Consider the following 144,179-nt stretch of genomic DNA (forward strand, 5'->3'; position numbering starts at 1 on the left):
GTGTCGGTGTCCCACAGATCTTTCACTCTTTCAAAATTGCATAGAATGCTCATATTTTCACTTTGAAAATTGATGCAAACATCACAGGTAAAATGTATCCATAGACTTTGTAGTGAAGTGGACAGTTTGAAAATGGTCTCATCATTGTTGGAAGTAGGTGTTTTTTTAACTAACTGTGCAAACGCTAGTATAAGAACTTTTGGACTACTGCAATATTATATATGTTGGTTGTAGTATATTAATGAGTCAAAGAGATGCGGTAGCCGCGTTAGTCCACTTTTAAAGGTAATCAATAGAATAAAATAAAACATGGAAAAGAAAATAAGATTATACCTTTTTTATTGGACTAACTTAATACGTTGGAGAAACAAGCCAGGTGCTAAAGAAGAGATTTAATTTACACAGACATTGTATGAAAAATGCCAGTACCAACCAGGGTGTCACCTCTGTGGGGCAGCACTTTACAAAGCCAGAACACTGTACCAATGATTTTATGGTGAGAATACTACAAGGGAACTTTAAAACAGTACAGGAATGTAAGACCTTTGAAGTCAGAATGATTAAATATTCTGACACCCACCAGACAGGACTTAACAAAGATCTGGGTTTTCTCGCCCACTATAAACCATGAAATTGTCACCCTCCTATCACCATGCATATCTCCCTGTCCCTCATCCACCCAGCCCTCCCTGTCTCACCTAACCCACCCCACCCCCATCCTGTTAGACTGTCACTGAAATGCTTTGATGGTTCACTTATATATATTGTTACTTATCTACATTTGCTTATTTCTGATCTGACGAAGAAGGTCTACCTTTGAAAGCTAATCAAAAAATGTATTAAGTTAGTTCAATAAAAAATGTACTTGCAAAACCACAGAAAGGCAATGCATCGTCCTCTTTCCCTTTCCCTACTACAACACAATCTAAATAGTACCAGATTGAGGCGGAATACTTGGAGAAAGAGAGAGCTTCTTCAAATCCAAGAAGGAACCTATTTGTTCTGAGACAAAGAATATATATCTAGTGCCCACATATTTAATTGAAAAATGAACTTGCAGAACTATTGTTAGTAATATGTAATGTATCTTTAAAATCAAGCTTCCTTAGCATCCCTCCGGACCGGCCCAGGATTGGCTGAGGTAATCCTGGAAATTATAGACCAGTGAGCCTGACCTCGGTGCCGGGGCAAAATGGTAGAGACTATTACATAGAATAAAACCATTAAATTCTACTGCTTTGTCACCCTCTTATCACCATGCATATTGCCCTGTCTCTCACTTAACCCACCCTCATCCTGTTAGACTGTCATTGAAATGCTTTGATGGTTCACTTATATATACTTCTAAATTATATAGGAGAAAATAAACTCGAAAATGAAATATCAACCTATCAGAAGGAGTTTACTTGTAAAATCATATACAGAGATGGTATGCAGGTGTCCCTCTGGATTGATAAATACTGTTAACAAAATGAACCTCAAACCTCCTAGCAGGGAATCATACAAAGTTATTGCTAAACCCCTGCTTAAAATAGGAGTAGAGTACTATCATGGGTTCTATTTCAGAGAGTCAAGAGAGAAAAAAACCCCAACGTAAAAACTCATAGAACATGAGAAAACCGATGGGATAAAAAACTCAATCCCTCTCTCAAAAATTCTATATCAATCTTACAAATGGACACCTATCATCTAACCATCCTGAAAAAACTGACAAAAGCCAGTAAAGGACTGTCTGAAGAGAACCCTCAAAACAAGGATACACCCTGAGATATGCTAAGGTACTATTTGTTGTATAATAGAGCAAAACAGTGGTAAATATAAAACTTTTTTTAACATTTTAACGTTTTAAACCATCTAGAAACTTTGCTTATACATACTGCAACAAGTAGAAACCCACTCAGGTTAACCCCAGATATCACAAGTGTGGAATACTTAGCTTTAACCAGGTGTAACACCCACAGGCGAAAAACTATAACCAAAAATCCCACTCTAAGGGACTCCGGAGTCCTATATGGTTGCTGCAGCGGCGAAAAAACGCCAGCCCCTCGACAAAAGCGCCTTGTTTCGCCAACCTCGTGGCTGCCTCAGGAAGAGCGCTACAAAACCATCAAGATAAACCAAATTAACACTGAAAACTAAATCGTCAGCTGTATGGAACCTTAAAGATGGTGCAGGAACGAGAACTCTGAGGAGAATGGAGCTTATAATACACCCCCCGAATAAAAACGGGGTGACGTTACAGCGTGACGTATCAAAACGTAATGACGTCACAGCGTACATACATAGAAAACGTCATGACGTCACGACGTATCCAATCAAAATACTCAAATGACGAAGCGAATCACACCCCCCTAAGAATACTTTCAATGTCAATAAAAGGCATTCCATTCAATATTTCTATTTAACCCACGAGGGGCTACTGTATCAAGAGTGTAGATCCAGTGTTGTTCTCTACGCCACAGAATTGTTTTTAAATCCCCCCCTCTCTTACCCATATAAATTTGATCAATGATCATGCATTGAAGCTGATTAAACTGATGTTGAGCTTGCTCACAGTGTCTAGTCATAGGAGCTTCCATTTTACAGTTGGTAATACAATGTCTGTGCTCAATAACCCTGGTTTTAAATTGACGAGTAGTATGTCCCACATAAAGCAAGTTACATGGGCATCTAAAAAGATACACCACATTTTTAGATTCACACGAAGTTGTATGTCTTAACTTGAAAGACTTTCCATTTGTAGATTTAAATTCTGAACATTCACATGTAATGGAACAGATAGAACAATGCCCACATTTTTTATGTTGACCCTCCGTTTGTCTGATATCAGACCATACATCTGCAACACTCAGTTGGTCTTGTAGATTTTGATTGCGAACATAAGTGAGTCTAAGATGATGATCCTGCAACGCTTCCTGGGTAAGCATAACATTCCAATGTTTCCTAAGTATGGCTGAAATTTGAGAAGATCTATTTGTGAATTTCAAAACACACGACATGATCTTATCATTGTTCTTAGATCCACCTGGCTGGTCATCTTGAATCAAGAGATCCCTATGTTGACATAAGGCTCTTTTATATGATTGTTTAATAAGTTTATTTGGGTATCCTCTATCCTGAAACCTGCCACGAAGTTTCTCTGCTGATTCTCTAAATGTTTGTGTAGTGTCACAAATTCTGCGATACCGCAAAAACTGCGAATAAGGTAAACTGCGTTTTAAATGGTAGGGGTGCATACTGTCAAATCTTAATAATGAATTCCTGTCTGTTGGTTTTACAAAGACATCTGTCTTCAACATGCCACCATCTTTCTTGACTAAAACATCCAAGAAATTAATACTTTTAACATGAAAATTACTTTCAAACTTAATAGTAGCGTGGCATGTATTAAGATTAGTAACAAAATTTTGCAGTTGTTGTTCAGAGCCCTGCCATATTAAAAACACATCATCTATATATCGCCCCCAGTATTGTACCAAAGCAAATCCTGGGTGGGAATATATGTACTGATCTTCAAACTGCCCCATAAAGATGTTAGCAACAGAGGGGGCAAACGACGCTCCCATGGCTATCCCAGATGTTTGTAGATACAACTCATTTTCAAAAATAAAATGGTTATTATAGAGAGCCAGTTGAGTAAGGTGGATAAGAAAATCCGTGGGAACCACATGTGGACGAGGGCGTTCTTCAAGAGCTTTCCTTACTGCCTCTAGAGCTTCCCTTTGTGGTATAGAAGTATACAACGAGCACACATCAAGAGTCACCAACAGACTATCATGGTTGATGTTCAGTCCACTCACCACTTGTAAAAAATGAGAGGTATCTCTGATATATGCCGGTATAGTTTGCACAAGGGGCCGCAAAAAATAGTCCACATACTTGCAGGCACGTTCAAGTAAAGAATTTCTAGAGGATACAATAGGTCTTCCAGGAGGAGCTTGCAACCTTTTGTGGATATATATACTGTCATCTATCAACATTTGCTTATTTCTGATCTGACGAAGACGGGCTACTTTCGAAAGCAAATCAAAAAATGTATTGTCCAATAAAAAAGGTATCCTCTTATTTTCTTTTCCATGTTTTATTCTATTTCTATTGATTACCTTTAATGAGTCAAAGAATTCAGTTACTTCAGAATACAGTGGTTGCCTTAAATTTAGATCTCCCAGGTTTGTAAGTGCTAGACCACTGTTATGTAAGTTGCACTGGTTACTGGTCGAAGCCTGCTCAGTTTTTAAGCTGTGTTGTATGGTGTTACCTGAGTATATGATATTAATTACTGTGCATAGAAATTATGTAAGCAGTTCAAGACATCTGATACTCCAAGTTCCCTCACTTCAGGGTAAGATCTATACATCTGAATTCTCATAGCTATTTGCTTACTGAGCTGCAAGTTGGTGGAACAATTTACCTCTCAATATAAGATCTGAAACTAATTCTGTGTTTTTGCAAATTGCTAAAAACCTGGTTGTTTCACAAATTTATAAATTGCTGATTTATAATTGTATAATTCTTGTTGAAGGTTCTGCCTGTTATTTGATTTAGGGTTTGCCCAGCCGCTCTGATCTAAAGCTTTTGGTATGTGCGGCCTATAAATATTACCTGTAATGTCATGAATCAGCAAAGGAGTGGGAAATTATATTCTTGCTACAAAACTGAAAAAAAGAAAAGTGTTTTCACTACTTGGCTGTGGTTTAACTTTTAGATTTTCCTACTACCATACCAATTTCTTAATATATTGCTTTGTTATTTATTTCTGGCTGTATATATATATATATATATATTTTTTTTTTTTTTTTCTTAACAAAACTAAAAGAAAAATAAGCAAAGTTCCTTGCTTTCATTGAAAATGAATAGGGCTGCTAATTTCTGTTTCTTGCCTTCCTATACTATAGTCTGTTGCTGAATAGCTGAAATTTTGGCTATTGGGCTTTAGAAAATCTCGAGTTTCTCTGTTTTCTCTCTTTGATCTTTTATAAATAAGAGATCCAGGATCGTTCCAAGTTCAGACAAGGTCCATAGTCCTTTGGACACTTAAAATCATTCCCTCCTATTCCTCACCTACTCAGCACAAAACTGTATTTTCTTATATCCTATATAATAATTTGCACCTCCAACGTTCCATCGCTGTCTGGCTGCCTGGATTCGTAACATCTCATGACATCAGCCAGCCTCCAGCGTTCCATTCCCCCTCACTGCCCCGCCCTCACATCAAAATATAATGACATCAGAGGGCGGAACACTGAGAGGGAAGGGAACGCTGGAGGCGAGCTGACGTCAGGATGTTACCAACAGAAGGGAGGCCAGCCAGAAAACGATGAGGTACAAAGGAAGAGAGAATCGCAGCACATCGAGGGCAGAGCAGAATCGATGGATGGGATGGGAGGAGAGGACAAGAGAGAAGAGAATCGTGGGACACGGATGGGAGGACAGGGAAGAGGAGAATCGCTGGACATGGAGGGGAGGGCAGTGGAGAGAGAAAACATCGCTTACAAGAGAGCCTTTCTAGGGCCCGTTTCATTGTGGAGGAAACGGGCTGGGTTCCACTTGTAGCCAGGTTTTGTTTTGTTTTTTGGGGGTTTTTTTGCAGCAAGTTGGGGCTTTCAGTATTAAGGATAGCCTATACTTGCATAGCAACTTGAGATGGTGGTCAGTCAGATGTGGTCTCCCAGCCTGAGATTCGTACATTTTACTGTTTGTCCATTATTATCTGCAGAGATTTTACTGAAGAAGTATTTCAAAGAAGTTTTGCCTAATGCAGTCTATGATAATTGTTAAGTGTTATTATCTTCCTAAGAAGGTATTGGGAGGGTGAGCATGATGTTTTATCTCCTAAGTTGATGTTACGGAGAACTTGACTGCCTTTTTAGGGACTACCCAGGATGATGATATTCAACACTGTACCTAGCACCTTCTCTTCAGAAGTAGATAAAAGTTTTGATTTTGAAGAGTTATTTTAAGAAAACAGATTTTCTTTTTTGTGGAGGGAAATTGCAGATACTTCCTAAGGTATCTCAAGCTTAGGCCAGATATAGACAATTTTCTCATCTTAAGTCAAGATTTGGGGGGTTGAGTGCTACTTTTTTCTTGGTTTCCCTCCAAATGTTTGGTTTCTTTTTCAGTTACTCATTGCTTTCTTTTGAATCCGATCAGTTGGCAAGACTTATTAGGGAGTCAATATAGTATAAATCTGGTGAAATGTTTGAATGCCTTATTTTTGGACCAGGTAATATTTTTGTTCTTAACTGTTATTGTAAGGTTTTTCTTTGATTCTCTTTCCTTCTGTCAGAATGTGGACTAAAATGTTTCGTGAGTGCTTTTTGTACCTTTGTGATTTAAAAATTCCAATCTAAAAAACAAAACAAAACATAGCCAGTTTTCAATTTACTGGTAATCAGACTTGGTTTTCTTTTTGTATTACAATGGTTCTATATCAAACCCAATAATCCAAATTACTATTTCTCAGTTTAATAGCTATGTTGTCTTCATTGAAAGGCAAGTCATTTCAAACATTAGAGCTTGTCTCATCTGCCTCCAACTTCCTATATGTAAAAGGAATTGACTGAACTCGGGGAAGAATTGGTTTCAAGAAAAAGGGCCTCCCTCAGGATACAACCTCAAGGAAGTAAACAATCCAGGAATAAATGGATTATAGTGGGCTCTGGCAGGACACAACTTTTTTGTAACGTAGTCACACCCACTTCCCCCCCCCCCCCCCCAAAATATCCTTGCAAAATACTTTCTCTACCTTCTATGTTCCAATAATAGAATCTGAAATGATCTTACTGATGAAGGTTGATTTCCAGTGCACCAGAAATCCTTCAGGCAGCTTCAAAAGATCTCAAGACAGAAAACTGCTACTGCTGGACGATTTCATTATCCAAACGCACACGCACACAGGTTGGAAAAAATTCCATAAGCCATGTTCTGCACCAAAACAGTCCCAGGCACTATATCACAAATTGTCAGTGAATGCCTTTGGAAGACGATCTTCTATAATTTTAGAGACTGGACAATCACATAAGATTCACCTGAAATTGAGGACAGCGAAGTTTTTGCTGTGCAACTCAAGCTAAGTACCAATTTTATTCTTTTTCGGCTGTTGGTAGTAGTTGATTGTGTATTAAAGTTTGGGAAAATTTAATCTACCAGACAACCGTTTTGGAAGGTTTTTCTAGACCTATGATGACTTTTTTGACCGATCACATTAAACAGTGGCTTTGAGCCCCAATATTGTTGATGAGATCTTTATTAGGTGTTTTCCTCCCTATTTTTGGTAAACTGATATTTGCTACTACCTGTATTTCCTATCGTCACCATATTTTGTATTTAGAGTTGCTCTATAAATTTTGGTATATGGTATTTTGATCCTTTTTTTTTTTTTTTTTTTGCTGCTTAATGTCAACAGACTCGAGTATGATAAAAAGGGTTAAAGTGTAAAGGTAATGGTGTAGAATCTGTCTCTATCCTTAAATTAGGGCATGAGTGAGAATCCACTAGTACCTATGAGAAATGAAATAATTTTCAAAACGAGAAAAAAAAATACAGTGGGAAATACAAAGTTATCAAGCAAAACCAAACGCATGAATAGTTAAGAAGAGGTGAACTGAAAGTTAAGAGAGTGATAATTGTAACTGAGTCAGTGGATTATGGATGAAAGAATTCACAGCCAGCATAGAAAAAAAATAGAAAACAGATAAATGCAAATTCTGAAAGAAAGCTCTGTAAATAGCTACTCAACTCAATGCTGACTGACATGTTGATGTCAGGAAAGCTATTTACAGAAAGGTGCAATAAGGTGGCACAACTCATCCACTGGAAATGTGCAAACACTATAGCATTGCTATACCAGAAAAGCACTTGGAAACATTGTGGAGAATGAAGATGGTATGATCACCTGAGATATTCCCATTTCAGTCAATAAGAAGTTCAATTCCAGAAAAGCAGACATAGTGATAACACTTACTTTTGAAACTTGGTATCTGCAGTTTTGAGTACTGATGGCTCAAGGAGCTGTCACAAGGATACAGAGCCTTTCACCTCTAGGACTTGGATAGCTCTGGCAGGGCCCTATCGTACTTGTCATCTCTAGGACTTGGACAGTTTAGGAGCAGTAGCGTAGCTAGACCGTAGTTATTGGGTGGGCCAGAGAGTGAACTGGGTGGGCATGACCCGCATTTCCTCGCCTGCCCCCACCCCCACAGCATTGAAAATAAACACCTTGGCTGGCGGTGATTCCCAGGCCCCGTCAGCTGAAGAATCCCAAGCAGTCTCATCCTCGCAGATGTTAGCAACCCATTTGCAACCGCTGACACCAGCACTGCCCCACTCCAGGCTCCCATGCATGCTCAGTTCAACCAATATGCCCCATGCACACATGCACAGAGATGCCAATTGAACTGAGCTGGTGGGGAGAGTGCCGGTGTTGGCAGCTGAAAATGTGCTGATGACTGCTCCGGGGATGAGACTGATTGGAGGAAACTCTAGAGAGGACTTGTCAGCTGGCAGGGCCTGGGGCTCCATGCCAGCTACACTAATGATGTGCACTGTTACTGGGTGGGCCCGAAGCAAAACTGAGCCCACCCGTGGCTATGCCACTCTTTAGGAGATTGGAACAGAGTCAGGGATATCTTGAGATGAGATGCCAAATATGCAGTGCACATGGTGGCAAATGCTGGAGACTAGGACTAGCTGGAACTATGGGTATGGGTAATAAATGAACCAACTGTGCAAGATGGACTTGACAAAACCAGCAATGCTGAGAGCCAGTTCCTCTTTGTACTCACCCTGCCCCCAATTTAGCACTGATACAGAGCTCCTATAAAAGCTGGTCTCTGACCCTGATTCCCATGCAATCAGTGGTGTTTGTGATGTGAGGAGCTAAATGGGTGAGCTGGTGCAGTAATGGGTGAAAGATACTCGGAGGAATCTGGCTGCTCAATTGCTTGTGTTTATGACCTGGAGCTGTGCTGTACTGCAGGAGCCACACAAAGCAGTACGGCAACCAATGGCACGTGCCCAGGATGAGGGGACAAGGAGGAAGAGCTTTTGATTAGGGAAGAAATACTCAGAAGTAGCAGAGGGTGCTGGAAGACCAACATCCTGCTCCTGCTTATGCTGATGGAACAGGGAGGAGAAAAGGTTGCTGTGTATCCTTTATGGCCAGTTCTAGTAATACCAACATTTTCAAATATTGCACAGGGAAATTAAAGACATCATTCCAGCATATACAAAGACTTCACCTCTAGGTGACTCCCTGAGCCAGTACGTCAGGCTCAGTCTCTGGCTGTCTTCAAGTCTAGTCTTAAAGCCCACCTCTTTGCTACTGCTTTCGATTCCTAACCATGACTCTCTTACTCAACACCCTCACTTATCACCCCTACCACTGCAATTTCCCTACCCCTAGCTGTCTGTTCGTCTGTCCAATTTAGATTGTAAGCTCTGTTGAGCAGGGACTGTCTTTTCATGTTCATTTGTACAGCGCTGCGTAGGTCTAGTAGCGCTATAGAAATGTTTAATAGTAGTAGTAGTAGGACTGGTACTGGTATCTTTTTGTACTCTTCATCAAGACTTAATTCACTACAGAAAGTAAGAGCAAAACGGGCCTGGTCCTGTGGTTGAGGTTATGGATCACCTGTCTTGCAGGCCTAAATGTGTCAGGCCTGGGGAGTGAGGAAAAAAATGACTCTTGCAATGGGTCCCTAGTGCCCAACCAGCAGTTCTGAGGATGTGCCTCAGAGGAGGCCCACTCCAGCGCTAGGGCCAGCAGGGTCCTTCCTGGCTGTTTGGGCATAATTTTGGAAGAGAAACACAAGTAGCAGACTGCTGATGGCACAGGAGCTTAAAAAAAAACAATAGGCAGCATTCTAACTAATTTAATTTTATTGTTATAATTGATAATTATTCAGTGTTGTGGAATCATTTTTCTTTCAGAGAGTTCTTTTCTGTGATTGCTGAGAGAAAAATCCAGGTCACTAGCAAGAGTCTAATGCCCAGGGAAGCACAGGCAAAGCCTTCTGTGTAAGCCCCTGTCTTCATGTGAGAATTCACTCACTCAAAGCTGCTGGCTGGCTCTGAAATCAGACTCTTGTGGACCATCCAATCCCTGCAGCTCTCCTGCCTCAATTTCTCACCAAAAAGAGGATTAAATAAATTTTGAAGAATTTCATGCAGAAGAGATGGTGTGATCTCCCCCCTCCCTACCCCTATTGTCTGTAAAGTATATTCCAGTATGTTCCCCACCCCGAACACATACACACAGCGTTTATCTTTGTCCAGATTAAATTTCCCGAAACCCTTAACTAATGATAATGAGTGACATATTCACTGCTCCGCTAGATTCCCCCAAGGCAAAGCAGCTCCCTTTCAGCCTGTTGGCATTAGGTTTGTGCTTTATTATGAATAATTATGAACAGCATAGGATCCTTTTTTTGTTGTTGCATCTTTCTCTAGGTGTTTTGGTATTAAGCTGGGTCCCTTTGTTTGAGCCCCTTCTAATATTTGAGAGATGTGATGGTCCTGGTGAACTCTGTGGTGTGAAGGAATCACTGGTGAATACAGCTGCTGTAGTATCATAATTTCTGGTAGTTTTTTGCGGGCTGGAAGAACACGTGAATGGAAACAGCAGGAGCTTCTGGCCTGTGGATTCGACAGCACTAGTGCAGGAAGAGTTTTAAACAGTAAAGAGCAGAAGTGCCCCAGCAATTTGAAGGTGGTGACTACAATCAATCTTACATGAGCACAAGACACTCTCAGGCTTTAACAATGTGTTTATCATGTAGAGTCAAATATTGCTGAAAAGACGGACAATTTCAATCTTTATCCAGTCTATTGGATTGTGGCGTTAGTACAGTACACTTGAACCCCTTTTACAAGGATCAGAGAGTCACACAAGGTAATAGAGATGTCGTGTTGGTTTGTGCATTAAGATTCCATGTGTTCAGTGATGCATTTTCCAGTAACTTGGGGGTGTTGCATAGCTCCAGGCAGGCAGTGGCAGTACTGTCTGCTCAATTTATCCAAGCACCGTCTGTTGCCCCTTTTCTTCCTACTGTATCTTAGGCTGTAGCAGGAGGCGGGAATGCTAATTTCACATCATTTATCAGGATGGACATAGCTTCATACCCCATTAGAATAGACTGTACTGACTGCGTTGATTGTTTTACCAGAAGACTGATAACTTGGTATTGTTTTCTTGTAGATCACAATATGGCACAGCCCTTCCTGGGGCAGGATCTTTGATGCTCCCAATACTGCTGCCATTGGCTGCGGTTTGGTCAGTTTCTGCATGGATTTTGTCATTGGTTGAGGTTTTTTGGGGGAGGAGGAGCTTAAAGATGTTGTAGCAGACCCCAGCCTATTCATTGCATAACTGGTTCAACAAAGCTCATTTTCCATCAGGATGGTGTATGGGACACTCCTTGACCACATGGTTAGCCATTTGTGTTTCTCCACATTCACAAGTTGCACAAATGCAAGAAATTACAAGAATTAAACACCTGATGCCACTCTGCAAATGATTTAAATGGCACCAAACCTTACATGATAATCTGCATCCTAGAGGAGTAAAAGAAAGGTGGCTGTTACTGCAGCCTGCCACATGGTTTTTCTTCATTCATTTGTGGTCCACTCACTCCTGCCCTGGTGGTCATCTGACTGAAAGAAAGCCTGAGCCTGTCTGATGAAAGGTTTGCAGCTCTTAAGGTGGTGTTTTGGCAGTGTCTGAGAGATTGGGTTGCAATATTAGTAACTTTAATGCAGCTAGCTATCTCAAATAACATTTGACAAAATATTGAAATCATAAATTTATGTTGGATGTCAGCAGTCACTTATCTGGCTGGTCTATTCTTTAGTTTCAGGTGGGTTTTATCATTGGCTGAGGTCAGTTTCTGTCTGAAAAGGATATTATTGCTTGAGGCCTATTTTGAAGTTCTGGCTGGAGTGGTATTGACTGAGGCCACTTTTACATTTTACATTCTTTGTGGGAGATTTGTAGCTGGGGTTGATGGTTTGGTTTCTAGGAGGACTGCATTATGGAGTGCATTTTTAAGTTTATGGAAGACACGTCATGTGCTGGGGTCTGTTTTGCAGTCTCTGGAAGGGGCTGCCATTGCTTGAGGCTTCTGTACCCCCCCCCCCCCCCAGGTCTTGCTAGTCACTGAGCTCTGGGTTCTCATTGGTCAGTGCATGCCAGTATTCCACCCGCTGATCTGCATTCTTCAGACACTGAAACCAGTGTCGGAGCTCTTCTCCTTTCGAATTAATTCCCAGCTGTACTCCACCTGCAGAAAAACAGAAACAGTCTGTCGCACAGCTACTGAGACCAATGAAGAGGGAGGCAAAAGATGGGGACAAGAGACTCATAGGGGTGTTGGGGGCAATTTTACATGCTTTTCTATGGAGATATATGCCGGTGCAAGGGCTCCCTGGTAAGAGGAAGATATACCTGCTCCTGTAGGGTGGCTGTGTCCAGACTTATAGATGTTCTGATAGAAGGAAGATTTCAGCTGTACCCCTGTGGGGAGGACCCAGGGCATTTTTTTGAGGGGGTACTTGGGGGTACTGAGTACCGGCACCTTTTTCATTGTCTGCTAAAATTGACCTATGTACCCATAAATTTTAATGAAAGAGCTCAGGCTCTACACACCAATTCTGCCTTGTCATAGATTCTGTGATGGGTTGCAGGGGGCCTGGCTATTATGGGGTGGGTCCCTCAGTGAGCACCGCACTCTTGAAGGGTGGCCAAGCATTTGAGTACCAGCACCTTTTTTGCTTGAAAAAACGCACTGGGAGGACCTAAAATGCAGGGGCTCCCTAGGGTTCTGTAGAGAGAAGGGGTGAGATCCAGAGATCCCCCCCCCCCCCCCCACCACCACCACCATCACCCAACATATTATTGTACAGAACAATATTTTAGGGCAAAATTACCTTCAAAGAGAGAGTTGAAGAATGGTTCAGAAATAGCCTCACCTATAAAATCATTTGACATGCCGAGGTCATAATCCCACACAGAAACATCTAGAGTCTTCTTAGCCAACTCATCCTGCTGGATTTCATAAAAGAATTCCTGCATAAAGAGAGAAAAGACACCGAGAGAGATGTGTCCAGGGCTTGCAGGTGCAGCATGAGAAAGAACTGGTGCTAGCAAAAGAGAGAGGGAACGGGAGACCAGTGACTTCAGATGCATAGGGAGAAGGGACTGCTGACTTCCCATGTAAAGAGTGAAAGACACAGAAATGTAGATAATAACAGCCAAAGAGCATATGGTCAATCCAGTCTGCCCGTATGGCCATTCTACTCAGCAGCTGTTCAGTCCCTTCCTCTCCTTCAGAAGTCTTCTGAGCTTGTTCAGTGCTTTCTTGAATTCCGATACTGTCCTTGTCTCTACCACTTCCATTGGGAAGCTGTTCTGCACATCCACTACTTGGATTGCTCCCAAATCTACCCCCTTTCACTCTCATCCTATGACTTTTTTTCAGTCCTTCCTTTCTGTTGACAGACTTGCCTTCTGTTCATTTATTGAATTCCTTGGAGGTATTTAAATGTCTCCATCATATCTTCCCTTTCCTTCCTGCTAGGGTTATCCATGTTTAGATTTTTAAGCCCATCCTCATATTGTCTTATAATAAAGACCACTGACCATTTTAGTTGCCGCCATCTGGACCAAGTCCATCCTGTTTATATATTTTTCAAGTGTAACATAGTAAATGACGGCAGATAAAGACCTGTACGGTCCATCTAGTCTGCCCAACAAGATAAACTCATTTTACATCTCCAGAACTGTACACAGTACTCTAAATGAGGTCTCACCAGAGTTATATACTATCAGCTCATTTTTCCTGTTGGCCATTCCTCTCCCAAGCATCCTTCTGGCTTTTGCCATCACTGTATCTGCCTGCCAGTATGATCATCCCTAGATTCTGCTCTTTTACACAGAAGAAAAGGGAGAACAGATCATTTTTTTCATGAGCAGAGAGAGATGCAGAGCTTTCCCAGTCTTCAGGACAGAGAGATGAGACTGAAGCAGGAGCCTTCTACTAGACTCATGAAAGACAGACATTTGCTCCCTTTCCCCACACCCACGAGAGCCAGGTACTGGTCCTCTTAGTTTTCCACCTTTTATACTTAGTCATCTGTAATTAAGGTCACATGTTATAAAATTCCTTTAAGAGCTTAACTGGGATATGTGAATCATCATTGGTGATGGCCAGTTGAGATTCTCTTTTAGCTAGGATGGTAGTAGAGAATGGCACGGGGACGGGGACCCACAGTAACCACAGGGATGGGGACATGGACAGATCCCACGGGGATGGGGTGAGGACGGGGACAGGTCTCATGGGGACAGGGCGGGGATGGGGACAGAGCCCGTGAGGATGGGGACAAATGTTGTCCCCGTGTCACTTTCTGCTTTGAAGCCTGTTAATGAATTGGACTGTTATTTATGTTTGATTGGGATGGGGACAAATTTTGTCCCTGTGTCATTCCCTAGTAGCAGCATATTATTTGGCTCTAGAAACGCTGGGTGCCAGCTGTGGCAGGGGTCTGTTTTATAACGCTCAACTTGTGTCTCTTTAGAGAGAAGAGTGCTGACTGACCCTCACTGTGCTCCACTCCAGTATCTGCCCTATGTAATCACCTTCCATTGAAGCCTCCACCTTACCTCGTTAAATTCTGGATTCAGTGTCTTCTTCCGTACAGTGGTTTTGTATTTGGATTTCTTCCCCATATCTGGGCGCAGGTATCTGAGGGGACATGAGAAGAGGAGAAATAATCCAAATTAGAAATATATAAAAATAAAGAATGCAGAAATCTAAGAGGGAGTAAGAGTACACGTGACTGATAACTGTACTCATTTGAGATATTATTTGAAGGCCCAAATTCTTTTTCATTGTTCTTGAGGTTCCTGGAAAAGGTGATCCTGAGGGGGAGGGGAGATGCTTCTTTCTTTCACCACTGAGATTAAGTTGGGATGCTCCTCAAGTCAAAACTTTTGCTGGCTTCACATCTGTCTCTGTGCTGAGTGTACTAAAGGATAGTTCCCATGTTGTGTCTATGGTGGAAAAGTTTAATAATCTGGCCCCTTGATGTGACAAGTGTAGAAAAATGGTGCAGCAGAAAAATATACACAAGCCAGGGAATGGTGAAAAAATTATTTCCCAATATTAAATTTGGCATTGAGATTCAGGAGCAGATGCACAAAAGTCCCCATAAAGCACCTATCGCTATTTCCACCTCAGTAAAAATGACTGAAGTGGAAATAGTGATGTACTACAAAAATCGCATGCAAATGAGCTGCTCGCAAAACAACGATCAGCTCGGACAGTCACTAAGCACTGCATGTGCAGAAGAGCCATTTGCTAAGTGTTGCCATACTGGGACAGACTGAAGCTCCATCAAGCCCAGTATCCTGTTTCTAACAGTGGCTAATCCAGGACACAAGTACCTGGCAAAATCCCAAAACAGTACAATACATTTTATGCTGCTTATCCAAGAAATAAGCCATTGAAATGGCTTATGGACTTTTCTTTTAGGAAGCTATCCAAACCTTTTTTAAACCCCACTAAGCTAACTGCTTTTACCACATTCTCTGGCAACAAATTCCAGAGTTTAATTACACGTTGAGTGAAGAAATATTTTCTCCAATTCGTTTTAAATTTACTACTTTGTATCTTCATTGCGTGCCCCCTAGTCCTAGTATTTTTGGAAAGAGTAAACAAGCGATTTACATCTACTCATTCCACTCCACTCAGTATTTTATACACCTCTATCATATCTTCCCTCAGTCGTCTTTTCTCCAAGCTGAAGAGCACAAGCCTTTTCAGCTTTTCCTCATAGGGAAGTCATCTCTTCCCCTTTATCATTTTCGTCGCCGTTCTCTGTACCTTTTCTAATTCCACTATATCTTTTCTGAGATGCGGTGACCAGAACTGCACACAGTATTTGAGGTGCGGTTGCATCTTGGAGCGATAACATCCTCATTTTTGTTTTCTATTCCTTTCCTAATAATGCCTAACATTCTATTTGCTTCTTAGCTGCATCTGCACACTGAGCAGAGGGTTTCACGAAACATCAAAGATGACACCTAGATCCCTTTCCTGGTCGGTGACTCCTAATGTGGAACCTTGCATCACATAGCTATAATTCGGGTTCCTCTTTCCCACATGCTTCACTTTGCACTTGCTTACATTAAATGTCATCTGCCATTTGGATGCCCAGTAATTTGTCACAATCCTCTTGCGATTTAACAACTTTGAATAACTTTATGTCGCAAGCAAATTTAATTACATCACTAGTTACTGCCATCTCTAGATCATTTATAAAAGTATGTTAAAAAGCAGCAGTCCCAACACAGACCCCTGTGGAACTCCACTATCTACACTTCTCCATTGAGAATAATGACAATTTAACCCTACTGTCTATTTTCTATCTTTTAACCAGTTTTTAATCCACAATAGAACACTACCTCCTATTTCATGACTCTACAGTTTCCTCTGGAGTCTTTCATGAGGTACTTTGAAAAAAATGCCTTTTTAAAAATCCAGATACACAATTTCAACTGGCTCACCTTTATCCACATGTTTGTTCACCCCTTCAAAGAAATGTAGTAGATTGGTAAGGCAAGATTTCCTTTCACTAAGTCCATGTTGGCTTTGTCTCATTAAGCCATTCTTTTGAATATACTCTGTAATTTTGTTCCTTGTAATAGAAAAAGGGAGGAGTGGCCTAATGGTTAGTGCAGCAGGCTTTAATACTGGCAACCTGGGTTCAGTTCCCACTGCAGCTCCCTGTGACCTTGGGCAAGTCACTTAATCTTCCATTGCCCCAGGTACAAAACTTAAAAATGGTGAGCCCTCTAGGGACAGAGAAAGTACCTGCCTATAACATGTACAGTATTTGCATACATCTAGTAGCACTATAGAAATGATTATTAGTAGTTTATAATAGACTCTGCTATTTTGCCCAGCACCAACGTGAGGCTCACCGGTCTATAATTTCCCCGGATCACCTCTGGAACCTCCAATCTTCTGGTACCATGCTTGATTTTAAAGATAAATTACATATTTCTATTAACAGTTCTGCAAGTTCATTTCTCAATTCTATCAGTTCTCTGGGATGAATACCATCCGGTCCAGGCAATTTGCTACTCTTCAATTTGTCACGTTGCCCTATTACATCTTCCAGGTTTACAGAGATTTGATTCAGTTTCTATGACTCATCAGCTTTGAATATCATTTCTGGCACTGGTATCTCTCCAAAATCTTCCTTGTTAAAGACCGAAGCAAAGAATTCATTTAATCTCTCCGCTATGGCTTTGTCTTCCCTGAGTGCCCCTCTTACCCCTCAGTCATCTAGCAGTCCAACCGATTCTTTTATCAGCTTCTTGTATACCTAAAAAGCTTTAACAATTTGTTTTTATGTATTTATTTATCGGATTTATTAACTGCCTTTATGAAGAGATTCACCAAGGCAACTACAGCAGGTACAATTTAACATAAAACTTACAATTTTGTTTACAGCATAACCCAGAATAAACTAAATACAATAAATAAGGTAAACTTCAAAACAGTAAAGTGAAACCTAATAACAGAACTATCATGAAACAGTCTCAAAAATATACACATTTAACAGCACTGGAATTCAAATACCAGAGATATAATACAATGTTAGCAAAATACTAATGATACACCTAATAAGCATGCATTAGAACATTCAACTAGCATAGATATGATGCTAAAGATGTTCTACTATATGGCTTACCATATAGCAGAGGAACCAAGAGCAGATATAGGATGGGAACAAGATGCATGGTACAGAGTCAGTTGGGATAATTTGATGGTTGGCTAAACTCAAGGCAAGTTCTTTGTATAGTTATATTGCCTCCAATGCAATCTTTTTTTCAAAGTCTCTCTTTGCCTTCCTTATCAGTGCTTTGCATTTGACTTGCCATTCCTTATGTTGTTTCTTATTATTTTCAGTCAGATCCTTCTTCCAATTTCTGAAGGATTTCTTTTTTTAGCTTTAATAGCTTCCTTCACCTCACTTTTTAACCTTGCCAGCTGTCATTTGGTCTTCCTTCCTTCTTTTTTAAAACATGGAATATAGCCAGCCTGGGCTTCCATGATGGTATTTTTGAACAGCATCCACGCCTGATTCAAACTTTTGACCTTTGCAGCTGCTCCTCTAAGTTTTTTTTTCACCGTTCTTCTCATTTTATCATAGTTTCCTTTTTGAAAGTTAAACACTAACATATTGGATTTCCAGGGTATACTTACTCCAGAGCTGATATCAAATCTGATCATATTATGGTCACTGTTATCAAGCGGCCCCAGCACCATTACCTCCCACACCAGATCAAGCGCTCCACTAAGGACTAGGTCTAGAATTTTTCCTCCTCTTGTTGGCTCCTGAACCAGCTGCTCCATAAAGCAGTCCTTGATTTCGTCAAGGAATTTTATCTCCGTAGCATGCCCTGATGTTACATTTACCCAGTCAATATCAGGGTAATTGAAATCACCCATTATTATTGTGTTCCCCAGTTTGTTAGCCTACCTAATTTCTGAGTGGAGGAGTGGCCTAGTGGTTAGGGTGGTGGACTTTGGTCCTGAGGAACTGAGTTCAATTCCCGGCACAGCCAGCTCCTTGTGACTCTGGGCAAGTCACTTAACCCTCCATTGCCTACCGCCCTAAGCCTGCCATGAGTGGGAAAGCACAGGGTACAAATGTAATAAAAATAACATTTCTACATCCATCTGTTCATTGACCAGATGGACGGTAGTACACTCCTATCACTATCCTTTTCCCCTTTACACAAAGAATTTCAAACCCTAGGGATTCCAAGATGTGTTTTGTTTCCTGCACATGATTTTAGGCCCTCCCTAACAAACAGTGCTACCCCTCCACCAATTCGATCCACCTTATCACTACAATATAATTTGTAACCTGGTATGACAGTGTCCCACTGGTTATCCTCCTTCCACCAGGTCTCAAGAGATGCCTATCACATCTAATTCTTCATTTAGTGCAATATATTCTAACTCTTCCATCTTATTTCTTAGGCTTCTGGCATTTACATACAGGCATTTCAAACTATGTTTATTGTTCCTGGAGGAGCCCTCTTTTTCTTTGATGGCTCCCATCATTCCTCTTTTCCTTTCATCTTTGCTTTAATTCTGAGTGAGTTGGTCATGCTATTGCTTATTTCCAGTTTTGTATAGTAACGAAGTAAACATTTCAGTACTTTTACTCGTTACTGAGTACTTGATAAGACTGAGCACTCTTACCTGTAACGGAGTATTATCTGCACCAATTTTAAGTGCTTTTACCTTGTTACGTTACAAGTAACTTGGCCGCTGAAGAACTCAATTTCTCCCCTCCCCCCTCCTCTTCACATGACTCTGAGAACCTGAGGTCAGCTACGAGGCAGGGTCATAGCTATGGGTCCAACCAGTCTCAGCTCAAGCCCACCCTAACTGTCTCTGATCACCACCCATCAGGTGCCTGTCTTAGGCGCTGGTTGCCCTGCACAACCACAGTAAGTTGCACTAGTATTAGTGCTTCAGCCATGTGCAAGAGGAAGCCTCTTGTGAGCCACCCGTGCCAGATCAGTGCATTGTAGCTGAAGAAGTTGTTTGCAGCCGCTCCTCTAGGAGACCACAAGCACCACCAGACACAGTGAGCCAGTCCCAGGAGGAACCGGTGAAGAAACTTGCAATTGGGGAGCTCTTTTCAGTTGAACTAAGGCAGACAGGCAGCAGCGCCAGGGCTGGGATCCCAAATACAACTTAGCCTGCTCACACCAATTCCCCCCCATCCCATGCCGGTGGTGCAGGACAGTGCTGCTGTGCTGAGAAATCTGGGCAGTGGGCTGTCATCAGCCCCATCCCGCCAAGATGAGTCTACAGTTCTCCCTCTGCAGCACTACAAGGACTCAGATCCAGCTTGGACCCTTCTCCAGCACTCCACACCTGTCAGGGTCCATCAGGGCAGTAGACTTCTTATGTAGAAAGCTCAATAGGTAAAAAAAAAGTTTTATACTTAATGTTGTTGATGGGCTACTGGGTTTTCCACCAATATTAAATATAAACCTTTTATCTTTTTAACTTGGGCAGTGCAGAGCCCACTCCAATGAGGACAAAAGCATTCTGTCCTGGGTGGGGATGGGCTCTGCACTGCCCAACTTAAAAAGAAAAAAATGTTTATATTTAATATTGCTGGTCTTCTCTTCTGGATGGGAATGGGATGATCTGTGCATTTCTTAGTTGGCTAATAGGGGAGCATTGTCTTTCAGTCCCTATTGGTGTTACCCCTGATGCAGCCTTCATGCGAAACTTGGCAATGTTGGGTTTCTCTTAATAAAGCATTTGCTGTGTGACCTCCATCTTGGGATCTATTCTATATTTTGGCATACATTTGTGGGAGCCACGAGCCTCCCTCGCCTCCCAACTAAGCAACTGATGTAATTGATTTCTTCACTGCCAAAAAGGAGATTGTAATATGCTTTTTTCACACCAAAAGCACATTTTGCGAAATTGTAAAGTTCCCTCTTTATCCTTTCCTCTAAAAGTTGATAGCCACTTTTAATAAGTATGTGTGTGTCCAGATAGGCAATCAATTGTCTTTTTCAAAAGTTTCAGCTGTTTTCAAAACATGTTCTTGATTAGCCAGTTTTTACTTTTGTTAAGTGTTTGATTTTAATTTTAATTGATGTTAATTTACTGTGTTCAATGCTGTGATACAATTGCCATTAGCGGCATATACAAATTTAATCAACACACACAAACATAAATATGTGTAGTCACAATACTTTTTACTTTTTACTCAAAAAGTATTTTTTTATTGTTACATTTGTACCCCGCACTTTCCCACTCATGGCAGGCTCAATGCGGCTTACATGGGGCAATGGAGGGTTAAGTGACTTGCCCAGAGTCACAAGGAGCTGCCTGTGCCTGAAGTGGGAATCGAACTCAGTTCCTCAGTTTCCCAGGACCAAAGTCCACCACCCTAACCACTATATTAGGCACTTATTTTTTTACTTTTACTTGAGTAAATTTTAAATGTGTTTTTCATTGTACTTTTTACTTTTACTTATGTATAAAGGTATGCAGTTATCTTTACTTTTACTTAAGATTTGGTATAGATTTTACTTAAGTACTTTAAACAAACTGCTTATTTCCTTCAAGGAATAAAGTGGTTCCAGGACCCTCATCTTCTCCCGAAGAAAAACTTTGAGCTACATAAACTCCCAGTAACAATGCAATAATTCCCCCCCCCCCCCCCCCCCGCCACACACCCCCACCCACCCAAGGGAATAATTGGTGATCCCAGTTCAAAAACCCAAGTGGACTGGAGGGCATGAGAACAGGAGGTTGCCTATTCCTGGCTGCAAGTAGCCCCTCTTGTCCTGCATGGTAGAATCCCTTTATAGCTCCCCAACAACTTCTCCCCAGCACAAGCTGTTTCTCCAGCGCAGCCCAAACTTGTTTGATCCCCCATTTCACATACAGACTCACATTTTGACAAAGGGATCAGAATAGCCATTGGAGTCCATGGCTGCAAGATGGGCACAGCGCACAATGCCCACAATGAGACCTTGCTTCTGGGAGCTGTAGCAAAGAGAGAGCAAGATTCGTCCACGTTCCTCCAGTGGGGCTTCACTTGCCTCCTTCTGCCTCGTCCATGTCATCCAAAGAGGAAAGAGCAGAGGGAAAGTAGAATTAAAATTAACAATCTGCTGCCACTGGCCATCATCCCACATGAGAGAGAGGAAAAATACCATTAGAGATGCATGGGATACCATTACTGGGGCCTATAACATAGAAACATAATAAAATGTAAGCAGATAAAGACCATATGGCCTATCCAGTCTGCCCATCTACTCTCCCTATCACTCCCTTACAGATCCTATTTACTTGTCCCAACCTCTCTTGAATTCAAATAGTATTTTCATCTCCACCACCTCCACTGGGAGGCCGTTCCACGAATTCATCACCTTCTCCAGGTTACTTCTGAGTCTTTCATCCTCATTGAAAGAGACCTGCCCCCTGTGCATTTATGCCACAGAGGTGTTTAAACATTTCTATATCTCCCCTCTCCCGCCTTTCTTCCAAAGTATACATATTGAGATCTTTAAGTCTGTCCCCATATACTTTATGATGAATACCACTGACCATTTTAGAACCCTCCTAGCTATGGAACAGAAACACAAGCTTCTATGGGAGTTTTCTTTCCACTGAAACACCCTCTGGTCAGCCAGTTTCACATCATAATTATTCCAGTGTTTGCAATCACTGTTTTCTGTTCAGAATTTTATGTGAGATTAACCCTAAATCTATCCATCTATTTGTGTTAAATATTCTCCCACTAGAGAGTTTTATTCACACTCTTACCACCAGCTGATTATTCCATTTGGTTGGTTGGTTTATTTATTTATTCATTCATTCATTCATGCATACATGCATTCTTGTATCCCACTGTTATCGTAAAACAAGTTTTGGTTCAAAGTGGCTTACAATTTACGTATTAGGTGAGGATTTCAATAGTATGTCCATTATTACGTGAAAAAGTACATTGATAGTTTGTATATATGTCTGTAGAGTTTTCTGAGAGGTATTCTGGGTTTTTGTCTGTAGAATTTTCAGAAAGATTGTTTTGAGCTGATTAGGGCGATGATTTATGTAGTTTTATGAAGGGTACTGATGAGGTAATTTGTAGAGGTGCGACGTTGATAGGGACTGGACTTGATAGAGGTGTGATGATAGTTTGTGTGGTTGTCTGATGAGTTTTGATGAGGTAGATTTGTAGGGATGGGATGTTGGTGTCTTATGTAGTTAGCTATAGAATTTTTTGAAGAGGTAGGTTTTCATTTCTTTCCTGATTGAAGGTAGTTTGTGATGCTTCCTAAGGCTTTTGGTAATGAGTTCCACCATTTGGAGCCCAGGTAGCTAAATCCTGCTGTGTAGATGGTTTTATAGGTTACTAGTAAAAGAGGCCCGTTTCAGAGGAAATGAAACGGGCGCTAGCAAGGTTTTCGTTGCCAACACCCCCCCCCCCTCCCTGGCCAACCCCTTCGTTGTGCTGCCATTGCTCCGCCCCCAACGTCATGACGTTTGACGCGAGGGTGGGGCCCGGATTGATTTCCCACCTCCCCCCCGCCTCCCTCCCTGCCAACCCCTTCGTTGTTCTGGCATTGCTCTGCCCTCGAGGGCGGGGCCCACAGCGATTTTGGTGGCTTCACCACCACGAACCTTCGAACCTTTTTGAAGGAAGTCAGGGCTTGGCTTCATTGACGTCAGTGTCCTCAGAACATTGAGGGTGAATTTTATTATAGTAGATGTTTCTGCAGTTGGGTAGCTGAAGAAGTAGGTAGCTTCTGGTTTCTGGACTTGCGTTTCTTGGGGATAGTTCTATCAGGTCTAGCATATATTCAGGTGCCATTCCAAATACTATTTTGAAAATGAGGGTACTCGTTTTGAATAGTAGTCTTGCCTTGATTGGCAACCAGTGTAGTATTTTGAGTAGTGGAGTTGCTCTTTCATATTTTGACTTCTTGAATATCAGTCTTGCTGCTATGTTTTGGTCTCTTTACACCCAACATATGTTGTGTTGCAGTAGTCTAGTTGTGATAGTATTGTCGATTGTACCATTATCCGGAATGCTTGTCTAGGAAAATAGTCTCTTATCCTTCTCAGTTTCCATAGAGGGGCATATCGAAAGGGAAGCCCAAGTTTTCCTGAGGATGTCCTCGCAGGACGTCCCGGCGAAGGGCAGGGAAACCCGTCTTATCGAAACAAGATGGGCGTCCATCTGTTGTTTCGATAATATGGTCAGGGACGCCCAAATCATGAAATTTAGGTCGACCTTAGAGATGGTCTTCCCCGATTTTCGCCGATAATGGAAACTGAGGACGCTCATCTCAGAAACGACCAAATCCAAGCCCTTTGGTCGTGGGAGGAGCCAGCATTCGTAGTGCACTGGTCCCCCTGATATTATGAACAATGTTTAAAATATTTAATTTTTGAAATTTGGGATTGTTTGTTTTGATCCCGAGACCCGGGATGTGGCTGCCTGATCCGGACAAGATCCTTGCAGCCACTGAACCGGCACTGGGAGTTCAGGGTTGCGGACCTGACTGCCCAAGCAAACAAACCTTCCATGTGGAGGAGCAGTGTAGAGTCACACTGAGGCCGCACTAAACCAAGGAGGACCCTCATTGAGCCCAGATGCATCCCAGACCAGCAGCAGACCCCAACGGAGAGTGAGCCGGTTCCCACCGATGCATGGAGGGACCCTTGATGGTGCACTGCTCACATGGGCGGAGGATCAGAGCACCGAGCAGCCCCAGAGAGACACGTAGCCAGAGAGGAGAATTCGGCTCTGTGCATGCAGGCACAAACCCAGGGATTGGCCACCGATAGAGGCCCTCCTGAGCTTCGGTCCATGGCGACACCAGAGACCGTGGTGGAACATCCTGGAGAACCAACCCATGCTCACTCGAGCGTTCATGTCTGAGGAGCAACTGGGAGCGTGGGAGAACCCGCACCTAGCCATAGACCGCCGGCACAACCCCTCTCCAGACTCAGCTGTACCAGAACGATGATTGCAGACAACGATCGGAGGACCCCACGATGTGCCATCCCAGATCACGCCAGTAAGAGCACAATGCGAAGAGGATCTCCATCCAGATCACCGTGAATGGGATGGCTGACTCAGCCGGCCACAGTAAGCTCCTGACCGCAGGCGGGAGCGCACGCTGTTGCCAGTAACCTCTAGGCCGGCCTCAAAAGAAAGTGAAGAGCGCATTGGCCACCGCACAGGGACTCAGGTTGGGCAAGACTGCTCAGAAAATTAAGGTGCTAGAAACAGAATCCGAAAGGCAAGGAAATTCAGACCGAGAAATTAGCATTGAGAACTGCAGAGTGACTTAGACAGAATACCACCTTGAAAAAGAGCAGCAGAGCTTGTTCAGAAATTGAAATCAAGACTCAGAATGATTTATGTAGCTAATTTTAAACCATAACTACTACATATACTTATGTACAATCATGGATTGTTTATAAAAATTGAGCGAAAAAACAAAAACAAAACGTGTTCAGCTTATGCCTAGACAGAAAATCACCTTGAAAGAGCAGCAGGGATTTTATTCAAAAACTGAAGTCAGGACTCAACATGATTTATGTAGTTAATTGGAATCCATGATTACTGTACATACATATGTATATATCAAAGATCTATTGTAAAAACTGAGCAACAATAACCATTTTCAGCTCATGCACAGTACACAACTACACATCTTTTATGTAAAATGTTCTATTTCAGGCGTAACTACACACCCAAAACATGTATGTCACCATGCATTCAATTAGATTTAAATCTACGACACATATTGCTAACCAAAGCGTGTCTGTACAACGTAATTAAGGGAACCTTAGTAGTCCTACACATGCACCATCTCGGCAAGATGGTTTTGAGTCAGTCAATGATACCTCTTATTTAAAGCAGACCATCTTTAATTATAGCATTGTCAAATTGTAGTCACCTTCCCACAGTAGCAGTTCTGCTACAATTCCACCCCACTACCATCTGTCCAGCCAAGGTTAAACCAGCAACAGCCCTTACCCCAGCCAACATCACTACCCTATATACTTAGCCCTCTACGCAAGAAATCAACAGACCTCACCGACGAAAATGACCAGCACCAGAACCAATAGACACATATACCTCAAAACAATCCTACTCACCCCCCTCCTTCTCTCCTACACCTCCAGCTCATCCAGCTCCCATACTAACGACATCTGCAACATTCCCAGGGCTTTTTTTGAGGAGGTACTTGGGGGTTCTGAGTACCGGCACCTTTTCCATATTCCGCTAAAATTGACCCATGCATAGGTGCCCGGTATAAGAGGCTTGGGGAGGCTAAGCCTCCCCAACCAAAGCAGACGCGACAAGCCTCACCAACGATAGCTGGGGTACTGGAGCATCATGCATGCAGCACAGCACAAGAAAGAAGAAGCTGCAGCAGCCTACAGGACCTGTTACCACCATCTTCGGGTTTCTGCAGCTGGCTCTGGGACTCCCGTCCTATTGTTCTCTCTAGCGCCACGGACGTCTTCTTCACTCTAGCAATTATAGCAGGCCTGCCTTGGAGACTCAGCCTTCCTCCTGCTCTGATGCATCGCGCGTCAACGGACGCAACTTCCAGCTTCCGCGAGGGTGGGACACGTCATCACAGAAAGAAGGTCGAGTGAGTTCTCTTCCCAAGGCAGACCTGCTAAGATCATTGCAGATCACAGTAGAAAGACATCAAGGCAAGTATCAAACTTCTTCTTTGGGGAGCGGAGGAAAGGGAAAGAGTGAAACTAAGAGGAAGAGACTGGAAAGGGCAGAAGAAAAGGAGCGAGAGTGTGAGACTAATACAGGGAGAAACTGAAAGGGGGAGGGGGAAGGAGCAGGACTAAAGAGCGCTCACTGACTGGACCTTTGGGAGAGATCCCGCCCAGAGTTCATTAAGGTGCTGCTCTGATTGCCCTGGGTAGGGAAGGAGGTCAGGCAGGAGGAGAAAAATATGAAGGTGCTGCTTTGATGAGTGGGGAAGGAATAGGCAAAGAGACTGAACTGGGAGAGGAGGAGAAGAGACAGGGAAAGATATTGGATGGAATGGAAGAGAGAGGGACAGCTACTAGCCCTAGAGTAGGGGAGAGGTAGAGACAGGAAGAAGTGCTGAATTCAGGAGGAGTAGGGAAGGGGAGAGAGAAAGATATAGAGAGTGAGAGTAGAGAGACAACTGGGGGGGAAGGGAAACAATGCTGGATGAAAAAGATGGGGGGGGGGAGAGAAATACTGGATTATGAAGGGATGGTGGGAATTGAGAGGGAGCGATACTGGCCACAGAGTAGGGCATGCAGGAGATTAGGGTCACAGAGACAGAGGGACAATTGTGGTCATGGGGGGAGGGGAGGGGGAATAGGGACACGGGGCAAATTTCTGATTATAGGGAGAAAGATAGAGGCATGGGGGACTCTTTCTAGGTCTTCCTAGCTGTTTTGTTATATTAGTTTTTTGAAATGTGTATTCTGATCTTTTGGGTTTGTTTCTGTATTTATAGTATTGCTGTATGCAGAGTCTGACTTCATGAGGTTTCCAGTTCAGGTTTTGTTGCCTTCATATCTCTATTACTGATCTGTGGTCCCTTGTTTCATATTGTTGACTGTGTTTTGCATATGCTATTCTGCTAGCATGTATTATCAATGTAGAGATCTTGTTGCAGTCCTGTTTGTTCTGTTTTCTTATTGGGTAGTGTATTGGTGTATTAGGGTCTGCCCAGTGTAATATTTATGGTACAGTAAGGTTCTGAGTGTTTTTGCACAAAGTTGTGCATAGTGTTTTGCAGTTGAGCGATTGTGGTTAGTATATGCTTTGAGCAACCACTTTATTCTTTGACATAATACATATCTAATATCTAAATTTAATAAAAGGTATTGTGACTATTTTATTTGTACTTATTTTTGTTCTGTGTGTTGTCAGACAATCATGGATGTAAGCTCCGCCCCTGGCCCCACCCCCTAATCACACCCCCTTTAGCCTCCCCAAACACTTGGGCCACCGACCGCCTATGGACCGATGGACCCTAAGTTTTAATGAAAGAGCTCAGGCTCTACACACCAATTCTGCCTTGTCATAGATTCTGTGAGTGGTTGCAGGGGACCTGGCCATTGTGGGGTGGGTCCTTCAGTGATCACCTCACCCCTGAAGGTTGGCCTGGCATTTGAGTACCGGCACCTTTTTAGCTAGAAAAAACACACTGAACATTCCAATCATCTCCCACTCATACCACAACAATCTGACACACCAGCATCACCAAGCTTACACAACCTCACAGCAGCGTCTACAGTCAGAACCTATAGCAACAAGAAAACAAAAAAAACCTAGAAATTTAAAACCAAACAAAACGGGCAAATCCAATCTCATCAAAATTTGTTGCAACAAAGAGTCAATCCCCAACTACATATCTATATCAATAGCATACATAAATGTCAGATCAGTGGTAAATAAAAAAGAAGGCATCAGGGACTGGATAGAGAATGAAAATCTAGGAACCCTATTCATCACAGAAACCTGGATTCAATTTGAAGATGATCTCATCCTAAACGAAATATGCCCCCCAGGGTACAAGATCCTACATATTACAAGAGACAGGAAGAGAGGAGACGGAATAGCAGTGATTTCCAAATCCTTCCTCAAAACAGAACTGATCTCCAAATTTAGTTCTCTACAACTTGAAATTCTATCATGCACAATACAAGACACCCTTCAAGATCAGCTGTGCTGCATCCTCTTCTTCCACCCACCAGGAAAATGGTCAGAAACCCATCTCGAATTCACTGACTTCATTTCCAACACATGAATATCCTACTCAAACATTCTGCTGCTCAGAGACCTAAATATACACCTAGAAAACACAAACGATGCAAGCACAAAAGAATGCCTTAAATTCATACAGCAATGGAGGAGTGGCCTAGTGGTTAGGGTGGTGGACTTTAGTCCTGGGGAACTGAGGAACTGAGTTCACTTCAGACACAGGCAGCTCCTTGTGACTCTGGGCAAGTCACTTAACCCTCCATTGCCCTAGGTACAAATAAGTACCTGTATACAATATGTAAGCTGCATTGAGCCTGCCATGAGTGGGAAAGCGCAGGGTACAAATGTAACAACAAACAACAAACAATACTCGCCCCCTCAACCAACCCACAACAAAGGCCACATTCTTGACTTAGTAGCCTACAAATTCACAGAAACACACCACATAACACCCACCAATATAAAATGGGAGGAAACACCATGGTCTGACCATTGGAGCCGACTCTGTGGGTGCTGTGGGTATTCCTTGTATGTGTCCAGGGAGGGGTTATTTCCATTGGGCTTAGCACCCCCAATAATTTTGAAAAGTTGGCTCCTATGGGTCTGACCACTTCAAACTACTCACGACCCTCAACTGGAAAGAAGCCACCCCTCAAACCACAATCATCCAGTAAACTTAAGAATCCTGAGACAAAATAGACAACGAAACCTTCTGGACCAACATCTATTCCAATTTGTGGCCACCTCCCAATAATATCACACAATTCTTAACCACCTGGCAGGATAGATGCCAGACCGTCCTCAACAATATAGCACCTCTAAAAATGAAGAGATCAAACAGAACTAAGGTGAACCATAGTACAACAATGAACTAAAGGAACACAAAAGAGAATGCAGGAAACTGAAAGACTATGGCAGAAACACAAAACAAGAGTGGAGGAGTGGCCTAGTGGCTAGGGTGGTAGACTTTGGTCCTGGGGAACTGAGTTTGATTCCCACTTCAGGCACAGGCAGCTCCTTGTGACTCTGGGCAAGTCACTTAACCCTCCATTGCCCCAGGTACAAATAAGTACCTGTAAACCGCATTGAGCCTGCCATGAGTGGGAAAGCGCGGGGTACAAATGTAACAAACACAGGACAACAAAACAAAATGGAAGTCAGAAATCAGACTATAAAAATTGATGCTGAGGAAAATCAAATTCAGCCACTACAAACAACTAATCGGATCCGACTACAAAAACACAAAAAAACTATGCAGCAGAATCAACTCTCTCCTATCCACAAATCAACAGACATGAGAAACACAAAACCAACCAGGAGCACAATAACTAGCCAACTATTTTGAAGATAAAATAACATCAATGAGAGCCTGCTTCTGAATAGACAACCCAGACCTAGACTTGTTTATGGATGAGCTCACCAGAATTGATGAACCATATGATACCGACAGATCATGGTCATCATTCTCACCCCCAAAAACGGTCCTAGTTCAGCAACTACTACTTAAAATTACTAAATCTCACTGCTTCCTGGTCACATGCCCCAGCTACCTACTAAAAGAACCCCAACTCCTAGAAAGCATCACAGCCTACCTAACTGACCTACTGACCGCAGGCACCTTTCCTAAGAAAAAAGGCAACATCATTCTAACATCTATTCTCCAAAACCCTAAATCAAGCAAAAGCAACATCAAAAACTACAGACCAGTAGACTCCATACCTCTCATCACCAAGCTACTAGAAAGTATAGTCAACAAGCAACTTACTAAATACTTGAACAACTTCTCAATACTCCATGATTCTCAATCAGGCTTCAGATCGCACCACAGCACAGAAACGACACTAACTGCTATAATTGCCAGCTTCAGAAGAGAAATCAGTCAGGGAAGGAACATACTACTACAACAATTCGAAATGTCATCAGCCTTCGATATAGTTGACCACTGCATCTTAATTCGAATACTTGACAAGATTGGCATAAGAGGAGCAGTACTCAAATGGTTGGAAAGTTTCTTGACCAACAGATCATACTAAGTCAAAATGAAAGATGAACTATCCTCCCCCTGGAAAGCACAATCAGGAGTTCCACAGGGATCCTCCACCTCTCCAATCCTATTCAATATCATGATGACCCCAGTAGCCAAAACAATAGCAAATGAAGGACTCAACCCATTCATCTATGCCAACGATGTAACCATCTTTATCCCATTCAAACATGACATTAAAGACATCTCAGAGAATATCAAAAAAGGCCTACACACACTAGAAAACTGGGCCACCACATTCAAGCTCAAACTCAACAGAGACAAGACCCAATTCCTGGTAGTAACAGCATCCCACAAACAAATCACCATACTCAACATAACTATAGATGGAACCACATACCCCCTCTCAAACAACTTAGGACTCCTAGGAGCAATCATCAATAAAAACTGACTTTTGAACCCCAGGTAACAAAGGTAGTACCAAACACATTCCACATAATGTGGAAACTAAGGAGAATAAGAAACAACTTCCCCACAAAAGTATTCCATCTCAATGTACAGTCCACAATTCTCTCACACTACAGCATTGCAATCTACTCAGGCTGCAAAGAGCAAGTCATAAAGAGATTTCAAATGGCTCAAAATACAGCAGCCAGACTTATTTTAAGGAAGCAATGATACGAAAGGGCCAACCCTCTGCAAACAGCACTCCACTGACTTCCAATCAAAGCCCACATAACCTTCAAACTCTGCACCATGGTCTGGTTCTTAATCCATGGGGAAGTGCCTGCATACCTCTCAGATATGATTATCCTACTGCTTAAGAACACACTGAAGGAAGTGAGAAACTACCTGACCCTTCACTACCCCAGATGTCACAAGCTTATCTACAAATCAGCTCACTCCGCGAACTTCCCATACCAAAGCACCAAACTATGGAATGCCCTTCCCAAATCAATAAGGTTCATAACATCTTACACTAACTTTCGGAAACACCTGAAGACATACCTATTTAAAAGGCTCCTAGGCACAGACAACAAAAATGAACCATCTTCACCCATACAATATATGATTCAATCCCCCCTTATACAATCAAAGCTCAAGACTTCGACATAACCAACTATAAAACACAAGAAACCAAGCAACCAAACCCAAATAATAAGTCTTCCCTAACACAATAACAAACCACTCCTCACACCAACTACCTACCCCTTCTTCCTCAATGATCTCTCTATTAATTCTCTACTCCCCTGTCTATTCTCTTAAATTGTAATTCTCTACCTCCACGAACTAACATTGTAAACCACATTGAACCAAACATGTTTGGAAGATATGGGATACAAATGCTGCTATAAATAAATAAAATAAAATAAATAATTGTATAGTGTGTGCTGTGATATTGTATATCTTTTTAGTTTTGTATGTTTAATCCTGAATTATACACTGTTTTACATTTGTAATAGTGTCTGTATAAGTCTCTGGTGAGAACTCATTTACAGTACTGTGTACTGGAGACAGCACCTTCAAAAATGGAGTTGGCCCAGAGGCAGTTACTAAAATGATCAGTCAATATGCTTTGTCATAAAGCATATTGGGACAGATTTATAGATCTCAATAGGTATACTTTGGAAGAAAGGAAGGAGGGTGAAGATCCAATAGAGCCCTTTAAATGCCTCAGTGAAGGGAAGCTCTGCAACAAGGGGGCAGCAGATGAAAGTGAAATAGGGTAGACTCAGGAGTAATCCAAGGGGATATTTCTTTATGGGAAGAGTGGTGGAGGTGAGAAATAGCCTCCCAGTGTAAGTGGCGATGAGAAGGATTGTATCTGAAGGAGCAGAAGGAATTTTAGATCTTAGTAGTTGGTACAGATGAGCAGACTGAATGAGCCATCATTTTCTCAAGTTCTATGTTTCTATACTGTCTGAGCATTTCAACAGACTGCATTCAGGTTTGCCTCTCTTAGAATTCAGGTTTGCCTCTCTTTGAATTTTTCAAATGTTTGATATTTATTTTGTTGTATTGATATTATATGTGCTGGATCTACTGTATCTGCCTGTTCTGAAGCAGTGTTACCACCAATTGGTCATTGCTTTAGCATTTATCATCATCACCTCCTCACCAGTATTTGCTCTTTTGTAGTCCATCATTCTCCTCCCTCCTTCCCTCTTGCCCCCTTCTTTTAACCTTTCCTTCCTCAGTATCCTCACTGTACACATACAAATGCACTTCTGCCTCGCAATTGCACCCACCTCTTCATAGACAGCCATTCCACGCACAGCATTCATGGTACTGGGACGCTTCGTCTGAAAAGAAAAAGCCAGAAAATCCCAGCTCAGCAAGGAATTGTAGAATCAAGGTGCAACAGCAGCCCCATGTAGTAAGTATAGTGAGTGTGATCAGGTCTCAGTTTTGCCACAGCACACATTTATCAGAGGAATCTCTTACTGGCGAAATGGAATCATTCTTCTACTCCAAAAAGAGACCTCTAGTGGTGAATAAGGAGAATTACAATGGAGGAGGATCATTGTGCAATGCTTTTAGTTGTGCCTGACCAGTAGATCTTCTGCTAATGCGCCAGGAGACAGAAATGCATAGTGGATTCCTCTTTTTCTGCTCCCCTTCCCCTTACCAGCAGCTGCTTTTCCAGGCAGATATTGAAATTCTTGGTTTGATTGGGGATCAACTTCTTCAGGGGCACTCGGATTTCACCAATGGACTCATTGCGACTGAACTTGTCTTCATCACACACTGACAGCCTATTCTCATAGGAAAAGAACCAGTTCAAGAATCATTTTAGATCCTGTACAGCATTCACAATCTTTTAAAAAGAGAAGGGTGTTCATGGTTTGCAACTGTAGAGAAGTACTACCTTCTGGTGTGTATGCTCAGTGTTTTTCTGCTGCTGCTAATAATACCACTTCTTCATAGATGGAGTACTGTACAACAAAGCTGAACACAAGCTGTAATAATACATTCCACTGTGCTTGTAAAGGGGAATAAAGGTGCCACCTTTCAAAACCAGCAGCTATTGATATTTGAGGGATCTCATGGTGCCAGACAGTAGTACTACTCCACATTTATTCTGAATTGTCTTATAATACTTGCTTGTTATACTATTATCATGTTTTTTCTTCAACATGCTGCCCAAGATCCTTCTGTAACACTAAATATCTATTTTCTAATATATTTCCACCATTCATGATGTATTGTAAGCCACATTGAGCCTGCAAAGAGGTGGGAAAATGTGGGATACAAATGCAATCCTATATAATAATTCTCACCTCCAACAGGATGTGCTTGGGACCGTGCCTGCCGGAAGTGGTCTGCTAGGCAGGCACGCACTGACCTCAGTGACATCAGTGACAGACAATTTGGCAAAGCAAAACAATGTGAGTGCCGGCCATTAGGACACAGGGTTGATAGGAGAGTTTTAAAAGACTGAAGGAACCGAAAGTGTTAAATGGGGGGAGGGGGGAGTTCTGAACGACTGAAAGACATGAACATTTGGGAAAGGAAAACAATCTAAATGCTGGCCATTAGGACACAGGGTACATAGGAGAGTTTTAAAAGACTGAAGGAACCAAAAGTGTTCGGGGGGGGGGGGGGGGGGGAAGTTCTGAATGAATGAAAGAAATGAAAATTTACGAGAGGAACACAATCTGAATGCCGGGCGTTTGTACACAGGGTAGATAGGACACTTTTTTAAAAAAATGAAGGACATGAAAGTATTACATCTTGGGGGAGGGGTGAGGAGAAAAGCGGTGGGGTATCCAGATAATGGGCGTTAGGGCCACGGGGGTACATAGACTTTTGAAAGCCTTAAGGAACCCAAAGTGTGGGAAGGAGGAGGAAAAGGAGGGGAGGGAACGGGGTGAGGGGCATTAGGAACAGGGGAGGGGGCCCTGTCACACACTCTCATTCTCACACACACACTGTCACACAGACAGTCTCACTCTGTCACACACCTGCACATTCACTCTGGCTCTCTCTCTCAAACATACACACTCCCAGGAAAACCTTGCTAGCGCCCGTTTCATTCGTTCCAGAAACGGGCCTTTTTTACTAGTAAATAAATAAATAGTAACCTTCACACAAGTGGGAAACATATATCAAGTATAGCTTATGAAATTCTTTCCATCTCCTGTATATGTGTATATATGTATCTGTGTGTGGAGAGAAGGGAGAGATGGTTTGATTGGAGCAGTACCCAAACATTCTGTTGCTTTGGAAAGAATAATAAATTGAAATCAAGTGTGATCAAACTACTAGATTTCAAGGATGGGTTTTACAGTTTTCTGATGGCAGCAGGTATCACCGTTCTCCACCACTACTTGGTAGTACATCCAGTGGCAAACTACACAGTTCGATTCACAATTGGAGAATATATTCCACACACAAACTTAGTATATGTTCAAATTGGAAATGGTGGAATAAACAATATTCTTCATTACTGTACACCGCCTTGAGTGAATTATTTCTAAAAGGCGATAAATAAATCCTAATAAATTATGAGGAGTCAATATACTTTATTCATAACTGAACTTGCTGGAGGAAAAAGCCTCAGTCGTCACTGGAAACACTCAGTAGTAAATCAGGGAATGTTTCTGGTATCCCAACTATGTCCACCTATTTTCTCTCATTGGCAAAAAAAATCCTCCAATAAAGTCCAGTGGTAGTTAACTGTGAAACCAACCACTACTATTTAAATTTTTATATTTTGTATTTTACTTAAATGTGATAAAAGTATTGAGATTCCTCTGTTCATAAATACTTCAATGTGGGAAAGTGAGCACTTATCTTGATAAAGATGATCCCGACGGAAGGCCCGTTTCACCCTTGCTTCATCAGGGGATGTCCTTGCAGTGCTGTTCTTTCTATTATGTGTCTGAATTCAATTCCTGGAGCTGGACGTAGTTGAGATACCAGAAATATTCCCTGATTTACTACTGAGGGTTTCCAGTGATGACTGAGGCATTTTCCTCCAATGAAGTGCATAGAAATGATTAGTAGTAGTAGGCTACTCCTTATTTAGTAATTTGGCTTGTTCAGTTTTCCCAATAGTAGTATTGATGCTGTAGGGCATTGCCTTGTTGTAGGTAGGGTCCTTATTTTGGAAGTTAGTGCTGACATGGTAGCTTTGCTCTATGTCTTGAGTGACGTTTTGTAGACTTTTCTGTTATTTTTTGATCTGGCCAGGTGGGAGGCAGAGAGAAGGGAGTTTAGAGAAGGAGAAGGGAAAGAGAGAAGGTGTAGGGTCAGTGGGGTACAAAGAGATGGATGTGGTGTGGAGTAAGGTTTTTGAATAATAAGAAAGAAGGAATGGAGACAAAAGGAAGAGTTTATGGTGGCAAAAGGGGAAGAGAGATGGGGTCATGGTTAGGGTCAGGGCAAGATGGAAAGAAGCAGGTAAGGGTGGGGTAAAAGGAGGGGAAGAAGAGGTAATGGTCAGGGTGAGGGAACTTCAGAGCACAGGAAGGGAAGAGTGACGGGATGGGGCAGAGAGGGGAGTGTGGGGTGGTGTCAGGATAGGAAGAGGGGGTGTTGTGGCAATGGGAAAGAGAAGGCAGTAGAGGTAAGAGAGTGAGGGGAAGAGAGAGGAGCTACGCAGACAGCAGAATAACTGATTGGGGACTGTGAGTGAGAAGTACAAGGAATAAGAGATAGAGGAAGAAGAGGAAGATGTTGGATACAGATTACAGGTGACATGAGGGATACAGATGATGATTTTGTGGGTAGGAAATGTTATGTTGGGGTCACAAAGCCTCTTTTATTTTTTTCATTGGAGTGGGAGGTGTTAAGTTGAAGGAAGAGGTATGGTGTTGAGGCTGCTGTTTTTGTGAAGGTGGAAAGTGTTATGTTGGTGTCATTCAGCCCCTCTTATTGTTTGACACATTTACTGAATCGCTACAGCAAATGTTACTGCATGCCACTAGGAAAGGCACTTTGAAAGGAGCGACTCCCTAAGTGCTATACTTTAATGTATCAAACGTTCAATGCTGCAGGAGCTGGAACTGCTTCTCCCATAGAAATGCATCAAAGCCTTCTCAATGTCCTGTGGAGTATAGGGAATCTCCTTTGTGTGAGGATGTGCTTAAGCCTGTTTCTTCAGATGTCTCTAGTATTAGGAGTAATCAAGAATGAGTGGGAAATAGACCAGGCTAACCAGAGACAAACGAGGAGACTTCAGTCGATTGTAGGTACTTTATTGGTGAAGACTTGACACAGTACTGTATTTCGGCTAGTAGCCCGCATCAGGTAAAATACATGAATAACATCTAATGGTCAATAATATAGACCCAATTGGATGTGATCTTTAAAAAGCCCTTTGATTAGAAAATATGTGAATTCTAAAATGGGCTGACATGACTTCAGACAGTATTAGGAGGTCATAGTGACTATTAGTTCCCTATTTACTCTCTTCTGACCTTTGCCAGTTCTTTGTACATTTAGCACATCTCCCTTCAGATTCTCTTCCTCCATGCTCGTGTTTTTCAGTTCTCCAAACTCTACTGCAGTCTCCTAATTTTATCACCTCGTTCTGCTTACTTCTAAGTAGATGTGCTATGCCCTTTCAAACACAGTTTGTACAGAATATTCAGTACAGGACCACAGTCTGGATTTGTCTAATGGCAGATCAATGTTTCTTATTTTGTTTCTAAATTCTCTCTTAGTGATTCTATCATTTTTTAGAACATAAGAATAGCCATACTGGGTCAGACCAATGGTCCATCTAGCCCAGTATCCTGCTTCCAACAGTGGCCAAGCCAGGTCACAAGTACCTGGCAGAAACCCAATTAGTTGCAACATTCGAGACTACCAATCTGAGGGCAAGCAGTGGCTTCCCCCCATGAACATTTCAATAACAGACTATCGCCTAAGATGCGCTATGGGCACGTTAGCGCTTTTAACGTGCGTAAATAGTTTACACACATTAAACGCTAATACGCCCATAGAAATATATAGGTGTGTTAGCGTTTAATGCGCCTTAAATTTAAGGGCGTGTTAGAAACACTAACGCACCTTAGTAAACATACCCCTATGTACTTTTCCTCCAGGAACTTGTCCAAATCATTTTTACACTCAGATGAGTTCCAGAGTTAAACTATTTGTTGAGTGAAAAAATATTTCCATGTAACTTCATTAAGCGCCTCCTAGTCTCTGTACTTTTTGAAAGATCAAAAAATCAAACAAGAACATAAGAATAGCCTTCTTTATCACCACCGTAGATTAGCTCAATCTTTGTAAAACTTAGCCTATAATCTCAACAATCTTTATGCCGAGTGGAAAAATCCAGGCTACCGTAAGGTTTTTTTTTTAGTGTATATGAGAAGTTAGGATTGCTCTTCCCCAATTTCCTCCACTTTCATTTTTTTTGTTGGGGGGGGAGGGAAGAATTATCGCACATCTTTTCCAGTTGTAGCTCAAGGTAAGTTACATTTAAGCGCAACAGGTTATTTTCCTGTCCATTGCGGTCTTACAGTTTAAATGAGGGTGAAACGACTTGCCCAAGTCAATAGAAGATAAAGTGAGAAGCACAAGAAGCATCACCAGGAAGAGCAGAATTTGAACCCTGGCTTCCTACTACACTGCTCTAACCACTTTTGATTTATCTACGCTGCCACTTTGAGCTCAGTTTTTCCAAGTTTAAGGTTTATTAAGGGCTTATATCCCACCCATCAAATATTATCTCAGTGGCTTACAATAAAAAATGAGGAAAGGAAGGGGGTACGTTGACAACAATACCATGAGGATAGGTGGGAGAAATACAATAGTTATAGAAAAGCTGGGAGGGAAAACACGAAAGGAAGGGGAGTTAGTGGTTTCCAGGGCGGAATCAAATCCACAGTGCATAGGGAATGTGAGAATTTTCCTAGTTATAAGGAAATAAGAAAGGTTTCAAATCAGTTTTAAATTTGGATAAAGAAGATGAGAGATGTAAGCTAACCGGTAGTTTATTCGAGTTCAGGGATTTCCCGCAAGGATGGGACTATGGGCTGATTCTGTTGGGCTGATCGAAGAGCACAAGAAGGTAAATAAAGACGGGATAAATAAGATGGTTCACCAAGAAGCAGCAGTTTATAACTTACACAATGGGTCAACGGAAGCCAGTGCACTGTTTTTAAAAGTGGGGTGTTGGAGGATTGTGGTGAGAAATGTGACAGCACAGTGGCAGTGGCTCACCTGAGCGTCTTCCTCACCATATCTTCTTTGGTGATACCATAATATGTCAGTGTCTCATTCCATACCGGGTGCAGGGTGTTTCGCAGTGTCTTGGTGCGTAGTTTGTTCGCCTACCAGGAACAGGAGGCAAGAGTAGGTTATTGCATTGAGGTGATGTGAGCAATTGTTCAAAGTCTTGGTAAAAAAAAATTTTTTTTTTAAATGGAGATTCCTGTAGATCTGCACTCCCAAACCTATCCGTTTTTTAGGATAATGAATATGTATGAGATCAATTTGCATATATTTGATCCATCGTGTATGCAAACTGATCTCTTGCATGCTCGTGGGTATTCTGAAAACACACACTAAACTGGGCATAAAGTCAGATGAACTAATTAGACAAATTGTTGGTTACAGGTTTAATCCTTCTTATTTTTAATAGCTTCAGGATTATCAGGACAGCTTTGGGAAGCCCTGCTGCAGACTGCAGAAAGTTATTTTATCCTTTGACCACTAGGGGGCCCATCTGGGTCACTGTTCAATAGAGGGCCGGTTATCAAATGGAAAATGAATAGGAACTCATTACTGCATCCCAGATGCTTAAGCAATTACTAGAGACTAGAGGTAGCTGATTATCTAGGGTCACATCCAAGAAGCAAAGCAGAGAGCTGTGCACCCAGGGGATGGCCTTTTATCATTCAACAGCGCACCCCAAGGGTCTAATTAAGAAATCCCACCAGGGAGGGAGGTTATTCTCTCTCAGTCTGTTTCTGACTCTTTCTCACCATAGTCTCTGTTCTATTTCTCACACCATGTCTCTCCCTCTCTTTGTTGTTCTCGCCATACCAGGTCTCTCACCTTGCTGGCTCCTGGGAGCAGGTTTGCCTTCACATAAGGATCAGAAGAACCATTTGAGTCCATGGATTTCAGCCCCTGTAAAATAACAAAGGGGAGAGAGTTTCACTATGTGTGGTCGCAGAGATAGGACCACAACCTTCTCCAGAGTAGCCCCAGTTCCCCACACTCTGGAATGTACTCCCTGAAAGGCTTAGCTTAACACAAGACTATCTCTACTTCAGGAAGCAGGTGAAACCTTGACTCTTCAACCAGGCTTTTAGAGGAAGAAGTAACTAACTTGATAGTCACATAGTCACACACACACACACACACACACACACACACACACGGAATAACACTGGCTGCACATACTATAGCAGGACATGATTATCCACTCCTATCCTAGCTGAGATAATAATTTTTCTGACTTCATGTGCAACTTTCTTTAAATTAATCCCCTTAATTTATAACTCCTGTTACTATGTTCCATCTTTGATTAAACCCTATGCTGTCTATTAAAATGTTTATTGCATATTGTGTTGCTCTGTTGCAAATAAAGCTAATTGTGAGAATCAGTCTTAACACTGGAGGTGTCCCATTGGTCACTTTATAGACAGTGTCTTGAGAATTCTGTCATTGTTTAGGCTTCTGAAATATCTGCTCAGGTGACTTATGGTGCAGTTTTAAGCACACAAAAGGTCAACAGCACCATACACAAAAAATAAATCAACCGTAACAGTAGTGTGATTATGATTCATCAACATTTTAAGAGGCCCTTTACTCAAGAAGCCACACAGCGCTATTCTTTAAAGGGTTGCCTATGTGCAACCTGCTCTATAAAGGAAAGTAGAAATTTCCTGTTATAAATCATGTAAATTTTAATTGTGGTGAGTTATTTCTTGAACCTAAGCAACTGTTGGAATTTTTGGTGGCTTGTGAGGGTTGTCCGACTGTGATGGTAGTTTCCTTTGCTTAGCACATAATCTGGCTCTCACTGTATAGGATTCATCTGTCTTGTTGTTAGAGGTTTTTTTCTTTTTCTATATTTTTATTTTTTGCTTGACTCCAGTAATATTGTGGACTAAAGGATGATGTTTATTTCCTCTATTAAGGAGTTTCCCTGTATTTCTATGTCTTTTCCTGATTTCTTTTGCAAGTACTTGTTTGTATGTTATGTTGAAATTCTAAAATAAAATAATTACACTGGAATCCCGATATAAAGCACCCCGTAATAACACAAATCCTCATACAATGTGATCATGTCTTGGCTCCCCCTTTTTTACATATAGCTCCTCAGCAATGTCTAGATACACCGAGGTGGGGCCCATCCTCCGTGCCTGCACAAAAACCAGCTAATTGTGTTCATGTTCTCTTTACCCCACTATAACACAACCCCACATTTAGCACAATGAGGGAAATGGGAAAGGGAAATGGGACTTGATATACTGCCTTTCTGAGGTTTTTGCAACTACATTCAAAGCAGTTTACAGATATTCAGGTACTTATTTTGTACTAGGGGTAATGGAGGATTAAGTGAGTTGCCCAGGGTCACAAGGAGCTGCAGTGGTAATTGAACTCAGTTCCCCAATATCAAAGTCCACTGTACTAACCACTAGGCTACTCCTCCACTCTCTTTCAACACTTAGAGCACTCTCTAGAAAATGAGATTTTATGGACCCCCCCCCCCCCAATCATTGCATTATATCAGGGTTCCACTGTATAAAGGAAAGGAGGCACCTACTTTAGAATAAGCAGGTATATATGAGCATATGTACTTAGGTGCAAGCGCCTATACCAGCTGGTGTATTCATGTTTAGAGTCAAGAGAAAAGCATGTAATTTATCCATGTAGCCATCAGACTTGTTACTGTGATCCAAAAATTTGACGTTGTGACCCCTCTGCTCAACATGTTGTGGGTACTGAAAAGAGTAAAACCATTCCTCCCCCAAACAACTCTCCGCAATCTGGTACAATCCACAGTACTCACCCACGCTGACTACTGCAACAGCATCTTCATTGGTTGCAAAGCCCAAATCCTGAAAAAACTCCAAACCGCCCAAAACACGGCAGCCAGACTCATTTTTGGTAAATCACGATTTGAAAGTGCAACACCACTCCGTGAAAAACTCCACTGGCTCCCTATCAAAGAGCGAATATACTTCAAAGTTTACACATTGATCCACAAGATCCTCCACGGAGAATCTCCAAATTACATGACCAATCTAATCGACCTTCCAGCCAGGAATGGGTCCAAATCTTCTCGAACATATCTCAATCTTCACCTCCCCAATTGCAAAGGTCTCAAATACAAAAACTACTATGCATCCAACTTCTCCTTTATGGGCAGCCAACTCAGGAACGCCATACCAAGATACATCCGAACAACTAACGAACATCTACCATTCCGAAAGCTGCTGAAAACATAGCTCTTCAAACAAGTCTACCCAAACGACCCAACTTAATTCACAAACCTAATCCACACCACCTACATTAACTATAACCCATTCCTCCCCCCTTATCTCTTCCTCACATCCTTCTCTATACAACTGTGTTATCTATGGGATACTCTGTACCCATACATTGTGTTATATCTGGGATATTTTGTACCCAAACATTGTGTTATCTCTGTGATATATTGTATCCATACATTGTAAGCCGCACTGAGCCTGCTATCGATCGGGAAAGAGCGGGATATAAATGCTATAAATAAATAAATAAAAACCACACACTACTTACCTCTTTCACACAGAATTACTTTTAAGATATTGCTCCTCATCCATAAAATCCATCACACCGGTCTATCTCTATTTCTCTCTTGACTGCTGATTGCTTATCAACTTACCAGAACTCTCAGATCTTCCTAAAAAATCAGTTAATTATGCCAAGCTTTTGTCATATCTGTTCACAGCACATTAGGAATGCAATTTTCAGCACTATCTGACCAACTTTGTGGAATGCTCTTCCACTCTCTTTCAACGCTTAGAGCACTCTCTAGAAAAGTTCAAGACAAGTCTTAAAACACGCTTGGTTAGTGATACATTCAACCAGCTCTGTTATTTTATTTATTTACTATATTTATATACCATCTTTATCCAAGGCGGGTAACAATAGTCACGTACATAGACTTAGGGGTCCTTTTAGTAAGGTGCGCTGAAAAATGGCCTGCAGTAGTGTAGGCACGGGTTTTGAGAACGCACAGAATCATTTTTCAGTGCACCTGCAAAAAAGGCCTTTTTATTTTCATTTTTGCTGAAAATGGGTATGCGGCAAAATGAAAATTACCACACGTCCATTTTGGATCTGAGACCTTACCGCCAACTGGTAAAGTCTCACACGGTAACCGGGTGGTAATGATCTATGTGCACCAAATGCCACTTGGCACACATAGCTGATGTGCACCAGAAAAAAAAAATATTTTTCAGATGCAGCAAAAACGAAATTACCACAAGGGCCACGCGGTAGCCGGGTGGTAACTCAGAATTAGCATGCATTGGGAGCACGAAGGCGCTTACGCAGCTTAGTAAAAGGACCCCATAGATAGGTAGCAGTTGTAATTCTGTTGCACGACTAATATTCCGCCAGTGTCGTTATGCTCATATTAGCCCTCTCCTCAAGTCACTTCACTGGCTTCCTATCCGTTTCCGCATACAGTTCAAACTCCTCTTACTGACTTAGAAGTGCATTCACTCTGCAGCTCCTCAGTACCTCTCCACTCTCATCTCTCCCTACATTCCTCCCCAGGAACTCCATTCACTGGGTAAATCTCTCTTATCTGCACCCTTCTCCTCCACTGCTAACTCCAGACTCCCGTTCCTTTTATCTTGCTGCACCATATGCCTGAATAGACTTCCTGAGCCGGTACGTCAAGCTCCATCTCTGACCGTCTTCAATCTAAGCTAAAAGCCCACCTTTTTGATGCTGCTTTTAACTCCTAACCCTTATTCACTTGTTCAGAACCCTTATTTTATCATCCTCACTTTAATATTCCCTTATCTCTTGTTTGTCTTGTTTGTCTGTCCTAATTAGATTGTAAGCTCTGTCGAGCAGGGACTGTCTCTTCATGTTCAAGTGTACAGCGCTGCGTACGTCTAGTAGCGCTTTAGAAATGATAAGAAGTAGTAGTAATCATATGAAGATGGAACATGATCATTAAACTGGATGTAACTGAAACAAAGGGAAGAAAAGAAAGTATTTTAATTAAATTAAAGAGTCATACAGATAAGTCCTGTATGTGGAGGAGTGGCCTAGTGGTTAGTGCAGTGGACTTTGATCTTGGGGAACTGAGTTCAATTCCCACTGCAGCTCTTTGTGACTCTGGGCAAGTCACTGTTACCCCTGGTACAAAATAAGTACCTGAATATATGTAAATAACTTTGATTGTAGTTGCAAAAACTCATGTGGCTGAAAAGGCCTTTACAAACAGATGCATTTCTAGCAATCGCTTGAATTGTTGAGTATCTTCACATGATCTCAGGCATGTAAGGAGAGTTTAAGTCTACAGGATACAATTGAACTTCTTAATTTTTTCTAAAGAGAAATTGTAAGTTCTGCCCTTTTTCCTCTATGCTAGCTATCTCATGAGACTGTAAGCTGCTCAGATGTTTTACTGCAATGGACGGGATATTAAATGCTCAACCAAGTTTCAAGTTTATTATAAATTTTGCTACCCCGCCCATTATAGAAATGTGTGGGCGGCTTACAGACTAAAAGATAGAGAGTAAGAAAAAGAGAAAGAGATGAAAGAGGAGGGGAGGGGTGAAACCACAATTATATATAGGAAAGTAAGAGGAACGAAAGAAAGAGAGAGCTGAAACTGGCTAGATGGGCTTCACAATGCCCACCTCCATGGTGCCCCAAAAGCAAAATCTCCTCCAATTCAGAAAAAAAAAAATGAAAACCTACCTCTTCAAAAAATTCTACAGCTAATCACAAAGATATTGTCGCCTTCCTTTCAAATCTACCTCTTCAAAAACTATATGAATAAACATCACCAAAACTCTATAACCGAACACAAAAGCTACCACTAACCTTTTCCTCTTCAAATCTATCTCTTCAAAAACTCTATGAATAACCACACAAACTATAGATGCCCTCACCACTTTGCACAACACTATTGTAACCCCGCCAAAATATAAATTGTAAGACACTTTGAACCAAAAGTTGTTTTTTGATGGGATACAAGAATGCATAAACAAATAAATAAATAAAATTAGGAGTAGGCATCTAGGAAAAGGAATGTTTTAAGATTAGTTTTGAAGGGATGTTTCTTGGTGAAGGGACTGGGGTAACTTATTCCAATGCTCAATACCTTGGACTGAAACCAAGAGTAGAATTTTGTAGTTAAAACGGTGGGGAAGAGGAAGCCAGTGGCTGTTTTTAAAAGAAGTGTGACATAATCAAATGTCCTTTTGCTGTTGATAAGTTTAATGGCTGTGTTCTGGACTACTTGTAGGCATCGTAATGTCTGTGGTTCTGAGTCCTATATATAGCGAGTTACAGTAGTCGAGTTTGCTGATGATAAAAGAATGGATAAGTATATTTAGAGCCAATGGGTCTAGAAAAGGGCAAATTGATCGGATTTATCATCGTTTGTAGATGCATTGTCTGATAACGGTAGAAATGTGTGGTCAAAAAGAAAGTGAGCAATCTAAAGAAGTAGCTGTTTTTGGGATGGAAGTGAAGCCGAGAACGATCAGTTGGGTTAAGGAAGCATTTGGCCTGTTTGAAAAGATGACACTATTAGATTTATTAGTGTTCAGCATTAGTTTATTATGCTGAAGCCAGTCGGTGATTAATGTTAGACTGTGGTTAATGTCTTGGGTCATCTGATTGTCCGAGTAGTCTATGACTTGAAGTAATTGGATGTCATCTGCGTAGACGAATGCAGTGAAATCTAAGGATTGTGCTAAGGTGAGCAAGGGTGCTACTAGAAAAATATTAAATAGCATAGGGGACAATATAGATCTTTGTGAAACTCTTGAGGATGAAGAAAATTGGGCTGATGTGTTGTTATGGGAGTGAATAATATTGGAGCGAGCTGTAAGGTAGGATTGGAACCAAGAAAGAGCTACAGTAAGTCTCGAATACCTATCTCACTAAGTCTAGCCAGAAAAATAGTGTTATCAACTAAATCAAAGGCAGAAGAGAGGTCAAATGATAATACTAGAACAGAGTTGTTACAGTCTCATCTGCGAAGTATGAAAGGGAAAAGGAATGGGACTTAATATACCACCTTTCTGTAGTTTTTGCAACTACATTCAAAGTGGTTTACATACTATATACAGGTACTTATTTGTACCTGGGGCAATGGAGGGTTAAGTGACTTGCCCAGAGTCACAAGGAGCTGCAGTGAAAATCAAACCCAGTTCCTCAGGATCAAAGTCCGCTGCACTAACCACTAGGCTACTCTAGTAATGGCTGGTAGTAAACCACTTTGAATGTAGTTGCAACAACTACAGAAAGGTGGTATATTAAGTTTTGGTACTGAGATGAGGCCTGAATTCAGTTTGATTAGGATGGAGTACAATAAACCTGGAAACTTTGATACTATTATATTAGTTGCACATATAAAAGTGTGATCCTGAATGCTTTTGCCCATGTGAATACCTATCTGTAAAATACATGATATCTATCCTTCCCAAACTGTTCGCACTGTACTACTCAAAAGAGCATGCTTTCTCACATGCTATAGAGATTCTGTGATCCAAAATGTCTGTAAAGTACAAGAACCTATGATGTTGGCAGTAGTACTGTGGCATAGCATCGGCATACAGTCTAATTTACATAGCAATATCTGCAAACTGCTAGATATTATTTAGATTTTGCTCCCACCTTTTTCAGTAGTAGCTCAAGGTGAGTTACATTCAGGTACTCTGGATATTTCTCTGTCCCAGGAGGGCTCACAATCTAAGTTTGTACCTGAGGCAATAGAGGGTTAAGTGACTTGCCCAAGATCACAAGGAGCAGCAGTAGGGATTTGAACCTACCACCTCTAACCACTAGGCCACTCCTCCATGTAGCCTTAGCTCTTACAGTTATATTGACTAATTGGAAAGATGCAGCAGATCAGATTTGTTTTCCAGTTTGATGGCATTTAGTCTGTCTCACTAGGGAATTGGAAACAGCTGGTGCAAGATGGCATTACAAGTCGGATACTTCTATTGGGTTCTGGCAACTGCTTGATAAATACAATTCAGGCTTGAGCTGTGATTTCCTTGTTAGATTACAGGGCTACTTCAGGATATTCTGGGGGTTCCTGTAGTTTTGATCTGGCTACTCCTTGATTGTTAAAGTTTACTGTTCTCTGTTCTCTCGGGTTTTATATCTTTGTAAACTTTTCATGTGTTTTATTGCACATACTGCACTGTATCTTGTTTGAATTAACAAAAAGATTGAACTTAAAAAAAATGTACAATATCGAGATATGCACATATTTACAGAATAGAGTAGCTGTATTTCTTACTTAGCCCTAGATCTAGAAATTCTGACCAACTATCAGCCAGTCTAGAATTTACCTTTTATTTCAAAGATAGTAGGAAAGATCATTTCTCAGAAAAGAAAAATGCCATCCATCCATATCAATCAAGTTTTCCAGTAGGATTCAGCACAAATTCCTCCCTCTTTGCTATGATTGATTAACAGAAATAAGACTTAATTTAGATTGTGGCAGAGATACAACAATTGAGGTCTCTTTAGGTCTCAGCACAGCTTTTGATCTGCTCGACCACCGAATATTGTTTTCCAAGTTGGAAGCCCTGGATTTTACAACGCTTAATTGATTTAAATCCCTTCTATCAGGCAGATAAATCCACTTAGCCTGGAGCTCCACCTTTTCTCAGTATAAACCAGCAATATGTGGGCTGCCACAGGGCACTATTCGGTAACCAGTGGAAAGAAAACAGTGAGATGGATCCAAGGAGGATAACAAAGAAGTCTTTATTAGGAATAGCTAAAATATGACCCGACACGGCCGTGTTTCGGCCCGAAGGCCTGCCTCAGGGGTCTTGATGAATCTCTGATGTTAACAACAGAAAAGTCTAAAGCAAGGACCTGGCTGTAAAATCCTTTGGTTATCCTCTGTCTTGCGAATACGCTGGAAAACAATAGCCGTATTGCCGGCTAATGTAAGTGATGCGAGTGTTGCTTTAGACTTTCCCGTTGTTAAGTACTACGCTATAACATCAGAGATTCATCAAGATCCCTGAGGCAGGCCTTCGGGCCGAAACACGGCCGTGTCAGGTCGTATTTTAGCTATTCCTAATAAAGACTTCTTTGTTATCATACTTGGATCCACCTCACTGTTTTCTTTCCACTGCTCACGGTTTCCTGAGGATCGTTCCTCCTTTGTGGTTGCTTCTATTCGGTAACCATCATGGTTTAACCTTCCTACTTTCCCTTTTCATGCATCTTCAAGGTCTTGTAGCGGCTGTTTTCTCTGATGCTAACGACATCCAGTCTTTTAAAAGCTGTGATCCTGCTTTTTCTGATTTAGCTCCATTCCGTTATTTAGATGCAGAGGAGAACATGTTAAAAGCTGACCATGGATAAAACAGAGGTCGTGTGGTTCCCTTGTGGGTCTTTGGCTCCTGCATTAATACTCGGGAGCCGCAGTGCTTCCTTAGTTATGAACGACAATGGTTGAGGTGAGAGGTGCAATCCTTGATTTATTTCTTTTGTTTAAACAGCAAGTTTCCTCTCTGGTGCAACTGACCTTCTTTTCTCTGCACAAAATTAGGACAGTTGGGTTTATCTTAGCCCTGGATGACCTTCAGTGTCTCACTCATGCTCTTATTTTAAACTGGGTTGATTTATTATAAATCTTTCTTGTTCAGTGCAGGGGGAAGGACACTAAATGGATTAAAACAATCCAACACACCGCTGCAAGGTTCTTGTACAGGATCAGTAAGTTCATCTTAAACTTGTACTTTATTTTGTTAGGATTTATTTACCAGCATTTTGAAGAAATTCACCCAAAGCAGTGTAGAGCAAGAATAAACTGGACATGTCCAGCACTGGCTGTCAGTAGTTTTTCAGATGCATTTCACATGCTTCGTCTACAAGTCCATTCATACTACCAACTTTCCTTATCAAAGTACCAAAATCTGGAACTCCTTACCCAAACAGCTCAGACCACAGATGATTACATGTTGTTCTGTAGTCTATTGAAAACTCATCTACTCAGCTCAACTTTCAAATAGGATAAGAATAAATTTGTAATTACTACTACTACTTATCATTTCTAAAGCGCTACTAGACGTACACAGTGCTGTACACTTGTACATGAAGAGATGGTCCCTGTTCGACAGAGCTTACAATCTAATTAGGACAGACAAACAGGACAAACAAGAGATAAGGCAATATTAAAGTAAGGATGATAAAATAAGGGTTCTGAACAAGTGAATAAGGGTTAGGAGATAAAAGCAGCATCAAAAACGGATCAAATGAATTTCCGACTTAACAAATCGTAACTTGTAATATCTTCCATTGTACAGAGAACGAGTCCTTAACAGGACTATACTTAAGTAACTGTTTACATTTCTTACATTACATTATTATTCAATCTGTGTTATACAAATATACTAGTAAGAAAGGGCCATTTCTGGGAGAGATGAAATGGGCGCTAGCAAGGTTTTGGGGCAGGGGGAGATGGGGTTTGCATCCTGTAGAGGCATGTTCAGCGAGCCAGCTGTCCCCAAAGCACCCTGCAGGCACGGGGAGATAGCGTTTGGAGCCTCGTGACCGGCCGTCAGCGAGGCAGTTGTCCCCAAACCCCCCCCCCCCGGCCGTCATGGAGGCAGCTGTCCCCCAACCCCCCTCGAGGCACCTGCGAGCTCCGTGATGGTGTTTCCTTTGAGATGGCGCGTTACGTTTGTGCAGTGTGGGGCGCCGCACAGCGCGTTTGTCTCCTGCAGTGTGTTCCGCCCTGACATTGTGACGCGAGGGCGGGGCATATGGCGCTTCAGAGTTCAGACTTCCGATTTGCAGGCATGGGCAAACAGGATATCTCTGGCGCCGCACTGTTCCGGTTTAGAGGGGCTTTTGAGGCTTCATTTAGAACATTGGGGTTGCGAATTATATCCGGAAGGGGCGTGGCTAAGGGCGGGTCCTGAGTGACAGTGAGTGTGGTGCATGAGTGAGAGTGAATGTTGCTGGCAGCCTAGCCTTCAGTGTTTCCCTCCCACAGAGTGAGCTTCAGAATGTTCCAGGTGAGAATTATTATATAGGATTCCTAAGAAAGCCCAATGCACCAGGAGGTCAAATCTTATTTATCTATTGTATTTCATGAATGTTAATATATGTTCCATTGTAATACCTAATGTTCAATTGTTATGTAAGCCTCATTGAACCTGAGCACATCTTGGGATAATGTGGGATAAAAATGGCAACAAATAAATAAATTAAATGCACCTGGTGTTTTACACAGAATAGCCACAGTAACTGACATCTTAAGACTTATCAGATTGGTATTAGCATGCGTCATTACACTTTTTTGTTAGTTCGGAGAGAGGCTGCCCTTAAGTTTCGTTTCACTTACATTACCCCTTTATTACGGAGTGAAATCCCTCCAGACAAGGAACTGTCAGTTTTAAGAAAGCACTACAAATTTGCTTGTTTTCTTTGTGTGTTTAAGAATGACCAGAGTTGTAGGTTTCCCCAGTTCTGGACTGACAGGTTGAGTCTCTTCTGCATTGGCTGGTAAGGAACGAAATTGGTATTGTTGGTTTGTTTTGCAGTTATCTTTTGTGTATTGGGGAGAGGGGATTTAGGTATGTTGTATCAGAATTCCTACTGTGCCTGTCTTTGGCTTTAAGTGGTATTCCCCTTCATGTTGGTATGTACAATATCATTTGTTATGCTGTAACCCACTTTGCTGTCTATGGTATGAAAGTACATGAACATTGCCATACTGGGCCAGATTGAAGGTCCATCAAGCCCAGTATCCTGTATCCTGCTTAAACCCCAAACAAGAACAAGAGAGGTTCAGCGACCCTAACATAACAGTTCCCACATCCTCTTGGAAACAAGAAAACAAGAAAGCCACCACCCACATCCCTTCCTGACCCTCTTTCTCTCCTGCACACTGTGTCCAACAGCTTCCTCCTCTATCTCTCTCATGCTTCATGTTTATCATGCATTTTCCCCATACAAGCTTATCCTGAAGTCCCCTTACCTCCTCTCATCCCTTACTATCTTTCTTTCCACTCTTGTGCCATACTCCCTCTCTTCCCATCCCGACCCAACCCCACACTCTCCTCTTTCTGCCCCCATCCCTTTGCTGTTCCTTTCTTGTGCCCTGAACTTCCTTCACTGTGCCCACACCCCCATGTCTTATTTTCCTCTCCTTTTACACCCATTCTCCTGTCTTTCTATTCTGTCCACATTGCACCCCTTCTCTCTATCCTTCATTATACCTTAAATTTTCCCTTCTGTATCTCCAACCCCTTCCTGCCTCTACTATCCAGGGGCATAGCCAAACACCCAATTTTGGGTGGGCCTGGGCCCAAGATGGGTGGGCAGAAGAACTCCGCCCTATCCCACAAGTGATGTGGTCTCTCCCTCTCTCGCCTGCATGCCATATGATCTCTCTAGTGCACTTTTTCTAGTGAAAAAGGTGCCAGTACTCAAATGCTAGGCCACCCTTCAGGGGTGGGGGTAATCACTGAGGGACCCTCCCCACAATAGCCAGGCCCCCTGCAACCAGTCACAGAACCTATGACAAGGCGGAGTTGGTGTGTAGAGCCTGAGCTCTTTCATTAAAACTTGGGTTCCATGGGTCAATTTTAGCAGACAATGGAAAAGGTGCCGGTACTCAGTACCCCCAAGTACCCCCTCAAAAAAAGCCCTGGATCTCTCAAACATCCCCCTCCCCTGCACACCTTTTCAATAGCAGATTTTCACCAGCAGTGAGCAGCAACTAATATGCACTGCTCATGCTGGCCTCACATCTTCCCTCTGATGCTACTTCCTGTTTCCACATAGGTGGGAATACATCAGAGGGAAGGTTGTGGGGCTGGTGTGAGCAGTATGTATCAGTCGCTGCTCACTGCAGGAGGGACAGTTGTTGGGAGTTTTTGGCTGATGGGGCTTGGGGTTCCCTGCCAGCCACATCATAGGTACGCTGCTACTGGGTGGACCTGAGCTCAAAGTAGGTGGGCCTGGGCCCACTGAGACCCACCCTTGTCTTCGCCACTGCTATCCCCTCCTTTTACCCCCTCTCCTTCTCTCTTATCATTCCAAAACCTAACCCACCCCACACTCAACACTCTCTGCTCCACTGCCTCCACCCCTTCTCACTTGCTCCCTAAACTTCCCATTCTCTGCCTCCTGCCAGTGTTCAGGACAAAAAACAAGGCACTCTGAAAAACAAGCTATAGAAGTAAAATCTCTTACTGAAAGAACTCAAAAAATGGAACTTGTGGGTCAAACATTGATTAAAGATAAGAACTTTACTTCCCGAAGGCTGGAATATCTGGAAAATCAGTCTAAGAGACTTAATCTGAGACTAATAAATTTTCCTAGTTCACCTCTTATTGCCCCTGTACAAATGGTAAAAAAATATCTTGTGGAAATATTGGGTATGCCAGAAAATTCACTACCACCAATAACTAGAGCGTTTTATTTGCCAACTGGTTCTAGAATGGAATCAGAAAAATTTCCTCAAGGCGGTGCAGTGATGAATCTGACTACCTTTTTGGAGTCATCATTAGATGTTATAACGAAAAGAGCAACATTATTAGTCTCATTTGCCTTGGAGATGGATCGGGATGCAGTACTGAGACTTTCTTTAAGACATCTGGATTCAGTTTTTTGGGGGTCAAAAATAAGAATATACCCAGACTTATCAAGAGAGACTCAGAAGAGGCGTAAAGCCTTTTTGGCTTTACGCACAAGAACTGTGGCAATAGGAGCTACCTTCCTATTGAAATTTCCTTGTGTATGCAGAATAGTGTTTCACTCTAAACAGTTTCAATTTTTTGACCCCAAACAGCTAGAGGAATTTCTAATCAGTAGGGAAGAGGTTAATGTAGTGGTTTAATCCCATATGTACACTGTTTAACAGCCTTGGAGTGAATCACTCGGGACGTGACGCTTCATTATTATAATTTACAAAAGTATGTTTATTTCCTTTAGATTATATTATTAATCTTACATCTTGGATTGATTTCTTATTCTTATGGTCGATAACTATTTGAAACTTAAAAAATATTTGCTTGTCTATATAATTTATTTCTAAGTTGTGTATTATCACTCATAAATGTGAAATTATGTTTGTTAAAAAGCTTAATAAAGATAAAGTAAAAAAAAAAAAAAAACAAGGCACTGGACTTAATAACAAGTTCATTCTCCTACCTCTGTGATGATGATGACCCAGCTCAACCTAGCAGGCAATAACACAGTCACTAAATCACTAAAGATGATGCTGCAGTCACAGGATCCAGGGGAGGGGTGGTGGTGCCTTCAGGGCTAGGTATGAAACACTGATGGGGTTTGGGGCAGGAATGATACACAGATCTGTGGAGCAGTGGCGTAGCCAAGGGTGGGCACAGGCCCACCCACTTTGGGCTCAGGCCCACCCAGTAGCAGCACACCTATGATGTGGCTGGCAGGGATTCCCAAGCCCCACCAGCTGAAAACTCCCAACAACTGTCCCTCCTGCATACCTTGTAAATCACAGATCTTCACCTGCAGCAAGAAGCGACTAATACATATTATTTGCACCAGCCCCACAGCCTTCCCTCTGACCTATTCCCGCCTATGCAGAAAAAAGAAGCGTCAGTGGGAAGAATGTGGGGCCAACATGAGCAGTGTGTATTAGTTGCTGCTCGCTGCTGGTGAAAATCTGCTATTTAAAAGGTATGCAGGAGAGGGGGGATGCTTGAGAGACCATATGGCATGCAGGTGAGAGAAGGAGAGACCAAATCACCTGTTGGACGGGGCGGGGTTCTTCTGCCCACCCATCTTGGGCCCAGGCTCAGCCAAAATTGGGTGTCTGGCTACGCCTCTGCAGCGGAGGTCAGATCAGGGCTTCTTGCTTGGTTTCTTAACCAGCAATGCCAGTGCCAGCAACAATGCATTACTCGAGCATAGCAAGCATCCGAAAAGGCATGTAACAGCAACCCCTGACCTGCCCACAGCTGGTTGTGGTGTGCCATAGCCAAGCACAAAAACTGCAGTTGAGAATCACATACAGGCTTGGGGAAGCTTGCACCTCTTCTGATGCCTGCTCTCTGGCTCCAAGATAATGCATCTGAGCCTTGCAAATTCTGATTAAAAAAAAAAGATGGATGACATCATGGCAGCAGGGCTGAGGATTTACTGAATCTCTTGAAGGTCCTGACTGCACGTTACTGGTGGGTGGAAAGAAAGAGGTGTGTGTGTGTGTCTGTGCGTGTGTGCATATAGTTCAGTGTTTATCACTGTAAGGGCAGGCAAGGATTGGACATGGGGTGTTTTGGGGGTTAATAAGCATATCTATTGTAGAATTTTGGGGAGGATGGAGAGGTGTGGGTGTGGAACTAAGGTAGAGGAATTGTGGGAAGGGGAAGAGATGGAGGTTTATGTTGGGGTGGTAAACCTATCATTGGTGTTAGGATATGTGTGGGGTGCAGGAGTACGTGTATATAGTGTAGAGGTGTGAGTGGGTGCACACTTGGGATGGGTGGTACTGTTACATGGGATGACTTCCCTATGAGGAAAGGGTGAAGCAGCTAGGGCTCTTCAGCTTGGAGAAAAGACGGCTGAGGGGAGATATGATAGAGGTCTATAAATTAATGAGTGGAGTGGAATGGGTAGATGTGACTCATTTGTTTACTCTTTCCAAAAATACTAGGACTAGGGGGCATGCAATGAAGCTACAAAGTAGTAAATTTAATATGAATCGCAGAAAATGTATCTTCACTCAACATGTAATTAAACTCTGGAATTCGTTGCCAGAGAATGTAGTAAAAGCAGTTAGCTTAGCAGGGTTTAAAAAAGGTTTGCATAGCTTCCTAAAAGAAAAGTCCATAGACCATTATTAAATTAATTTGGGGAAAATACACTGCTTATTTCTGGGATAAACAACATAAAATGTATTGAACTTTTTTGGAATCTTGCCAGGTATTTGTGACCTGGATTGGCCACTGTTGGAAACAGGATGCTGGGCTTGATGGACCTTTGGTCTGTCCCAGTGTGGCAATACTTATGTACTTATGTACATGTGTGTGTAATTGTGTGTCATAGAGCACTGTACTGTACTCTCTCCCTTCCACTGTCTACTCCACGTTCTATTCCTATTCCCCTTCCATACCATCCCAAAATACCTCTCCCCTTTCAGTCCTCTCCCCACTCCCAGCCTTCTTTTCCTTCTAGTCCTCTCCCTGTCTCCAGTCTCCAGTCTCCCTCCCCCACCTCTTATCTTCTGCTACACCCTGTCTCCATCCCTAGTCCCCTTCTCAGCCAACTTATAGCCTCCTACACCTGTCCTCTCCTTGATCCAGTCTCCAAATCCCTTTCTAGCCTCCTCTCCCTCCTAGCCCTATTCCTCCTAATCCACTATTAAATATTACTAATAAAATCCTGCTGACTCCTCTTTAGAAGCAGGACTGTCTGCCACCAGTGGACTCAGTCTATGTTGGCTGATGCCTTCAGTAGATACTGTTTCCTCTGCCGGCAGGGAATGGAAACCCTTGTGAGCTCCTACTTATTGTAAAGCTACGGCAACTGCAGGAGAACTCGTGTTTTAGCCTGTCCACTTTGACTATCCCTTATTCACCAGCCCGAGTCTTGAGATCGCTCAACGATCATCGTACGATTCTGCCAGGCCCACGTTTAGCACAGATGAAGAGCACTCAACATGGTATTTTCTTCGTCGTAGCATCACTTTTGTGGAATTCTATGCCACTATCGCTACATAGAGAACTTTCCTTGAAAAAGTTAAAGTCTTTATAGAAGACCTAGCTTTTTGAGCAGGCATAGACTATTACATCCCAGTGAGTTGTGGACGGCGTGCACCTGGTACCAATTTACCTGAGAGATATGCTTTGTTTGGCTGTGACTGTGTATGGATGATTTGTGGCATTCAGGACTATCATTGGTGCACCACATAGAGCTCCAATGCAAAGCACAGCGATTCCTATAGGCAACCTGCACACTTCCATCTATTGCGTTCCACCCTCGATGATGTCACTTCCTGTTTCTTCATTGGCATGGTTTTTGCAAACTATTTATAGTTCCATAACATGAAAGATCGGCCGTTCTGGATTCTTTTCCTAGAGATGGCCACATATATTGTTTAAACTGTGAACCACTTAAGTTCAGCAGTTTAAACAGATAACTTTTAAAATCTTTATTTACATTCCAGGCCCCCTAAAATTTTCCTCTCTGTCTCATCACCCTGCCACCAAGCAATCTCTTACTTATGCTCCAATAAGCAACAACTTGCCAAACCCTTCAGCCAACCCAACATTGCTCTCTTCAGCCTGCTGACTGTACCTCTTCACCTCTGGTTATAGCACTCTAACTACCAGACTTACAGGCCAATCCTCAGAATCCCCACGGTAAAGCCAACAGCACACACCCCATACCGCCGGAACAGTGAACTGTGCTTGGCGCATGCACAGAAGAGTTTTATGGTAAGCGCAGCTCTTGTGCGCATGCATCAGGCAAACCCAACTGTGAAGCACACAGCGGCCCCACACATCATTGTGTGGAAGGCACAGAAAACAGGTGTCAATGTGTGCTTCCACTTTCAGGTTTGCTCGGATTTGCGCAGTTTTCTTTCTCAGTATCGGCGCTTAGAGGCTTGCACGGGCTTTCTTCCACTTCCAAAAGAAATCAAAACTGGCAGATTGTAAACTGGAAATCAAAAGAAATCCTCTCTTCAAACCTTCCACCGCCAGCTCCGAGCTGGCATTATTTTACCAGCAGTAAAAGTAGGGTTTGTTTGTGCACTGTTCTCTGAGCATTGGGAGGGCATAGCAAATGATGTCATTAACATAAATTTGATTACATTTAAATACAATTTGCGGCGATCTCTGCTACGCATGTTACTTCCTGTGCTAAAGCACTCTAACCATTCTGCACAGATTTATGTGTGCGCTATTCCCACACTAACTGACCTTATCACTGGCGGTAGGTTTTGAGAATCAGCCCACAGGGTAGCCTGGTTGAAATCCCACTGCCACTCCTTATGATCTTAGGTGAGTAACTTAAACTTCTGTTGTCTCAAGTACAACCTTAGATTGTGAGCCCACTAGGGATAGGAAAATACCTACTGTACCTTAATGTAACTGATTAGCATAAGTACATAAGTGTTGCCATACTGGGACAGACCAAAGGTCCATCAAGCTCAGCATCCTGTTTCCAACAGTGGCCAATCCAGGTCACAAATACCTGGCAAGATCTCAAAAAAGTACAAAACATTTTATGCTGCTTATCCCAGAAATATTTTCCCCAAGTCCAATTTAATAATGGTCTATGGACTTTTCCTTTAGGAAGCCGTCCAACCTTTTTTTAAACTCTGCTAAGCTAACTGCCTTTACCACATTTTTTGGCAACGAATTCCAGAGTTTAATTACACGTTGAGTGAAGAAACATTTTCTCCAATTCGTTTTAAATTTACTACATTGTAGCATCATCGCATGCCCCCTAGTCCTAGTATTTTTTGGAAAGCGTAAACAGACGCTTCACGTCTACCCGTTCAACTCCACTCATTATTTTATAGACCTCTATCATATCTCCCCTCAGCCGTCTTTTCTCCAAGCTGAAGAGCCCTAGCCACTTTAGCCTTTCCTCATAGGGAAGTCGTCCGATCCCCTTTATCATTTTTGGTGCCCTTCTCTTCACCTTTTCTAATTGCACTATATCTTTTTTGAGATGCGGCGACCAGAATTGAACACAATAACAGGGCCGCTAAATCTGTTAGCACCCCTTAGTAAAAGGACCCCTTAACCAGCTATGCATTAGCCGGCTCCAGAAACTCAGAAATTCAATGCTGGTGCCCGTACATGGTCCACCATTTAATTGCCGGGTTTAACAAGGGTGGCGGTGAACAAAACATTGATTGCCACTGGCTGAATATTGTGCCCTAAGAGATCATAAATTAGAAAAAGAAACATGCAGACAAAAACTGAACTGGAAACCCCAAGAAACCAGACTCTGCATGCAGTGCCAAACTTAAGGGGAAATAAAACAGAAATTAATTTACTCCCGTATTAAGGAAATTGCAAAAATATTAGAGATACACATTCCCACAGCTGACATATGCAAATCACTAGACTGACAATACAGTTCTTTCTTCTACCTTTGTTGCCTAGGCATTTCTCACACTTTCATTTTCATTTTCTGATTCATCTCTCTTCACTTGTCTTGTCTTCCTTCCCTAGGGGCTAAGCATGTCCTGGATATTGATCTTTCCTTTTCATCTTATTTTTCTTGTTTCCTCTCCTCTATCGCTTTATTGCTAATTCTCCACATGTGGTTTTCACCTTTCTTTTTTAGCTTCTCACCCGCCACTTCGCTCTGACCCAGTTTGTCAACTGCCTCATACTCCCTTGTGATCTTGGAAAAAAAAGATAACTGAGGTGATGAGACAGATTTATAAAACCATGAGTGGGGTAGAGCAAATAAATAAGCAATGGTGACCAGTAGCATATCAAAGATGGGGCGATAGGGGTGGTCCGCCCCAGGTGCAGGCAGGAAGGGGATGCACTGAGCAGTCGTGCAGCTGTCAGCTCTGCCGGTCCCCTGCCCCCTCTGATGTTACTTCCTGTTCTGGGGCAAGGGACCGTCAGAGCCGACAGCAGCGTGACTGCTTCCTGCATCCCCTTGCTAAGAGGAAGGATGGTAGGGGTGATATGCTTCGAGGATGGGGTATGGGTGTGACGCGTCTCAGGGGAGGAGCACAGTGGTGACCCGCCCCTAGCAAGCAAGTTAGGTACACCACTAATGGTGATTTACTCTTTTACATAGTTCTGGGACTCCGCATTTTGAATTTGTTAGAAATTGGGCAACATTTCAGGGAAAGGAAATCTGTTCAAAAAGGATGGGCTCCATCTTAACCACGGTGAAATCCAGCTTGCTGGCACTAATGTTTAAAAAGAAGAGAAAGCAGGTTTCTGAGGAAAAGCAAAGTCACTCTTTGAAAGATTCTATCAAACAGAGAAGTTAGACAGCTTGCAATAAAGGCAAAAGCAGCATAAGTGTGTTTAAAACAAAAAGAGTTGAAAGAATGCAAATTCTTCCTGTCATCTGCTAACAAACAAAAAGCACACTTTTAAAATGTCTAATTGCAAATGCTAGAAGTAAAAAAAATAAGATAGGCGAGTTTAGAGCAGAGGTTCTTAACCAGTGGTGCCCATCCCCCAAGGGGTGCGGGAAGAGATCAAACGGAGTACAGAGAAGCTTCTTGAAATTCGGGGCGATTTATTATAACTTTCTAGACAGTTAATTAGGGCAGTTTTCAAAGGAATTTGCCCAGAGCAGAAACAGGCTGAATGCACATGGCCCTATGCATGTTGTGCTATTGAAAACTGTGTTGATCAAGGGTAAACAGCAGCAATGCGCCCACTAATAGCGATAAAACTTAAGGGAGATTATATTCAGCCCACGGGAGGCAGGTCAGCTAAGAACCATAATCAGTGCTGAGCACTGAATATCCGGGAGTTTTTTGGCTGCTATAAACTTAGCCGGCTAAGGGGTCCATTTACTAAGGTGCGCTGAAAAATGGACTGCGGTAGTGTAGGTGTGTGTTATGGACCTGCGCAGAGTAATTTTTAAGTGCGCCTGTAAAAAAGGCCTTTTTAAATTTTTCCTGAAAATGGACGTGCGGCAAAATAAAAATTGGCGCGCATCCATTTTGGGTCTGAGACCTTACCACCACCCATTGACAGCAGTAAGGTCTCTCATGTTAACTGTATGGTAATTCCCTACACAAGTCAAGTCAGAGTTATCGCCCGATTTTTGCCACGCGTCAGAAAATAAAACATATTTTCTAGTGCGCGTAAAAAATGAAATTATGGATTAAAAACTGGTTAAAAGATAGAAAACAGAGAGTAGGGTTAAATGGTCAGCATTCTCAATGGAGAAGGGTAGATAGTGGGGTTCCGCAAGGGTCTGTACTGGGACCGTTGCTTTTTAACATATTTATAACTGATCTTGAGATGGGAGTATCTAGTAAGGTAATTAAATTTGCTGACAACACAAAGTTATTCAAAGTTGTTAAATCGCAAGAGGATTGTGAAAAATTACAAGCGGACCTTACGAGACTGGGAGACTGGGCGTCTATATGGTAGATGACGTTTAATGTGAGCAACTGCAAAGTGATGTATGTGGGAAAGAGGAACCCGAACTATAGCTACATAATGCAAGTTTCCGCACTAGGATTAACTGACCAGGAAAGGGATCTAGGTGTCATCATTGATGATACGTTGAAACCCTCTGCTTAGTGTGCAGTGGCAGCTAAGAAAGCAAATAGAATGTTAGGTATTATAAGGAAAGGAATGGAAAACAAAAATGATGACATTATAATGCCTTTGTATCACTCCATTGTGTGACTGCACCTCGAATATTGTGTTCAATTCTGGTCACCACATCTCAAAAGAGATATAGTGGAATTAGAAAAGGTACAGAGAAGGGTGACGAAAATGATAAAGGGGATGGGACGACTTCCCTATGAGGAAAGGCTGAAGCAGCTAGGGCTCTTCAGCTTGGAGAAAGGACAGATGAGGGGAGATATGATAGAGGTCTATAAAATAATGAGTGGAATGGAACGGGTAGACGTGAATCACTTGTTTACTCTTTCCAAAAATACTAGGACTAGGGGGCACGCAGTGAAGCTACAAAGTAGTAAATTTAAAATGAATCAGAGAAAATATTTCTTCACTCAGTGTGTAATTAAACTCTGGAATTCGTTGCCAGAGAAAGTTGTAAAAGCAGTTAGCTTAGCGGGGTTTAAAAAAGGTTTGGCTAGCTTCCTAAAAGAAAACTCCATAAACCATTATTAAAATGATTTGTGTAAAATTCACTGCTTATTTCTAGGATAAGCAGCATAAAATGTATTGTACTGTTTTAGGATCTTGCCAGGTACTTGTGACCTGGATTGGCCACTGCTGGAAACAGGATGCTGAGCTTGATGGACCTTTCTGTCTGTCCCAGTATGGCAATATTTATGTACTTATGGCTCTTCAGCTTGGGAAAATCCACTGCTTATTTCTAGGATAAGCAGCATAAAATGTATTGTACTGTTTTGGGATCTTGAGAGGTACTTGTGACTTGGATTGGCCACTATTGGAAACAGGATACTGGGCTTGATGGACCTTCGGTCTCTCCCAGTATTGCAACACTTACGTAATTTAGCTGGATAAATTATCTGTCTAATGGACTGAATACTGCTGCTATCTGGTTGAGTTCCAGGACTATCCTGCCTCCGCCCATGCTCCTCCCAGACACTATCCACATACCCCTGTGAAGCCAGTGAAAACATAGCCAGTTAAGTGTGATACTGGGCACCTAGCTAGCTATGAAGAACCGCATAAAGATAGGACCATGTTTTATGCATTTCTATTTATGCAGTTATCCTAGCTGATTAAGTGCTGACTCCACCCCCCGCAGCACCCTCAAAATAGCCAGTTTTAGCCTGGCATTATCCAGTTAAGTGCCACTGAAAATGCCCTTGGACAGATAGTATTTATTGGAGAAAACACCATGCATCAAATCTAAAAGTAGCTGTAACCAGTGGCGTAGCCCCCCCAAAAAAATTTCCTCTGGGCCCCTGGTTTTGCTGGCGGAGGTCCCCAACCCCCATCAGCTGAAGTGTTGTCCAACATCAGTCTCCTTGTTGCCTGCCCTGCTCTGTCTTTCCCTCATGTAGGGCACGCTCCTTTTAGTGAAACTGAACATGCAGGACCTGAGGGGAAGACAGAGCAGGGCAGGCAACATGGCAGCGCCGGACACCAGCACTGGACAACGCTTCAGCTGGCGGGGGTTGGGGATCCCCACCAGGCACCAGCCAAGGTATTTGCTGCAGCAGTGGGTGGGGAGCGGCGGGATGGGGCGGCGAGGTGGCAGAGCTGGGGAAGCAGCGGGGCAGCAGAACAAAATGTGCCCCCTACCTCGGGCTCTGGCCCCCTCCCACTGTGAAGTCTGACTACGCCCCTGGTTGTAACTACCTTTACTCATGTAATGGTATTTTACTTTTCAGGCCTGCACTTGGGGGGAACAAAATGGACTCAGCTCGTCCCTGTCTGCTTCATATTTTGACTTCATCACTTATCTGTCTTGCAGGCAGTGGAAGATTCGGGGCACGGTCATAAGACAGCAGGCGTGACAGGTTATAGTTTGGGTATAGTAGCCATTTGTCTAACATTGAATATGATGGGTGACAAAGGATTTATTTGATTCTAAAGTACAAACCTTTCCAGTTTTTGGCATCCGTGGTCATCTTCCCGCTTTTTTTTTACAAAACTCTATGTATTCAATAAAGCTGCAGCCAAGTTGTCACTACTGAACAGTGTGTTGGTGTGGACTTTGTATACTGTAGCTTTGCTGGTTCGTGGCCTCTTCCCAGACAGCTACTTGGAAGGAAGGCAGGTGAGGGAGTGGAGTAGAGGACCAGGAAAGCAGGGTTGCCAGGGCTGGGGCTGGGTGTCACAGCTGCCTGTGTTATTGCCTGCATTATCCAAGTTTAAGTAAACCTTTTGGTTCAGAACAGCAGCTTCTAGCCTGGACTGGCTTATTGGATGAAGCTAAGTGAGTGGATTAACTTGCCTTCAGCCTCTTAGCTCTTGCTGGTCCCAGTCCTGACCCCACAAGCAAGCTCTAAAATTATTAAAACCCGTCCATACGCTCACCAGGCAAACAAGAATTACACTTCATTGTTTACTCTTGCAAAAAGTACAAAGACTAGGGGACACACCCTAACTTGCTACCTTGAATATTTAAAACAAATTGGAGAAAACATTTTTTTCATTCAATACATAGTTAAGCTCTGGAATGCACTGCCAGGGGATATGGTAAAAGCAGTTAATGTAGCTGTGTTTTAAAAGGACTCAATTGTAAAGCGCTGCGTACGACTGGTAGCGCTATAAAAGTGATTTATAGTAGTAGTAGTTTGGACAAATTCCTGGAAAATATCCTTGAATATTAAGGTAGGTCTGCTTATACCTGGGATTGGTAACATGGAATCTTGCTACTCTTTTCTGTCAGGCACTTGTGACCTGGATTGGCCACTGTTGGAAAGAGAACACTGAGCTGGATGGACCTTTGGCCTGACCCAGTATGGAAACTCTTATATTCTTATGTATCTCCTCTCAGACCTCCAGCTCTCTCACATTGGTTTCCTCCTTATCAATCTCCAGCTATCTAATCCTTTGCAATCATCTCCTTTCGTGTCCCCTCTAGTTATCCCTCACATATTCCCTTAGTTCATCCCCATCTCTTTAACTCTTTGCCCTCTTTTTTCTTTGTCTTTCACCCCTCATTCTTCCTTATCCTGCCTCCTGGAACGGGTTGATGTGGAGCGTCTGTTTACGCTTTCCAAAAAATACTAGGACAAGGGGGCATGCGATGAACCTGCAGTGTAGTAAATTTGAAACAAATCGGAGGAAATTTTTCTTCACTCAACGCGTGGTTAGACTCTGGAATTCGTTGCCGGAAAAAGTGATTAAGGCGGTTGACTTGGCAGACTTTAAAAAAGGGTTGGAAGGCTTCCTGGAGGAAAAGGCCATAGAATGTTATTGAATGGACGTGGGAAAAATCCACTATTTCTGGGATGGGCGGGACAAATTGTTTGTTCTTTTGGCCGCTGTCGGAGACAGAGTGCTGGGCTCGATGGACCCTTGGTCTGTCCCAGCATGGCGATGCTTATGTACTTATGCCCTTCCCTGTCCTCAATCTCCTTTTTTATCACTAACAGACTTACCAGTTTTCCAATTCTCCCCACCTCTCCAGTTCTCTTTCCCCCTCCATCTCTCACTCCTTCCCCCATCTTTTCTTTTCACTCTGTTTTTCACCCATTTCCTTATCCCTCATTTCCATCCTTTCTATTCACTTCATTCCCCTGCCTCTCACCCTCTCATCAATCCCAACTCCTTCCCTGTTCCACACTCTCAAACCTAGCTCCAAGCCCCTTTCTTGAACCCATTTCCCAACTCCCTCCAATTTCCACTCTCTCACCTCTTACCCAACCTTGTACCTTTCCACTGCTTCACTTCCCCTCCCTAATCCTCCAAGTCCTTCACGTCATCTCTTACCCTACCTCCACTGGTCACCCGTATTTTTCATCATCAGTCTTCTGCTCAGTGTGCAGCGGTGGCCAAAAAAGCAAACAGGATGCTAGGAATTATTAGGAAAGGGATGGTGAATAAGACCGAAAATACTATAATGCCTTTGTATTGCTCCATGGTGCGTCCGCACCTTGAGTATTGCGTTCAGTTCTGGTCGCCATATCTCAAAAAAGATATGACGGAATTAGAAAAGGTTCAAAGAAGACCGATGAAAATGATAAAGGGGATGGAACTCCTCTCGTATGAGGAAAGGCAAAGAGGTTAGGGCTCTTCAGCTTGGAAAAGAGACAGCTGAGGGGAGATATGATTGAGGTCTGCAAAATCCTGAGTGGTGTAGAAAGAGGAGAAGTAAATTGATTTTTTACTCGTTCCAAAAGTACAAAGACTAGGAGACACTCAAGGAAATTACATGGAAATACTTTTAAAACAAATAGGAGGAAATATTTTTTCACTCAATGAATAGTTAAGCTCTGTAACTCTGCCGGAGAAGGTGGTAACAGCGGTTAGCGTATCTGGGTTTAAAAAAGGTTTGGACAAATTCCTGGAGGAAAAATCCATAGTCTGCTATTGAGACAGATATGGGAAGCAACTGTTTGCCCTGGGATTTGTAGTATGGAGTGTTGCCACGATTTGGGTTTCTGCCAGGTACTTGTGACCGGCTTAGCCACTGTTTGGAAAACAGGATACTGGGCTAGATGGACCATTGGTCTGACCCAGAATGGGTACTCTTATGTTCTCTCACACCCTGGTTAATATCCTCCTAGCTCACCTCACACACCCTGACTCATATCTACTAACTCCATATGATATTCTCCATTTATACCACTAGTTCCCTATCCTACACATCCCTGCTCACACACCTCAGTTCCCAGTCTCAAACCCTTCAGATTCATCTCCCCCCATGACTCTGTCTCATACATTCATGCTCATACTCATCATTTCCTAATCTCACTTTTACAACCCCCAGTTTCCACCTCATACCTTCCTGCTCATATACATTTGCCCCATACCTACAAGCTGTTGAACATTCCTGACACTGTGGAGGTAGGAGAGAACACAGACATGCTCCCTTTCTCCGTGATACTTGTCTCTTCTTGCACTGAAGTAGGCAGGCACTTGTACAGACCAAGAGTATGTGTGTGTGCTCTCTAGCTCTGGCTCCACTGTGTCATCACTGGCCTTCAAAGACAGTGCACAACTGTGGGACCATGGCCTGTTTTTGAGGGGGCCTGTGACCCAACCTTGCAAGGAGATCCTGGTCTCATTTCAGGAGGTCGAGCAGACAAACTGGGAGTCTCCCAGATGACCTGAGAGGCTTGGACTGTTTCTCAGACTTAGCACATCATCAGAGTCGGCCCTGCCTCAAGCACAACTAGGTGTTCACCTAGGGCAGCAGAATTTGGGGTGGAGGGGCAGCAGTGGCATGGCTGGCAAGAGAGAAGCAGTGCAGGGGAAAGCCTTTGAGTTCCTGCACATGCTCAAAGCCAGCCATGCCCTGCCCCTTCTGATAGGAAGTTTGCATCAGAGGAAGCAGGACACAGTTGGGAAAGAGGATGGAGGTAGGGTGATGGCGGTGACATGCGGAAGAGAAGGGGAAGAGATAGTGGACATAGTAGAGGGTGAAAGGGAAGCAGAGATACTGCACATGGGAGGGGGGAGGGAGAAGGAGGAGAGAAGTAGAAATGTTGCTAGAACTCATGGTGGCTAGGGAAGGAAAGATACTAGACATAGAAATAGAAAATGAGAGATGCCAAGAAGCTGGACTATGGGGGTGAGGCATGGCTGAAAGTTTGCCTAGGCATTACATATCCTTGAGCCAGCCCTACATATCGTTACTTATCACAAAATTCCCCCGATAGCCACTCTCTTCCCTCCACACCCCATCCAAATCACCAAGCACCCATCTCCCCTCACACCTTTTACCTTTATCCAATCCCCACTCCATGCTCTACACCCGCACCTCAGGCCCCTATGCAATACAGCCCCACCTGTAAAGAGCCCCACCTGTAAAGAGTGGAGCCAACAGTCATGGTGTGTCTTTAACCTGTTCCTTACCCTCAACACCTCTTCTTTCTATGAACTACAGTCTCGGATCAGCTATGTCCAGACCCTCTCCTCCCCCCAGTCTGTAGCTACCTTCATATCAGCTTTTTACCTTCCCTCAGGATCACTTATAAAAATAATTGAGGAGACTGGACCTAGCACTGATCCTTCTGGTATCCCACTGGTCACCCTGGCCTTTGCTCTCTAAGTCCTGTTGCTTACCCAATTTCTCACTTTTTTAATCTGAAGCAGATGGCAGACAGATGCTACACCTGCTCTCCCTGAAGCAATAGATGGAGTTATTATCAAAGTCACGAAAAAGACATACAAAAACAGCATATTGTGCCTTTGGGCTAGATTTAAAGCAAGAGAGAAGCATCTTATGAAAACATCAGTGCAGGCAATTTTAGCTTTCCTGCTTTCAATTGAATCTGCAGGTTTCTGGGCTCAGATACACACTGCAGTAATTTCAGCTACAGAGAGAGAGTCACTTATTCCAGCCTAGAAGAGAACGTGACAGTCAAAACAAAATTCTGTTGGTTGGCGATGCAGCCTAAAGAACAGTAATCTTACTGTAGACAAAGTCTTATCGATAATCTATACAGATTCTGACTTTTACCTATCTCCTGCTGGTTATACTCAGCTCTCCCATCGGCACTCTGTGTGGCAGGTTGAATTTTCTTTCTTTATTTTATTTACATTTTGCTCACACCTTTTTCAGTAGTAGCTCAAGGTGAGTCACATTTAGGTACACTGGGTATGTCCCTCCAGATTGTTGTGTGTCAGGAACTTCCTCGCAGGGGTCCTTGCACCCCCTCACCTGTCCCTTGAGCATTCTCATCTTGAAGAGTCCCATGCATCTCCTCTCCATCCACCATATATTCTCTGTCTGTGGAAGGACCTATTCATCCCCTCTCCTCCATCCACCATGCACTCTCTCGAAGGGACCTATTCATCCTCTCTCTTCCATCCACCGTGCACTCTCTCACCTTGGAGAGACCCATGCATCTCCTCTCCATCCACCATATACTCTCTCACCTTGGAAGTATATGTTCATCCCCTCTCCTCCATCTACCATGCACTCTCTCACCTTGGAGAGACCCATGCATCTCTTCTCCTCCATACATCATGCACTCTCTCACCTTGGAGTGACCCATCTGCCCATTCCTCATGCACTCTCTCACCTTGGCTTGGTAGATGCTGCAGTGCAGAGCATTCATCTTCTCATCAAACAGGAGGCTGAACTCCAGGGTCCCAAGAGATGCTGTGAGTGAAGAGAGGATGATCCTTTGTCAAAGGCAGCCCTCTGCTGACCATGCCATTCCCCCTCACCACCACCCCACCCCATGACAGATCTCCCAATCCCCCTTCTCTTGGCACTGGCAGCACTGCTCCCCCCCTCCCCCTCCCCACTAACAGTATTCTGCTCCCTTATTATTACTGATGGTGCCTCTTCTTGCTCCTCCCCTGCTAACAGTGGCCCTCTTTCCACTCTCCCTTTCCCTGCTGCCAGTGTTGTGCCGTTTTCACACCCTCCAAAAGCATTACTCCCATGCATATCCTGCCTCCCCCCAATCCCTTAAGCACTTTCTCACTTGGAAAGGTCCCATGCACCCTTTGCAATGTACAAAATGAGAAATAAGGCAGCAATCAGCACAATACAAAAATGACATTTAAATAACACTCTCACTCCCACCTCCCTATGGGTCTTCAGTGGAAACTCTTGATTTTCCCTTTTCCTCTTCTAAGCCTATGAAATCATCTCCGGTTTTTGTTTGTTTTTAGATCTCACACTTCCTTGCTGCTGCACTGTGGGCCCCTTTTACTAAGCCGCATAGGCGCCTACGCGTGACCAATGCATACCAAAATGGAGTTACCGCCCAACTACCACGTGGCTCTTGCGGTAATTTCATTTTTGGTGGGCGTCTGCTATATGCGTCTGAAAAATATTTTTTATTTCGGAAATGCACAGCGGACACGTGCCAAGTGGCATCTGATGCGCGTAGATCATTACCGCCCAAATTCTTTACTGCTAGGTTTATGGCTGGCGGTAAGGTGTCAGACCCAAAATGGACGCGCAGCAATTTTGATTTTGCCACACGTCCATTTTTGGCAAAAATTTAAAAAGGCATTTTTTTGTAGGTACGCTGAAAAATAATTCTGCGCGCACCCAAAACCCGTACCTACACTACCGCAAGCCCCCTTTCAGCGCGCCTTTCTAAAAGGACCTCTGTACTTCCAGCTCAATCAGTACCAGGCTCCAATCTGCCACCTTAAGCCTCATTCACAACTGCTCAGAGCTCTCTTCTCCTTTCTTACATCTCCTTCCTACTTAGTTCAGTAGCACTAAGGATTCAAGGATTCTCCTAGAATGATACTGGACGTATTTACAGCATCAAAAATATCTACTTGGATCCCCCCCCACCCCCAACGCACACACACACAAACCTCGTAGATCCAGCCTTTGAGGGGCTTGTGAGAGTCAATAGTGTTCAATGTTTTCTGTTTCTGTTCCTTTGGTGATCCGCTTAAGAATTTTGATAAGCTTAATGTAAGTGCTATAACCAATTAATTAACCAATAAATAAATTAGCAAGATGCTTCTAAAATTTAACAAGAGATGGCTACATATGACTCTCACAAAAGAGAAATATACAGCAATTCAATCATTATCAAGGAATACTGCTGTTGTTATAACACCTCTATTTTGGGGTGGTTCTCTTGATAAATCAACTTATATATCAGAAGCTCTTAAACAATTGAAGGATCCCCAATTTTATCAACTGTTACTATCCAACCCCACCGTAGATGATCCAACTCCAGAGTAGATGGCTATGAGTTTATCTTGCTGGGCAGACTGGATGGACCATACAGGTCTTTATCTGCTGTCATCTACTATGTTACTCACGTAAAATTGAGACAATACTAATTTGTGGTATACATGATCAGTTGATTACACAAAAAGAGTCTGAACTTCAATCACTTCACTCATTTACTTCCTAAAATAGACAGATCTCTAACAGCCCTCCCAAGGCATCCTTTTGTTACAGTTAATGTTTCTTTGTTGCATCCTTGTCAATTGTTATTGACCGATATCTCAGACCAAAGGTTGTAGAACTCAAATTGTACATTTAAGATCTTTCAGATCTTTGAATTTTCTTGCTACGTGTCAAGATGTGATTTCTGCCTGCTTGCTGCATTCAATATTATATCACTTTATATGAAGGTTCCTGAAAGCACTAGCCACAGAAGTTGTTAAGAAGCCCGCACCAAGTTACTAATTGTTATCTGCTAAATTACAGTTTCTGTACACTCTAGCAGAACTAGCTTTACAAGAACAATTTTGTTAGTTTTCAAGATCAATGAAAACAACCATGACCCCCTCTATAACATACATGCATGAGGTTGATTTGAATCTACATCAACACATTGGCCACAGATACAAGCTTAAAATTCTCAGCCTGGTTCATCTTGGCCTACCACTTTATCTACCTACCCATTTGACTCCTTTTATTCCTTTGCATAATCGCTGGCTCTGTTACTTTCCCTTCCTCCATCTTTTCACCTACATCCAGATATTTCTCACTGCTCTGCTTTCTCCTATGTTGGCTCTTTCATTTGGAACTCTTTGCTGCTATACCAGGAGTATTCATTTGCTAAATGCAGAAAGGCTATGAAGGCCTGGCTGTTTCAGCTGTCCTTCGCCCAAGCCCCTTGGGGATATGAGATGATGCTTCAGACCTGCACCATCCCCCTGTTCCCTTCTGAGCATGGGTTTGTGACTTTTTTTTTTTTCGGAGGTTTTTCTTTCTATTCCTTTTTAAACCACCCTTTGGTCTAGCAAATTTTATATATATATATATATATAATTTCTCTGTTTCACTTTCCACAGGGGTAGGGATTAAAGCACCCAGTGTGTTTTTTCTAGGAAAGAAGGTGCCGGTACTCAAATGTCAGGCCAGTGATGAGGTGATCACTGAGGGACTCATCCCACAATAGCCAGGACCCCTGCAACCAGTCACAGAATCTATGACAAGGCAGAATTAGTGTGTAGAGCCTGAGCTCTTTCATTAAAACTTGGGGACCATGGGTCAATTTTAGCAGACAATGGAAAAGGTGCCAGTACTCAGTACCCCCAAGTACCCCCTCAAAAAAAGCCCTGAAAGCACCAAACTGTATTTGTTTGGCTAACCTTGGAATTGCCTTCATAATGGTCTCAGAATTTGGACGCAATAAATGTGAAAACAGTGTGTGGCATACACATATGCATTTAGGATGGAAAATGTTTGGTTAATGGAGATCATACTTATACCAGTCAAATACGTAACGCTATTGACATTTATTTTTGTATCTGGATCTACCAGATTATATAGGAGGAAAACCGCACACAGTAGTAAAGGTTAGATGGTTATTGTTTATATTTGGTTTAGAGCTGAAAAATGTTTCACATTGTGCTGAATGGTGATGTGCTGTCGCTTGTAAAAATTAATAAAATATTTAAATATTAAAAAAAAAAAAGAAAAATGTTGAACATTCAGCATTGCCCTTTGCAACACGAGTTACAACAATATTCAAACTGTGACACAACACAGATCATGTCATTTATTATATATCGGCCAAACAACAGAAAAATTTAAATGAGGGCTTTTGGAACAGTTAATACTATCTATAACTTAAGGGATGAATCTGCATTGGTGGAACATTGGATAAGTACCAATCACACCCTCGAAAATCTAAAGGTACAGAGTCATGGATTTGATATACCACCTTTCTCTGGTACAACCAAAGTGGTTTGCGTTTATTAAGGGGTCCTTTTACAAAGGGGCACTAGCATTTTTAGCACACGCTAAAATTAAGCATGTGCTAAACGCTAGAGACACCCATATGGGTGTCTCTAGCATTTAGCAGATGCTAAAAATGCTAGCACACCTTTGTAAAAGACCCCCTTATATGCAGGTAGTGGAGGACTGGCCTAATGGTTAGTGTAGCAAGCTTTGATCCTGGCAACCTGGGGATGGAAAACAAACACAAGGATGTTATAATGCCGTTGTATCGCTCCATGGTGAGACCGCACCTCGAGTGGAGAAGGTGCAGAGAAGGGCGACGAAAATGGTAAAAGGGATGGGAGGACTTCCCTATGAGGAAAGGCTAAGACGGTTAGGGCTCTTCAGCTTTGAGAAGAGGCGGCGGCTGAGGGGTGATATGATAGAAGTCTACAAGATAATGAGTGGAATGGAGCGGACAGATGCGAAGCGTTTGTTTACTCTTTCTAACAATAATAGAACCAGGGGACATAAAATGAAGCTAGAATGTGGTAGATTTAAAACAAATAGGAGAAAGTTTTTCTTTACTTAGTGCGTGGTTAGACGCTGGAACTCGTTGCCGGAGAATGTAGTGACAGCAGTTGGCCTTGCTGAGTTTAAAGGGGGTTTGGACAGATTCCTGAAGGAAAAGTCCATTGAACATTATTAATTTAAATTTTTGTTTTGTTTTTGGGTTTTTGCCGGGTTCTTGAGGCCTGGATTGACCACTGTCGGAGACAGGATGCTGGGCTTGATGGACCCTTGGTCTTTTCCCAGTATGGCGGTGCTTATGAACTTATGTACTTAATTCCCACTGCAGCTCCTTGTGACCTTGGGCAAGTTACTTAACCCTCCATTGCCCCAGGTACAAAAAACTTAGGGGTCCTTTAACTAAGGTGTGCTGAAAAATGGCCTGCGGTAGTGTAGATGTGTGTTTTGGGCGTGCACAGAATTATTTTTTAGTGCACCTACAAAAAATGCCTTTTTTTGCCGAAAACGGACATGCGGCAAAATGAAAAATGCTGTGCGTCCATTTTGGGTCTGAGACCTTAGTGCAAGCCAATGACCTAGCGGTAAGGTCTCACACGGTAACCAGGTGGTAATGGTCTACGCGCGTCAAATGCCACTTGACGCACATAGCTGCCGCGCACCAGAAAGCAAAAAACATTTTTCAGACGTGCATAGCGGACGCATGCCAAAATTGAAATTACCGCAAAGGCAATGCAGTAACTGGGCGGTAACTCCAATTTGGTGCACGTTGGGCATGCCAGTGGCGTAGTTACGTGGGGCCAGGGGGGCCTGGGCCCCCGTAGATTTGGCCCTGGACTCCCCTGCCAATGACCCTCTCGACCCCCCCTCCTGCCGCCAACCCTCCCCCGCCATCACCTATCTTTGCTGGCAGGGGACCCCAATCCCCACCAGCCGAGGAAGTCCTCTTCTTCCCGCGAAGGCTTCGTTCTGTTTCTGACGTCCTGCACGTTGTACGTGCACAGGGCCTTGCCAATGCGGTAAGCGGGGTAAGCGCCGCAGGGGGGTGCCCACCTCTGGAGGGTGCCGCCGCGGAGCTTACCCTCGCCCCGCGCCACCGAAGCCTTTAAATCTTTTACCTGGTCACAGCAGCATCAGTGAAAGCGCTGCCGACGTCTCCCTTCCCTTGCACTCATTGGTTCCCTCAGTGTCCCGCCTTCTTGACGCACCGTGGGAGGGTAAGCACCGCGGCGGCGCCCTCCAGAGGTGGGCACCCCCTCTGCGGCGCTTACCCTGCTTACTGCATCGGCACGGCCCTGTGCACGTACAACGTGCAGGACGTCAGAAACAGAACGAAGCCTTCGCGGGAAGAAGAGGACTTCCTCGGCTGGTGGGGATTGGGGTCCCCCGCCAGCAAAGATAGGCAATGGCGGGGGAGGGTTGGCGGCGGGAGGGGGGTCGAGAGGGTCATCGTCAGGGGAGTCCAGGGCTAAATCTACGGGGGCCCAGGCCCCCCTGGCCCCACGTAGCTACGCCACTGGCATGCCCAATGTGCACCAAATTGGAGTTACCGCCCAGTTACTGCATTGCCTTTGCGGTAATTTCAATTTTGGCATGCGTCCGCTACGCACGTCTGAAAAATGTTTTTTGCTTTCTGGTGCGCGGCAGCTATGTGCGTCAAGTGGAGGAGTAGCCTAGTGGTTAGTGCAATGGACTTTGATCCTGGGGAACTGAGTTCAATTCCCACTGCAGCTCCTTGTGACTCTGGGCAAGTCACTTAACCCTCCATTGCCCCTGGTACAAAATAAGTACCTGAATATATGTAAACCGCTTTGAATGTAGTTGCAAAAACCACAGAAAGGCGGTATATCAAGTCCCATTTCCCTTTCCCTTTCCCCCTTCTTCTGACGTCAGAAGAAGGCGGACACTGAGGGAACCAAGAGCGCAAAGGGAAGGGAGACGTCGGCAGCGCTCCACTTTCACTGACGCTGCTGCGACCGGAAGTAAAAGATTTAAAGGCCCCAGGGCGCGGAGGAAAGAGCAGAGAGGCATGGATGGGAGGGCAGAGAGACAGGCATGGATGGGAGGGCATGGATGGGAGGGCAGAGAGGCATGGATGGGAAGGCAGCAGCAGGGCCCAGGGAGAGGACAAATTGCTGGAAGGGGAGGGGAGAGAGGAGGATTGCTAGCTATGGATGCAGCAGGGAAGGGCAGAGAGGGACAAGGATGGACATGGGGGCCCAGGGAGAGGACAATTTGCTGGAAATGGAGGGGAGGGGAGAGAGGAGGATTGCTTGCTATGGATGGAGGAGGGAAGGGCAGAGAGGGACAAGGATGGACATGGGGGCCCAGGGAGAGGACAAATTGCTGGAAATGGAGGGGAGGGGAGAGAGGAGGATTGCTGGCTATGGATGGAGGATGGAAGGGCAGAGAGGGACAAGGATGGACGTGGATGGGAGGACAAGACCCAGGGAGAGAGAAGAAATTGCTGGAAATGGATATAGAGCAAGAAATGAAGAAGAAAGGAGGAAAGTAAAGAAATAAATGGAAAGGAAGCCCTGGAAATGGAGTTAAGAGGACAGATAGCAGCAGACTCAGATACTGGGCCAGCATGATCGGAAAAAGAAAATCACCAGACAACAAAGGTAGAAAAAAATTATTTTATTTTCATTTTAGCGTTTGGAATATGTCCACTTTGAGAATTTACATCTGCTATCTTATTTTGCAATGTATAGCAATTTGTTTCTAAGAATATTGCTGACAATTCCTGTCAGTGTGGCAAGCGGTGAGTGATCATTTTCACCGGGGGGGGGGGGGGCGTGATCATTTTCACGGGGGGGGGGGCGCCAACTGATAGTCTGCAGGGGGGCGCCATAGATCCTAGGCACGGCCCTGTACGTGCAGGACATCAAACTCACAGAAGCAGAACGAAGCCTTGCAGATCAGCCAGGCTTCGTTCTGTTTTTGACGTCAGAAACAGAATGAAGCCTTCGCAGGAAGAAGAGGACCTCTTCGGCTGGCGGGGATTGGGGTCCCCCGCCAGCAAAGGTAGGCAACGGTGTGGGAGGGTTGGCGGCGGGAGGGGGGGTCAAGAGGGTCGTCGGCAGGGGTCATCAAAGATGGCGGCGGCGGGGTTGCGGCGGCACCGGGGGGGGGGTAAAATGTGCCCCCTCACCTCGTGCTCTGGACACCCCTCCCGCCGAAGTCTGGCTACACCCCTGGGGCATATGCAGTTTAGTAAAAGGGCCCCTCAGATTGTGAGCCCACTAGGGACAGAGAAAGTACCTGCATATAATGTGTACATCACTGTGTACATCTAGTAGTGATATAGAAATGATTAATAGTAGTAGGTACTTTCTCTGTCCCTAGTGGGCTCCAATTTGTTGCATTAGAGGGCATAATTGGGGCTTTTGACACAAAAGGTCTTAACTGTGAAGCAGAATGGCATTTTTATTTATGACTGATATTTGACATTTGTCTGGATGGATACAGCTCATCGAGTTGTCAGTTTGAGAATCAGCTTTCAATTTAATTTATTCTACAGCACTCCCCTTATGCGTTGTAATACACTCTGAGAGGGTTTCATTTTCTGGTTTAAAGCAGAGCTGATAAATTAATCCTTAAAGTGTTTTCAATTTCAATATTTAATTAAATAATTTTTCATTAATTCTAAGATTTTCAAGTTCTGGTGTGCGCCAAGGTGATTGAATTTACAAACACAGAAGGCCTTTGAAAGATGTAAGAAATTAAGTCTTCTTGACAGCCATTATGGAGGTTGTTAAGGTTATTAGGGCCTTTTCCTTCCTTTATTAATAATCAGTGTTGTAAGAGCAAAAAATCTTAAAAGTACTGAAAAATAACTTTAGAAAAGTAACACAAAATTTTGAATATGTTAAGGATTAATTTATCAGCTCTGCTTTAACTCTGTGAATACCAGTGACACTGGAATAAATGGAAATGGATCATCTTCCATCGTTTAGTTCATTTTCCCCTGCATTGCTTGTTAGATGACTGGAGGAGGATGACAGTGGGAGAAGGACCACGGACTCCAGAGACGAAAAGGACAATCTTATGCTTACGAAGATTAATTAATCAAGGACTCAACACAACGCTGTGTTTTGGCCCAAAAGGCCTGCATCAGGAGTCTTCTCGATAAAAGGATCTCCAAATCTTCAGAACTGATGTATTTTAAAATGAATCAGTCAGATGGTCTTGAGAAAGACCTTTATGATGGACAGTGTGAACCTTCAGGTTTGGATCTGACTGTTTGCTAACCAGATTTGAAGGCTCAAATTGTCCATCATAAAGGTCTTTTCTCAAGACCATCTGATGGATTCATTTTAAAATACATCAATTCTGAAGATTTTGAGATCCTTTTATCGAGAAGACTCCTGATGCAGGCCTTTTGGGCTGATCTAGGAGACCCTAGTGACTGAGTGAACCGTGTTTTATTACACCGGGACTTATATTCCCGAGGGAAACATTTCTTAACCTAATACAATCTATGGTCCTAAGCCACGCAGACTACTTCAACGGAATCTACGCGGGATGTAAAGAACAATTCACAAAGAAACTCCAGACCGCCCAAAACACTGCAGCCAGGCTAATATTTGGTAAAACACGATTCAAAAGTGCTAAACCCCTCAGAGAAAAACTGTACTGGCTCCCAATCAAAGAATGTATCACCTTCAAAATCTGCACCCAGGTCCACAAAATCATCTATGGTGTAGTCCCAGGATACATGTTAGACCTCATAGATCTACCAACCAGAAACAGAACCGGATCATCACGAACATACCTAAATCTCCACTACCCAAATTGCAAAGGATTCAAATGCAAAGCAACCTATGCATCCAGCTTCTCCTATATAAGTACTCAGCTATGGAATGCACTGCCAAAAGCTGTGAAAACAATCCACGACCATCTAAACTTCAGAAAATCATTAAAAACCAAACTGTTCAAAAAGGCTTACCCCACCGACCCTACATAAATATCTACACCCAGCAACACAGCAAAAACAAGGATCGTATTGGACAATATACAACATCCCTCTCTTCGACCCCCATGGTCCCTGATTTACACCTATCTTATTCGACCATAACATAACCTGTATTTGTCTATTTGCCGGACTTGGCGAACGCCTTTATGGCACAATGTAAGCCACATTGAGCCTGCAAATAGGTGGGAAAATGTGGGATACAAATGTAATAAATAAATAAATAAATATTCTGTCTTTACTGCTACAATTCAAGGTTGGATTACAACAAAAGAAGCCAGATCAAAAATCCAGGAATTACAGTATTAATAACAAAGGCTAATACAAACAAACCATAACCAAAACAAACCAAACCACTTAATTATAACCTAAGGATACAGGATCAATATCATGAAATAGAAAAGATTTTAGGGGTTCTTTTACTAAGGCATGCCAAAAAATGGCCTGGGCTGGTGGAGGCATATGTTTCGGATGCGCACAGGTCCATTATCGAGCACACCTGTAAAAAAGGCCTTATTTGGGCCGAAAATGGACATGCAGCAAAATAAAAATTGGCGTACGTCCATTTTAGGCCTGAGACCTTACCGCCACCTATTGACTTAGCAGTAAGGTCTCACGTGTTAACTGGGCGGTAATCATCAGTGCAGCACTGCCGATTTTCTGGCACGCGTATCAGACGCACGTAAAAAATGGAATTACCACCTGCGGCACGTGGTAGCCGGGCAGTAGTTCCAAATTGACTTCTGTTGGACGTGCATAGGCGCCTCACGCGCCTTAGGAAAAGGGCCCCTTAATTTGTTCTTGAATATTAAATGATGGGGTAAAGAATTCCTCCACCATGTAGCCATCTGATATTGTAAAAAAAAAAAAAAAAAGAAGAAAAGTGTTTAATTAATTTTATCGCACTCGCGTTTGGAAAATGCAATAAAAATTTATTTCGCTTAGACCTTTCATTCTGCATGAGTGTGACTATATTTATTATATAGGATGGCACCTCACCGACCCAAATTTTAAAAACTTAAAAAATAAATATGAGCCATGATTGGCAACCAGTGTAATTTCAAGTAAAAAGTTTTAGCTGAATCATATTTTGATAGACCATAAATCAATCTCACAGCTGTGTTCTAACTGTAAATGACTAATTAGTGTTTTTGAACAGCAAATCAATACAAGGTTACAGTAATGAAATCAGGACAGTAACAGAGATTGAACCAGGATCCTAACTGTATCCCAGTTAAAAAAACTTTCTAATAGAACTTAATTTCCTAAGGGGCCCTTTTACTAAGCCACGTAAGCCTCTACGCGTGCCCAACGTGTGTCAAAATGAAGTTACCACCCGGCCGCCGCGTGGCTCTTGATGTCATTTCATTTTTGGTGCGCGTCCGATACGCACGGCCGAAAAATAATTTTTATTTTCAGACATGCATATCAGATATGCGCCAAATGGCATTTGGTGCATGTAGGTCATTACGCCCGGTTACCGTGTGAGACTTTACGATGAGGTCAGTGGCTGGCGGTAAGGTCTCCAACCCAAAATGGGTGCGTGGCAATTTTGATTTTGCCGCACATCCATTTTTGGCAAAATTTTTTAAAAAGGGCTTTTTTACAGACGCACCGAAAAATGGATTGGCGCGCGCTCAAAACCTGTGCCTACAGTACCACAACCAATTTTTCAGCGCACCTTAGTAAAAGGACTCCTAAGAGTATAAAAAGATGTTTTCATCCTAGAAGATACATGAAGCTGCATAGATAACAAGCTATCTAGTTGCACTCCTAAACTTTTTCACTTTAAATTCAATGACGATTAGACCCAATAGAAAAATTTTGTTGATATCTAATATCATTAGAGTCTCTTATCCAGATAAATACAGTTTTCTCTTTATTAAGCTTTAAACGATGCATTAGGATCTAAAATTCTATCTGATATTGCCAACATGCAATGATAAAGCGGTTACATGCATATACATTAATTAGCTTTGTAACCAGTATCTGAGGGGAATGTCCTAAACAATTCCACTGCTCTTAAATGAACCGGTCTAACTGCTGGCGTAATGGATTCTGATGAAATAAACTCACTGTAAATGTGTTAGTCCTATCTGTACTTACAGCTTCTAATCCCATCTCTTCGTTTCTAATAAACGCGGAGAACTAACTTGGTGCGGTTCCAAACTGATCTGATTTGATTTACGACAGTTTTTGATAAACAGGCTGCATTTCCACAGTGAAATGTAATAGAAAGCACCGGAACAGCCTCCTTATCACAGAGAAAGTGCTGGCTTCTCTTTTCGCTGCTTTCTGCCAGCCCTGGGTTTCAGAGCAATATCATTAAGATAAGCGGTAGCAGTGATCTGCGACAGTGAGGCATCCCATGCTACTGATGTAGTCAATCTAAGCATCACTTGACATGCAAACACATATGCAAACCTTTAAATTTTGTTTTTTGTACCATTCATTTTCTAATTAAAGACCCCCTGTGTTCATCCCACGCCTTTTTGAATTCCGCCACAGTTTTCTGATTCTCCACCACCTCCCAAAAGGGTATTCCACAACTATCCAAAAGAGTTCAGTGTGGAATAACAGCAAAGAAAAACAGGCAAACCCTACAAACGAACAATACAGAATCAGTTACATTATGTACAATTATTAAGCTAGAATTTACTTAAAAAGAAATGTTTTTTAAAATGTCCTAAAAACAACATAACTAGTGGTTCTTCTGATGTGTAATGGAATGGAATTCCATATAGCAGGCACCTGATATATATATATATATATATTTTTTTTTTCATTTGTATCCCACATTTTCCCACCTATTTGCAGGCTCAATGTGGCTTACAATTTTCCATCATGACTTATGCCATTTTTTGTTACATTTGTACCCCATGCTTTCCCACTCATGGCAGGCTCAATGCAGCTTACATGGGACAATGGAGGGTTAAGTGACTTGCCCAGAGTCACAAGGAGCTGCCTGTGCCTGAAGTGGGAATCGAACTCAGTTCCTCAGGACCAAAGTCCACCACCCTAACCACTAGGCCACTCCTCTACAATTGGTAATATATATATAAAATGGATAATATCATGAACAGTCAGGTATAAGACACTGACTGAAAAATTAGTCTTGGACTTAATCCTATTAGGCGTAGGAAAGCGGAGTTGAAGATCATCTCGAAGGCCCTTAGTTTTGCTAGCAGTTTTAACCCAGTGTGTATACAAGACTTTATTGTATTGTGTGGGGAAGCAGTTGAACTAGAGGGCATGAATTGAGATTGTAAAATGGTAGACAGGAGTATCATCAGGAAATACTTTTTCACATAGAGTACAATGACCAGGGGACACTCAATGAAATTACATGTAAATGTTTTAAAACAAATAAGAGAAAGTATTTTTTTCACTGAAAGAATGGTTAAGCTCTGGAAATTGCTGCCGAAGGATGTGGTAACAGAAGTTAGTGTTTTAAAAAGGTTTGGACAAGTTCCTGGAGGAAAAGTCCATAGTCTGTTATTGAGATAGACATGGGGGAAGCCACTCCTTGCCCTGGGATTGGTAGCATGGAATCTTGCTATTCTTTACAATTCGAGAATTCTGGAATCTTGCTACTCTTTGGGATTCTGCATGGAATGTTGCTACTGTTTGGGTTTCTGCCAAGTACTTGTGATGTGGATTGGCCACTATTGGAAGCAGGATACTGGGCTAGATGGGCCATTGGTCTGACCCAGTATGACTGTTCTTATGTTCTTGTAATATCATTTATTGAGAGATTAATCTACGCTCCACAAAGTTGTACAAATTTGTCAGTGAAATAGTCGGCCCAAATCTTTTACAGATGAGGACTGAGGGTGGAACATGGAGTTAAAAAGGGGAAAACATATACTAATCCCCTCAGTGCTACTCTGTAGCCCTCATCTCCTAAGTTAGTTGGTGTACCTCTTTGGGGCAAACTTCAAGCCCTATGGTGCTTTTTCTCTTCTGTACATCTTATCCCTTCGATGTTCCCTCTGTTATTTATTGAAGACCACTGGGGCAGGGAAGCACAGCAAAACTGCAGCAGGAAGTTGGCAAAGTGATGATTTCACTGTTCCAGGGAGAGATGGGAGGCTGAAGTAGAGTGGCGTGGAGGAGTGGCCTAATGGTTAGTGTAGCGGGTTGCAGACCTGGGGAACTGGGTTCGATTCCCGCTGCTGTCCAATGGTCAGCAGTGGGTTGAGATCCTGGGGAACCAGGTTCAATTCCCTCTGCAGCTCCATGTGACCCTGGATAAACCCCAGGTATAACAGTACTGCAAAGTACTACTTAGATTGTGAGCAGATTGTGAGCCCACTAGGGACAGACCCAGTACCTGTAAAATGAAACTGTATAACACTTAGGTCTAAGTAGTATATAAAATACTTGAATGAATTAAGTCTGCAGGACCACAGGTGGAGCTGAGAAAGGGGCTGGACTAGGGAACAGAGGGGTCGATGCAGTAAGCACATCAATGGCTGAATGCACAGCCTCTAAAGTGATACACTAATCTATAAGAATGCAAGTTACTACCGTGTTAAAAAGTGTGCACTGTCCCAGTGGACACCAGCAGCTCATTGCTATAAATGTCCCCCTTCCTGTCAGTGTGTGAGAGTGAGTATTGAATGGCTGGGTCTGCATTAACAACAACCAGGGGCGTAGCTACGTGGGGCCACGGGGGCCTGGGCCCCCGTAGATTTGGCCCTGGACCCCCCTGCCAACGACCCTCTTGATCCCCCCCCTCCGCCGCCAACCCGCAGTCGCCATCTGCTACCTTTGCTGGCGGGAGACCCCAACCCTCGCCAGCCGAGGTCCTCTTCTTCCTTAGTTCTGTTTCTGAGTCTGACGTCCTGCACTTACAACGTGCAGGACGTCAGACTCAGAAACAGAATGAAGGAAGAAGAGGACCTCGGCTGGTGGGGGTTGGGGTCCCCCGCCAGCAAAAGCAGGCGACGGTGATGGCGGGGGAGGGTTGGTGACGGGAGGGGGGGTCGAGAGGGTCGTCGGCGGGGTGGGTCAAAGTTGTTGTTGGTGGTGGTAGTGGTGGCGGGGGGGTCAGCAGTGGCAGCAGGGAGCTGTCAGCAATGGCTGGGGGGGTCGGCGGCGCCAGGGGGGTTAAAATGTGCCCCCTCACCTAGGGCTCTGGACCCCCCTCCCGCCGAAGTCTGGCTACGCCCCTGCCAACAACACAAAATTACCAAAAACCCTAGTAGTCTAGCGGCCCCCATCCTTCCCCCCAATCTGACCTGACCCTGCCCCTGACACCCAAAATGCCCTGGTAGTCTAGCAGCCCTCTCCCTTCCCCCAACTCACTCCCAACTAAGAAAAATAAAGCTGTTACTCTAGTGTACACTCTACCCTGCCCAATCCACCCCTCCCCTCCCAGATCTTCTCCACCACTTCAAAAAGTCATAAAGCAGAAGCAATGCCCGTTGCTGCCATCTCTGGCACTGCTTTCATTCAAAATGGTGGCATCTGACCCCTAGCGGTGTATTCTGACACATTGTTAGGGGTCAATGTGCCAAATAAAGTAATAAAGCATTGCTCCTGCCTTTCAACTTTTGAGGTAGATGGGGAGGAGACAGGTACACTAAACTACCAGGGATTTAGGGATGTTTCTATGTTGGAGGGTAGGAGGGTTGAGTTGGAGGAAGGGGGCACTAGACTACCAGGTTGTGTGTGTCAGGGGCAGTGGAGGTCAAGTTGGGCAGACTACCAGAGCTTTTGGTGTATCATGTTGGTTCAGGGAGAGCTTTCAGTTCACTAGACCATGGGTCATCTGAGGTAAAGTATCAGACTTCACCTCAGATATTCTCAAGACAAGCTGTACGCCTCCTCAGTCTTGGCATTACAGCCCTGCTATTGTGTTCGGCCTGTCAGCCTCCTCAGTATTTTTCTGCATCTGCATGGTTTACTTAATAAACCTCACTTCTACGTATTTATTAATAGAGGGCACTCATCGTTAAAGCAATGATCTGTGCTGCATTATTTTCTATGTGAAACATGTCTCAGCATCACGTGGCCATAAAAATGCTTACAGACATCTCGCTAACCACGCACTTCCACCTGCAATAGCTTTCTGCATCGACCACAGGGTGACTTTTCTGCTGTACTCCAGGCTCACCCCCTCCCCTCCTCTTCCGTGAAGGCTGCCTGAAGCGGAACAGCCCTGATGCTCTGCAGTCTGAAAAGAAGTGGTGGAAGTGTGTTCCAGACAATTTCCCCAGAAATTAAGCCCTGTGGTAGCACCAGCATGTACCAATTGAAAAAAGCCCTGTCTACACCCATGGGAAGTGATATTAACAAATGCATGGTAGTATTAAATATGTATAGATTAACATAATTAATACGGAGTGAGATAAACAGATTGACAGACAAATAATGATAATTATTCACACATGGGCCTCCTGGCCCCACAAAGACTAATCAAGCTACTTTTTGGCATGAGTCCTGAAGTGATGTGCATTAATCACTTGAGATGGGACTAGAGGCTCTTACATAGAAACAGAGAAACATAGAGACATGACGGCAGATAAGGGCAGTATGGCCCATCTAGTCTGCCTATCCTCAGTAACCACAAACTCCTTTTCCTAAGAGAGCCCACCTGTCTGTCCCACACCTTCTTAAACTCTGACACAGTCTTCGTCTCCACGAACCTCCACCGGGAGGTCATTCCACACCACCACCCTTTCTGTGAAAGAGTATTTCCTCGGATTTGTCCTAAGCCTATTTCCTCTTAACTTCATCTTATGCCCTCTCGTTCCAGAGGTTTCCTTCATTTGAAAAAGGCTCAACTCCTATACATTAACTCCACTGAGGTATTTAAACATTTCTACATATCCCCTCTCTCCTGCCTCTCTTCCAGCGAGCTATGGACGTAATCTACTTAGATTTCAACAAAGCTTTTGACACGGTTCCCCACAGGAGGCTCTTAAATAAACTGGATGGGCTGAAGATAGGACCCGAAGTGGTGAACTGGATTAGGAACTGGTTGACGGACAGACGCCAGAGGGTGGTGGTGAATGGAATTTGCTCAGAGGAGGGAAAGGTGAGTAGTGGAGTGCCTCAGGGATCGGTGCTGGGGCCGATTCTGTTCAATATATTTGTGAGTGACATTGCCGAAGAGTTAGAAGGTAAAGTTTGCCTATTTGCGAATGATACTAAGATCTGTAACAGAGTGGACACCTGGGAAGGAGTGGAAAACATGAAAAAGGATCTGAGGAATCTAGAAGAATGGTCTGAGGTTTGGCAATTAAAATTAAATGCGAAGAAATGCAAAGTGATGCACTTAGGGAATAGAAATCCATGGGAGACGTATGTGTTAGGCGGGGAGAGTCTGATAGGTACATACAGGGAGAGGGATCTTGGGGTGATAGTATCTGAGGATTTGAAGGCGACAAAACAGTGTGACAAGGCGGTGGCCGTAGCTAGAAGGTTGTTAGGCTGTATAGAGAGAGGTGTAACCAGCAGAAGAAAGGGGGTGTTGATGCCCCTGTATAAGTCGTTGGTGAGGCCCCACCTGGAGTATTGTGTTCAGTTTTGGAGGCCGTACCTTGCTAAGGATGTAAAAAGAATTGAAGCGGTGCAAAGAAAAGCTACGAGAATGGTATGGGATTTGCGTTACAAGACATGTGAGGAGAGACTTGCTGAACTAAACATGTATACTCTGGAGGAAAGGAGAAACAGGGGTGATATGATACAGACATTCAAATATTTTAAAGGTATTAATCCGCAAACGAACCTTTTCAGGAGATGCGAAGGCGGTAGAACGAGAGGACATGAAATGAGATTGAAGGGGAGCAGACTCAAGAAAAATGTCAGGAAGTATTTTTTCACGGAGAGAGTAGTGGATGCTTGGAATGCCCTCCCGCAGGAGGTGGTGGAAATGAAAACAGTAACGGAATTCAAACATGCGTGGGATAAGCATAAAGGAATCCTGTTCAGAAGGAATGGATCCTCAGGAGCTTAGTTGAGATTGGGAGGCGGGGCTGGTGGTTGGGAGGTGGGGATAGTGCTGGGCAGACTTATACGGTCTGTGCCAGAGCTGGTGGTGGGAGGCGGGGATAGTGCTGGGCAGACTTATACGGTCTGTGCCCTGAAGAGCACAGGTACAAATCAAAGTAGGGTATACACAAAAAATAGCACATATGAGTTGTCTTGTTGGGCAGACTGGATGGATCGTGCAGGTCTTTTTCTGCCATCATCTACTATGTTACTATGTTGAGGTTCATGAGCCTGTCCCTATATGTTTTATGACCAAGTATTGTAGCCATTGACCAACCATTGACCAATTTTGTAGCCGCCCTCTGGACCAACTCCATCCTGTTTATATCTTTCCGTAAGTCTCTGGCAAGTCTGGCCCTATCCAACTCTAAGCCAAAAGCCCACCTTTTTGAGGCTGCTTTTAACTCTTATCCTCTTACTCATCTGTTTAATTTGTACTACTACTACTACTACTTATCATTTCTGTAGTGCTACTAGACGTACGCAGCGCTGTACACTGGATATAAAGAGACAGTCCCTGCTCGACAGAGCTTACAATCTAATTGGGACAGACAAACAGGACAAATAAGAGATAAGGGAATTACTAAGGTGGGAATGATAAAACATGGGTACTGATCAAGCGAGTTAGGGTTAGGAGTTAAAAGCAGCATCAAAAAGGTGGGCTTTTAGCCTAGATTTGAAGACAACCAGAGATGGAGCTTGACGTACTGGCTCAGGAAGTCTATGCCAGGCATATGGTGCAGCAAGATAAAAGGAACGGAGTCTGGAGTTAGCAGTGGAGGAGAAGGGTACAGATAAGAGAGATTTACCCAGTGAATGGAGTTCCCGGGGAGGAGTGTAGGAAGAGATAAGAGGGGAGAGGTACTGAGGAGCTGCAGAGTGAATGCACTTGTAAGTCAATAAGAGGAGTTTGAACTGTATGCGGAAATGGATAGGGAGCCAATGAAGTGACTTGAGGAGAGGGCTAATATGAGCATAACGACACTGATGGAATATAAGCTGTGCAGCAGAATTTTGAACAGATTGAAGGAGAGGGAGGTGGCTTAGTAGGAGACCTGTGAGAATCAAGTTGCAATAGTCTAAGTGAGAGGTGATAAGAGTGTGGATGAGGGTTCTGGTAGTGTGCTCAGAAAGAAAAGGGCAAATTTTGGTGATATTATAGAGAAAGAAACTACAGGTTTTAGCAGTCTGTTGAATATGTCTTGAACAGATTGTAAGCTCTATCGAGCAGGGACTGTCTCTTCTGTGTTTGTGTAAAGTGCTGTGCATGTCTAGTGGTGTTATAGCAATGATAAGTTCTAGTAGCATTAATTCAATATCTAGTGGCACCTCAGTAAAATTGTAATTTTTATTGTGAACTGCTTTAAAACCTTGTTGTATTTAGAGGTATATCAAGTGAATAAGTCAAATCAAATGAAACACAAATTCCCTGGATTGTCAAGCAGATTATAAAAGTATACAACCTCATTCAAAATGCACTCAGCACAAATATAGCAAAGCTGCCATGCCAAACCCATCAAAAAACAACACTGCAGAGATGATACCAAACCTAGAATACCGACAGATCTCCTATCGGAAAAACATAACAAGCCAGATTGCTACATGGGCAGCCAAGTAAAATGGTTTAAATGCCGACACTTTAATTACATGCAGACCAGATATATTATATGCCCAGGACCCACCCATTCTATGTCCCTGGCCACACCCTCTTTTCAACTATGCCCATGATCACGCCCCCTTTTCAACTATGCGACTTAGAATTTATAGGAGGAGGTAATCCACCGGGGTGGATGAACACTAACTCCCACGAAAAACACAAAAATTAAAGGGAAGTGGGAAGTGGACCAATGACTCCAGGGAAACGGGATACTGATGTATAAGGTACCACTTTATCCACAGACTCGACACAGTACTGTGTTTCGGCCACAGGCCTGCCTCAGGAGTCTTAAATGATCCTTGGTACTAGAAATCAGTCTCGATGTCGGATGGTCTTGATAAAGACCTTTGTGATGTATTACAGATGCTGTAGCGTCTCTGTGTAGTCTGTATTGGACAAAACGACAAAACTTAGAATTTATATGCATGACATTATAGAACACGCGTAGACAGTTCTGCGCGTAAATTCTAATTAATGCCAATTAGTGTCTATAATTGCTTAAGCGGCAATTATCAGCACTGATTGGCTTATTCATTAATTCAGTTTTGCTCGCAAATCCAGAATATGACTGAATTTGTGCACGCAAATTAAGTCATACTATATAGAATCCTAGGGTATATGTCTAACTTTGATAAGCAATTACACCTAAACAAAAAGAAAGCTCATGTGGATTCACAGTTCCTCATGATTAACATTCCAAGGGCGTAGCCAGACACCCAATTTTGGGTGGGCCTGGGCCCAAGATGGGTGGGCAGAAGAATCCCGCCCCATCCCACAGGTGATTTGGCCTCTCCTTCTCTCACCTGCATGCTATATGGTCTCTCAAAACATCCCCCCTCTCCCGCATATCTTTTAAATAGCAGATTTTCACCGGCACTGAGCAGCAACTAATACAATTCCACTGACACAACTTCCTGTTTCCTCATAGGCAGAATACGTCAGAGGGAAGGCTGTGGGGCTGGTGTGAGTAGTATGTATCAGTTGCTGCTCGCTGCAGGCGAAGATCTGCTATTTACAAGGTATGCAGGAGGGACAGTTGGGAGTTTTCAACTGGTGAGACCTGGGGATCCCTGCAAGCCACTGTTGGAAACAGGATGCTGGGCTTGATGGACCTTCGGTCTGTCCCAGTATGGCAACACTTATGCGCTTATGTACTTCAAGGAACAGTGTGGCTGAAAATACGCATCAGACTATCTAGCTAACTTTAAGCGGAGGCTTCCCTTTTGAATATCCACCCCAAGATGTCTAGATGACCTTGGGTGAAGTGGGTTATATTTACATTTCAAATGAAAGCTAAAACCCATATTATACTGACTGTTTCACGTGGAAATTCATGTATGTAGCTGGCTTCTTACTATGGGGTGAGAAGATTTAGAAGAGGTGACGGGTGCTTTAAGCAGAGAGGAAAAAAATGGCAACCAATACACTTAGCAAAATAAAAGGGTCGCGGTAGAGAGGGGGAGGCTGAGCTCAGTGCTGAAACTGGAGGCAAATTCAAAACAGACAAAAGGGGAAAAAAGGCACGTGGTCACCAATAGGTATTAAAACATCTTTATTTGGTGATCCCCACAAACAGCATCCTTCAAATACAAGCAAAATATGAGAGCCTAAGATAAGCCATACTGACTCAGACCAAGGTCCATTGAGCTAAACACCTTCTCTCCAACAGTGGCTAGTCCAGGTCACAAGCACCTGTCAGATCCAAAAAGTAGACCACTTTCTCATAGCTCATTTCCAAAAAAAAAAAAGCAATGGCTCTCCCAAGTCTTTTTGGCAATAATTGTTTAGGAATTTCCTCCAGGAACTTGTCCAAACCTCTTTGAAACCCCACAATACAAAGAAACAATAATGTAGAATTCAAAGCCCATGCACCTAAAGTATGCTGCTCCGGTCTTTCATTCTGGTTTTTTATTTGTTACATTTGTACCCCACATTTTCCCACCTATTTACAGGCTCAATGTGGCTTACATAGTACCGTAAAGGTGTTCACCAGTCCGTTGAAAACAAATACAAGTGTCACCATCCCAGGCTTTGAACAAACAGGCGTTTATTGATCTCTGGGTGGAATCTTCCTCCTTTCTCTCATCAGTGCTCTCTCGACAAGAGACTGCAGCTTTCACCTTCAGATATAAAACAACCTACTTAAAGCTCCTGAATCCGTCCAATTTACTGAGGCACATGTATCCAGAGGGAGAGACGAACTACTTGTTCTCCTCCCCAAAACAGGGCTGCCAAAAGACTGAGCTGAGCCTGGGGCAGGGCCGTCGCCACTATGCCTGGGGCAGAATCGTCATCACTGCTGTCCCCCCCCCCCCCCATAAATCATCACTACCGCCGCCGCCCCCCTCCCACCCGCCCGAAGTAGCTTGACTGGCCCCGCCAGCTGCAGGCAGCGTGGCTCCTTCCTCTGCCCAGCATTACCTGCCCCTGCGGCTTCTTTTCTCAGGTCGCACATGCTCAGTCTCAATGCAAGGGGGGCCCGGCGCCAGAGTTTTCTCTCTCCTGCTCCTGTCAGGACGCGATCACCCAGGTCCTGTCAGGAACAGGAGGGAGAGAGAGAGACCCCTGCACCGGGCTCCACCTGGAGGCCCGGGCCTGGGGAATTTTGCCCCCCCCTGACCCACCTCTCGGCGGCTATGCCCCAAGACGGCAAGTGAAAATAGCTGGCAAAATATTTCAAGGTACCCCTTGACTGGGAGGTAAAAGATCCACTCGGGAGACAGATCACAGTACTGAGTCCTCTCAGGTGCAAATCAGAGATGCACCTGAGTGTAGCATATCCCTCTCACAGTGCTGACATATTCTCCTCATTTCTTCTTCCCAACAGATGGACCCCACTTCCCTTTGTATGACCAGCTTCCTCTACCACTAGACTCTGCAGTGAAGTTTTTTTCTTCCAGATCTCCTTAGGTCTGCTTCTTCTTTGCCTTTATTTCTGCTCGTGGCTAACTCAGGCCTATTTGGCTTGAGAATGACCGCAGCCTGTAGCAAGTGACCGGGCTGGTCCCATAGATGCAGCCCTCAGGCTTTGCAGCCACTCCTGCTCACCGGACTCTGCTGAAAAGAAGATGCAGACCTCTGGCTTGGGCCTCCATTATCCCGTAGTGCAGAAAAGAACAGGATAGGAGCAAAGACTTCAATCCTGCTAAATAGGAATATACATTCCCTAGAGGTTTAACTTTTCAGAGTAACATTATTATTATTATTTGGGGAGGGAGGTTGTAATTTTGATGTGCTAGTTTAATTGGATTTTTCATGTGAAATCTTCTTTTTTTCCTTTTTGGCACATTATCAAATTACAATGGCATTCGTGTGTTGCTAGTAAACAGGCCCCGTTATGATTATCAGGCATGTAAAGGGCACCAGTGTTTCTCTGCAAGGATCTCGAGGCCCTCACTGGAAAGAAAGGAGACCATATCGCTCTGACTGCCTGTATTTATTTCATCTTATAAAAAGCTTTCTGTCAGCTAATCAGAGGTCACATCCAATGGAAACTGCTCGTTAGCCGAAGCCTGCTGAATCAGTTCAAAGAGGAAGGAAAGGGAGAAGTTTCTGTGTCAGTGGACTTGGCTGCCAAGGGATGGCCCTTGTTCTGACCTTGGACAATTCATATTTGGCTTTGGGACACCTAATGTCCCACGTGGTGACAGAGTCAAGGGACCTTACCCCAAATAACACCCATGCTGGGCATCAGGGTCTTGTTTCCATTTGTTAACATGATAGGTGGGATTTTCTTTTAACCCTGTGAGTGAGGGACTTTGTTAAAGGAGGGCTGGCAATGAACTTGAAAGCCCTCCAGTGTTAATCTGTACAGAGAAGAGCTGGAGTATGATCCCTCAAGCTCTTGGAATATCTGATTTACACAAACCCTTTCCTATGAGATCATTGCTCTTCCTGTCATGTTAACCTTCCAGCATAGAGCAGGTAAAGAGAGGCCGCTGTCTGGCAGGATACTGCCTGAGGATGGAAAGGCACAATTTCACTGTGACTAATTCATGCCCAGGACTAACTTCAAAGAACATAAGAACATAAGCATTGCCACACTGGGACAGACCATAGGTCTATCAAGCCCAGTATCCTGTTTCCAACAGTGGCCATTCCAGGTCACAAGTACCTGGTAATCCCAGAACAGAAAAACAGATTTTATGCTGCTTATCCTAGAAATAAGCAGTGGATTTTCCCAAGTCCATCTCAATAATAGCATATGCATATTTCTTTTAGGAAATGAGCCAAACCTTTTTTAAACCCTGTTAAGCTAACTGCTTTTACCACATTTTCTGGCAATGAATTCCAGAGTTTAATTACACATTGAATGAAGAAATATTTTCTTCTGTTTGTTTTAAATTTACTACTTAGTAGCTTCTTTATGTGCCCCCTAGTCCTAGTATTTTTGGAAAGAGTAAACAAGCTATTTACCTCTACCCATTCCACTCCACTCAGTATTTTACAGACCTCTATCATATCTCCCCTCAGCCATATCTTCTCCAAGCTGAAGAGCCCTAGCTGCTTTTGCCTTTCCTCATAGAAAGCTGTCCCATCACTTTTATCATTTTTGCCACCCTTCTCTGTGTCTCTAGCGCATCTAGGGTGGGGTGGTGTGGGTGGTCCACTCTGGGTGCCGACAGCAAAGGAGTACATGGACCAGGCACATGCCTGTTGGCTCTGCCGGTCCCCTTCCCCCTATGATGTCAACTTCCTCTTCCAGGGCAGAAGACTGGCAGAGCCACCAGCCATGCACCTGCTCAGCAGATCCCCTTGCTTGGAGAAAGGGGTGCGTTCCGCCCGGAGGGGGAGTGTGCTCCACCCCAGGTGCCATATAAAGTAGGTACTCCAATGCTCTGTACCTTTTCTAATTCTGCTATATTTGTTTTGAGATGCGGTGACCAGAACTACACACAGTATTTGAGGTGCTGTCACACCATGGAGTGGTACAAAGGCATTATAACATGAGCATTTTTGCTGTCCGTTCCTTTCCTAATAATTTCTAACATTCTATTTGCTTTCTTAGCCGCTGCTGCACACTGAGCAGAGGTTTTCAAAGTATCATCAGCGATGACACCTGGATCCTTTTCCAGGGCGGTGACTCATAATGTGGAACCTTGCATCACGTAGTTATAGTTTGGGTTCCTCTTTCCCACATGCATCACTTTGCACTCATTCACATTAAGGGCCCTGTTTACTAAACAGCGCTATAGGCGCGTCAACAATTTTAACGCGCATACACACGTTAAACATATACATGCCTATAATATCCCTAAAGGCACCTACATGGTTAGCGCGCGCGTGCTAAGTGTAGGCATGTTAAAAACACTAACCCACCTTAGTAAACAGGGCCCTAAATGTCATCTGCCATTTGGATGCCCAGACTCCCAGTTTCGTAAGGTCCTCTTGTAATTTTTCACAATCCTCTTCTGATTTAAGAACTTTGAATAACTTTGCTTCATGAGCAAATTTAATTACCTCACTAGTTATTCCCATCACTATATCATTTATAAATATGTTAAAAAGCAGAGGTCCCTGGGAAACCCCACTATCTACCCTTATCCATTGAGAATACTGACCATTTAACTCTACTTTCTGTTTTCTTTTAACCAGTTTTTAATCCACAATAGAACACTACCTCCTATCCCATGACTCTCCAATTTCCTCTGGAGTCTTTCATGAGGTACTATGTCAAATGCCTTTTGAAAATCCAGATATACAATATTGACCGGCTCACCTTTATCCACATGTTTATTGACCTCTTCAAAGAAATGTAGTAGATTGGTGAGGCAAGATTTCCCTTGACTAAATCAATTTTGGCTTTCTCTCATTAATCCATGCTTATGTATATGCCCTGTAATTTTGTTCTTTTTAATAGCGTCTACCATTTTGCCCAGCACTGATGTGAGGCTCACCAGTCTATAATTTCCCAGATCAACTCTGGTACCCTTTTAAAAAAATTGTTGTTACATTGGCCACCCTCCAATTATACGGTACCATGCTTGATTTTAAAGATAAATTACATATTACTAAAAATAGTTCTGCAAATTCATTTTTCAATTCTATCAGTATTCTGGGATGTATACCATCTGGTTCAGGCAATTTGCTACTCTTCAATTTGTCAAATTGCCCCATTATATTTGCCAAGATTACAGAGATTTGTTTCAGTTTCTCTGATTCATCAGCACTGATTATCATTTCTGGCACTGGTATCTGTCCCACATCTTCCTCGGTAAAAACCAACGCAAATAATTCATTTAATCTCTCCGCTATGGTCTTGTCTTCCCCGAGTGCCCCTTTTCACCCCTTGGTCAGCTAGCGGTCCAGCTGATTCTTTTACCGGCTTCTTGCTTCAAATATACCTTAAAAGGTTTTATAACGTGTTCTTGCCTCCAACATAATCTTCTTTTCAAAGTCTCTCTTTGCCTCCTCGCCTTTCCATTTCTACACTTATCAGTGCTTTGCTTTTGACTTGCCATTCCTTATACTGTTTCCTATTATTTTCAGTTGGATCCTTCTTCCATTTTCTGAAGGATTTCTGTTTAGCTCTAATAGCGTCCTTCACCTCACTTTTTAACCATGTTGGCTGTCGTTTGGCCTTCCTTCCTCCTTTTTAAATATATGGAATATATCTAGTCTGGGCTTCCATGATGGTATTTTTGAATAGCATCCATGCATGATGTAAATTTTTGACATTTGCAGCTGCTCCTCTAAGTTTTTTTTTTTTGTAATCATTCTTCTCATTTTACCAGTTAAATGCTAACATATTGGATTTCCTGTGTGTGCTTACTCCAGAGATTATATTAAATCTGATCATACTATGATCACTGTTATGAAGTGACCCCCAGCACCATTACCTCCTGCACCGGATCATGCACTCCACTAAGGTCTACAATTGTTCCCCTTCTTGTTGGTTCCTGAACTAGCTGCCCCATAATGCAGTCCTTGATTTCATCAAGGAACCTTACTTCCCTAGCATGCCCTGATGTTATATTTACCCAGTTTGATAGCTTCCTTAATTTCTGATAACATTTCTACAGCTGTCTGTTTATTCTAGCCAGGCAGATGGTAGTACACTCCTATCACTATCCTTTTCCCCTTTACATTTGGAATTTCTATCCATAGGAATTCCGAGATGTGTTTTGTGTCCTGCAGAATTTTTAGTCTATTCAATTCATTCGATCTGCCCTATCACTACGATATAATTTGTACCCTGATATCAGCGTCCCATTGGTTATCTTCCTTCCAACAGGTGGAAACCAGGTGGAAAACTTCAGATGATTACTGTTCAAGTTTTCAATTTCTAATACTTTGCCATGGTTGTACAGCTCTCACTCTGTCTCCTGCGTCCTGCTAGAACACTCCAATGTGCAGGTACAAGAGGGGGAAAAGGAGGAAGGGGAGGAACAGACGGAAAGGGCCAGGTGGAAAATTAGTAAAGAGAAATGAGGGGAAGATAGGGAAAGAATGAAGGGGAGAGGAGAGGATGGAACACTGGAAGGAGAAGAAAGGAGAATAAATAGGGAGAAGGGGAGGATTTTTTAATATAAATTAGCCTCATTCAGTCCTTCTTGTTTGAATCCTTCTTCTGACTGTTCATACTCATTCCTCAACCCCCTCTATATGTCTGATTAGGGAGGAGGGGATGGTGACCTTGAACCTGGAGGCCTGTGATGCTGCAGCTCCAAATGAGGATGCACCATACAACATGGATCTCCTGGAGAGAAAACTGTATATAGATGACAAGTCAATGACAGAAAGTCCTGCCCAGCGCTCAGTGACTGATGCAGCATAACTGTCACTGCCCCATCCCCATCCTCTTGTCCTCCTCCACCCAGTCCCCCTTCCTTTTCATTTCTACAATCAGAACAGAGTACTTGGAATTCATCAATATGTGTGTTTTCCTTTGCTCCAGTCCAGTGTGTATCTGTCTAGAGCAGAGGTTCTCAACCCAGTCCTCAGAACACATCCAGCCAGCCAGGTTTTCAGGATACCCACAATGCGCATGCATGAGATAGATGGAAGTAGTGAATGCAAATTTATCTCATGCATATTTATGGTGGTTAGCTTGAAAACCAAACTGGCTTGCTGTGTCCCGAGGATTGGGTTGAAAACCCTGGCTTAGAGACTGATACAGCCATCTCTGTGTCACTTGCACATAAGCTGCTGTGGTTAAAAAAAAACAAAAACTAACCTTTTCCCAGATTCATAAGATTATAAACAAGTTATGCTGGATGTGACAAAAGCAAAGAGAGAATGCACTGACATCTCAGTGACATTTCATACAAGAGGTTCATTTGAAAGGGACACAGAAGAGAAAGTACACAGATACCTTCTCAATTACTGACATACTGCATACGCATCACTTCTTTTCACTTCCATACTCACAGTCAAATGACACCTAGCAGTGTGCCACACTAAATCAACAATTTAAATGGAAATATATTGGTCTATGAGACAAAGAAATTATGTCATGGTAAGATAGGTTACTAAACTCTCCAGTATTAACAAATATTTTAAAAAAAACGAATTTCTCCCTACATCACATTTAACAGGAGCCAGGGTGGTACATTTTGCTCCTCCTCTGGGAAAGAGAACTACCTTCTCTGTTCTCCCAAAATGGAAGTCACTAGTTCATTCCTCGTGGACATCATTCTGGGAAGTGCTGGCTATTCCCCATGCAGCGATGAAGCTGGCAAACTGAAATTGACACCCTCCCTCCCCCCTTGCAGAGGCATAGCAAGATGGGGTGCAAGGGGAGCACCCATTCCCCCAAATGGATTTTGAATGAAATGGCATCTATGCAAACTGGGTCTGCAGCCTTGCACTGGCACCTTTTTACAAAAGGTCTGCTCCCCCTGACATCAAAACTTGGCTATATTTCTGCCCCCTCCACCACAGAGTCTGCCACAGCCACAAGCACCTTATCTCCACTTCTATGCAAGTATTTAATCTCATGAGACTTGCAGAGTTCCTTCCTGCCCCATGGGTGCAGATAGGGTGGCACAAGCAAGTGCTGAAAGCAGGTTTTTGCACCCCCTCCTGTGCTTACAACAGTTATCATGTTGCACCAGCCAAGTCTCTGTGCATCTAACCAATCTATAAGGTACCACCAACCTCTTTGTAATTATAGACTAATGGGGGGTGGGAGTTATCAATGAGGGCTACCATTAAGATGAGCCATTTTACTCTTAACCCCAGTTATAAGTAACTAGCCAGCATAGGCGGTCGGTGGCCCAACTGTTTGGGGAGGCTAAAGGGGGCGGGGTTAGGGGTGGGGCTTAAATCCATAATTGTCTGATAACACAGAAAATAAAAATAAAAGTCACAATACCTTTTATTAAATTTAGATATTAGATATATATCATATGTCAAAGAATAAAGTGGTTGCTCAAAGCATATACTAACCACAATCGCTCAACTGCAAAACACTATGCACAACTTTGTGCAAAAACACACTCAGAACCTTACTGTACCATAAATATTACACTGGGCAGAACCTAATACACCAATATACCACCCACACGGAAAATGCAGACCGTCAACAATATGAAACAAGGGATCATAATATCACAATTCTCATGTAGAGCCACAAAACACCCTAATTCATGTTTAATGTGGGATAAAATGCCATAAATAAGTAAATAAATTTAAACTTTTAATGTTGAGCACCTAATTCTCAAAGTGGACATATTCCAAACACTGCCCTCCCCTCCATCCACCCATGTCCAGCAACCCTCCTCTCCCCCCTGCCCTCCCCTCCATCCACCTATGTCCAGCAACCTTCCTCTCCCTTCCCCTCCATCCTTCTGGACATTTCCCTTCATTTCTGTGGATAATCCTTATCAATAGAAATCAAACAAAATAAAACATGGAAAAGAAAATAAGATGATACCTTTTTTATTGGACATAACTTAATACATTTCTTGATTAGCTTTCGAAGGTTGCCCTTCTTCGTCAGATCGGAAATAAGCAAATGTGCTAGCTGACAGTGTATATAAGTGAAAAACATTCTGTGGATAATCCTGAAATGTTTATCCATCAAGATCTTTCTCTTCCATTTTCTTCTAGCAATGTATCTATATCTAGGTGTACAGTATAGCAGATAATTCACACTTTAAATCTCTCTCATAAAAATCTTATAACTAGTTCCAGTGGCAAAGACCTGGCTTTAATTCTCAGGGTACGTTTTTAAGCAGGGAGGGGGTAATTACAGAGCAAAAGTGGTGGTGGTGGGGAGGGAAGGAGTTTCACATTTAGCTCTGAACAGGACTTTGCCTGAGGGCTTTGTAGCTTTTGTAGGTTGTCTCTGCACTGTTCCCTGCCGCCATGTTTCCTGGTTCTCTGCAAGAGTTTTCCCTGGGTTACCTACACAGTCTAGAAGACCCTCCAGGGTCTCCTTTTGGTCTAATCTTTCTCCTCCATCTCATTGCTAGACATGCTCTCTGTGCTGGCCAGGGGCTGATGGATGCTTCCTTCTTGAAAGGAGAACTGAATTTCATCTCCACAGGCCTGTCTCATCTGTCAGCCCCTCTCTGACTGCTTGCTGCTCCTGTCGGCAGCTTCCAATATGTTTTTTCTCTTTTTGTCCCCCAGTGCATTTGTCTATGTGTCTCTCCCGTTAGCGGTTTCCTCCTTCTTTACATAACATCCATGGCTTTCAGTTTCTTTTATGAAGCTGTAAAGGAATCCTAACACTATCAGTAAAAAGCCTTCACTCTTAGAAGGGTGAAGGATGGGGAAAAAGCTGTGTACCTCCAGGACAAGATTGACGAATAGGACCGCAATGAGGGTAAAGTTGAGAAGCTCAAAATTAAATGGCTCCTTCAAGCCCCCTTGCAAGCCCATTCTCAAAATCTACCACAGGCAGTAAGGCCAATTAGTGTGGGAATAATGCCTTATAAATCTATGTGGAATGCTTAGAGGGCTTTAGCGTGGTGAACAATGTGCATGGCAGAGATGGCTGCAAATTGTATTTAAATGCAGTCAAATGTATGTTAATGATGTCATTTGCTATGCCTTCCCAATGCCCAGAGAACAGGGCACAAACAAACCCAGCTTTTACCGCTGGAAAAATAATGCCAGCTCAGAGCTGGTGGTGGAAAATTTGAAAAGATGTTTTCTTTTGATTTCCAGTTTACAATCTGCCAGTTTTGATTTCCTTTGCAAGCGGAAGAAAGCCCGTGCAAGCCTGTAAGTGCCAATACTGAGAAACAAATCTCTACTTCAGGAAGCAGGTGAAAGCTTGGCTTTTCATCCAGGCCTTTAATGGAAGAACTGACCAACTTGTTAGTCTCACTCACACACACAAGGAGTGACTTGGACTGCACATACTGCAGCAGGACATGTTTATCCACTCCTACCCTAGCTGAGATAATATTTAACCATCTCTCTGACCTCATGTGCAACTTTCTTTAAATTAGTCACCTTACTTTCTAACTCTTCTAACTGTCTGACCTAACTATATGTTCCATCTTTGCTTTACCCTTCACTATCAATTAAAATGTCTTATTACGCATTGTGTTGACATTGTAAGTAGTATACTATCAGGCTTATTTTCGAAAGAGAAGGACGCCCATCTCTCAACACAAATCGGGAGATGGGCGTCCTTCTCCCAAGGTCACCCAAATCGGCATAATCGAAAGCTGATTTTGGGTGTTCTCAACTGCTTTCTGTCATGGGGATGACCAAAGTTCATGGGGCGCATTGGAAGCATAGCGAAGGCGGGACTGGGGCATGCTTAACACATGGGCGCCCTCGACCGATAATGGAAAAAAGAAGGACGTCCCTGACGAGCACTTGGGCAACTTTACTTGGTCCATTTTTTCTTACGACCAAGCCTCAAAAAGGTGTCCAAACTGACCAGATGACCACCGGAGGGAATCAGGGTTGACCTCCCCTTACTCCCCCAGCGGTCACTAAACCCCTCCCACCCTATAAAAAAAACTTTTTAAATATTTTTTGCCAGTCTCTATGCCAGCCTCAAATGTCATACCCAGCTCCATCACAGCAGTATGCAGGTCCCTGGAGCAGTTTTAGTGGGTGCAGTGCACTTCAGGCAGGCGGACCAGGCCCATCCCCCCCTACCTGTTACACTTGTGGTGGTAAAAGTGAGCTCTTCAAAACCCACCAGAAACCCACTGTACCCACATGTAGGTGCCCCCCTTCACCCCTAAGGGCTATAGTAGTGGTGTACAGTTGTGGGGAGTGGGTTTGGGGGGGTTTGGGGGGCTCAGCACCCAAGGTAAGGGAGCTATGCACCTGGGAGCAATTTATGAAGTCCACTGCAGTGCCCCCTAGGGTGCCCGGTTGGTGTCCTGGCATGTGAGGGGGACCAGTGCACTATAAATGCTGGCTCCTCCCACAACCAAATAGCTTGGATTTGGTCATTTCTGAGATGGGCGTCCTCGGTTTCCATTAGCGCCGAAAATCGGGGACAACCATCTCTAAGGACGACCATCTCTAAGGTTGTCCTAAATTTTGTGATTTGGGTGTCCCCAACCGTATTATCGAAACGAAAGATGGACGCCCATCTTGTTTCAATAATACGGGTTTCCCTGCCCCTTCACTGGGACGTCCTGCGAGGACGTCCTCAGGAAAACTTGGGCTCCCCTTTCGATTATGCCCTCCATGCCATACTTTTTATGGTTATTTGAATATTTTTACTGCTGTAATTGCCTATTGCTCGTGTTTGATCTATTCTTATTGTACACCGCCTTGAGTGAATTCCTTCAAAAAGGTGATAAATAAATCCTAATAAATAAATAAATAAATGTATGTGAGTCTGAGCAAACCCGAAAGTGAAAGCACACATTGGCGCCTGTTTTCTGTGCTTAAATATAAGCCTTCCAATTATTTATAAAAATCAAAAAGCTTATATTTAAAGACACAGGAGAGTGGTGTCGCTGCGCTTACCGCAAATCTCTTCTGCACACGCACCAAGCACACTCCTCCCCTTGCTCTCGCTTTTACAGCATGCATATAATTTGAATATCATCCTTTGTGCACTGGAAAGCTATTTTTCTGAGCTGTTCCAGCAGCATGGGATCTGTACTGTTGACTTTACCACGGAAGTTCTGAGAATTGGCCTTCAGCATTTCTGAAAAGATCCTCCTGGTTGCAGTTGTGCACTGCTCTCTGTAGCCTGTAGAAGGCCGGGATTGGTGTGAGAGGTGTCTAATGTTTCTGCCCTCTGGCTGCCATTGTCCTCAGCAGAGGACATAATCCCAGTTTTAATTAGGACACTCTTCATCCTCTGAAGGGACAAATCAGCCTCCCCTGCCTGTCCTTATTGCCTCATCTCACTGGCAGTGGAGTCGCACAGTACATTGCTCTCTTCCTCTCTGTTCCTATTTGTTGGTTTCTTTCTTATTACAAATTATTCCTTTTCTCTTTATTAAGCAGAAAACTAGGGCTGGGGTAAGAGGCACTAAAGGGTGCTCCCCTCCCCCATTTTGTGTCTATGGGGGAAAAGCTGAGTACATTTGGTTCTCATATATTTGACAATATATAAAATCTGCCTTTTTAAACAGTTTATTTTGTGCCTATTTCCACCGAAAATTTTTCTGTGGCTGTTTTGTCTCTCTCCCCCCCCCCCCCCCCCCCCCCCCCCCCCGTGATTGTATATGTGTGTGACAAACAGAGAGAGAGAGAGGGAGGTTATCTCTCTCATGTTTTCTTTATCTGCTGCCCTTACTTTTCATTGACTTTCCCTGGTTCTCTTTCCATCACTCGCTCTCCTTTTCTCTCTCCACGCCCATCCCTCCCTGCATCCCTTGTTTGCTACAAGTCTTGCTAAACCTGATGGAAGCCAAAAAAAAAATGTGACTGAAGTAAACTTATGCTTGTAGAGCACTTTATTCAGAGCAGCTGTCCTCAGAACAAACAGCAGCTGATGGGTTTCTGTGATCTCTGGATAGTGCTGCTAGGACTGTCACTGGATCAATAAAGTCTTTCACTTGGAGACCTCTCACCTCTGCCTTAGACCCTATCCACAAAGCTCAAGCTGTTTCCATGTTATGATAGTTGTGCTCAAGGAGGTTTAATAGACAAGAGATGAAGTGACCTCAAAACACTGAAACCAATTAGGTTAGTCTGCATTTTCCCTTACCCATGGTGCTGTCATCCCTGTGTACTCAAAACAAAGCAAGCAAACCTATGAGCTGCTGCATCTACGTTGTTATTCTTTATTGTTGGCAGCATTTTTATTTAATCTCACTTATATTTTCAAATATGCCAGCGTGTGCTGCATACGGATGTACACAGAGGAAGCATAAAAACGGGATAACTTTTCATAGATAGAGTAGTAATTTGTTATAAATCTTAATCAGTGGTCAGTTGGAGGGGCTGGTTACAGAGACACCCTAGCATGTGTTATACTCATGCAGAGATTTTTTTTTTCTCCTGATAACGGGCCATTAAAACAGACATCATGTTATGAGAATCAGGTGCTTAACATTCAGAGTTTCTATTTATTTATTTATGACAGTCATATCCCACATTTAGCATGAATTAGGTTGAAACCTGGGAACATTTAAAAGTTTTTTTTTTACCTGTGCCTAGATGGTTTGTGGGAACTTGCTCCTTCTATTTTGAAGAATGCAGTAGTATATTAAGAAAATGCACTTAATATTGTTTATTACTATTATTTACTACTGGTTAATATACAGCAGAAGTTAACCAAGTCAATTTCATGCTTTGTTATATAATTTTTAATAGCATTTTTCTCAGTCATTACCCAAATACAAATAAAATTATAATGTTAATTGTACGACTGTGCTTTCCTCTTATGGTAGCTTTTGTTAATTAAAGCCATGTCAGAAAAATATTTGCAAGTGCGATTTGATTATGCACACAAACAATACAACACCAAAATACAAAATAGCAAGCAGCACAGTATTAGTCACCAAGTTTATATAAAGTTGATTATTTTCAGTGGAAAATAAATCTGTTGGCTGCTGCTATGTGAATATTCCATCACTGTTTAATTATTGCTACCAAGTATTACATATTTAGGGCACATGCCTTAAACATAGATTGTTTACATTTGTTTATCTAGACCTTACTTGCGCATGGTATTGCTTATTAAACCCAAAGGCAAAACCAAAGTGTGGTTAAACAATTTGGTATAAACTGTGTTGTTTATGGCTTTACTTGTTATGAAATGCTTTGAGTCCTACTGATCTGTACATCTGTTGTGTTATTTTGGAGGGTGGAAACAGGTGGGCTTATAGGGAGGGAGGGGAGTACAGGAGGGGAAGGGTTCTTGGGGTAAAAGTAAACGTTTTTATTGTGCAATGTTGGATGGTTTACTGTTTTTTTCTTGTTCTGTATGAAGCTTATCAACCAACGTGTTTTGTTTTTAATAAAGATGATTAAAACATAAAAAAGAAGTTTTGGATGTTACTGAATTCTATTATTCTGTCTCACTGTATTTCCAGTTTTGGCACAGTATGAGCCATCACAAGAACAAAATATAAGAAAACCAATGGGCTGCATTAGGGGTTAAAGCCCATTTAGTTATGTTTCCACAAATGAGAGATCTGTTTGACAGAAAATATTGTTATTATTTTGACTTATAAACCACTTGTCCCTGAAACATGCTCAATCAACAGAATAATCCATTTGTGTATCTAAAAGGTAAAGTTCTACAAAACAGATGAAGATGTGATTACATGTGCCCCAATGAAAGGAGAGTTTAATTCAACCTCCATTTAATTTCAATATATTCCATAAGGCAGATTACAACAACATTTAAGATGAACCCATCAGGAAAGAGGATATCCTCACTGAAATATGGCCATCTGTATTGTATACAGTGTATTTATTTAGTTTTTAGTGTAGAAAAATGAGTACAAAATACAGAGTTTAAAATTGCTGTTTCTAACAGCTATAATTTTTCAAAGCTGTTTTAGTGATATTCAATTGTTATTTCATGATATTTATATCTACATATGGGAAGCTTTCAAATAAATTAAAAAGTTGTCCAATAGGTTAAAAAAAAAAACCAAAAGCAACTTTTGCCCTCCACCTTTTAAGGCACTGCCTATCCAACTGAAACAGCTTTAGACTTGGTACAGATGGACCAACAATAAAAAAAAAAAATGACAATGTGGATGCAGCAGCTCATAGGTTTGCTTGCTTTGTTTTGAGTAAACGGGGATGACAGCTACGCTGGGAAGGGGAAAGTCAGACTGTGCTAATTGGCTTCATTGCTTACAATGGACTAGATAGGCTCACTTCCACTCCTGTTTATTAAACCTCCTCAGTTGTGCTTGTATCACATCCTTCCTGTTTCTGTTTTCAATCTGAAGGACAGAGAAATCTTTAACCATTAAAGTAATGAAAGCAATTGATTTCACAATTGTGATTCCTTTATTTTTAAATAATTTGATCTTATTAGCCCTTTTATGGGGGGGAGGGGTAGGAGGAATGGTTCTAACTCTAGACAGTAGGCTTTTTAAATTCCCAAGCTTTACATTTGAATCCTTACTGTGTGAGGATCACCTCTTCCTGATCTTCTGAATGCTATTAAGGTATTTGTTATCTGATTAAGGTTGCCAACTAAATCCAGATTTGCCCGATAGAGTTGATCCAGTCTTGGGCTTGCCTCATTGCATGCAGGGGCTTGTAGCCTTGTTTTTCTTAGGGAATGCAATGAGGAAATCAGAGCTACAAGTCCCTGCACTGTGGTAAACCCAGGACTGGATCAAACCTGTCGAGCAAATCTGGATCTAGTCAGCAACCCTATATCTTAGGCATTGTTGAACAACATTCTTGTACTGAACTGCCCTCAGAATAGTCAACTAAACCCTAATTGTACTCCAGGCTGGATTCTGTAGCCCTATCAAAAGTGTGAAAAATGTGTTTTGGAATGAGTGACCTTGGGGCTCATTTTCAAAAGAGAAAAATGTCCAAAAAGTGGCATAAATCTGCATTTGGATGTTTTTCTCACAAAAACATCCAAATTGGTATTTTCAAAGCTAAATTTTAGATGTTTTTCTATGACATCCATCAGAAGTGCATTCAGATCACAAGGGAGTGTGTTACGGGTGTGATCTGGGTGTTCCCAACACTTGAACGTTCTTCTGCCATAATGGAACAAACAAAAACATCCAGGGCTATAAGTTGGATGTTTTCATCTAGACCTGTTTTATTGAATAAACCACATAAAAGTGCCCTAAATGACCAGATGACTCTGTAGGAATAAAGGAATGACACTCCCTTACTCCTTCAGTGGTCACTGACCCCCCTCCCACCCCACAGAGATGTAAATGAAACAGTACATACCAGCCTCTATGACAGCTTCAGATGTTATGACCAGTCCTATTAAAGCAGCAAGCAGGTTCCTGTAATAGCCTAGTGGTCGGTGCAGTACTCTGTAGAGAAGGTGACCCAGGCCCATAATCCACTCTAACTATCACACTTGTGGTAGAAAGTGTCAACCCCCCCCCAAAAAACCCTACTATACCCACATATAGGTGACACGTGCAGCCAAAAGGGCTATTTGTAGTGGTGTATAGTTGGGTATTGTAGAGTTTTGTAGGGCTCACCATACAATATAAGGGGGTAATCATGAGATGTGCACCTAGGATCTTTTATGTGAAGTCCACTGCAGCAGAAGCGTAGCCAAGTTGTGATGCCAGGGGAGTGGAGAGGTGCGTGTGGTCACTGTGTAGGTGCACATGCACACTGTATAGGTGCAATGGGCCACCTGAAAAATAGGTACTGTTGCTGTCTGAAGTCCGTTTTGGGGAGCGGTCGCTCCCCTGGCGCCCTACCTAGCTATGCCTCTGCACTGCAGTGCCCCCTAGGGTGCCCCACTGCTCTGCTGGGATGCCTGTGTGGCCAGTCTACTAAGAATGCTGGCTCCTCTTACATCCCAAAGACTTGATTTTGTGCATTTTTCACTTGGATGTTTTTTTTTAATGGCCCAAAAAGATAGGCATACTAAGCACAACAACAGCTAGGAAATGGTCATTTTTATAGAAAAAAGATAGACCTTTTTCTGGTTTGAAAATGGTCGTTTTCACTACTTGATTTTTGGACACTTTCAGCAAAACTTCCAAAGTAGAATTTAGATGTCATATCAAAAATGCCCCTCCACATGCCATAAAGAGGGAGGCACACTGGGAATATAATAAAGAGGCCTTCTTCTAATAGTATAACATCTGTTGGGCCCAATATTCAAAGTATTTATGCTCCTAACTCTGTGAGCTGTGCTCTTAAATTGGCCTCTTTTAAAATCTACTAGGGATGAGTGCCTACATTTATACTCAAAATTTCATTCAACTTGTAAATTTAGGAGCATGAAAAGTGGGTGGCAACATGAGTGCATTTAGGGCAGGGGAAAAGGTTATGAGCTTAGCACTGAATTTCAGGACGGTGTATAAATCTAGGCAAATCAATAGCTGAACTAAATTTATAAGAATAACTTTTAAGGTTCTAAATTAGGATGAATTTTCAGCTGAAAACTTAGGCTCCTAAGTTTGGCTGAAAATAAGGCACAAATTGAGGACCCTAACCTTGGAGCGTAAACAGAGGAGCTCAGCCTTTTTTGAATACTGGGCATCTTGTGGTTTAGCCACAAGCCATCCCACTTTCCCCCGATACACCTTTGTAAATATGACTTGAGGAACTTACTTGAATCATCTGAGTCATATCCTTCCTCCTCTTCTTGAATCCCTTCTTTTTCCCCGTTTCGTTCCTCCTCATTGGATGAGGCATCTCCCGTTGGACTCTCCTTGTTTTCATTTTCTCCTGTGCCCTTGGGTTTTCCCTGACCCTCCTCTTCTTTGCCTGGTGTCACCGTTGTCCCCTGTCTGGGGTGGATGATGCCAGGAGGAAAGTTGTGGAACCGTGGAAAGTAGTCTGAGATCTGTTTAATTGGCCGGATGGGCCCTGGGCACACATCAATAGCCATGTGTTCTTGCATGGTAACTTTCTCTACCCGACGCAGCGTCATGGAGAAAAGACTTAGCCAGGCAAGTTAGACCTAAAAAATAATACAAATAGAGGAGCTAGGAGCAGAAGACAAGGCAAAGGGACTGGAGTACAAGACAGATTGGAAGGTTTCTGTGAAGCAGAGGTGAGGAAGACAAATTTGCTGTTTTCAGCACCCTGGAGAGCTCACACTCACTCTGATATCACCACTCTCTCTCTCTCTCTCTCTTCCCTGCAGGGCTAGCTGGGCATAAATCCAGGTTAAGGAAATTGGAGAGTCAAATATATGAAAAAAAACAGTCTAGAAGAAGATTATAAAGTCAAGGAAGCTGTACCCTCTGCTGGTAACGACTTTGTGATGAAGAGAGCACCACCTAGTTATCAATCAGTTGAAATGATCTGTTTGTTCTTGCTAAACCCACACTACTGAGACCATAATGCAATGTCATTCATTTTGAGGGCTTATTAGATTTAGTGTAGCGTGTGACTATTGAATGTTGTTTATAATGATTAAGTTTGGCATTAAATATTTCTCCTTTGTGATATGTTTTTACATTTTCTGCAGTCATAAATCAATGTAATTTGATGAAAGGGGACAGCTCTGGGAGATAAATGCCCATCGAATACTGACAGTACAGAAGCATGGTTCCATAGAGCTCACTTCAGATCATTCAGAAAACACTTTTCTGAAACAATAATTACTGGAGTTTAGGTGCATGAAACAAGGAGGACTTCCAGATTTCACTTTACTGCAAAGTTGCCAATTTATCAAATTGTGATAGTGTGCATTAGAGAGTGTTACTAGTAAACATTCCCTATTAAGATTAATGAGGCCTATTTACTAACAACACAAGATGATATGGAACAGTGTGCATTACTGTTGTTTGATAAATAGGCCTCTTAATGAAAAAGTTACGCACTCCAACTTTCAACTTCACTGAAATTAAAAAGTTTACTAAGTGGACACTTAGGTGAAATTTCTTAGGAATTTAAAATACTACAGAATTGGCTCATTTAAGGGTTAATTTTCTATAAGGCACCTAAAATCAAAAGTACTCACATATTCTTCAGCTCACACAATTCAAATCTAAAGAGGCCAATATTTAGCAACGGTGGTGAGTGGTGCCAAAATTCAAATTTGTGATCAATGAACTTTCCCTCCAAAATTCAAATTTGTGACCAACGGATTTTCCCACCTCAATCTCCTTCCTTCCTGAGGAAACTACCCACCTCAAACCCCAGCCAACTATGTTTGAGAATCCACTATATATAAAGACAAACGGCAGACCTCACAGAGTTGCCAACACCGCGGTTTTCCCATGGGACTGGGTGGCTTTTTCCAGTTGGCTGTGGGCGCTTTTTCTCATTAGCAGGTTGTGATGTTTTGGGTGGTCCAGCAGCCACATGACCCATGCTGGTTGGCTCTCTCTCTATTACTCAGTGCTCACTCTATTGGTCAAATTGGGATCTAGAATGAGGTTTGGTGCATCTTTCAAGCATCATTTTGGCTCCAAGTTTAACCAAAAGGAGGTGAAGTGGGTGACAAGGTCATCAGCTGATGGTGATGACTCATCACTTCACACTGGTTCTGGACTCTGGACTGGAGTGAGGCTGGTACAGAATAATTTTCAGTTACATACCTGACAGCAATCTTTTCAATAAATATTATGATATCAGATAAATAATTACATTTCTCCTGGCTGATTGGTTGGCAGAAGCAGTGAATAGGATTATAATTGCCCTTCAGAAGCAACTTTGCAGGCCACATTCCAGATGTGTGCATCCAGATCATTCGCTCCAGAAGTGGCTGCACTTATGTCTCTGTAATAACAACATATGCCCAGCACCATAAATCTCCAAATACACATTTCAATTCACTTTGCTAAACCTCTCAATAACTTGTTTCACATGGGTATCATGACCCATGATTCACCTGCTTCCTCATCAGTCATGCAATTTTTCTCAAAACATACTTAATTTATAACAATGTTCCTTATAATATTTTTTTAGTGTATACCATACATATCTTGAAAAAAGAGGACCCAACACCGACATGCACCCTGTTTCACTTGTAGCCATCTCAGGGTGTGATTTACTTAACTTTTCAAACATTGATGCGTTCTGTCTACATCTCCTCATGCTCAGGATGGAACAATGTTTGAAATGTTAAGTGGACCACACCCTGACGCAGCTATAAGCGAAACATGGTGCATGTTGGCATTGGGTCCTCTATTTTCTAACCTAAGTGTGGTATATACTACAAAATATTATAAGGAACATTGTTATAAATTAAGCATGTTTTGAGAAAAATGATATGACCGATGAGGAGGTAGGCGAATCATGTGTCATGATGCCCATGTGAAATGAGTTGCCGCTGAGGTCTAGCAAAGTGAATTGAACTGTGTATTTGGAGATTACTAATGCTGGACATATGTTGTTATTATTCAAATCTTGATCCCCGCACGTCACTAGCCAGACGTTACAAATAGACTTATGTCTCTGTAAAGCACATTGGACTTCTCTTTAAATGTAAAGTTCTATGTAAATGAATTTAGCACAGTTTAAACAGTTTATGAATAAAGTGGTAGAATGAATGGATGTAAGATGGCTTATGGCACTTGTAATGGAAACAGAACTCAGTCTAAGGGAGGAGGTGTGATCCAGAGGTAAGAGGTATGAAGGCAATGCCTGCAACATGAGCTCAAGACCATTCCTTTTCATCTTATCTCTGGTATCTGAATTCCTTATTTCTCTCCTCCTGTTATACTTCCCAAGAGCCACATTATTTTCTATATTATTTCTGCAAAACTGAAAAATATCAGTATGATGTTTTAACTCACTTGAAAATGTCATATTAACAGCATATCAGAGCTCAGGAATGTGCAGGATTGTACTAGCCACATATCTAATATTAGTATTACACACAGCAGTGGGGTCATAGCTGGTTTCTCTCCTAATGCCGCACAGCTGGTCTGTGAAAAGGTTCTTCTGATGCAGACATTTCACTGTCAGAAGAGAGCTCAGTGCAAAGGGCACTCTAGGATGCAGTTCAGCAGAAGAACAGTCTCACAGGCCTGGGACAGTCAGTCATGAAAGAATAGCTGCTTTGGAGCTAACAGGAAATGAGGGCATAGAATTAGAACTCTGATCAAAACGTTCTACAAGGGCTGAGTTTCTATACAATTTTTATACTTCCACTTTACCCTAAGGAATCCCAGAACATCCTGCAGCAGATTTACAGTACAGTATACAATATATATAAAAAACAATTTAATCCCTAAAATACAGTTCATATAATACGAATCATAAAACTTCAAATCAAAATACATTATATTAACCTGGTCTTGTATTCTGCCAATCCTTAACAGTTCTAGGCGGATCACATAATTAAGAGACCAGACCATAACGTCCAGGATTTATAAGGAAGATTTAAACTAAGAATAAAATTTCAATCAAAATGACCACAAACATATTTCTTAAATAAAAATGTTTTTAATCCTTTCCTAAATATTGGATAGTGTCTACAGGATCTATGAGAACAGACCAACAGCAACAATAACAGTAACAGTAACATCACATTATATAAATGCAATTAATGCACAACAAGCACAATATAAAATAATAAAGGAATAAATCTAAACAAATCTATCGGATGATCCCACAATCTGATCCAACAAAGTTACGAACCACCCTTCTCCCAACTTCTCAAAACAACCTGATGAAAAATAATTTCTACTTTCCCAGACTTCATCATACCTCAGTTGCTCCATCAGGGGCAGCTCCCTTTGGATTGCTCCTCTAAATGTGCTCCACCCCTTTTAGGTTGCCCTGCAATGATATCACAGAAACATAGAAACATAGAATCATGATGGCAGATAAGGACCAGATGGCCTATCCAGTCTGCCCTTCCTCAGTAACCACTAACTTTCCTAAGGGATCCCATGTGCTTGTCCAATGCTTTCTTAAATTCCGACACAGTCCTTGTTTCCATGACCTCCACCAGTAGGCCATTCCACATATCCACCACCCTTTCCATGAAATAGTATTTTCTTAGATTCCTCCTAAGCCTATTTCCTCTTAACTTCATCCTAAGCCCTCTCGTTCCAGAGTTTTTCTTCATTTGGAAAAGGCTCACCTCCTGTACATTAATACCACTGAGGTATTTAAACATCTCTATCCTATCGCCTCTCTTCCACCTCTCTTCCAACATATGTATGTTGAGATCCATAAGCCTGCCCCTATACGTTTTATGATAGAGACAATTTACCAATTTGGTAGCCACCCTCTGGACTGACTCCATTCTGTTTATATCTAAGAGGAGGGATTGATGATGCTATTCAGGTTGCACCAGCAAGAGCAGGCAGGCTAATCAGTGATTCATTGTTCCAGGAAGAAGGACAGGGTTTTCTTCTGTGACATCTGATATCAGGTGTTGTTTCTCCCTGGCCCATTTTTGCTGTTTAAGCTTAACCTCCAACTGTACAATGAGACTAAGGGGCTCATTTTCAAAGCACTTAGATTTACAAAGTTCCATAGGTTACTATCAGGCTTATTTTCGAAAGAGAAGGACACCCATCTTTCGACATAAATCGGGAGATGGGCATCCTTCTCCCAGGGTCACCCAAATCGGCATAATCGAAAGCCAATTTTGGGCGTCCCCAACTGCTTTCCATCGCGGGGATGACCAAAGTTCACGGGGGCAGATCGGAAGCATAGCGAAGGCGGGACTGGGGCGTGCTTAACACATGGGCATCCTCGGCCGATAATGGAAAAAAAAGGGCGTCCCTGACGAACACTTGGCCGACTTTACTTGGTCCTTTTTTTTTACAACCAAGCCACAAAAATGTGCCCTAAATGACCCAATGACCACCGGAGGGAATCGGGGATGGCCTCCCCCCCCCCACCCAAAAAAATTTTTTAAATATTTTTCCAGCCTCTATGCCAGCCTCAAATATCATGCCCAGCTCCCTGACAGCAGTATTCATATCCCTGGAGTAGTTTTAGTGGGTACTGCAGTGCACTTCAGCAAGCGGACCAAGGCCCATCTCCCCCTACCTGTTAAACTTGTGGTGGTAAATGTGAGCCATCCAAAACCCACCACAAACCCATTGTACCCACATCTAGGTGCCCCCTTCATCCCTAAGGGCTATGGTAGTGGTGTACAGTTGTGGGGAGAGGGTTTGGGGGGGGGGTTGGGGGGGGTTGGGGGGGTTGGGGGGGGTTGGGGGGCTCAGCACACAAGGTAAGTGAGCTATGCACCTGGGAGCTTTTTCTGAAGTCCACTGCAGTGCCCGGTTGGTGTCCTGACATGTCAGGGGGACCAGTGCACTACGAATGCTGGCTCCTCCCACAACCAAATGGCTTGGATTTGGTTGTTTCTGAGATGGGCATCCTCGGTTTCCATTATTGCCGAAAATCGTGGACGACCATCTCTAAGGTCCACCTAAATGTTGAGATTTAGCGACCGTATTATCGAAACGAAAGATGGCCACCCATCTTGTTTCGATAATACGGGTTTCCCCGCCCCTTCATGGGGACGTTCTGCAAGGATGCCCTCAGGAAAACTTGGGCACCCCGTTCGATTATGCCCCTCCAAGGAACTCTGTAAGTCTAAGTGCTTTGAAAATACGCCTCTAAGAAAACCACACTACTATGTTTTTTTGAAATGTAGCATATCAAGCATTTTAATAAACTAATCTATTGCCAGGAGTCATCAGCTCCATTTTGGATTCTGATGTTGACCCAGGAAGCAGCAGAGGAGGATCGCTGCTGCCTGTATTCACTGGCTGCCAATGATCGCCGAGTGAGTCCTAGGAGATCTGAGTAGGCCTTGGAGAAGATGGGGTTTTGCTGGCAAGGGGTGCAGTTCCCCTAGTAGGAGGTAGGGTTAGCATGTGGGGGAGGCCAGAATTGTTGATAGTGGCATCTTATAGTTGTCATCAGGGTTGTTGGGGGGCTTGATGATGATATTGAGAATGAGGGGAGGTTTCATAGTGACATTGGGGGTGTCAGGCGGCTTGATGGTGACAGAAGTGTTGGGAAGGCTTCATGGTGATATCAGGAGTGCAAGGTTGGGTCTGGCTGCTATTTGGAGAGTTCAGAAATAACCTATGTGCTGTCTGTCACAGCCAGCCACATCTTCACCCATGTCACGCCCACTCCTATGTTAGGCAACTAATGTGATTTTTACCATGCTAGCTGCCTTTTTAGTGCAGGAGACAGTAGCATAGTAAATCACACATTAGCTGCTTACCTTCATGATTTAGAAGGATATGGAGGTGGGATAAGACTATAGCAATAACCCTTATTCATAATGCCCTGTGCAGCCACATAAATCACTTCAAAGCTAGCCCTGAGTCAAGTCAGGAGTTGATCAGGAGAGCAGTACTAGGAGCGAGAAAGGAAGCCAGGGCTCAGTAGCTGATCCAAGAGGAAAACCAAATCAAGAAACACATACAGTTTGGAGGCAGTGTACCCCTTGCCTCCTCCAAACTCTACCCATCTCTCCTGTTACTTGTTCCTGCGGCTGCCATGCTATTTCTTTGGGTTGATGCAGCATAATGAGCCCACTTGGTCTATCCCTACTGTCTCTAATGGGGGGGGGGGGATGTTTTATTTTTGTGAAAAAGGGAAATTATGTTCCTCTCCATTTCTCTTTGAATTTGAGACTTCGCTATCAGTCCTCTCCATTACAGAACTGCTAAAGTAGAGCAATTTTAAAGAACATTTTCAGACCCTGGCATCTCATTAGCCACAACTCCCTCCTGCTCCCACATGTCCCTCCAGTAAAATAACTTATTTATCCAGGTGACTGTAAGGATACAGGAGAAGGGCTAAATACCAGTTTTTCTCCACTCTTGACCCTGACCAGCTACCACAGAAATCTTTACTAAACTTAAACAGTTTTCCAAACTTTGTGTCTATAGGTTTCCACACCCAACTTGATATTAAACTACACTATCCGGTGATCACTGGATGCCCGACAATCACCTACTATAACATCAGAAACACTCTCCCCATTAGTAAGCACTAAGTCCAGTATGGCCCCATCCCACGTGGGTTCCATTACCAACTGCAGTAGGGATACTCCAATCAACATCTGGCATATTAAAATCACCAATTAGTAGTACTTCCCCTTTCACAGCTATATTTTGAAAGTCCTCAATTAAAACTCTATCCATTTCTTCTGTCTGTGAAGGATGCCTGTATTTCACACCAGTGTAAATACATTTGCCATTCCCTCTTTCCAGATTGAGCCGCAGAGTCTCTTCCTTATCCTGTAGGTCCTGCAATTGTGTGACTTTAATATCATCTTTAACATGGATGACTGGAAATGCAAATTGGGTCAGTTAATACAAATGGAGTGACTAATGGCTTATCGCAGGGAGGGGAGGGGGAGAGAGAGTGTCCCAAAGAACCAGAGGGCGTTCTTAAGTTGAGTTGGGGTGGGAGATTGAAGGTTCCACTTCACAAAGGAGTTGGGGTGGGAGTTTGAAAGGTATTAATCCGCAAACTAACCTTTTCCGGAGATGGGAAGGCGGTAGAACTAGAGGACGAAATGAGATTGAAGGGGGGCATACTCAAGAAAAATGTCAGGAAGTATTTTTTCACGGAGAGAGTGGTGGATACTTGGAATGCCCTCCCGTGGGAGGTGGTGGAGATGAAAACGGTAACAGAATTCAAAAATGTGTGGGATAAACAGTAAGATAAAGGAAATCATTAGAGCCAAAAAACAATCCTTCAGAAAGTGGAGAAGAGAACCAACTGAAAGTAACAGGATAGATCATAAGGAATGCCAAGCCAAATGCAAAGCGGAGATAAGGAGGGCAAAAAAGGACTTTGAGAAGAAATTAGCGTTGGAAGCAAAAATACATAGTAAAAATTTTTTTAGATACATTAAAAGCAGGAAACCGGCCAAAGAGTCGGTTGGGCCGCTGGACGAAAATGGTGTTAAAGGGGCGATCAAGGAGGACAAAGCCGTAGCGGAGAAATTAAATGAATTCTTTGCTTCGGTCTTCACCGAGGAGGATTTGGGGGGGACACCGGTGCCGGAAAGAATATTTGAAGCGGGGGAGTCGGAGAAACTAAACAAATTCTCTGTAACCTTGGAGGATGTAATGGGTCAGTTCAGCAAGCTGAACAGTAGTAAATCACCGGGACCTGATGGTATTCATCCCAGAGTATTAATAGAACTAAAAAATGAACTTGCGGAGCTACTGTTAGAAATATGCAATCTGTCCCTAAAATCGAGTGTAGTACCGGAAGACTGGAGGGTAGCCAATGTTACTCCGATTTTTAAGAAGGGTTCCAGAGGAGATCCGGGAAATTATAGACCGGTGAGTCTGACGTCGGTGCCGGGCAAGATGGTGGAGGCTATTATTAAGAATAAAATTGCAGAGCATATACAAAAACATGGACTGATGAGACAAAGTCAGCACGGATTTAGTGAAGGGAAGTCTTGCCTCACCAATCTAATGCATTTTTTTGAGGGGGTAAGCAAACATGTGGACAATGGGGAGCCGGTTGATATTGTGTATCTGGATTTTCAGAAGGCGTTTGACAAAGTGCCGCACGAAAGACTCCTGAAGAAATTGCAGAGTCATGGAATCGGAGGTAGGGTATTATTATGGATTAAGAACTGGTTGAAAGATAGGAAGCAGAGAGTAGGATTGCGTGGCCAGTATTCTCAGTGGAGGAGGGTAGTTAGTGGGGTCCCGCAGGGGTCTGTGCTGGGTCCGTTGCTTTTTAATGTATTTATAAATGACCTAGAGATGGGAATAACTAGTGAGGTAATTAAATTCGCCGATGACACAAAATTATTCAGGGTCGTCAAGTCGCAGGAGGAATGTGAACGATTACAGGAGGACCTTGCGAGACTGGGAGAATGGGCGTGCAAGTGGCAGATGAAGTTCAATGTTGACAAGTGCAAAGTGATGCATGTGGGTAAGAGGAACCCGAATTATAGCTACGTCTTGCAAGGTTCCGCGTTAGGAGTTACGGATCAAGAAAGGGATCTGGGTGTCGTCGTCGATGATACGCTGAAACCTTCTGCTCAGTGTGCTGCTGCGGCTAGGAAAGCGAATAGAATGTTGGGTGTTATTAGGAAGGGTATGGAGTCCAGGTGTGCGGATGTTATAATGCCGTTGTATCGCTCCATGGTGCGACCGCACCTGGAGTATTGTGTTCAGTACTGGTCTCCGTATCTCAAAAAAGATATAGTAGAATTGGAAAAGGTACAGCGAAGGGCGACGAAAATGATAGTGGGGATGGGACGACTTTCCTATGAAGAGAGGCTGAGAAGGCTAGGGCTTTTCAGCTTGGAGAAGAGACGGCTGAGGGGAGATATGATAGAAGTGTATAAAATAATGAGTGGAATGGATCGGGTGGATGTGAAGCGACTGTTCACGCTATCCAAAAATACTAGGACTAGAGGGCATGAGTTGAAGCTACAGTGTGGTAAATTTAAAACGAATCGGAGAAAATTTTTCTTCACCCAACGTGTAATTAGACTCTGGAATTCGTTGCCAGAGAACGTGGTACGGGCGGTTAGCTTGACGGAGTTTAAAAAGGGGTTAGATAGATTCCTAAAGGACAAGTCCATAGACCGCTATTAAATGGACTTGGAAAAATTCCGCATTTTTAGGTATAACTTGTCTGGAATGTTTTTACGTTTGGGGAGCGTGCCAGGTGCCCTTGACCTGGATTGGCCACTGTCGGTGACAGGATGCTGGGCTAGATGGACCTTTGGTCTTTCCCAGTATGGCACTACTTATGTACTTATGTACTTATGAATCCTGCTCAGAAGGAATGGTTCCTCAGAAGCTTAGCGGAGATTGGGTGGCAGAGCCGGTGGTGGGAGGCGGGGCTAGTGCTGGGCAGACTTCTACGGTCTGTGCCCTGAAAATGGCAGATACAAATCAAGGTCAGGTATACACAAAAAGTAGCACAAATGAGTTTATCTTGTTGGGCAGACTGGATGGACCGTGCAGGTCTTTTTCTGCCGTCATCTACTATGTTACTATGTATATAATACTACTCCCCCTCCCTATCTTCTGTCTGCAGGGATGTCACGTTTGTAAGATGGAGAAATCAGGGCCGCCAAGGGGGGGCGGGCGGGGGAGAAAATTCCCAGGGCCTGGGCCTCCAAGGGGGGCCCGGCACTGGGGTCTCTCTCTCTCGCCTGCTCCTGACAGGACTTGAGTGATTGCGTCCCGACAGGAGCAGGAGAGAGAAACCTCCAGTGCTGGGTCCCCCTTGGAGGCTGGGGAGGACCCGGAGTTTCCCCCAGCGCTGCGCTGCTCTTCTGCCCGTTGCTGAGCGAATGCTTTTCCTCTCAGGCGCACATGCTCGGTTTTGAAACCAAGCATGCCCTGAGAGGTAAAGCAGCCACAGGGGCAGGCAATTAGCACTGGAGCAAGAACACATCTTCTGCTGCCGAAGCCTAGGATCCCTGCCAGCCAAGGTATTTCAGCAGTGGCAGCGATGGGGAGGGGCAGCAGTGATCGGGGAGGCAGCAGCGGCAGGATTGGGGGGGGGGCGGCAGCGATCAGCAACTTGGGGGGGGGGGGGCGGTAGCGGCTCTGCCCCGGGCCCGGTTCAGTCTCTCAGCAGCCCTGGGAGATATCACCTGTTTTTTCATAAAACCCATATTCACCCCATCACAATCGTCACAGAACTTTGAGAATGTGCCCTGGGGAGAAAAATGGGCTCCAGGGGATACAAGCTTCATGATAACATCATAGCTTCATCTCAGTAATGACACAGCTGGATGTCAGTCATTCATATCACCGTACTTTAGACTATCATGACAGTTGGGACACAGTGAGACCTGTGCCTGCATGGCTGTTCCTAGGTCTGCATTTGTACTGACCATTTACCAAAAGAACGGCACTCTAATAAGGCATGCACATCTTAGGCAAAAGTGTTCCACTGGGCCCTTTGCACAGATAGTTTGGTAGGTGTCCGATTGTACAACCTTTGCTACGATTAACCTTGACCAGCTCTGGAATCTTAAATGCCCACAGTGAAAATAGAAACTCAATTTAATGACACAATTAACAGCAAGGTGCCCAAAACATTATGCTCGAACACTGGATCATTACTAGCTCAGAGGCAAGGCTTCAGCATTAAAACAATACTGGGAGCTGTCTTGGGGGGAGGGGGGCAATGCTCATAAGCTAATGCCAGCACTAAAGGCAATTAGGAGGCAAATTCTATATATGGCACCTAAAATATCGGTGCTGAAATCAGTGTCGACTAAGCGTATTCTATAATCGGCGCCTAGATTTAGGTGTCAATTATAGAATAACCTAGTTGATTTCTCAGCCCCTAAAACTACGCACATCCATTTAACCAGTGAAAATGTGGCATAAATCCCGGCACGTAAATATAGGCGCACTTGGCCATATTCTATAACTACATGTGTAAATTTCAGAATGCCCATTTCCTCACCCATAACCATGCCCCCTTTTGCCTGCGAACATTAGACATTCGGCGCACTTCGTTACAGAATATGCTTAGCGAGTTGTGCACGTTAATTCTAATCAGTACCAATTAGTGCTCATTATTGCTTGTTAAGAGCTGTTATCAATGCTGATTATCTTGTTAAGCCAATTAAGTTACACGCGTTGTTGTAGAATCCACACAGATTTTGGCGCAGATCTCTAGGCGCGCTATACAGAATCTGGAAATTAGTGCCAGACTAGTGTTGCACGTTAACGTGTATAGAATGTTCAGAGAGTTCTAACGTGAGTATTAACCTGTGTGCCAAAGATGTCCGCAAATTGTATTTAACTGTATTCAAATGGATGTTAATGAGGTCAGTCGATAGTCCCTCCCAATGCTCAGGTGGAGGTACAGAAGCAAATACTGGCCTTAATGCTGAAAACTTGCCGCCAGCTCGGGGGGGATGGCGTTGAAGGATTTCAGGAGAAGATTTCATGTCAATTTGGCACATTAAATTGTGAGTTTTGTACTCTTTTGTAAGAGAAAGGAAGACCATGCATGTTTTAAGAGCTGACCACACAAGGATGATTTGGGGGCTGATGGATGTTGGGGATGACTGGTGTTTGGGTGTGTGAGTGAGTTTTGAGAATATTGGGTGGATATGAGATTGGGTTGTTTGGGAGTGGTTTTGTCTGCTCCTAGTTAAAAAAAAAAAAGTTCTAAAAGGTCAATGTTGGGACTGTTTGTTGTGCTGTTGTACTGATTGTTTCACTGCCTCTGTATTATTGTAATATTTTACTTTGAGGCTGTTACTGCTTACGCAATGTTCTTGTTGGATACGTTTGTGTACTGCGTCTGTTTTTATTGTTCCCTTGTATTGACACTTGAAAATAATTTTTTTTTTAAAGTGAGAAACAAACGTGTGCCCAAGCACAACCAAAAGTGAAAGCTCACATCGGTGCCTGTTTATCTGTACTAAATATGAGCTTTAAAGTGTAAATAATTTTTAAAAGGCTCATACTTAAAAGCACCAAAGAACAGCGCTGATGTGTGCCTGCCAGGGGAGTAGCCAGACTTCAAGGTGGGAGGGGGCCAGAGCCCAAGGTGGGGGGGCACATTTTGGTCGCTGCCCTGCCGCCACATCCTGCCTCCGCCGCCTCACCGCCCCCCTTCGCCGCCCACTGTCCAGCTGTACATCTTGGCTGGTGGGGGTCCCCAGCCCCCACCAGCTGAAGCACCGCCACAGCCAATGCCTTGGCTGGCGGGGGTCTCCAACCCCTGCCAACTGAAGGCTATGTCCAGCACTGGTCTCCGGCGCCGCCACATTGCACGCCTGATGTGAGGGGAAGAGAGAGCAGGGCAGGCAGTGCGAGGGGAAGAGACAGCAGGGCAGGCAATGCGGCGGCACTGCTGCAGACCAGCGCTGGACAAAGTCTTCAGGGGCCCAGAACAAAAATTGGGGAGGCCCAGGCCCCCTGACCCCACCTAGCTACGCCACTGCCTGCACTTACATATGCGCACAACAGCCCTGCTTATCGTAAAACCCTTGTGTGCATGTGCCAGGCATGTAACTCCCACTACTTTCAGTTTCATAACATGATTTAATCGTGCATAAAATTTAAATATAATTGGCTTCGAGCATTGGTTAGCTAGTTTTCTGTGCTTTTGACATGCTATAGGGTTCTGTGCTGTGGGCTTTAGTGCAAATATTTGAGCATCAGCCCCTAGGGGTGCTAGGTTGAAAAGAAAGGCACCCCCTCCTCCTCTGTCCCTGCAGCACATTGTCACGAGCACTGCTCAGTCTGAGTAGCACCAGCCTGTGAGATCTGTCCCCATAAAGGCAAAGGCACTGGTGGGCCAGCGACATTCAGCGGTTACTGTATCTGGGTTTTATAAAAGTTTGGACAAGTTTCTGGAGGAAAAGTCCATAGTCTGCTATTGAGACAGACATGGGGAAGCCACTGCTTGCCGTGGGATTGGTAGCATGGAATCTTGCTATTCTTTACAATTCAGGGATTCTGGAATCTTGCTACTCTTTGGGATTCTGCATGGAATGTTGCTACTGTTTGGGTTTCTGCCAAGTACTTGTGACGTGGATTGGCCACTATTGGAAGCAGGATACTGGGCTAGATGGGCCATTGGTCTGACCCAGTATGGCTGTTCTTATGTCCTTATGAACACTGTAAACTAGAATTGCTACTGGACCATCCCCCCCCCCCACACACACACCTTCAAAAGGGCAGTTCTGATGGGGACACTACCACTCCAGCTACACAGTGCTTGTGAGAAAGTGCCACCAGGATTGAGACGAAGGAATACTCTTTTCAGCATGGTGCATGTTCAGATGAAGACCTCATGTGGATACTCTTTAGAGTGGACCTTTCTGCCCTCCAGTGTTGGAGGGGGATACCCAGACTCTGATGCTTTGTCTAGGAACACTTAGAAGGTAAATCTGACCCTTACAGAGTAAATGATTACAGATAAAGTCCTGCATGGTCCATCCAGTCTGCCCAACAGTCACATTCATTATCAAATCATTATTGAACCAACAATCCAATAGTACTATTACTACATTTTATTCACCAAGTTCCACTTTTTGATGTCTTCCCCTCCCCCATCGAGATATACAGGACCTGCACTCATAGCATTGATAGGAATGTGGAATAAAAAATATGCAAACTTGATTCTGATCCATCCTTGCCAGTTTCAAGGCTCAGACCATAAAGACGTCTGCTGTACACTGGCCCTACTTCCCACCTACTGGAGTTATCATCGAAGCCCGCTCCAGCACATCCGAATCTGTCTTTGACATACATGGGACACAGACTGTAGAAATCTGTCTTGCGTTGGCTTCACTTCCCCACTGCTGGAGCTGCCATCTAAGCAACTCTCCTTCCCATCATAAACTGTTGATATGTTACATTTTATTTGGATATACACAATTACCACAGATACTCTGCTATAAATACTAGATAGTCTCCATTTATATATATTTTTTTTACACACAAGTTGTGGAAGACAAAAGGTGTCCCTTTAAACTATCCAGCTTAAACTATTCGATCTAGCTGTAACGTATCAATGAGTGATTGGACACAGTCATCAGTGAAGCGTATGACGTTTCAATGCAGGATTGGGCAGAGTTCCCTTTTAATTGTTATAGTAAAGTCAGGTGAGGTCAGGTGAGGACGCCAACAAATTTCTTTATAGAAGACACGATCTTCTCCAGAAGAACAAAGGTATGATGACATGATTTGTCTGTGAGGCATTATTATTATAATATAAGTTTACAAAAGTCGAAGATAGTATCATTAAAGTATATCATCTGAATTTTTCTCGCTTTGATTTAGCCATTTTGGCGCAATGTTTTAGGTGCAAGAAGGTTCCCTGATGAAGAGACTCGAAACGGGACCGTAGGAACCATTGCATTTTTCATGATTTAATCGGATTTAGCGCCTTTTCAAATGAACACTTGGCAAGATAAGTGACTCTACTTTTTTACATATTACATTTTTTGATAAAGCTAATAAAAAATTTTTTGATAAAGCAAATAAAATTTGAAATAAGCAGGAAAATTGAGGGTTTTTTAAGTCAGTGATGACTTTTTCTACGGACTATAAAATGAACACGTAGGTGTGTAAAATATAGCCGTAGTTGTTGAGACTTTTCCCTCATTGACAAAAAACTCTGCTTTATTTGTATGGAGACATTTTATTTGGATACTCTCTTCTTTCTATTAAGGATCCTTTGCCAAGATGCCAAGAAGTGTAGAGTGATTTACTTGGGGTGCAGAAACCCAAAAAAGAGATACCAGATAGGAGGGGAGGGATTAGTAAACTCAATTCAGGAGAGAGACCTTGGGGTGTTGGTGTCCGAGGATCTAAAGGTGAAGAAACAATGTGGCAAGGCGATGGCCGTGGCCAGAAGGATGCTAGGCTGCATAGAGAGGGGTATAACCAGCAGAAGAAAGGAGGTGTTGATGCCCCTCTACAAGTCATTGGTGAGGACCCGCTTGGAGTATTGTATTCAGTTTTGGAGGCTGTATCTTGCTAAAGACGTAAAAAGACTGGAAGCAGTGCAAAGAAAAGCTACAAAAATGGTATGGGATTTGCATTGCAAACCATATGAGAGACTTGCCAACCTGAACATGTATACCTTGGAGAAAAGGAGAAACAGGGGTGGCATGATACAGACGTTCAAATATTTGAAAAGTATTAATCCGCAAACAAACCTTTTCCGGAGATGGGAAGGCAGTAGAACTAGAGGACACGAATTGAGGTTGAAGGGGAGCAGACTCAGGAGTAATGTCAGGAAGTATTTTTTCACAGAGAGGGTAGTGGATATGTGGAATGCCCTCCCGCGGGAGGTGGTGGAGATATAACCAGTAATCAAATTTAAACATGTGTGGGATGAACACAAAGGAATCCTGTTTAGAAGGAATGGATCCACTGAATCTTAGTGGAGATTGGGTGGCAACGCTGATAACTGAGAAGCAAAACCAGTGCTGGGCAGACTTCTATGGTCTATGCCCTGATCGGACTGAATAGATAGGGATGGGCTGGAGTGTAAATTTTAAGGGGCTTCGACATTAGCTTCAGAACTTTTAGTACAAGAACATGGGCAGACTTCAACGGTCTGTTCCTTGAGAATGGCAAGGACAAATCAAACTCAGGTATACATATAAAGTAGCACAACTCGGGTATACATATAAAGTAGCACATACCATGTAAAATGAGTTTATCTTGTTGGGCAGACGATGGACCGTACAGGTTTTTATGTGCCGTCATTTACTATGTTACTACTATCTTTGTATCTATCCCACGTATTTTTGAATTTGGTCACCATTTCTGCCTCTACCACCTTCAGAGGGAGGGCATTCTATGCCCTTACCGTCTGATGCACCTACCAGCATGTTGAAACACAGGATCAGTAATGGTTCTGAAGGAGAGATGCCCTGTAAGACAATACTAGAACATCGAGCAGGTGGCTAGAGTGTCCCCTAACATCCCATGGGAGTGTTGGTTCAGTACTAATTTAGAGGGAATAATGTCTGCTGACTGAACCAGAGGGATGTAAGCCTCTTAAAACTATGCTGCGGTACTGGTTCAAGATTAGAAAAGACCGTCTCTTCATCTCCTCCCCTCCCCCCCCCCCAAACCATGAATCCCATTTCCTGTATCTTCCACCTGATGCACAGTGAGTGAGCTCAGACTCAACCTTGGATCACGATTACCCAACAATCACATTTCAGGAAATCAGGGCACTTAGAGTGAAGCGAAATATTTTTTTTAATTCCAAGCCAACTGTCACCTCTATTTGTAGTATATCATGTGAGAGTCAGGCGCTCAGCTTCCCAGCCCCGGTGCTGATCATCTGTGAAAAAAAGCTGTTGGAAATGCTGATTTCATGTGCTTTTATTTTAGAGTGGGTCATGGGATTTTGTACAAGCTGCCCCCATCTCTTCAGACACAGCATTTTGTTGACTGCTGGCCAGTGCCCCCCTCCCCTCCCATTTCACAGCCTGAAATAATCTGAGTTCAAACCAAGTCTCAGGTGAAGTTTTTCTACACTGTACCTTAGTCACGTAGGTTTGCATGGCCATGATCTATGCAGTAGGATCTGACACTAGAATGACAGAGACTAAGATACCCCGGCAGAGCCGTGTGCGGAGCAGACCTCATTACCAGGCAACCAGACAGGGCCAGCTCAAACACTACGGTAGGCAAGAAAAGGCAGTTGCTTAGGGCAGCAAGGAGCAGTTTGCAGTCTATGCAAGCAATAGGTCCTGACAGCCACACATTTTTATAGGATGTTTATATGTTGATCATGTAGGAGTGGAGGAGTGGCCTAGTGGAGTGGAGGAGTGGCCTAGTGGTTAGAGCACTGGTCTTGCAATCCAGAGGTGGCCAGTTCAAATCCCACTGCTGCTCCTTGTGATCTTGGGCAAGTCACTTAACCCTCTATTGCCTCAGGTACAAACTTAGATTGGGAGCCCTCCTGGGACAGAGAAATATTCAGTGTATCTAAATGTAACTCACCTTGAGCTACTACTGAAAAAGGTGAGAGCAATATCCAAATAAATAAATACATAAATAGGTTGAGTTTAATTATCAAAATCTAGAATGGGAGAGCTGCAGATTAAGGGCCTGAAAGTTAATTGAGGGGGTGTAAGACTGACAGTTCCCCAGGGACCCACTATCCTTGCTACCAGGTTGTACTTGAGCAGTGAGATGCATTGCATTGCCAGAACTATGTATCCAGCAGGGGCAAGAGTGAAGGGCGATGGCAGAGCTAGGCTTGGATGTCAGGACAGAGCCTGGATAACTGGACCTTTATTCTAGGTTGTTCTCCCTTGATTTTGGTGCTCAGTATATGTCGTGTCATCTTGTGCCTGACATCGTCCTTATCATTTTGCATTCCTATATCTCTGTATTTATATCTGATTATGCAGGCCATATTCTTCTACACAATTTACCTCCTATCTTTTTGCCTTTACACCATGAAAAGGCAGAATATCCTATATAAATAAATAATCTTCAGTTAGGAATATTAGATCTGATTCAAAACCATGGAGAGCTAAGATCAGGCAAAGAGTAAAGTAAATTATTCTCTGATATATGAATGATGTTTGGGGTTCACTAATAACCCCCAAACTACACAAAATGGGACAAGACTGCCCAGGCCACCCTGAACTTCCAGTCCTGTGGCACTCTGCATCCACAGCACCTCCCTATCAATGGGTTCAGAGCAGAATGTTCCATGTGACCTTCTACTCCCACCTGGACAATGCGTGAACAGGCCCGTTTACACATATGGGGTAACTTTATGTAAAATTTTCCGCATGTAAAGCAAGATTTTAGCCTCAGAAAATGACTATTACAGGATGGGGTGTGCGTATAAACATGTGAATAATCGGCATACCACAAAATTGCACCTTCTTTTACAATTCTGGGGCAGTGGTTCCCAAACCTGGTCCTGGAGGTACCCCAGCCAGTCAGGTTTTCAGGATATGCACAATGAATATTCATGAGAGAGATTTGCATGCACTGCCTCCACAACGTGAATATTCATTTTGGATATCCTAAAAACCTGACTGACTAGGGTGCCTCCAGGACCAGAGGGCCGATGATCAGAAGCAAACGTGGGCACTAGAGGCTATTAGCACCATATTAGCGCCCGCGTTTGCTCCCACCCCATGATCAGAGCCCATGAGCACATGAAACTCCCTTACATGGTAGAGAAGCCCTGCCCAGTGCATCCCAGGATGCACTGGGCATGGCAGAACACCACCATTTTGGATGTACAGGGGAGTTTGGAGAGCGCTAGACCACCAGGGTGGGTGGGGTGGGGGTAGAGTTGCCCACTTGGCCACCGGGGAGGTTTTTTTGTGTCGGGGGAATTAGGAGGGCTAGAGGTCCACCGGACCTCCAGCCCCCCCGTGCCCTTGTATCAGGGGGCTGGAGATCCACCGGAACTCCAGCCCTCTCTTCTGTCAGGTGGGTGGGGAATCGGGTCAGGTCAGGTTGAGATTCGGGGAGGCTCTACCAGGGTGGAGGACTGAAGGTCCACCGGACCTCTAGCCTTCTATCCAGGGGGGAGAATTGGGGGGGGGTCTGGAGGTCCACCAGACCTCCAGCCCCTTGCATTGGTAATGTTTGACAGGTCCGGGCTTTTTTTATTTTGACATCCCGGACTTGTCAAACAACTCCTTCAGGAGATTGTGCTTTGGGCGCATGCCCAGGCACAATCCTTTTAAAGAAGTACCCCAATGATCAGAGCTAATAGTGCAGCTGCATGTTATTAGCTCTGATCACCGGGGCTTTATTTCCCTACATTGTTCCTGCTCTAATTTTACAGCACTGTTTGGACCAGTGCAGGGAAATTGATCATCGTAGCTCAGGGTTGAGAACCACTGTTCTGGAGGTAATTCTCTACAGGTCTACCTAACGTTAGCCACTGCGATTGTCATTATGGAATATCAGTATAAGCCCACAGTTCCGCATCTAACTTTAGGCACAAACACTTGCGCCATGTCAAAGGCTGGTGAAAACATTCGCACCTAACTGCTCTCAGGTGCATAACTGATAGTATGCTATACCCTGTGCACATAAGGCACACCACCCTCTGACCTATGCTCCTCCCAGATCCACATCACCCCTGCAGTTGTAAGCTATGGATTTTGCATGTACATAGCAGCTAATTTAACATAAGTACATAAGTAATGCCACACTGGGAAACGACCAAGGGTCCATCAAGCCCAGCATCCTGTCCCCGACAGCAAGCTTCCCAAACGTACAAACATTCTATACGTTATTCCTGGAATTGTGGATTTTTCCCCAAGTCCATTTAGTAGTGGTTTATAGACTTGTCCTTTAGGAAACCATCTAACCCATTTTTCAACTCTGCCAAGCTAACCACCTTCACCACGTTGTCCGGCAACGAATTCCAGAGTTTGTTATGCACACAACTGACAGTATTCTATAACTTGTGTGTGCAAAGCATTAAATTGTGCACAAAAATTAATACAATTAAGGGGTTGAAGGTGTAATTTGGGCAGGACTCTGATATAGGGGAAGGGACTTGATATACCATCTTTCTGTGGTTACAATGAAAGCAGTTCACACACACATATATATATATATATATATATATATATATATATATATATATACAGGTACTTATTTTGTACTTGAGGCATTGGAGGGTTCAGTGACTTGCTCAGAGTCACATGGAGCTGTAGCAGGAATTGAACCTGGTTCCCCTGGGTCACAAGCCACTGCACTAACCATTAGGCTACTTCTCCACTCCCCAGGGCCATGGACAGGGGGGAAAGGGGTCAAGATTCCCCGGACCTGGCTTCCAAGGTGGGGCCCAGCACCGGCAAGGTTTTGAGGTAGACACGCTTCTTCCTGCCTGTCTGCTTCTGGGTCTGTCTCTCTCCTGCTCCAGTGTGTCATGACCTGGATGATTGCATTAAAGTGATAACCCGGGTCCCGGCACCCAGGAGCAGGAGATGACAGACCAAGGGAGGAGCAGACACAGGAAGGTAAGGGGCAGGGGTAGCGGCCTGAGCGTGGGTAGTGGCCCGAGTGTGGGGGGGGCGTGGCACGGCAGCGGCCCAGGTAGGGGGGGTGGTCCTGATCCATGTCTGGCTGTGTCTCTCGGTGGCCCTGCCACTAAAAAGTGAAGGGGATTTGAATATACTGCCTTTCTGTGGTTACCATCAAAGGCAATGGAGGGTTAGGTGACGTGGAGGGGCATAATCGAAAGGAACGCCTAAGTTTTTCTGAGGACGTCCTCGCAGGATGTCCCCGTGAAGGGGCGGGGAAACCTGTATTAGCGAAACAAGATGGAAGTCCATCTTTCGTTTCGATAATACGGTCGGGGACGCCCAAATCTGGAAATTTAGGTCAACCTTAGAGATGGTCGTCCTTAGACATGGTCATTTCTGATTTTCGGCGATAATGGAAACTAAGGACACCCATGTCCCCAGGGTTGTCCAGTTAACAGCGATATTCAATCCGCTAACTGAATACCTATTTGGATAAAGGGGTCCTTTTACTAAGGTGCGCTAATGGATTTAGTGTGTGCTAAATGATAAGAAGCCCACTATATTCCTATGGGCATCTTATTGTTTAGCACATGCTAAATCTATTAGCGCACCTTAGTAAAAGGACCCCAAAGTTAGAAGAACAAACGGTCTGTCTAAACGGTATCCAGTTAGCTCTCCAGTTAGAGGGTTGATTATCACTGCTATCTGAATAGTGCTGGCACCGACCAACCTATCTGAATATGCAGCACTTACAGCACTTGCCATGATCCAGACATCAGCATTGAATATTTGTAATAACTGAACCATGGAAGCTAGTGTTTAAAAAAAAAAATACTGGCTGCCCGGATAAAAATTGACCCGTAAATTTATGCTGGTAGTTTTCTCCCCTCCCCCAAACCTCCCCTCCCCTTTGCTTGGTTTATCTAGATAACACCATCCACAAGCAAGTCCTCTACCATTGCAAGAAAAAACACACACACTGTACCAGCACCAACTCCCAGAATTCTCTACTATGAAAAGACAGCTCTGCAAACATTACCACAAACCCTTGAGCACCAATACACTTTCTACTGGAAAAACAGATCAAGTTTGGACTGCTGATCCCTACGAGAATTGCTACAGGCAGAACTTCACCGAATACAGAAGAGACCATACATCAAATGGGGCAACTTGACAAATTGAAGAGTAGCAAATCGCCAGGACTGGATGGTATACATCCCAGAGTATTGATAAACTGAAAAATTAATGTGCAGAACTATTGTTAGTAATATGTAATTTATCTTTAAAATGAAGCATGGTACCCGGAAGATTGGAGGGTGGCCAATGTAACGCTGATTTTTAAAAAGGGTTCCAGAGGTGATCTGGGAAATTACAGATCAGTGAACCTGATGTCGGTGCCAGGCAAAATGGTAGAGACTATTATAAAGAACAAAATTACAGAACATATTCAAAAGCATGAATTAATGAGACGTGGAGGGGCATAATCGAAAGGGGCGCCCAAGTTTTCCTGAGGTCGTCCTCGCAGGACATACCAGCGAAGGGGCGGAGAAACCCGTATTATCGAAACAAGATGGGTGTCCATCCTTCGTTTCAATAATATGGTTGGGGACGCCCAAATCTGGAAATTTAGGTCGACCTTAGAAATGGTCTACCTTAGAGATGGTCGTCCCCGATTTTCAGCCATAATGGAAACCAAGGACGCCCATCTCAGAAATGACCAAATCCAAGCCATTTGGTCATGGAAGGAGCCAGCATTCATAGTGCACTGGTCCCCATGACATACCAGGACACCAACAAGCACCCTAGGGGGCACTGCAGTGGACTTCATAAATTGCTCCCAGGTGCATAGCTCCCTTACCTTGTGTGCTGAGCTCCCCCAAAAACCCACTCCCCACAACTGTACACCACTACCATAGCCCTAAGGGGTGAAGGGGGGCACCTACATGTGGGTACAGTGGGTTTCTGGTGAGTTTTGAAGGGCTCACATTTACCACCACAAATGTAACAGGTAGGGAGGGGGATGGGCCTGGGTCCACCTGCCTGAAGTGCACTGCACCCACTAAAACTGCTCCAGGGACCTGCCTACTGCTGTGATGGAGCTGGGTATGATATTTGAGGCTAGCATAGAGGCTGGCAAAAAATATTTTAAAAAGTTTTTTTTTAGATTGGGAGGGGGTTGGTGACCACTGGGGGAGTCAGGGGAGGTCAGCTGAGAGAACCATTTCAATGCCCACTGCTGCTGCTACCTTAAGTTGCTTAACTCTCCATTGCCTCAGGTACAAGTTGATATTCTAAGCAAGTTTATGGGGCAGACCTGCCCTGGTTAAATCGTGCTGAGTGGGTTGGGAGTAAATATTCAGGCCATAGTTAACTGGACAGAGCCACTGAATATCCACTCCGACAGCCGCTGCACTCTCCAGTGAGGGCTGGGATAGTGCTAACTTTACCTGACTAGCTCTGTGGGTACATCATGAAATATCAGCTGTATGGGGATAGATTTTGGGCTCCATCAAAGACCTGGATATTTAATTCCAGGACCTGGCACTGAATATCCAGGTCTAATTTAGCCAGGTTGGCCACCACTGACTGACTATTAACCCCTTAGATTGTGAGCATTCTGGGGGACAGGAAAACACACCACAATACAATAAAAGCACTTATATTCTGAAACTATCCTTAAAAAGTCCACTGTGGATCACAACAAAAAGAAACTAGAATAACTCTAAGAAGTACGATCATCCATTATGAAATATCTCGCAATGAAATAAAAATTTCTGGGGGGAAAAAACCCATCTTCACATTCTTTCAAAATTTGATGTAATTATTTTCTAACCAAATGGATATAGGAAGGGAGTTTCAGCACTGCACTGCCCAGTATGAAAAAGAAGACAAAAAATTCTTATATTTTGTGCCTGGTACTGAGGGGAAGGAGAGTGATCGGCACTCCATTGAACGTTGGAGCACCACCACGCCGGATTCTGTGACCAGACTCAGGCCTGGAACGGGAGCCAGTGTAGATCTCTTAATAATGGTGAGGTACTATCACAGTTCCTACTACACCTGAATGAAATTCGCTTTGAGCTACAACTGGAAAAGCTGTAAACTAAAATATATATATATATAAGAAGAAATTCATACAAAACTAATAAGAACAACAACCAAGAACAAATGAAGCTACAAAGTAGTAAATTTAAAACAAATCAAATAAAACATTTCTTCACTCAACGTATAATTAAACTCTGAAATTCATTGCCAGAGAATGTAGTAAAAGCAGTTAGCTTAGCGGGGGTTTAAAAAAGATTTGGATAGCTTCCTAAAAGAAAAGTCCATAAGCCATTATTAAAATGGACTTGGGGAAAATCCACTATTTCTGGGATAAGCAGTATAAAATGTTTTGTACTTTTTTTGGATCTTGCCAGGTATTTGTGACCTGGATTGGCCACTGTTAGAAACAGGACACTGGGCTTGATGGACCTTTGGTCTGTCCCAGTATGGCAATACTTATGTTCTTATGAGAGTATACCTACTGACATCAAGTTATCCCTTATTCATGAGCTATTCCCGTCCCCCACCAGTATCAGCTACAGACCTCTCAGACAAAACCGATATAGGTAATGCAGGTTTGTCAGTAACATTCTGTAGCTGAGTGGGCTTGTAACAGTATATCTTACAAGTGACCAGGAGGCTAATCTGCAGACTATTCCCAGCAGAAGACTCTCGAACCGTCTAACTCCCACCTGCCACAGTTCCATGCTCCTTCTAGCAGCAAAGGAACAGAAGGCCTGTACTTTAATGGCATTCGTCACACATCACATGTTACATGTCACACATCCACTTCCTGTAAAGTGCAACATCAGATCTGAGACCCTAAAAGGGATTTTCTTTTTTCAAAACAAGAATCAATTAGGTATTTATATCTGCTAGTGAGCAACCACGTCTTTATAAATAGATTAATTGTAGTCCCTTTGCAGATCACTGACAACCAAGTATAAATCAAACCAATACACGTAAGGGGGGGCATATTCGAAAGGACGTCCAAGTCAGAACATCCCAAAAGGATGTCCATCTCTCATGTATTTTCAAACAGGATATAGCCTGTTCAAAAATACATGAGATGGATGTCCATGTGCTGGATCTTGGGCAAGTCAGTTAACCCTCCAATTGCCTCAGGTACAAACTTAGATTGTGAGTCCTCCTGGGACAGAGAAATATCCAGTGTACCTGAATGTAACTCACCTTGAGCTACTACTAAAAAAGGTGGGAGCAAAATCTAAATAAATATGAACATTCATTTTGCAAACTGGAACATCCAAATTCCAAACAAGGGAAAACAAGGAACATGGATGTCTGTATAGCAGCATTCCTAGAAAATAGCCACACAGATGTCCATGCAGAGGGGCAGCCTAGTGGTCAGTGTACAGTGGACTATAAACCAAGGTTCAAAGCCCACTTTAACTTTCTTTTTTTTCTGAGCCCTCCAGGAACAGAAAAATGCATACTGTACCTGAATGTACAGCTCTTCAGAGCTGTCAGGCTTGCAGGTATTTTATGTATTTAGGCTCAGTGGGGCCGATTCTGTTCAATATATTTGTGAACGACATCGCTGAAGGGTTAGAAGATAAGGTTTGCCTTTTTGCAGATAATGCCAAGATTTGTAACAGAGTGGCACCCCGGAGGGAGTGGAAAACATGAAAAAGGATCTGCAAAAGTTAGAAGAATGGTCTAATGTTTGGCAATTAAAATTCAATGCAAAGAACTGCAGAGTGATGTACTTAGAGAGTGGAAATCCAAGGGAGCAGTATTTGCTAAGACAGTGGGTCCTAAAGTACCCCCTTCTCAGTCAGGTTTTGTGGACATCCTCAATGAATATGCATGAGATTGATTCGCATACTCTGCCTCCATTGTATGCAAATCTCTTCCATGCATATTCATTGTGGATAACCTCAAAACCTGACTGGCAAAGGGGGTACTCCAGGACCACCTTGGGAAACTAGGAGGTGAGAGGCAGGGAGAGGGACCTTGGGGTGATAGCATCTGAGGATCTGAAGGCAATGAAACAGTGTGACAAGGCGGTGGCCATAGTCAGAAGGATGCTAGGCAGTAGAGAGAGAGACGTAACCAGCCCCTTTACAAGTGAGGCCCCACTCGGAGTATTGTGTTCAGTTTTGGAGGCCAAATCTTGCTAAGGATGTAAAAAGATTGAAGTGGTCCAGAGGAAGGTGATAAAAACTTGTGCCTAAAGACATAAGAGAAGAGATTGGAAGACCTGAATATGTATATCCTAGAGGAGAGGAGGTACAGGGGAGATATGATACAGATGTTTAAATACTTGAAAGGTATTAATATAGAAACAAATATTTTCCAGAGAAGGGAAAATGGTAAAACTAGAGAACATGAATTAAGGTTGCGGGGTGGTAGACTTAGGAGTAATGTCAGGAAATTCTTTTTCATAGAGAAGGTGGTTGATGCCTGGAATGCCCTCCTAAGGGAGATGGTGAAGAAAAAACGGTAACAGAATTTAAAAAGATGTGGAATGAAGACAGAGTATCTCTAATTAGAAAATGAATGGTATAATAACCAAAACTTAAATGGTTGCATGTGTGTTTGCATGTCCAGTGGCGCTTAGAAGGCAACTCTGGATGAAGAACTAAGGCTGGTGCCAGGCAGTTGTGTTCAGTTTGGGTCCCGTATATGGCAATCTGGTTTAGGATGGACTGGAGAGGGCTTCAATGGAAACTCCAGTAATTTGAAACATGAGGACAGTGCTGGGCAGACCTTTATGGTCTGTGTCCCGCAGTTGACAAGATGGATATGGATAGGCTGGAGTGGGCTTTGACAGCAACTTCAGTAGTTGGAACCTAAGGACAGAGCCGGGTGGACTTCTACGGTCTATGTCCCAGAAATGCCAAAGAGAGACAATGATCAAGCATTTTATTTCACATTCATTGTTGGTTTAATCATGACTTGATAATGAGTGTGGTGACTGTTGAGCAGACTAGATGGACCATTCAGGTCATTATCTGCCATCATGATAATGAGTAGCTGAAGTATTTGAAGACAGTTTGAATGTTTATGGACTGCTGGAGAGTTCTCAGGAAGAACTGATTACCAGGAGAACCCTTCTGGCTACTTTTACTCTGGAATCGGACATGATTTTCGGACATTAAGGGAAAGGGAAAGGGAAATGGGACTTGATATACCACCTTTCTGAGGTTTTTGCAACTACATTCAAAGCAGTTTACATATATTCAGGTACTTATTTTGTACCAGGGGCAATGGAGGGTTAAGTGACTTGCCCACAGTCACAAGGAACTGCAGTGGGAATCAAACACAGTTCCCCAGGATCAAAGTCCACTGCACTAACCACTAGGCTACTTTTATTAAGGGGTGGTAACAGATTTAGCACGTGCTACGGATTAGCACACGCCATATGGGTATCTTATCATTTAGCATGTTCTAATCCTTAGCATGTGCTAAAACCCCCCCTTAGATTATATTTTAAGTTTCAGAATGTTAGCTTTCTGGGGAAGTCGACAGAAATACACAAGAACTAAGAACCTTGCAGAGATAATACCACGAAGGAGACAGTGAAGGTGACTAACTATAACGATGTTGCTGTATTGGTTTAGAAGATTTATTGGTCAACGAAGACTTTGGGAGCTATTTTGGTGTTCCAGTGTTCCTTGTTTTATTATTGTGATGTTAAATATATTTTCTATGATCCCTAATAGTTACAAAATTTCTTAGATCGCAGAATTGTGATTAAGTTATACGTTTTTCCTTTTATAGTTACATTTGATACTATCAGGTATAATGTAGGAGGGTGACAATATTTCCCAGTTAGATACAGTAATCATCTCCTGGTCTGCTCTAATTTCTTTAACTCTCTGTTTTCCTTTTTCTGTAAGTAATGTTTCTAATAAAAGTGCCTTATATCTGCTTAGCTCCACTCCCCCTTTCCTTTCTGTGGGCTTCCAGGTGCTGCAGGAATATTTTCTAATGTTTCTTATTGAAGATATTAAAATCATTTCCTTATTTGTTTTATGTGATACCTCTATATGTATGTCTTTTTGCAAGTGCTTGATCTTGTATTGATGTTATTGGAAAATTCATAAATAAAAAGGAAAAAAGAGAGACAGCATATTTTAAATTCAATCTGTAAGTGCCAAACATAGTTAACTGCATTCATGTAAATCTGCAAATAGTCTAGAAAGACTCCTACAAGGAGCCCAAATAGAGAGACAGATTAGTGTGAAGCTGCATCAGATTGCAAAAAAAGCCTTATTTGCATACAATATTGAGGTGGGAAAAGTGTTCTTCATTACTCCCCTCTGAGATCTAGATTGAAAATGACTTAAAAGCTGCTCAGCATATCACATTTTAGTTTCTTTTACAATCCTCTGTTATGTGGAGCAGCTCTGATGCAAAAACCCTTGAATGATGCTTCCCCAAGCCAAGCTTCGTCTTATTGTCCTGTGTCTAGTTTCGCCCAGAAGTATCCTCCTACTCCTTGGTACCTTCCAGCTCATTCTGAACTAGGCCTGAAATCTTGAGCCTTTATTTGCTGCTACCAAGGAATGTTTCCCTAGTTTAACCATTGCAGAGATACAGGTAGGCCTGGGTTGAGGGCTCTGTACCAATGCTCCTTCTGGAACCCTACAACACAGATCCTGGATCTGTCTACCAGGTGTCATCCTTAGGCAATGACCATGACCCCCTACTTCTAGGAGCTACAAACACTGTCTGCATGGTATACTCAGCCCTAGTCAACTGGAGACCTTCTACAGAGCTGTGCACAGCACCTGCCACCTGAGGCACCAGATCAGCCCCCTCTCAGGCCCAAATGCTCAAAAGTCGCCGTTAAATACTGTGTGCATCTATATTGGTGTTTAAACTTACCAATGTTGAAACAGTGATCGATGCTCAAAGGAAATCGCATGCAAATGAGATGTACAGAAATTCTGCAAGTGGCTCGGTAGGGAGAGCACCCAGCATATGAGCAGAACAGTCATGTGGTAAGCATCGATGCTCTACGAATGCTCAGGGAAAAAAGGCAACAACTGACTAGATGTCACATGGAGTTTCTTTTTTTTGTTGCTCCACCACAATTTTTTAACAATGCTGTTATATCTGGGACATGTGGGAATCGCTTGTTTACATACAATACTTGCAAAAGGCACATTTCACACACACGGGCAGATACTATTAAAAAATGTGAGCAGATTGCTCCACCGAGAAGTCACACTCATGCAACAACAGCTCCATACCTGCTGGAGCATTTTGAATGTTGAAAGTAGATGCTCGTTTCTGTGCATTGCAAAGAAATGTCTTTGCATCACATGGAATGCTCATTTTAATACTAATGAGCTTGTTGTAATATATTTGCATAGGATTATCAGTAGCTGAATGGTACAAATGATGTCTTTCAATCTTATGACACTAAAGATTGGACTTTAAAAAGACCTTTATAAATGGTATAATGAGGGGTAGACAAAGTCTGCATCTTCAGATTGAAAAGACAAGGCATTGAATATTTTGTCATCTATTTAAAAGACTCCTGAAGCAGGCCGTAGGCTGAAACACAGTTTCTGTGTTGAGTCCATGATTGAGTCCATGATCAATAAACCTTCTTGAAGCATCAAGTTTGTTTTTCCCTTAACTCTAGAGTCTGTGGTCCTTTTCCCACTACCATTTTACTTTTACTACACTTCGTGGGATTGCAGAGTTCTCCACCCAGGTGAATTTCCTCAGGATATAAATTTAAGCCTACCATTCATTTGCTAGATTTAGGAGCCTAATATAGGAGCCTATCACCAGATTCTATATATCACGCCTAGCATTCCACACCAAACTTCAAGCATATTCTATACCACGCATATCTTAATTGACTTAAAAAGCCAATCAGCATTGTTATCAACTCTTAATAAGCAATAATGAGCACTAATTGGCAATAATTAGAATTTACGCGCACAAATCCCTATGTGTATTATGTAACGCACTGCATATAACTTTTAATGTGCACAGGCAAAAAGGGGTGTGGTTATGGGCATGGAAATGGGCGTTTCATGGCCATTCCAAAATAGAATATGGCCCACTGTGCATAAATCAATGCACAGGGATTTACACCACATTTTCATTGGTGTAAATGGATGCACCTAGTTAAATCTAGGTGCCGCTTATAGAATACGCTTAGGTGGAAATGTTTACCACACAGATTTTTCAGGCACCTTATAAAGAACCTGGCCCTTAGTGCTGAAAATCAGTGTTAAGCTCCTAACCTTTTTCTCTATCCTAAATCTGACCCTGTCACCCTCTTGATATACTCCTTTAGTGAAATTTTGAGCATAAAGTTATGCCACTCATCCCTAGTAAATTTTCAGGGAGGCCCAATCTATGAGCATTACTCTCAATGTTAGGAGCATAAATCCTTTGGATAGCAAGCCCATTATAACTATTGGCATTAGTTTAGCACAGCACTTTACTGAAACCTCTATGAGTCAGTTCCTGCTTCTTGAAGCCTACAATCTAGTCAAGACAGGCAAAGCACACTGACAAACTCAGAGAAGAGGCTTTGAGTTCAAATGACGAGGCCACAGAGAGATCGCAAGATGAGGTGGACTTTCAGACCACCTTGTTGGTCTCCTTTGTATTTTTTTCAAGATAAAGAGGCTTGGATAAGACTTTATCTGAGACAATCCAGTTGTTTTTTTGGGAGAAAAGATTCAGATATTTCCGGATGTTTCCAGATCGACACAGGAAAGAAGGAAAAGATTTCTGTCTATGAGACAAGAAGCCTTGACTTTGGGTGCTAAATTTCAGTTAAGGTTCCCATGTAAATGTGTTCTTCAAATAGATAATACGATATTTCATTTTTTTGATCCTTTACAACTTCAATCTTTTTTTTTTTTTTTATTATTTGTTTATTGAATTTTGCAACTTAAACAGACATAAGAACTGCTAAGTGAAATACAGCTTTAGAAACAAGAAATAAACGAAACAGGAATTTACTTTCCTCAAAGAAAACATAACATTTAGCTTCATTAGACCACAATAAAAAGGGGGAGGTAGGAATTTGTGAAGATTATACTATGTTATTTCTAAATTATTAAAGAAATGATGCCGCCACCATTCTCATGTGCTCCTACAAATTCTCGATCGTTGTTTAGAGTCTAGGAAAGATTTAAGCTGATCAGGGTTAAAGAACACATATTTTGTTTGATTTAACCTTACAAGACATTTACATGGATACACAAGAAGGAAGGATCCTCCTAATTCTATTATTTTAGACCTCATAGAAAGAAACAATTTTCTTTTTTGTTGAGTAGTCTTACCACCTTATAATCGAAAGAGAAAAATGCCTAGATTTCGACCCAAATCGAGAGATAGACGTTTATCTCACAAAAACGAATAAATCGGTATAATCGAAAGCCGATTTTGGACGTTTTCAACTGCACTCCGTCGCGGATGCGGACAAAGTTGATGGGGGCGTGTCAGAGGCGTGGCGAAGGTGGAACTGGGGCGTGGTTATCGGCCGAGGAGAGATGTACGTGTTAGGGCGATAATCGAAAAAATAAAGGCGTTTTTAGCGAAAATTTAGGACACTTTTGTTGGACCCTTTTTTCACACAAACAGGTCCCAAAAAAGTGCTCTAAATGACCAGATGACCATTGGAGGGAATCGGGGACGACCTCCCCTGACTCCCCCAGTGGTCACTAACCCCCTCCCACCACAAAAAAATGATGTTTCACAACTTTTTATTTTCACCCTCAAATGTCATACCCACCTCCCTGGCAGCAGTATGCAGGTCCCTGGAGCAGTTGTTAGGGGGTGCAGTGGACTTCAGGCAGGTGGACCCAGGCCCATCCCCCCTACCTGTTACAATTGTGCTGCTTAATGCTTATTAGTCGTCCAACCCCCCCAAACCCACTGTACCCACATGTAGGTGCCCCCCTTCACCCCTTAGGGCTATAATTATGGTGTAGACTTGTGGGCAGTGGGTTTTGAGGGGGATTTGGGGGGCTCAACACACAAGGGAAGGGTGCTATGCACTTGGGAGCTCTTTTACCTTGTTTTTGTAAAAGTGCCCCCTAGGGTGCCCGGTTGGTGTCCTGGCATGTGAGGGGGACCAGTGCACTACGAATCCTGGCCCCTTCCACGAACAAATGCCTTGGATTTATTCGTTTTTGAGCTGGACGCTTTCATTTTCCATTATCGCTGAAAAACAAAAACGCCCAGCTCACAAATTGTCGAATAAAACATGGACGTCTATTTTTTGCGAAAATACGGTTCGGTCCGCCCCTTCACGGACCCGTTCTTGGAGATAAACGCCCATGGAGATAGACGTTTTCGTTCGATTATGCCCCTCTTAGTCACATCCGGATAAATCCAGATTTTTTGTCCTCCAAATATACAATTTGTAGATTTAAAGTAAAGTCTCATTACTGAATTCAAATCTTGCTGGAAGACGAAAGAAACAAGCAACGTCGCTCTTTCCGTAGCCTCTTCTAAGGTTTGTTCCAAAATGGCTGTAATATTATTTAAGTCCATTGATTTCTCTCCTTCTACTTTTTTAATTGTGTTAGGTATAAAATATATTTTATTCAATGGTGGGATTGCCTCATGTGGAAAATGTAAATTTTCTCTCAGAAATCTTGTAAAAATTTCTAATGGAGGGGTCCCTACTAAACTTCAATCTTTTTTGAATACAAGAAATCCTAAAAATGACCTATAGAAACCTTTTGGACTTATAGAAAGTAATGATGCAGTTGTATGATCTTTTGAGCGCTATTTTCCTTTTTTTTATTTATCTTCGTTAGTTTCCTCTTCCTCTTTTTAGGAATGGTTTATCAGTCCCCACCATATTGTGGACTACAGCCTATAAATATTTTTGCAGATGAGAGATCTCCCCTGAATATTTGTTCCTTTGTAAATTATGGCGGATTGCTTGACAAAGTTCGCTTTGGAATTATGTTAAATGTTTAATAAATAAAAATATATATTTTTAAAAATGACGAGGCCATGAGAAGATCTAAAGTAGGGATGATACCTGTGATTGACAGTTATATGAGGGCATTTACCCCAGTAGATAGATGTTTTCCAGTAAAATAGCCTGACTTGAGTTGGACAATTTTCGATATCACTAAATCTACATGTGGCTTACTTTGATTGGACAGTTTTAACAGAAGAGGAGTAGCTCCAGAGCCGGACCAATTATTATTATTATTATTTATTGCATTTGCACCCCACATTTTCCCACCTTTTTGCAGGCTCAATGTGGTTTACAGAGTGTTGTTATGATATAGTCGTTACATGATTTTAAATACAGTCGATAATAAGCTGAAGGTGTAAGAGGAAGCACAAGTGCCATGTGCTTCCATGTGAAAGTTTCCTGGTTCAGTCCCCAGATCAACAAGATGGGAGATTGGGTCCACATAGGGTTGTTTATTTTAATTTTAGTATTTGTATGGTGTAGTTAGTACCTCCTGCCTCCCACATCTCAAAAACGATCTGGTGGAATTAGTAAAGTTACAGAGAAGGGCAATAGGATGATGTCCCTATGAGGAAAGGCTACAGAGCTTAGGACTCTCCAGCTTGGAGAACAGAAAGCTGAGGGAAGATCAAGTATTTTATATCCCATACTATGTCCCATGCTTGGAACAAACTCCCTGAGCCCATACGCCAGGCACCCTCCCTACCCATCTTCAAATCATTGCTCAAAGCCCACCTCTTCAATGTCGCCTTCGGCACCTAATCACAACACCTCTACTCAGGAAATCTAGACTACCCCAACTTGACATTTCGTCCTTTAGATTGTAAGCTCTTCTGAGCAGGGACGGTCCTTCTTTGTTAATTTGTACAGCGCTGCGTAACCCTAGTAGCGCTCTAGAAATGTTAAGTAGTAGTAGTAGTACATACTATAAAATACTGTGGAACAGGTAGATGTGAATCGCTTGTTTACTCTTTCCAAAAACACAAGGTCTAGGGGGCTCGCAATGAAGCTACTAAGCAGAACAAATCAGGGGAAATATTTCTTCACTCAATGTGTAATAATACTCTGGAATGTGTTGCCAGAGAATGTGGTAAAAGTCGTTAGCTTAGCAGGGTTAAAAAAACAATTGGATAATTTCCTAAAATTCAATAAGCCAATATTAAGATGGGAAAATTCACCACTTTTTTTCCTAGGTTGAGCAGAACAAAATCTGTTTTACGCCTTGGGATCTTGCCAGGTACTTGTGACCTGGATTGGCCACTTCTGAAAGCAGTATACTGGTCTTGATGGACCTTCAGTCTGTCCTGGAACGGTGATGCTTATGTTCTTATGAAACTCACAATCCCTGATGAGGCAAAGCGGTAAAATCCCATATAAACAAGAAGCAAACTACTACTACTACTTATAATTTCTATAATGCTGCTAGATGTAAGCAGTGCTGTACACAAAAAAGCAGAACAGTGTGATATAATTAATTCTAAGGGCCAGAGTTGCTAAAGTTCATTAATATCGTTACACAGAGAATTATAATTATCAAAACAACATAAGCAGAGCATCATTTTTGAACCATTGCCCAGAGAGACCTCATTTGTCTAAGAGCAAAATACCAAGATATGATAATGGCTGTGACTTGTAATTCAAAGAGCATTCAAATTACACGCAGAACACAAAGAGATGCATTTATATTAATTTAAAATTTAATTTACAAAATACTTATATTCTGCATGATCTATACAATTCTCAGCAGATTACAGATAGAACACACATAATAAGATCATAATAAAACAACTTATATAGCCAAACAACATACATAAAATCATTACTCAAATGCACAAGTACTCGTTTTCTCCTCACTCATATAGCACAAAATTCACTGTGCAGAAAATCAATTTCAGACTCCACTACACACCTAAATAAACAGACATGTTTTCAACTCTTTTTTGAAACATCAAAACTGTGCACTTTTCTGAGCCTAAGAGGCAGGGCCGGTCTTAGGCAGCAGCGACAGGAGCTCCCAGGGGCCCCGCAGCACTCCCCGAACCTACTTTAACACAATACACACTGGTGGTCTAGTGGCCTTTTTCAGGGCAGGAAAGAATCCCACTCTTTCCTGCCCACTGCCACTGCAACTGCTGCATTCTTCAAAATGGCTTCCGAGACTTCAAAAGGCGGCCTTGCGAGACTTCCACAGAAGTCTCATGAGGCTGCTGCTTGAAGTCTCGGCAGCCATTTTGAAGAATGCAGCAGCAGCAGCGGGCAGGAAAGAAAGGGATTCTTTCTTGCCCTTAAGAAGAGGCCACTAGACCACCAGGGCACATTAAGGTAGGCTCAGGAAGGGCACCCTGAGGCTCAGTGGGGTGGGGTGAAGAGGAGATGAGAGGGCACGACATGGCACCCTGAGGCTCAGGGGAGGGAAGGGAGAGAGAGGGCAGAGTCCTCTGAGGCTCAGAACCCTCCCTCCCAGCAGTGCATATAACTTTTTTTTAAAAAGCATGTCTTGTCAAAAGGGGGCAGGGCTAGACAAGGAGCTAGGGGGCACATCAAAATGGTCTGCACAGTGCCTCGCAATTGCTAAGACCGGCCCTGCCATGAGATAAGGAGTTCCATAACTGTGGACCAACAATTGTAAAAATAGCAGATCAATATATCTCCAAGCGTACCAACCGAAAAGAAGGAACCTCCAGAAGGGCTCTATCCATTCATCTAAAATCTCTCACCGGTTGATAAAAATGCAAACCTTCCGCAATCAGTACAGAAGTTTTATTATTCAAAACTATGAACACCACAGAGACCAACTTATACTTTATTCTAAAAGCAATAGGCAGCCAGTGGAGCTGTTTCAATACTGGTGAAATATGTGTTTATCGAGAACAGCCAACTTAAAACTAGCAACAGCATTTTGTGCAATTTGTAACGCACTCATTAAGGGCCTCTTTGACTAAGCCACGCTAGCAATTCTTTGCGCAGCAAATGAGAGGAAGCCCATTCAATTCCTATGGGCTTCCTCTCATTTGCTGCAAGGGAATCGCTAGCGTGGCTTAGTCAAGCCTTAAGGGGCCCTTTTACAAAGCCGCAGTAGTTCCAACCCCGGTGCACACCCTTTTCTGCACTAGGGAAAATAGGGCCCCATTTTTTAGTGTGGCACTTACCCAGCAATAATCGGGCAGCACAGCATGCTACCCGGTTACCACCAGGTTAGGCCGGGAGCCCTTACTGCAGTGGCGTAGCAAGGTCGACTGCCACCCGGGGCAGATCGCCGCTGCACACCCCCCCCCCCCCCCCGCCCCCCCCCTCCGGTGCAATGACACCCCCCCCTCCCCGGGTGCATTCTTGGCTGTTGGAGGGTGCAGAGAGCAGCCGCGTGCCTGTCGGCTCCACTGGCACCCTGCTCCCTCTGCCCTGGAACAGGAAGTAACCTGTTCCGGGGCAGAGGGAGCAGGGAACCAGCGGAGCTGACAGGTGCGTGGCTGCTCTCTGCACCCTCCAGCAGCGTGCACCTCATTGCCCCGCCCTTGCTACGCCACTGCCTTACTGCCACTTCAATGGGTGGTGTTAAGGGCTCCTCCCCGCATGGCCACACGGTAAGTGAAATCTTACCGCATGGCCATGTCTTTTTTCGGCCTTTTTACCTGCTGCGGTTAAAAAGGGCCTCAGCTTGGTAAAATGACCCCTAAGAAAAACCTGCCAAAAGGCCATTGCAAACATCAAAGCAGGGACTAATTTTGTGCCCAAACAAAACAAGAAAGATAGTAAAAACAGTAGTTTGGTCGGTAACCCACATGGCCTGACATTTCTGCAGATTGAGAACAAGATAATTAGAGGACAGCCACAGTGTGATTCAGGATAAGCAAAAGTTCAAAGGTGTGAGGTCGATGAAAGCAAAAGAACAGAGCAGAAAATCATCAGCAAAGAGGTAAGAACCAACTCTTATCAGTATCAGAGGGGGCTGAGAAACACATGGAATGAAACTGGAGCTGAAATTGAACCTTCAGGAACTCCACTGGGAAGAGAGTCAGGCTTAGACAGAGGAGTGATAGCCAAGACTCAAAATGAATGATTCAAACCATTTAAGGACTGAGGTCAGACAAACGAGTCCAAAGGATGTGGTGAGTAACTACAGGCGTATGATCGATTTGTATCTGTAATAAACCGAATCTGTGAAACAAACAGAAAAACCACCCAAAATCTGAACATGAACCAAACATTTTTTTGGCTTTGTACATCTCTATTAAGCACCTTAAACATTTCTTTGGAAGAGTGCTCAGCAGAACAGATCAAAGAAAGAAAAAGGCTTTTATGCCACTCTGTTCTTATTGCTGTAATTAAGAGTGCCTTAAAATTTGATTAATAATGATTTTCTTGCACCAGTGCCTCTCCAATATTCAACCTTGTTGTTTCAACACTCAGATCCTTTCTTCACAAATGGCAACACACTCAAAAAGCCAGTGAAACGGTAAAAGCAGACTTGTGTCTGCCATTTGCCTGATAATCTGTGGAACATAATTGACTACTGTGGTATCAGGATTTGTGTGCCTTCGAATTAAAATTTTACTAGTCGATATGTAGCTGGCTGTAGTCAGTGTTTTTTAAAATGCTGACCATGGCAGGCAGAATTAGGCCTCGTGTAGTCAGGCCACCTGCTCTTACGTGGGTCCAGGACAGTATTCAGTCTACTGCTAGAGGTAGCGGCGGACATTTTTACTCTGGAGCCGCTAGGGGCAGGAGCAAGTGTAACATAGTAACATAGTAGATGACGGCAGAAAAAGACCTGCACGGTCCATCCAGTCTGCCCAACAAGATAACTCATATTTGCTGCTTTTTGTGTATACCCTACTTTGATTTGTACCTGTGCTCTTCAGGGCACAGACCGTATAAGTCTGCCCCGCACTATCCCCGCCTCCCAACCACCAGCCCCACCTCCCAACCACCGGCTCTGGCACTGGCACAGACCGTATAAGTCTGCCCAGCACTATCCTCACCTCCCCACCACCAGCCTGCCTCCCAACCACCGGCTCTGGCACAGACCGTACAAGTCTGCCCAGCACTATCCCCGCCTCCCAACCACCAGCCCCACCTCCCGATCTTGACTAAGCTCCTGAGGATCCATTCCTTCGGCACAGGATTCCTTTATGCTTATCCCACGCGTGTTTGAATTCTGTTACCGTTTTCATTTCCACCACCTCCCACGGGAGGGCATTCCAAGCATCCAAGAGCTTCTGCCCTCATCACTCCACTGGACAATCAAAAAGTAAGGTCAGCCTGGGTGAGGGAACCTCTAACTGAGGAGGGGAGGAGGGTTGGTCTTTGTTTCAGGGGGTTGGGAGGGGATCGCAGTTTGTATTGGGGGGGGTTGGGAAGGGGATCGCAATAGGAGGAGGATTGCAGCTTTTGTGGAGGGGTTGGGAGGGGATCAGAGCTTGCCAAAGTGGGTGGAAGGGAGGGGATCACACTGTGCTCTGCGGCCTGGTGCTTGTAAGTTATGCCAATATTCAGTTCCAGCACCCGTATTACTCCCAGTTCCTCCCCAGCTCCGCCCCTGTAACGCCCCTGACCTGCCCACTTGGAACATGGCTAGTGAGTGCCAATATTCAGCGTCATTGTCTGGTTAAGTGCTTCTGAATGTCAGCAGCTGGGCAGGCACAAGCAATTTAAACGGGCAGATCACTTTGAATACTGATGCCATAGAGCATATGTTTCATTTGGAAACATCTGAACAGTCATGTAACTCACCATAGAGGCATCTACATTGTAAACCGATGCTGGGAGCTTGATTGCTAGTAGACAGTTATTTCCACACACAAGGGCAAAACATTCAGCAAAGGGGATCTTCCACATGCTCAGCTTCACATGTAGTGTATATTATTCAATGCACCTCTGTGGGACAGCACTTTGCAAGACCAGGGCACTGACTTTATGATGAGAATACTAAAAGGACATTTGAAAACAATCCAGGAATTAAGACCTTTGAAGTTAAAATGCTGAACTATTTTGACACCCACCAGAAAGGACTTAACAAAGATCGAGGTTTCCTATCACATTGTAAACCATAAAATTATATTGTTTTGTCACCCTCTGATCACCCATCCATCTCTCCTTGTTTCTCAACCCCTCCCCCCCCCCCCCCCCCATCTTTCCCTGTGAGACTGTCATTGGAATGATTTTATATTTCACTTATATATTCTGAAATCTGCCAACATTTGTTAATTTCTGATCTAAAGAAGAAGGGTATTGCCTTTGAAAGCTAATCAGAAAATGCATTAAGTTAGGCCAATAAAAAATTATCATCTTATGTTCTTTGCTTTGTTTTATTTCTATTTATTAATATATATTTAGGAATTTAAAAAAATATATGTATACATATTATATTAATGTAATGCCTGGCCGAGACAACTGAGAGAGACATCGGATCACCTAACATTTAAGAAATTACTAAAAACTTATTTGTTTAGTAAAGCCTATCCCAAAGCCCCAATGCTCTTTAAACCCCTATTTCCGTTTGTCATATTTCCCGTTTTTTTGCCTTTGTCTGCTTCCCTTTTGTTGCTCCCGATTTCCCATCCGTATTCTCTTATTTAGCTGCTTATGTTCTGTATTTGTTACTTTTTATTTACTATTATATCCTGTTGTATTATGTAATTTTAGTGTAACTTTGTTAGCCACATTGAGCCCACACATGCTGGGAAAATGTGGGATATAAGTGAACCAAATAAATAAATGTGTCACTGCTGATAAAATTCACCAGTTCCTAAGCCTGGTTTCTGCTCCAGTCGGGGCTGGAGATGCTACAGAGAGAGAGTGATTCCATTGAAAATTCTGACTAATTTAGACTGAAGACTAATGGAGCTGGAAGCCCAAAGGAACAGCAGGAAGCTGCCTGGCCAAAGTGAAAGAAAATGTACTATGTGAGCTCCTTAAGGTCCTGCATGAAAATGTGATGTCCTCCTCAGATCCTGCACTCTGGCAATGGATCCCTAAGGTCAAAATGTGTTCTTGCCTGAGCTGTAGCCAAGACTGCCTTTATTCATGTGTCGGTTGATGTCAGTTCAGGGAACTCCAGTTACTTGTGCTGTGTGCCCTCTGTACCCTTGTTGCAGTTTGTAATCCGCAAATGAAGCAGATAAGTACATAAGTATTGCCATACTGGGACAGACCGAAGGTCCATCAAGCTTCCAACAGTGGTCAATCCAGGTCACAAGTACCTAGCAAGAT

General features: G+C 43.2%; 1 protein-coding gene across 1 annotated transcript; it reads right to left on the reverse strand.

Annotated features, from left to right (window-relative positions):
- Nucleotides 1-11,335: 11,335 nt before the first annotated feature.
- LOC115460561 (double C2-like domain-containing protein beta) lies at nucleotides 11,336-104,509 on the reverse strand. The gene is made up of 10 exons (XM_030190326.1): nucleotides 104,188-104,509; nucleotides 66,825-66,904; nucleotides 39,356-39,430; nucleotides 38,519-38,628; nucleotides 32,967-33,093; nucleotides 32,587-32,640; nucleotides 21,510-21,664; nucleotides 14,660-14,741; nucleotides 12,970-13,066; nucleotides 11,336-12,281 (listed from the first exon to the last, which is right to left on the reverse strand). The coding sequence occupies exons 1-10, from the start codon at nucleotides 104,507-104,509 to the stop codon at nucleotides 12,151-12,153; spliced, it is 1,233 nt and encodes a 410-aa protein (XP_030046186.1). The 3' UTR covers nucleotides 11,336-12,150.
- Between the last annotated feature and the right edge of the window lie 39,670 nt (nucleotides 104,510-144,179).

The sequence above is a fragment of the Microcaecilia unicolor genome, chromosome 1 (genome assembly GCF_901765095.1).
Source record: "Microcaecilia unicolor chromosome 1, aMicUni1.1, whole genome shotgun sequence".
Taxonomy (NCBI): Eukaryota; Metazoa; Chordata; class Amphibia; order Gymnophiona; family Siphonopidae; genus Microcaecilia; species Microcaecilia unicolor.

Bases quoted from the DNA above. Each gene is read 5' to 3' on its own strand.
- LOC115460561 (XM_030190326.1), bottom strand. From the start codon at position 104,509: ATGACGCTGCGTCGGGTAGAGAAAGTTACCATGCAAGAACACATGGCT. The intron at 39,431-66,824 runs GTGAGAGAGTGC...GTTATTTTACAG, and splicing joins GCAGCATCTACCAAGCCAAG to GGGCTGAAATCCATGGACTC. The intron at 12,282-12,969 runs GTGAGGCTATTT...GTTTTTCTGCAG, and splicing joins CATGTCAAATGATTTTATAG to GTGGAGTACAGCTGGGAATT.